The sequence below is a fragment of the Coloeus monedula genome (assembly GCF_965178545.1).
Source record: "Coloeus monedula genome assembly, chromosome: 16".
NCBI lineage: Eukaryota > Metazoa > Chordata > Aves > Passeriformes > Corvidae > Coloeus > Coloeus monedula.
In genome coordinates this window covers 16297329-16437887 of record NC_138796.1, presented here as the reverse complement: position 1 = coordinate 16437887, position 140559 = coordinate 16297329, and the positions used below count along the sequence as shown (strand labels likewise).

At 50.6% G+C, this 140559-nt stretch overlaps 4 protein-coding genes across 10 annotated transcripts; all 4 read right to left on the bottom strand.

Annotated features, from left to right (window-relative positions):
• Positions 1–7804: 7804 nt before the first annotated feature.
• LOC309578927 (UPF0488 protein C8orf33 homolog) lies at positions 7805–15356 on the bottom strand. Of its 2 annotated transcripts, none has more exons than XM_082291882.1 (7): positions 15093–15356; positions 14291–14378; positions 11661–11989; positions 10788–11470; positions 9236–9323; positions 8984–9130; positions 7805–8859 (listed from the first exon to the last, which is right to left on the bottom strand). In XM_082291882.1, exons 3-7 carry the CDS (start codon positions 11689–11691, stop codon positions 8663–8665), a joined length of 1146 nt encoding a protein of 381 aa, XP_082148008.1. In that variant the 5' UTR covers positions 11692–11989; positions 14291–14378; positions 15093–15356; the 3' UTR covers positions 7805–8662. The 2 variants fall into 2 exon arrangements, with proteins under 2 accessions (XP_082148008.1, XP_082148007.1); XM_082291881.1 differs by having other exon boundaries at positions 11661–11795.
• Positions 15357–15693: 337 nt separating this feature from the next.
• Positions 15694–24598, bottom strand: AMDHD2 (amidohydrolase domain containing 2). 2 transcript variants are annotated; one of them, XM_082291829.1, is made up of 11 exons: positions 24238–24598; positions 23511–23647; positions 22695–22834; positions 22294–22348; positions 21667–21879; positions 20515–20603; positions 19392–19536; positions 19056–19163; positions 18288–18356; positions 17744–17845; positions 15694–17363 (listed from the first exon to the last, which is right to left on the bottom strand). In XM_082291829.1, exons 1-11 carry the CDS (start codon positions 24318–24320, stop codon positions 17275–17277), a joined length of 1230 nt encoding a protein of 409 aa, XP_082147955.1. In that variant the 5' UTR covers positions 24321–24598; the 3' UTR covers positions 15694–17274. The 2 variants fall into 2 exon arrangements, with proteins under 2 accessions (XP_082147955.1, XP_082147956.1); XM_082291830.1 differs by lacking the exons at positions 23511–23647; positions 24238–24598 and adding an exon at positions 23395–23477.
• A 5559-nt stretch (positions 24599–30157) lies between these two features.
• ATP6V0C (ATPase H+ transporting V0 subunit c) lies at positions 30158–41441 on the bottom strand. The gene is made up of 3 exons (XM_082292004.1): positions 41150–41441; positions 32104–32287; positions 30158–30988 (listed from the first exon to the last, which is right to left on the bottom strand). Exons 1-3 carry the CDS (start codon positions 41223–41225, stop codon positions 30784–30786), a joined length of 465 nt encoding a protein of 154 aa, XP_082148130.1. The 5' UTR covers positions 41226–41441; the 3' UTR covers positions 30158–30783.
• Positions 41442–44442: 3001 nt separating this feature from the next.
• Positions 44443–90529, bottom strand: TBC1D24 (TBC1 domain family member 24). 5 transcript variants are annotated; one of them, XR_014226849.1, is made up of 11 exons: positions 90482–90528; positions 82202–82271; positions 78615–78848; positions 75701–76735; positions 73481–73498; positions 68937–69095; positions 67921–67984; positions 65872–65967; positions 63325–63559; positions 61513–61717; positions 44443–44557 (listed from the first exon to the last, which is right to left on the bottom strand). XR_014226849.1 is itself a non-coding variant. In XM_082291842.1 (10 exons), the coding sequence occupies exons 4-10, from the start codon at positions 76657–76659 to the stop codon at positions 61563–61565; spliced, it is 1686 nt and encodes a 561-aa protein (XP_082147968.1). In that variant the 5' UTR covers positions 76660–76735; positions 78615–78848; positions 82202–82271; positions 90482–90528; the 3' UTR covers positions 57708–61562. The 5 variants fall into 5 exon arrangements, 3 of the variants coding, with proteins under 3 accessions (XP_082147968.1, XP_082147969.1, XP_082147970.1); XR_014226850.1 differs by lacking the exon at positions 44443–44557 and adding an exon at positions 57708–60467; XM_082291842.1 differs by lacking the exon at positions 44443–44557 and having other exon boundaries at positions 57708–61717.
• Between the last annotated feature and the right edge of the window lie 50030 nt (positions 90530–140559).

The window sequence follows — 140559 nt, the reverse complement described above, 5'->3', positions numbered from 1 at the left end:
ACCCTGAAACACTGATGTGGCAGAGACATGATCTTTCCTGAGAGCAAATGATACCTTTCAGGCAGAGAAGCTGCACAGGTGTAATGACAGATATCCTCTCTCTACAAACCTCTCTGCTTGCAACACAACAGCTGCAACACAAACCTCCCAGAGCAGCGCGATGGCAGGGCCTGAGAGGATTCCAGGAATATCCCAACAGTGCTACCTCGGGTAATGTCATTTCAGGTGTCTACCACTGCAGCATGAGATCCAGAGATTTAATCCTATCACCGTCTTAGTCATCCAGGTAGTTTTCAGGGGCCGTGATGAAGCAGCAGACTGAATCAGGTGATGGACTGAAGGTGTAGAGGCTCTTGCAGGATAAAGAAAACCACACAAAATCCACCAGGAATGCACTGCGGAAAGTTTGCTACTCTTGTCAGGCCTGGAGAAGTGAGAAGGCCCAGTACTACACAACAGAAGTCAACCTCGTGCAGGTGAATAATCCTTTTTTTCCTCACAACTCTGTCCATTCTGCTGTGCTCACATGAAACAGTACTGACACTGACACATCACCATGAGGATTTCTTTTCAAAGAAGCTGTGGCTGCCCCATCCCTAGAAGTGTTCAAGGCCAAGTTGGATGGGGCTGAGAGCAACCTGGTTTAGTGGAAGGTGTCCCTGCCCTGAGTTTGAAACAAGATGGGCTTTAAGGTCCCCTTCAACCCAAACTGTTCTGTGGTTCTGTGATTCTATATTTGGGTTAAGAACAGCACTGGAGACTGCTGACTATGAAACAATCTTACTCTGCTTCCAGCAGAGGCTGACCTCAAAGTCTGCATACACAATTACAGGCCCATCAGAGTTGGGCAAGCCACCACTGATTTACCCAGTGGGTATCTCACAGCCCCTGATGACAGACACCCCAGGCTCCTTCTGAACTCCAATCCTTGCTGTGACAGGACACAGACCTTTTGGAAAAGACTCCTGACTCCCCTCAGCTGGGGCATTGCACAGACCTCCCTCTCCTGTGGGGCTCAAAGCTGACACTGTGGGGTTTCTAAATCCATGGCTCCATTAAGGACCTTTTGCCTTGTCCCAATGGGCACATGTGCTCTGCCACCCATAGCACGACCTGCAGACTGGCTGGAAATCTATTTTTCCAGCATGTGGGAGGCCCACGCCTCTCTGCCATCTGCCACCATTCATTTCTTGTTTCTGAAGCAACCTGAAAAATAACTCTGATTAAATTTAATGAAGCAGAAAACCCTCTGAGTACATTTATTTCCCAAATAATCAGCTTACTGCTCTATCACACCTGCTGCGTGTGACAGACACCCATCTTATCCCTCCTGCACTTCTGAATCCATTCATTTGCTCCTGTTTTGGCTCTAATGAGTGGACTGCCCAGTTTCCACAAGAACAGGGAGTAAGTGGGAAATGGGGAGAAGTCTAGAAAGGATTTTTAGATCATAATGTATAGCAACAAGTAGGAATTCTTAGGAAAATATGGATTCTACCCTACTAGAGGAAGGCAAAGGTTTAGATGAGTGCAATGAATGACAAACAGAACAGCTCCTTCCAGTGGAAAATGGGATAATTGAAGGAGTCTAAATTGATCAACTGTAGCCAAAGTCCACTGAGTAATTCCAATGTTCTCTGAGAAATCTGTAACTAGTACTGCCTCTTGCCAATGCTAGTTCCAGTAGTCTGCATTTCCACAGACATCGCTCCTGAATGTCCTTGCTCCAGCATGGTGGTGTTTTCTTCATCCATCACTGGTTTTGCATTGCTCCTTCCTGCACAGCAGAGCCAGCAGAGCTGCAGGCTGCTGCAGAACTGGGCAGGAACAGGAAGAAGAGATCCTGGTGTGGCTGGATGAGAAGACTGGCTTTTGCTGAAAGCCTCTGCCAGACAATGATTTCACCTTCCACAGTTCCTAACTTGGCCCGTCCCAACAACTTACATCACTCTCAAAGAGAAATCAAATTCTCAGAAGGAAGAGAATGTTCTCCCTTCCCTGAACAAAAGCATCAATGTCCTTGACCTGGGAGAGATCCGAAAGCCTTTGGACATTCTGACTTGGCTGTATCTCCCTCATACCTTTCACCCAAGTAACAACACTCAAACACAGCTCCCAAAACTACCTGAACTCTTGGCCTTTGCCTGAGCAGTCAACACCTACCTTCCCAACGGTTTTGGCACCAACACTATTCCAAGCAAAGCTGAAGTTCCCCATTTCACCTCTTGGAGCTCCTGGAGCAGGTCCACCGGAGGCTGCGGAGAGGAGGAAGGGACTGGAACATCTCCCTGCCAAGGAAAGGCTGAGGGAGCTGGGGCTGTTCAGCCTGGAGAAGAGACACAGCTGAGAGGGGCCCTCATCCCTGGGTGTCCCTGTGTGCAGGGAGGGCTCCAAGCAGGGCCCAGGCTCTGCTCCGGGGCCCAGCAATGGCACCGGAGGCAAAGGCAGAAACTGATGCCCAGGACGTTGCACCTGAACATGAGGAAGAGCTTTCCTGTGCACTGGAACAGGTTATCCAGAGAGGAGGTGGAGTCTCCCTCACTGGAGATATTCCAGAACCGTCTGGACACAGCCCTGTGCCCTGTGCTCTGGGATGACCCTGCTGGAGCAGGGAGGTGGCACCAGATGAGCCACTGTGGGCCCTTCCAGCCTGAACTGTACCATGATTGTGTGTGTGAAAACAGTGTACTTCCTTTTTCTAAGCAAGTGAATGTTCCCTGAAGCTAGCTAGCATTAAACTGTGTGAAAATAGTGATCACAGCACCTTTTCTCCCCAACCTGTATTCTAGCAACATCTTTAGCCATAGCAGAAAAATAACTAACACTGTTATTTTGCAACATGATCCATTTCCATAATGAAAAATCATTGCTACTTTTTGATCTGTAGCAGATCTAATACAACAGCACCTTCTTCAGTAAATTAAATTGGCTGCTAAATAAATTTGACTTACTAAGTAAACTTGAATTACTCTTCCTGCCCATGTGCTCTTAACAACAGCCACACATTTTGTGTATCTGTCCCTCTGCCTTCAACTGACTGCACTAATTCCCTCAGATAGCTCAGGCAGCTCTGGAAGACTTAAGAAGTTACAGTGTCCTGGCTCACTGCAAAGGCTGTTCACATCTGTCTTTTGATTCTTGGGCAGGGCACCATTACTGACAGCAAGGTCTCCTCTATGCTGAAGGCTTCATGCTGGAATTCCCACCTGGACCCAGGATGTGCTTCGTGACACAGTGAGGCACTGGCACTAAGGGATCCATGTCTCAGGAATGAAGATAGAAACAGCTGCTGTATGGGGGGGAAAGTGGGAGAAACAGCTGCTGGCCTAAAGTGACACAGCCTCATGCAGCTGCCATGAAAACTGTCATCTCAAGGGCAAAACCTGATGTATTGCAATGAGGCTAATGATAAAAAGATAAAGACCTGCATTGTTTCAGACCTTAAAAAAGGGCCTTGGCCAAGGCAAAGAGAATTTTGCAGGTTGCCAATAGTGCCTTTCACGTTTACAGAGTACACTGTGCATGATTATTGTGCACAGAAGAAAAAATTCCAGAAGTATTCCGTGGCTTAATACCATGCAGTGGCCTCTAGATAAATGTCTGCAGAGCTCCTGTACCCTACTGGGCCAGACCCTTAGCTGGGAAAATGGGCAAAACACTGCTGTATGAGGGGAAAGTGGGAGATTTTTAACAGCTGAAGAGCTGCACAATAATTTCTTGAAGTAAGAGGTGATGCCTATTTCTAAGGGAAGGAGTAATTTACATAATAGATAAACACACATGCATAGATGCTAATGCCAACATTTGCATCTTTCACGTGTAACACACACCACGCGAGCCGCAGAGCTCCCTCTGAAGACTGCGTAATGTTGAAATAAGCAGTGCAAAAATAGGAATGCATTCCCTTCAAAAGAGCAAGACTTCCTCCCACTTCTTCTGCCTCCAAGTTCATGGACTATGCAATTCATCAGGATTCACTGCATCAGCCAGGATTCACCACCTCAGCCAGGAGCTCTACCTCAGGTTGAGTCTGACAGTCTTTCTAAGTCTCCTACCTGTACTTTTGTGTAGCCTAACAGATGCTGAGTGTTCCTTAGTTTCTGACACAACATCAGCACTTCTGTGATGTGGTGACTTCTGATCATTGTGGCCATCTCTTTTTCTGGCTTCTGTGTCAAAGAAGACATGGTTTAGCTTCTCCAGACACTTCTCCAGCTCTTCCTGGGTACGCTCCAGTTGTTTGCTGACATTACTGGGGGAAAAAGAAGAGGACGGCGGGGACAGCTTGCTTTCTCTCTCCTTCCTGGCCTCTTCCACATGTGGGTTTTGTTTCATTAGAACAAGCACGATGATAATCAAGATCAGGCAAAGATACACAACCCAGACTTCTTCCTTTTTGGAGGTATCAGGAGCTGGTCATGCCTATTGATGTACTCACAAGGAAGAAGCCAAATGGACCAAACACCACCAGTGGTGAGAACTCCCCAGCTGCCACCATGCACAGGAGGACTGGTGCCAGGAACCAAACCACTGGGGATGTCACGGCTGGATTTTCTAAAGCAGTTCTAAAGACGAAAGCAGCAAAAACAGTGAGCAGAAAAATTTTAGGCACTAGAAAGACACCAGATCATCTGTCACAGCTCTGTACGATCTTAAAATAGCAGCATGTCTCCTCTTTTTTTTTGTTATGGAGCTGCAGGTTAAATGATCCTTACTCTTTAACCTTCTTTCTGTTAGAATGGTCCAGTTGATGTCTTTCCTGAAGTGGTAAGTTCTTCCTCTAATTCAAAGAAATGATAAGTTAGGATTTCCCTCCCCAAATTAAGATAATGTGTTATCCTTTAGGAGTGATTAGATGCTAAGTCTACAGTCCCAGCATCTAAAAAAATCCAAGTGAGACAAGGCAATATGAGTCACCTGAAACACAGGATCAGTAGGACCAATTTGTTGGCTTCTTTCTGTCTTTGCTGGTCTTGGGAGTCCCCCTAGAAGTGGCTGCTAGGACTCCAGAAGTAATTCCAGCTGAACTCTGTAGGAATCCCTTGGAGATTCTTTATGGGCTGTTCCTCAGTCACTCTGTCCCCTGATTACTCAGAGATGGGCAGCTCAAGGACCAATAAATGCATTTCTACTGATCAAGCTCAGGAGAAGGGGTTGGAAAAACGTCTGCTTAGTGCCCAGCGCCCAGGGTAACAGCCAAAATGCCAGCAGGGACAAGCAGCCACCAGGACAGGGGCAGCCTGTGAGGGGGCAGGTGGGCCATCCCCTGAAGGCCTGAAGGGTCTGTCTGGAATGGGACTGCATTTCCTAACCTTTGCTCGGGGGATCTGTTTACAGAGGAGGGTGCCAAACCTAAAAGGAGCAGAGATCACACCCAGATTTCTGCTGCCTCTGTGTGCAAACATTCTTGGCCTCACCCTGCCACAGAAATAACCCTAAAATTCTTCACTTTGTTCCCAAAAGTGAGACATTGCCCCTGCTTTGCTACAGTGAATGGTCTGAGACAAGTTACAGTGTTCCTGTATGATGAGGCTGACAGCTGCTCTGAAAGCCTCACAGAGTCAGACCTAAAGACAGCCAGAATTTACCCGTGAGATTTTGCAGCCACAGTGAAACTTACAGTGAGAGCCAGGAAGATCAATCAATGAAAGAAGATGTTCTGGACACAAGGAGAAGATGTTCCTGTTATGGAACATTAAGTGTGTACAAGGATGGACGTTATGTCTGTCTCAACAAAGCAACACCTGTATCCCCTTATTCTCTTTGGAAGCTGATCCTCAGCTTTCAGTTTTCCAAGACTGATGCTATGAAGCAAATTTTGCTCTAGAAGCACTGTGGTATTTCCCATTCCCTTTTGCCTTGTCTTTAGTTCATTCCTGAGATCACAGTTGTGCTGGATATTCCTGTAAGCAGTTTGCTGCCTACAAACCTGGGCCTGGCACTGCTGCCCTACATTTAGGTGGGCAGTCAGCAAAGAGATACAGTACCCCCAATCCAGTCACCCTAGTGGCACTCAACTCAAATGCCAGGCACAAAGCTCAGGAGAGGATGCAGAAACAGGCAGGTCAGAATTAAGCTCAATTTTGTATCAAAACTGAGATGCATCTCCTTAAAGCAAGAACACTGGAACAGAGATGTCCAGGCAGATCAGAATACCTCCCTTCTCCCTCACTGCTGTATATCATTAATGCCTTGGGGCATAGACCAAACCTTCAGGCACAGGTATTAGAGTCACTAGCAGAGCAAAGCCCTGATCCAAACCTGACACTGCTGTAGTAAGAGACATCACTGAAACCCTGAACAGCACTGAAACCCTAAAGAAAGAAATGCTAAAAGGGGAAAACACACAGCTTTAAAAAACACATCATTAAGACTGCACTGTGGCCCCTCTGAAGGGGAAAGGATGGATGGAGTAGCCATGGCATTTGCAACTTCTAATACCATTGCTTGTTTCCTTTGAAACAAATGTAATACAGCAAAGCTGAAAAGTGAAGTACAGACTGCTGTAGTTTCAGACACCTCTTCTATCATTAGTGATACCTCTATTTCATTAGTGATACAATCACTAATGAAATTACTTGGGCACATCTGTCAAAAACTCAGGAGGCATCATCTTGGCTATAAAAACAGGGAGTAGACAGAAAAAGGCAAAATGCTTTGTCCATGGTTGCTCATGGAACCGACCTCCTGTGATACTCAGGGACACAAGGTATCACACTGGTAACATCTGCCTCTCCACACACACATATGTGAGCCCTCCAATACTGAAGGACAGAAAAAGGAACTGGCTTTGCAGGTCAGCATTATTCAGACCTCTGAAAAACAACAGGAGTTGTTCTCATAGTAGAATGGATTTTTCTCTGACCCCTTTGAAGATAACTGCTGGATGGGGTTACACCAAGCGCCCACCTCACTGGTATCTTTATTCTAATTGTGAATGCCTAATGAACAGCATAAACATGAGGCAATTATGTAAGAATGCTTTCCAGAATACTTCTGCAGCCCTCCACAGCAAGGATTTTATAACATTTTAGCAGCTCTAGCTTTACCTGAGACATGACAAGGAAAGAAAACCTATTTACGAGAAATCTCCTGCATAATCAGCCAGGGAAGCAAACAGCTGTGGCTCCAAGGTCACGTAGAAGATGCTCTTGAATCTCAGTAAATGGCATGAAAACACGAAAAGTGTGACAAGGACACAGCTTTTGTATGTTTAATGCAAAATCCTGGAAATCAAAAAAAATACTGTTTAAGGTTGTTCTATACAGTCAAAGTAACAGCTGTGCTCTGTGGCAAATAAAATTAAAATGTGTTGACCTTGATTTCCAGTTTTCACCTACTGACTTCCAGAAGACAAAGTCATTTCTCCATGTTTCTCCTCATCATGTATGTTACCCAGATTCAGTTTCTCCTTATGCCCAGACAGGAATTCTTTAAAATATTATTAAAAAAAAAGAAAAAGAAAAAAAGGTCTCACAGATGCAACTGCCTGCATCAGAGCTTAGTAATAAAATTAATTTTTTAGAGCCAAGATCAGGTTTTTAGTCTTTCACAGCCAACGTTTTTTCACCATCTCTCAGCTGCTCTCAGCACTCCCTGGAATCTGCCTGCACTCCCATTCTCACTTTTCACAAAGGCTGACTGGGCTATAAAAAGGAGGAATGCACTGCTCCCTAGGAACACCTGATAACATGCGGCCTTTCGCAGCACTTCTCTTCCTTCAGCGTTTTTTAGGCTTGGTGGGGAAGATTTTCTGCATCAACTTAAGAGATGGGTTCAGTGACTCAAGCAGTATTGACTGGAGACACACTTTCAAAAAGCCAAAATTTAATACAAATCAAATGGAAGAGCTGTGACAGTTCATTTTACTACCACCCAAGGCTGGCATGCAGCTAATTTCCCCTCTGAGGCACTGGTGGTTGTAACTGGGCTACTTATAAAGTAAACTTTATTTAAGAGCTGATTGTACATCCTTCCTAGCTGTCCACAACCTGGCTTCAGCAACAAAAATTTTCCCTGTTTTCCTGGAAATAACTGTCCTTACATCCCTAGGCTGGATTAAATCATGATGTGCAGTTTTATTCTAGGGCTGTTCTTGTCAGTGAAAGAGATGAATGAGCAAAAACGGTTCTCACTCACTTTCCCCCAAAGACCCCGAGCTCGTGCTCCTCCATGTCAGGGATGGCAAACACTGCTGGTGTTTGCTGGATGCCAGCAGCTGCATTCACACAGACTCATGGAGTGGAAGCATCCAACTATCCACTGCTGGATCTTGATTCCAAACCATTCCCTGCTGGATGCATTGCCACCTCAGCTGCTAGAAAAGCTCTGCTCTATTTAAAAGCAACAGGAGAATGGGATGATCTCATGGTATAAAAGACAGAGTCTACAGTTAATGTCAATTCTACAGGAAGAAAAGCAGATCCTTCTACACTGGCGACCCTTTCAAAGGTGCCTCTCTCCAGTGTGAGCACAGAGGAGCACCATGTAGGCTGAGTTTTGGGGTCACATGCATAGCAGGCAGATCTGGTTTAAACTTCTACATAAGGCACCCTGGAAGAGGATCCAGAGATTCATGCATGGCATTTCCTACTGCACAGCATCTTTCTACCATTCTTCAGTTTACAGGAGATCTGGCACGGTTTCAGTCTAAGTGACTTTTCTAGAAGAAATTAAAGCGAAATTCTTCTTGGGGAGTTGTGAAATTGAATAAGCCTGTGTTAAGTGTCCTGTGGGACTCTGAAGGGGATTCTGCTGAACCTTGGCTTTTCCTGCAAGCTCCCGAGCACTTCCGGATAAACTGGCCATTCTTCTTGCGGATGCTTCCCTTCAACTCCACGATCCTGGCAGATTTTGCAGCTTAAAGAGGGGAGAAAAAAGCTGTAAGAGACGTTCAGTCATCTCATATAGTGAGGCCCCAGTCTGCAAAGCACAGGGCAGGACTGAATCCCTTTCTTCTCCTCACCATGCAAAGTTCTCCTACCTGTTTCCATAAGCTTCAGCTCCCTGCACAGCTCCTCCTGCATCTTCTTTCTGTAGTCTCCAAACATGGCTCTCATGAGCTGACGCTTCTTCACCAGTGGAGCCTTGTCACTGCGCAGTGTCCTGATTGCCCTGAGAGCCTCCTCAGCTGTAGCAAAGGAGAAACAACACACAGGTTAAGGCTCCCTGCTGGCTCTGCCCCTGCATTCCTGCCAATGCTTTCCCCAGGAGAGAGCTCTTCTTCAATGCTTACCTTGCTTTGGAGTGGGTTTCTGTGTCTTCAAGCCAAGTTCCAGCTGGTTCACACACCAGTCCACCTCTTTCTGCAGCTGCTCATCTGACTGCAATCAACATGAGGCACAGTGAGCAAGAGGAAATAAGTCACCCAAAAATTACAGCAGCAGCTGCTACACAGGATGAAAGGGAACTCCATAAAGTCAGCACTATTTCAAATATCATGTTCTGGTGATCATTTTATAGACTTCATGATGTTTTCTCTCTGGTGTTTTTCATCAGAAACTAAGAGCACTGTGCAAACGTTTAGTTGCAACTCACTGTTTCTATTAGATGGATTTAATATGGGGCTGCCATTCAGAGGGTGCTGTTTTCTGGAAAGCTCTTCAGCTTTCAAATAAACTTACAGATGGGAGAAATAAACATTAGCAATAAAAAACCCCTATCCCCAAACCTGCACAAAATCAAAAAAAGCAAACAATGGACAAAATCAGAAGCTGAGTCTTTTTTCTCAGCTCCTCTGTGCTTGCTCAACCAGAAATGTATGAGGAAAAGGGAGATGAAGCCCACTGAGATGGAGGAAGCCAAGTCCCATTGTGCAAAGCCAGCTGGCTAACTCAGCAGTGGGAGAGGGAAACAGGGCTGCACCCTGGGACTGAAGCAATTCTTAACTGCTATGTACATGTAAATACAGACACCCTCATGCTGTCTCCTTTCACCTACAACAGTGTCCTTCCAAAGGACTGCAAGGGCTTTACCTGACCTTCAACTCTTCCCATGTCTCTGGTGCTCAGCAGCATTTATTGGTAGGACTGGAGGTGAAGGAGACCTTTGGATGGAATGTTCCAGAGGCAGGGGAACATTCAGTGCAATTTCCTTGTAGAATATTAAGGAAAAGAAGGTTTTGTGCCATCTTGTATTACAGCATTGATCAGCTGGCACTGTTTGTTAATAGTACCTACATCAGCGCTGGAAAGTAAAATAAAATGAAGACCTGGACCTTAGCAGAACAGAAAACCTCAGGGTGTGCCTTAATGTTGTGTTTACACATAACTTGCAACTTCAGTTGATTTCTGGGCCATGCCCTACAGAGGAACCTTCTCAGAAGCACCCTTGAGCCTTACCACAGGCCCTTGGCTACACCAGGTGGCAGCTCTGTGCCTTGGCTTTGCTCCTTGCACTACAAAAGCAATTCATCCTGCAGCAAGCACATCAGAGCTACAAGGCCTGGCTCAGCACCCACAGGCACCAGCTTGGCACCTCCTACCTCCATTTCCTATTTTTATTTTCTTAAGAAAACATGGCATCCAGCTCCCCAGGATTAGCTGTCACAAGCCTAAACATGAAATATTTCTGCACAAATCTGAAGGACCATTAACTTCCTTTGCACTGGTCAGGTTCCTCAGCTGTGTAGCAGAGAAAGCAAACAGCTGCTGGAACATGTAAGCAGCAACCGTGGTCTTTCAGCTTCCATCTCAGGACAGTTTGCTAATTGTTCATCTGTGCAAAGAGATAAAGTGTCTCTAGCTCAAGGGTTTATAAACTATGAGATCCCATCAGTATTTAACTACCTGAGAGGTCTTCTCATCCTGATGGGAAGTATCCATACTTTGACAGCTGTTAGCTTCTGCCTTTGCCTTCCTGCTGGTCTCAGTTTCTTCTGTTTTCTTTTTACTGACAGGTGGTTTTTGTTTCTTCTTTTTCTTCTTCTGGGCAGCTCCACCTCCTGTTGATTTCTCTGTCACTGCCTCATCTGGAGGGGCTGTCTCTGTTTGGGGGATCTTTGATGCGGCATGGCTTCTATCCTCTTTGGGTACATTCCCTGACACTTGAGTCACCTCAGGCTTCTTCAAGGCTGCAGCCTGTGGCAGAGCTGCTGATTCAGCAGGCAGTGGAGGATCTGCTGTGTGCTCTGTATGTTGGCTTGCTGGAAGTAACTGAAGCTGAGGACAGTCTTCATCTGGGATGGCAAAGTTGAAAGCAAACTTGGGTTCTTGTCCAGAAGCAGCAAACCTCAAGGCTGCACTGCAGTTCTCCTGCTTGGTGGCTCTGACATTGTTCTGTACCTGTTCAGCACCACTGTCACCAGGGTCAGCTTCTGGGTTGGTCTCAGAAAGTGTGAAATCAAATCGGAAGCTGCTGCCAGATGATGTGAACAACTCTGGCCTTGCCTCAGGGGTTGGGTCAAACTGTTTCACACCATCTGCAGCCTGCCCCTTGCTTGGCTGTACTTCCACAACATCAGGTTTCATGCCTAGAAAAGAGAAAGAATATTGCTTCAATGCTGGTGTTCTCAATACACCAGTTTCCTATTGTGGGGGTGCCACTTCAGCTTCCACTGTAAGGCACTGCCCAGAGAGGTGACTCAATCTAATGCTGCAACCTAAGAAATCGACAGAAAAGAACTAAATCTCACCATCCCCCGAGGGACAGCTCAAGCTCACCTTTCTTCATGCTCCTCTGACCCTCATCCATCTTGAGATGACAATCCCCAAACACATTGCTTAGCACTTGTCGCTTCTCTGCAAGAGGAGTCTCAGGGCAGCGCAGGACCTTGAGAATGTGTTGGGTCTCTTCTGCTGCTCTCAGAAAACACCAAGAGAGACAAGAAATAGTTTATGGTGGGCCTTAAAATCCACACTGTGGGATGCTGCTGACTGAGTCTTCTCTGAATGTTCTCTGTGTTCATACCACCTCTGACTAATCCATAACTAGCATTCAACTGAAAGGGAACTCCAAGTGCTTCTAGAAGCTCAAATATTGTGAGATGTTCCTAGAGAGGGGAAAAAAAATCTTAACTGCTTATTACATACAGTCAGACTCTTACACTGCAGTACGTGCACTGCTAATGGCACAGAAGCTACAGAGTGCTTAGCAACTCTTCCCTCAAGGCAAAGAAATCCCAGAACCTAGCTCAGTGTCTCTTCTCTGGAAAACTGGAAAAAACTCTGAGTAGAGAGCATACCCTGAAAAGCAGGACTCTTGCTTGACTCTTACAAACCAGCCTCACCACAACAGAAATCCAAAGTTTTTGTGCTAGAGCAAATCCTCTAAAAAACAGAGTTGTTCTGTGACAAGTGATCCCCAAGACCTCCATTTGGAAATCCTAGATATAGTCTTGTAGCATTTGTCTCACATATTTTAAGCCACAGAACAACTGGAGAGTAGTACTGTGGAATGGGCACATCCCACCTCCCCTGGCTGCAGCGCCTGACCACCCTCTGGGGAAAGAACCTTTCCCTAACATCCATCTAGTAGTCCCCTAACACAGCTCCAGCCATTCAGGTCCTGTCCCTGGTCACAGAGAGCTGAGATCAGAGCTGCCCCCCCACTGGCCCTCGGGAGGAGCTGCAGCCCCGGTGAGCTCTGTGCTCCATCTCCTCCAGCTGAAAAACCAAGTGCCCTCAGCTGTTCCTCCTATGGCTTCCACTCCAAACCCTTCCCCATCCTTGTGTCCCTCCCCTTGGACACTCTCTAACAGTTTTAGATCCTTCTGATATTGTGGTGCCCCAAAGTGCCCCCAGCACTCGAGGTGAGGCTGCCCCAGGGCAGAGCAGATCGGGACAATTCCCTCCCTCCCATGCTGGACCCAATGCACCTCAGACCACGGTGGGACAGAAGTGGGAAGTATCTTACACAGCATCTGGGTGTCAGGGTCCTGAGCACATGTACCCTTATTTCAAAGGGTTTGGCTGGCTGCAATCCAGGCCTGCTACATAGCAAGAGCTAAAGAAAGCTCCTGGGAGCTGCTCTCCTCCCTCCCCTGGGAGTTACTCTGAGCCAAGGATCTCATGCATACAGTGCTACAGCCAAGTAACTCATTGATCCAGACCCTGAATTCCTGGCTAGAGCTTGGATCTGCCTCCTTACCAGACTTCTCCAGCGACTGGGACTCCAGGCAGAGCCTGGGTACCATCAACAGCACTGCTCAGCTCTCCTGGCTCACATACTGTGCAAAGGGGCCCTTTTCTGGCCAGGCCACTGCTTCTGCTGCCTCATTCCTGTGCTCAGCTCCTGCCTCCCCTCCAGGAGCTGCTTTCCCTGCTGCTGGGCATGGGACTGGCACAGGACACAGCTGTAACAAAATGCTCATCACAGAATAGTTTCGGTAGAAACTTCAAAGCTCATCCACCCCTGCCATGGGCAGGGACACCTTCCACTGTCCCAGGCTGCTCCAAGCCCCATCCAGCCTGACCTTGGGCACTGCCAGGGATCCAGGGGCAGCCACAGCTGCTCTGGGCACCCTGTGCCAGGGCCTCCCCACCCTCACAGTCAGGAATTCCTTCCTAATATCAGATCTAAGCATAATCTCTGGCAGGGGGAAGCCATTCCCCCTCGTCCTGTCCCTCCATCCCTTGTCCCCAGTCCCTCTCCAGCTCTCCTGGAGCCCCTTTAGGCCCTGGAAGGGGCCCTAAGGTCTCCCCAGAGCCTTCTGCTCTCCAGGCTGAATAATCCCAACCCTCTCAGCCTTAATTCTTCTTGGAGCCTGATGCTCAAGCACAGGGTGTGGGCACCTATCAGTCACTGCTCCATGCTCAGGTGCACCAGCAAACACTCACCTGAGCATCTGACACAGGGTTCACAGCCCTCTCCAGAGGTTAAGTACTGACCTGGAGCAGGACATTGGTCTGCAGCTCTACAAATTGGACTGATGAGATCAAACTATGACCTTATAGAACTTTATCTTCCATGTAATTTTTCCCTGGAACAAGCTTGACAAAAATAAACCTACCGGTGTTTAAGGGCCAGACACCCTGGCACAGTATTTCCCTAAGAAGGAAACAAAGGCAGAGCTGTAGCAGAACCAAACAAGCCACTATATGGGAAAATAAGAACACAACAAAGAATACAGAAAACAGGGAGAACAAACACTAAATGAATGAAAGATGAAACTGCTTCCAGAAACACAGTCCTTAAAGCCCAATGCTTTATATTGTTTTGTGTTTAGAACAAATCCCAAATAACACAAGAACAAGGAACATAAAGGAGAGAAGAAACAGGAAAACACCCAGATCTGCTAAATCACACCCAAGGCCAGAATATGGGGGGTGTGGGCTGGGAAAGAGAAACATACCTCGTTCAGGGTGTGGAGTGAGATGGAGATCTGCCTCCAGCTGCGAAATGCACCACTCCAGCTGCTCCTGGAACACACCTTGGGGAGCCTTGGACATCGTGTGGGGAAGACAGAATGTTTAGAAGCACAAATCTCTCACCTCCAAAACTGATTCCAAAACTGAATTTTCTGAGGCTTTCTCCCCTCTCCCAGGAGATCAAACCTGGCTTTACACTGGATGTCTGCTGTGTAACAGCTCATTTATACCATAAATCAGCACAGCACAGGGACATATGTCCTGCGTGGAGAGCACCAAATGAGCCCTCTGCATTACAAAAACTACAGCTCTTACTAGCAGGAAACCCCACCACTCCCAGCAAGCCAGGACTTCCCGCAGATATTTTTTTCATCTGTTTCTCCACCTGCCCCTTTATAAGGCCCCAAATGAAAAGATTTCTCATTTTTTTCCTGAAGCTTAGGCAATGGCATAGTGTGTCCATAGCAGGACACTTCCCTTTAACACAGCTCTGGCAACACACAGAATTTATCTTTAGGCTAAACACAAGCCCTTGAGACCCCACGTGCTGTACTTCTACGCTGGCTGCCTCCTACTAAGCAGGTGGAAGTTAAGGTTTGCGGCCCGCCTGGGGACAAGGCACACTAAAACACTGGGAACGAAAAGAATATTCAGGATAAGAAGATAAGGAGGGATTGGGAACGGCACCGGCGCTGGGAAGGCCTCTAAGGACAACCTGCGGGAGCTGGGCCCGGTGCGGTACGAGGGCTCGGCGCGGGCCGAGCAGCAGAGCCAGCAGAGCCTTACCCGCTCCATGCCGGGCTCCCCGTGCCGCCGCCGGAGGAAGCGGCCCCGCCGCCCCGCCCACCTCCGCTCACGGGCCGCTCCCGTGTGGGCTCCGGGAGCAGTTCCGCCCGGCCCGGGCCGGCACCGCCAACTGGAGCTCGGGGTCCGCTCGGGGCCTCTCCGGAGCCCGCTCGGGGCCTCTCCGGAGCCCGCTCGGACCGCTCAGGCCCCCAGACCCTTCGCGGAGCCTCCGCGGGCCCTGGCCCCGCCGCCGGCCGGGGCTAAGGGTGGGGCCGGCTCGGTGTGCACCGCCCTCCGCGCTCCGGCCGCGGCCGCGCCCCGCGCTCCCGTTCCGCCCGCGGGGGCCCGGGCCCCCAGCGCCTTCCTTGGCAGCGCATCCGTGACCGCCGAGGCTCCCCCCTGCTCCCCACAGGGAGCTGTCGGACACACGCGTGTCCCTGACCGGGCCGGGCCGCGGGTGTCCGGCGGTGCCGCCTCCCCTGGGCGCGGCAGGAGCAGCGCTGGCCCCTCACGGGCCAGCCTGAGGCGGGCCATGCCAGCACACAGCACCGCGGGCAGGCGAGAAAGGTTAATACACACCTACAGGTACTGGCTAAGCCCATTTCTGTATTAGATTTCCTTTTGATTATTTAATTTTGTAAGTAAAAAGTTAGACACCTTGTTTCACAGGCATTTTTCCCCCTTGGATTTTTTCCAACAGCAGCCAGAAGATCCCCATGAGGTCAGTCCTGCAGCAGCACAGCGCGTCACAGCACGGGGTTTGTGTCTCTCAAACGCTTCAAACCGTGGAGGTTATAATTTCTCTTGACATTGGCAGCTGATGTTAGAAATTCTCCAAGGCTGACAGTGATTCCAGAAGGGCTCTAAAGTGCTGGGAAAGCACTTCCAAATGTTGCTGCTAAAGATTATAAAATGGTACTGGAAAAATCGGCACACTTCTGCCAATCCTAGCCAGACTTCTGTCTGCCTTACAATCTCCACCCTTGCTGAGACTTCGCCATTGTCTAAGCCCTCCCCTCATTACAAAAACCACCTCAGTGGTTTGAGCCTTATCCAAGGTTGTCTTGAGATTTATTTCGAGGTTTATTTGGAGTGGTCGAGTAGGGTCAAAATTGGCATCAGTCCTTGCATTCAATAGTCCAAGTGTCAGGAAAAAAGCTGACAGTCAAGTATTGGAGAAGATAATGAGCACAAAATAATGAGCCATCGTATCTGTCTTGACAGGCCAGAATCCCACTGCAATTTTCCTCTCCCTCAGTGCCCAAGCTGGACTGAGGGCTCGTGAGCCTGTCACCACCAGTCTGGATGCATCCCCTAAAGCAAAAGCTCCCCATCCGTGGCCTGAGGAATGCACAAACCCATCAGGTGATGCAAAGGCTCTTCTTGGTATGGCTGGCACAGAGCCTGCAGAACCCATCCAGACAGAGCAAGGAGTGAAAGGAACATTGTTTTCAGTGGCAGGATGCTGTCCATGTCTCCAGCTCTGTGGACTCAGTGGCCATGCAGGGAAAAGGCACAAAGGACCAGCAATGCCTTGGTATTCCTGGGTTTGATCTCTGCCCTGAGGATTCAGCCCCACAGCGGCACCGAGTCAGCGAGCTGTGGCAGCCCTGCGCTGAGGACACACGACAGAAGGGCTGTCAGGAGATCCAGACGTGATCCTCAGCTTCTGCTGACACAACAGAAACCTTGTCACGGGAAGAGCTGTGAGCTGAGCTGGTGGAAGCTGATGTCTAACAAGTCATGGCTGCCCAGGAGCGAAGCAAAGAGCAGGCAGAGGAATGGGAATGGCTTGAGCCTGCCTTGGGCGCAGAGCAGGTTAGTGTGTGCTGTATAAACCGTGCAAAGGCTGGGACAGTTCCACACTGCTGTCAGATGGCAACAGGAGCACCTGTCTGGGGGCAGGACAGCTGTGCAGTCCCATAGGTCACTCCAGGACTGGCATTCCTTGCCAGCGAGAGCTGCCTTCTCTCCCCATGCCACCAACTGAGCACCAACAAATTCGTGGCAGGCATGGCTGTAACTGGAAGCTGGAAAATGCAGCTCTTTGGTATGAGGCTCCTTTGAGGGAGCTGCAGGAAGGAATTGGGAAAAAATAAATCAAAAGAGAGAAGGGGGGTGGTTGCCAGAGCTGCCAACCACAGTGCCAGGGAGCCTTGGAGGGCACTGGGACAGCCCAGCGTCACATGCCTGACGCATCCTGTCGCCAGACTTCCTCGCCAGCGATGTACGTGGCTTGCACATACAGGTTGTCATTCAGCATTAGGAAATCTGTGTTGGACAAGAGAGAAAGAAAGCAGCTGTCAGGAGGGAACTGCTGGGGCTGGCTGGGGAGGGCTGAGCTCAGTGGGGAAGGGCTTCTCCCCATCCCAGGATGGCACTGCAGTGCAATCCTGGCAATGACAGCTCTGCTTTCTGCTCAGCTGAGATGTGGGGGGCACTCCAAAGGGTTTCCCAAACACTCCAGCATCCGAGGGAAAAACCACTGGAGCAAAAGACCAGAGCAAATCCCAGGTGTAGCATGTCTCCCTGCAACTCCCACTGAAAGAGCGGATGAGCATGTGCTTACAGCAGCCCCTGCTTTGCTCCACAACTCGTGAGCCCTGACACCATTGTCTCCATACCAGTACGTGCTGTGCCCATACCAGTACCTGCATCGGAGTCATAATTCAGTGTCCCCTTTTTCTGTTCAATCCCCAGGAGCTGAGCGGGATGCAGAGACGCCGCCTCCAACGCGGTCTCTACCGAGCACCCTTGGACAGAGAATTGGGGAGACGTTAGGGCAGCCCCAGCCCCCTTGCCAGAGCAGCCCAAATCCCCCTGGATAAGGCAACTGTCAACCAGGCAGTTGACAGACCCAAGCTGGAACACCCTCAGCACAGCCAGCTGGAGCTGGGAAGGGAAATATCCCTGCAGGAGAGAGCAGGCATAGGAAAACTGAACACTTACAGTATGGAGAGGGGCAAATCATTCACTTTTGTGAGGAAGAAGCAGGAGAGTTGACCTCTCATTAGTTCTATGGGTTAAAATGAAACTTCCCCTCAAAAAGGGGCTCATCTGAGGGCACTGATCCCAGCCCTTGTCATGTCTCAGGTGAGTGGGAACGTTCCTGGTGGAATGGACACAGCTGGCAAAAGCAAGACTTCCTCCCATGTCAACAGAGGGAGCAGCAGCTTGTGGACAAGGCTCTCTTACCTGTGGCTTCTTGGAAGTGTCGCACACACGTGTCCATGGTTGCCACGCTGCCACTGAGGGTCTTTGTGCCTGGGAGAGAAACAGGATGGCACTGAGCAGCACCCACAGCTCACAGCAAGAAGCAGGGCACTAGGGAAGCATAATGGGACCAGAAGTGCAGAAATCCTGGGTGGCAGGAGGAGCAAGCTGAAGGGCCTGCAGCCACTTCCTGCTGGGGCACAGGAACCTGGGTGTTACCTCCAGCTCCACCCTCAGACCAGCTGGACTGGGTGAAACCAGCTCACAATGCAGGCATCTGCTGCCAGAGGAAGGGAATGGAGAAAGGAACGATCCTTCTCTGAAATACCTTCCCAGTCTTCACCTACTCGGGAATTTGAAACTTAGGGAGTTTCAAGCAAGGGAGCTAGCAAGAAGTGGTAGTGTTATAATAAAGACAAGGGACAATAAATATCTCTTAAGATTTCTCTGTCCTTACTGATCCCCTGAACCTCTGGCACCCTTGACACTGGGTAATGAGGCTTTCAAAGGTGTTGCAGACAGCTACAACTGGACAGATTCCTCCATAAGGGTGGTACACTTCTCCTCTTTACCAGGAGCTTCATTCTCCCCAAGGCCAAGTCACTGCAGATCCTTCAGGCATCAAAACCCAAGAGGGTGGTACAAATGATGCCACACACTCCCAGGGACAGCAGGGTGTGCTCAGCTCCTCAGGAATGGTGCCAGTGGCAGCAGTGTCCCCAGCTCTTCACCAAGAGGGACAGCACTTACCTGCAATGTAGGTGTTCAGCCCATCGATCTCCACCACCTGCTGACCCAGCGTGTGCCGACCCGGTGCCAGCCCCATGCCAGCAATTGCATCTGTCACCAGCACCAGGCCTGTGGAACACAAGGAAAGGGGCCCTGTCAACTTTGCAGCTGATTTTGCTGCAGCTCCAAGCACTGTGCCCTCTTGACCCCCCTGGAGAGGGACCATGTGTCTCCAAAGCAGGACTGAGGGATCAGCACACGTGGCTGTGACCTTCCAGGCAGCAACGGCAGCACGAATGTCTTGTGGGAGATGGTGCAGTGCTCAGAGTGGCTGGTGACACTGTGGGGACTGCTCACCTTTGGGGTGGGCTCGGTGGGCGATGCGCAGGGCAGCGGGGTTGGTGTGGATGCCATCAGAAATCATGCCATAGAAGACCCTCCGCCCAGCAGGAATCTTGTCACTTGTCAGCAGCCCCACAATGCCAGGGTCACGATGGTGGAACTGCTCGAGGGGAGAGAGGGGACAAGCTGTGGAGGATCACCAGGACGAACTGGCTGAGACTCTTCCCCTCAGGGGATGCAGCTGTCATCTCTATCACACAGTGCCTGGCAGCTTTACCAGGCAAACCTGGGCATTGCCTTGAATCACAGAATCACAGGATGGTGTGAGTTGGAAGGGACCATAAAGCTTATCTTGTTCCAACCCCTGCCATGGGCAGGGACACCTTCCACTATCACAGGTTGCTCCAAGCCCCATCCAACCTGACCTCGAATGCTTCCAGGGATAGGGCAGCCACAGCTTCTCTGGGCAACCTGTGCCAGGGCCTCCCCACCCTCCCAGCCAAGAATTCCTTCCCAATATCCCATCCATCCCTGCCCTCTAGCAGTGGGAAGACAAGGAAGAATGTCCTGCCACTTCAGGCCCTTGTCTCCAGTCCCTCTGCAGCTCTCCTGGAGCCCCTTTAGGCCCTGCAAGGGGCTCTGAGCTCTCCCTGGAGCCTTCTCCTCTCCAGGTGAGCACCCCCAGCTCTCCCAGCCTGGCTCCAGAGCAGAGGGGCTCCAGCCCTTGGGGCATCTCCGTGGCCTCCTCTGGACTCTCTCCAGCAGCTCCACGTCCCTCTGCTGTTGGATCCCAGGGCTGGAGGCAGCTCTGCAGGTGGGGTCTCACCTGAGGGGGCAGAATCCCCCCCTCCCCTGCTGCCCCCACACAGGAGGAAGTCTGGGTGCATACAGCCAGGGCATGTCCAGCTCTCATCCCCAACACTTCCTAGTCCTTCTCAGGGATGAATTTCAAGAGTCTGCTACAGCCTTGACTCTCTTTCAGATCCAGCAAGTAGGAATGTGAAGCCAGAGGTTCAGTGCCAAAACCTCATTGCAAAGCATAGTGTGAAACCAGCTGGGGAGGACACAGACCCATGGGGAGAGGGACAGAAAGCCCAAAAGCAGCCCTGGAGCAGGGCAGGTGCCTCTGGGGACTCACCGGCAGCATGGCATTGAAGAGGTGAGTGATGAAGGTTGCTCCGTGCTGCACAGCCTCCTCAGCCTGGGACAGATTGGCCACTGAGTGACCTGGGAACAGAGAGCAACTCCTGATTCCTCTGCCCATCTCTCCACTGATTTCCTTGCAGGAGTAAAGACACTCCATCACTGGATTATGCTCTAAGGCCCACCCTGGCCTGAGGTCTGAGGGGCAACCTCAATACAGATGTGTCTGGCCATGACCTGGGGGGACTCTGGCGGTGGGTGTTTCACCTGAACTCCTTCAGTGTTCACATCACAGCTGTCACAAATGCTGCCTTGCTCACAGCACATTGCCTTCAGGCTGGGTTTGAGGTCCAGGGACACACCTTTCTGCTGGCCTCGGATACTTAAAAGTTTTTTAGAGAGATATCAGGGGATACCCTCACAACAGTGGGGATTTTGCCAGGAAAGAATATGGGAATTAAACTATCCAGAAAGAAAATTCTGTTTCCCCAACAGGACAGCAGCTCTGTGGGCTAACCTTGCCTTTCTGGAGTTCTTTGTGTGGCTGTGGGATAAGAGATAGTCTGCTGTATGAATGCCCTTCTCACCTGAGGTTTAATTTCACCCTGAATAACTTCCCCACCCCCCTTAAAAAAAACCCCCGACTTCTTCAATGATCTGAGACAAAGAAGAGTTTGTGAAGCAAAGGAAAAGAAAAACACAGCCAGTTTTAAGTCAGAGGCCAGCCAGATGTTGGAGTGAGAGGCTCCTACAGCACTTGTGGTTGAAAAACAGAGTTATCAAACCAACAGTAACCTTTGGAAAATGGTTTCACCTGTCGCATAAGACCTAAAGCAGTGGAACTTCAGAGTTTGAACCCTTCCACATCATCAAACCTCCAAGTAAGACAGCTACTCTTCCCTGTGTTAGAACAGCACCTTGTGTTTACTGCAGAGGCTCCTCAGTCAATACAAACTTCGGCCCTTGCCATGACAGATTGATGGCATCAAGTGAGGTCCCCCTTTGTGACAGGTCTGTCATCTCCACACCGGCCAGGCTGAAGAGAATCCCACCCCGTCCAGTTGCACCGAGAGACTGTTAGAGATGCCACAGCCCCAAGGGAGGGGCTGCTGGAGCCCCCCTAAGCCCAGGGTGCCCCTGCCCTTACCCAGGGAGACGCAGATGCCCCGCTTGGTGAGCTCCTGGATCACCTCACTGCTCCTCCTCATCTCAGGGGCCAGGGTGACTATCTGGACACAGTCCAGGGAGCCATAGGTGGCAAGCAGGTCCTGGAAGGCACCTGCCTCAAAGGTGCGGAGGCAGTGCTCCGGGTGAGCACCCTTCTTCTCCTTGCTGATGAACGGCCCTTCCAGGTGGGCTCCTGTCCAAACAGGAACAAAGAACCATGACCCTTCCTCCTCCTACCAAGGACCAAGAAACCTGCTCTGTCTACTCTGCTCCAGTTGCACTCTTGCCATTTTTCTGCAGCAAAACACATGGCTCAGGTAACTGTGGGCTCAGCACAAGCAGAGATGCAGTGCTGGCCACTGGCCAAGCCAAGCCACCCCACTGCCATTGCTCCAGGGGGCCCAAAGGGGCTGAAGAGGTGTGTGTATGATGACAGAGAACACAACAAAGGCCAGGCCTGAGGGACAAGGTGGGTCTGTGCCCACCTGTGCATCCCTCCCACCGGGAGCTCCAGCCCCTATTTGTGCTCTGTAACTTCTTTCACCTCAACTGTGAACAAGATAATTGCCCACCTAGAGTAGCACCACAGAGGGACGAATCCACTTACCCAGGATTCCTGCTCCATGGGCTCCACCGTTTCTTACACTGATCTGAGGGAGAACCTAGAGAAAGGGGTTTGTCAGACATGGCACTCCAGACACAGCCCCCAGCCTGCCAAATCAGACCCAAAGGTCAGGTCTGCAGGGAGATTTGTAGCCGGACCACTTGGGACCATCGCAGCCCGCAAAGGAAAAGCTGTCTCCAAGCCTTGGTGTGCAGAGCTCGCCTGGGAGACATGGCTGTCTCAGCATTCTAAAGGCTGAGGGCGAGAAACCCAGGGTAGAGTCCAGCTCCTCATGCCCACAGCTTTTCTGCCCTGGCAGTTATGCCAGTCTTGGCCCATCCACCTCCTGATACCAATCTCAGTCCCTGATCACCCTGCAGATGGGAAGGGAGAAGGCCCCTTACCTGGTGGTACACGGATGGAGGAGAGGTCACCAGGGTGGGACAGAAAGAGGTCACTCCATGGGAGAGAATTTTCTGACTGACCAGGTCAATACCTGATTTGAAGTCATCCGTAGCCAGAGAGAAGTCCACCCCGAAGCCTCCTGCACCACAAACAAAACAGAGGTGAAACTACAGCCTGCCCAGTGGATGTGTCCCACCCAGAAACACTGAAGAGAGATTTTGTGTGACTGGAGGGAGATGTTCCATTTGTAGGGCTCTGACACAGAGGGCTCCACCACCACTTCTGTCCTACATTCCAAGGTTCCATAAGTACAAATCTCACCATCGCTGCCCCCCTGAAATGCACTTCCCCACGGCATCCCAGCGTTTTGCAAGCACAACCTTTTTATTTTGATGCAGGGTAAAATGTGAGGATTCCCAGCTGAAAAGGGATCAGACTTCCAACTTTAACTACCATAGAACAAGCCCTTTCCTTCTGAAGAGAGCTTTTGCAGTTAATGTTTGTTCCTTTGGGAGGTCTTGCCCTCTCCTCCCATGTCCTGGAAAGGGTAGGGCAAGCATCCTGCTAGTGCAGGCGCAGGACAAAATAGAGATAAAAATGAGTTCAGAGGAAACCCTCACCTGGCCAAAGGGGATCACTTACACAACAGCAGCAACCACAGGCAAAAGTGCTCTCTGCCATTAGTTGGGTGACTCATACCTCCCTTGAGCAGCTGAAATGTGGCCATGGGCAGGACGCCCGGCGTGGGGCTGGGGGTCAGGGATGGACAAACCCGGGACGCCCCCAGTCCATGAGTGCGTGTAGCTTCACTGTACCATTGATCTGGACATCAATGAAGCCCGGGGCGATGATGCTGTCTTTGCAGTCCAGCTGGACATCAGCAGAGCCCTTCTCGTCAAAGAAGAGTTTCTCTGGGTTGAGGATCTTCCCCTCTCGCACCCACAGGTCCTCCCTGGAGGGACAATCACACACACCAAGCTCTGGTGCCATCTGCAGCACATGGAGCAGGTGGCTGTGCCCCAGTGACAGTGATCTGGGTAGAGTGGATCCCACCGGCACCTCCTGCCACGGGCTCTGCGATATCTGCCAGAGCACAGCTGCTCTTGCAGCTGGGACACAGCGAGCAGCCCTCTCTGCCTGGCTCTGGCTCTACAAAACTCACGGGAATGGGATTTTCACGCGCTGCCCCTCAAAGGTGGCCAAAAGGACAGGGGGCTGGCAGAAGAGGCAAAACAAGAGGGACGGTACACCACACCCGCCCCATCTCCCTCCGAAAGCTGTCAGAGGGGACACGGGACATGGGAGCGCGGCGGGGCGAGGGCCAGCAGCCGATGCACAGGGGCAACTGGCGACCGTCCCTAGGGCGCTGCAGGTGCCAGCTCAGGTAGGCAGCCCGTCCGGGAGCCCCCACACCCCTGGCACCTCTGCAGCCTCGGTACCCACGGACACCACGATACCCCTGGACAGCCCTGGTACCCCTGGAGATCACGGTACCGCCAGCAGCCCTGGTACCCGCAGCCGCTCCGGTCCCCGCCGCCTCACCTCTGGAGCTGGTGGTCCCTCAGGATGCGGCAGTTGGTGAACTGGACGATGGGCGCGTCCGACACGGATTTGTTGGACGGCATCGCGGGGCAGCGGGAGCCGGCGGGAAGCGCGAACCCCCCCGGTGTCGGCGCACGGGGCGGGGACCGGGCGTGCCGGAGCAGGGCCAGGCCGCGGCTCTGGTGCGAACGGCTGCCGTGGGACTGGGCAGCCGGTGAGGGGCGGAGGCACCGGAGCACCGCCCCGGGGGCAGGCGGAGGGTGAGCTCCCTCCCCTGCCCGGCTCTCCGGGCCGACGCTGTGAGGAACCAGCCCCGCGGTGCCCGAAGAGCGCCGGGCCCGGGGCGGTGTCCCCACTCCGGGGCACCGGGGCCGGGGGCGGGGCCGCGGCGGGGGGCGCGGCCTGGGCGGGGCCTGCTCCCGGTCACGTGAGCGCGCTCAGCACGTGCCGGAATTCCCCGCCCGCCCTGCGTCACGTGACCGGCTCCGAGGAGCCGCCATCACGAGAAGGGCGCCGCCATCTTGAGAAGGTCGGCGCGGAAGCTCTCCCTGTGAGACCGCACCGTGAACCGGCATCGTGAGACCCCGCTGTGGGACCCCCTCAAGAAACCCCATCCTGAGATCCCCATCCCGACACCTCCATCCCAAGACCCTCACTGTGGCACCCTGGGCCCACTGCCCCCCGTGTACCCGAGGGCAGCTGACGAGACGCGGTTCCACCCCGGTGATGTGTGCTCCGGCACTGCTGATGAATCTCTCCCAGGAAAGATAAATGACGGGGACTGTAATTGTGCATGAATGTAACACCCCTGTCTGGCCTGGAATTGGATTTTAATTAGGTTTTGTGCCATGCTTATCATTCCGTGATGTCAGTGCTTGTCCACACTACAAGCTGCTCCTGTTGTCAGCAGGATGCTGGGAAAGGGGCCTGAAAGGGAGAGATAGGAATGATGCCGGTTGAGGCTGGGAAAACTAAGGGCAGCACTGTTTTGGGAATTTGAGGCTAAGAATGGTTTCAGGCCACGGAGATGCCCCAAGGGCTGGAGCCCCTCTGCTCTGGAGCCAGGCTGGGAGAGCTGAGGGTGTTCACCTGGAGAACAGAAGGCTCCAGGGACACCTCAGAGCCCCTTGCAGGGCCTAAAGGGGCTCCAGGAGAGCTGCAGAGGGACTGGGGACAGGGATGGAGGGACAGGACACAGGGAATGGCTTCCCACTGCCAGAGGGCAGGGCTGGATGGGATACTGGGAAGGAATTGTTCCCTGGGAGGGTGGGGAGGCCCTGGCACAGGGTGCCCAGAGCAGCTGTGGCTGCCCCTGGATCCCTGGCAGTGCCCAAGGTCAGGCTGGACATTGGGGCTTGGAGCAGCCTGGGACAGTGGAAGGTGTCCCTGCTCATGGCAGGGGTGGGACTGGGTGAGCTGTAAGGTTTTCCTCATGAAATTATGCACATCTTGGACACTCAGCACTGTATTGCTGGGAATGATTTTTAGCTTCATAGAAGTGGAGCTGAGGAGACCTCAAAATTAATTGAGAAAATGAATTCCAAAAACAGCTCTCAGCCCTGCTTATTTGTCTGTGAAGAAGAAAGGACCCATCTGAGCTGCTAAATCGAATTTGGATGTCAGAAGGCATGTATGGCACCCAAACTGCCTGGGGCAAAAACAGGTCCCTTCCCCAGGAACACACAAGCTGACAGGGCTGTGACAGTAACTTTAGCTGGCAGTGGAAGAGATGCCGAGGTAAAGGCAAATACTGACTGCACACATAGGAACACCCAGCATAAATACCCCACCTCGGGCCCACCCAGAGCAGTGACAGAGCTTCACCTGAGAACCCTCCAGCCACACAGGTCCAAGGCTTCCTCAGGCTGCCAGTCCCAAGCCTAGATCAGAGCGCTGAGACCTCCCATCTGCACTGCTGGGAGAACGGAACAGCCTGTGCCAAGCGATGGGAATCTGCTCCTGGAGGCTGTAGGTATGTCATCCAGCCCCACCTATGGCATGTACTGCTAAAGCCTTACCCCTTTGGATGTTCTCCTTTTATTTCTCAGCATTAAATTAACCCTGGCTTGCATCACCCATCCTGCATGTTCCTCTAATGATAATTCCATACTCTTTCTCTCCACTGCCCTAGTAACAGGTGGAAGGAATCACAAGCTGTAGTTTCACTTGCACTTTCTTTAGCAAAGGTGGTTTTTTTTTCTTCAGGTTGAGTTATTTTTAACCTGGCTCAATTCCCAAATTAGGTCCACTGCCTGGCAGCAAGAGCAGCTGTACCTGCGCACTTGGGAGGAGCTGGGGAGCACATGGAGCAGCTGTGGGAGCAGGGCTGGCACTGCTGCTGCATGAAGAAGGGCTGTTGAAATATAGCCTTGTCTTCTGGTTTTCACCAGCATTCACAAAGATGTCTAAGAAATTGTCCCAAGGCACATGTGGAGGCTGCTTAGAACACGCTGCCAGTCTTGGGAATAGACATGATTTCCCAAGATTGGTCCTCAGCCTACCTCATGCAGACAGCCATTAGGAGAGGGTGGCTGAATTCACTCTCTGCCACTCAAGTCATGCTCTCCCCCTCTGCCAAAGGCAAAGGAGGAAAGCACAGGTGTAACAGCATGGACAGGGCAGTTCAAAGTGCCAGAACAGGGTCTGGAATTTACACGGTCCCTGGTATCCCCTTGATGAATCCCAAAGAGCCAGACCTGATCCTCGGAGGGCAGCTTGTCCCATCAGCAAAAGGAAAATAGCAAAGACAAGCCACCAGTTCTCCAGCTTGTGCTCTGTCAGGTCAGAGAGAGCTGTCAGGGGTCTGTGGGTACCTTGTGGGTACAATGTGGGCCCCAAAAGCCTCGGCCCTTAAACACTGTAAGGTCAGGACAGGATTCTTCCCTGTGTGCTTTTGTGTCATGACACAAGAACCAGCTTGGCAGAAACCCAGTGATATGAGTCACAAAGCTGTGGCTCTCAGGAGCTCACTGAAGTGTGTCTTGCAGAAAAAATAACAGCATTTATTAGCTTTAACAGGAACAAAAATGGAGAAGCATTTTGGGACACAATCCTTTGACCCTGAAACAGAAAATTCCCACTCCAGGGCAAGTGGCATTGGGAATACTTGCTCTGGGTTTGATTTAATTACATCAAGAGACAAAGATGGTTAACAGCTGTAAAACTAAGGCCAGAGGCGGTAAATCCAGTGTGTCAGAGACCACTAACTCTCACCTGAGCACAGTGATGGTTTGGACAGTACAGCTGGCTGGAAACAGCAGTATTCCTGTGGCCAGCCTAGGAAGGAAACAAGGTTTACTGAGAGCTGTAGTCATTAGTTCTGCTGTTACTCTGTAATTGAAAACAGCAACTTGGTTTCTGGGATCAGTGTCTCATAACAAGGTTTTTGTTTCCCCAAAGCTTATTTACTTTTCCAGGTTACTATGCTTCTGTGTAAGCCCTATCTCCCTAGGAAAGCCAATCCCTGAGCAATCACAGATAAAATCCTGGTACTTAAAAATGCTTCTCCAACAGCAGTGAAAAAACAAAAATTGCAGCCTTTGGAAAAAAACAAACAAAAACCAGTGTGAAAGGGTTAACAAAGAACAAGGTCAGCAGGCTCTGTGGAGGCATTGTCTGTGCTGGCAGCTCTGGCATCAGGTCCTGAACCTCCCCAGCCTGCACTGACTGCTGATGGCCCTGTCCCTGTGCTGCTGCTGCTGCTGCAGAGGCCCCGCTCCTCTCCTCTCCGCAGGGCTGACTCACTGCAGCGCTCCCAGCCACGCATGGAGCACCAGAGCACCATGGCTGTGCTGGCACACCCACCCCCTTCCCCTCTTCCACACCGACCACCCCAGCTGAGACTGCCCTCTGAGCTGCCGTGCTCCTGGCAGTAAGGGAATTTCAAAAACCCCAAAGGTCCCTCATTTTCTTAATGCCCCGAATCACTTGAGAAATGTGCTGATGCAATAGCACCAGTGATGGACCTGAAATGCGAGTTTTCACCCGGGAGACATCACAGAGGATTCAGAGCATCACTGTCATGGCTGAGGCAGCATGTGCAGACTCTTAATTTGACTCTGCATGTATTTGCAGGCACTTGGCACAAAGTGATCCTCCCCCAATCCATGCTCACCCCAGCTCTGTTCTTCTTGCATGGGTTTATATATTAATAACAGAGGCTTCATGTTCCAAGGCATGAAGCAAAATGCCATTGAAGGGATTTTCCCTACACTGGTTCTGCAAGTACCTATTAATTGCCTCTGCATGATGTCACCAACCTACAAGGGACCTTAGCAGGGATTGGAATATGGGACCTTTCAAGCGCTTACTGCCCTTGGAGATGGGAGCATTTAGTTGCTCTCTTAAATGCAGTTTTGCTTCCATTCTTGTCAACTGGCAAAAAGACTGGCAGCAGGGTCCCCTTACAGAAGGTAGAACCGGATGTTAAGCATATTTGCAGCCCCAGGCAGGACCCTCTCCTATCCTGCCACACAACTTGAATTGCCAAATGCAATTCCTCTCCCCAGAACTGCAAGCTGGATGTAACATCCTCTCCAGAGCCTGGGTTCAGGATTCACCCCCCAGCTGCAAGCTGTCACGCTGCACCCTCTGCAGTCAGTCACAAGGCCCCCTCTGCAGTCAGTGAGACACAATGAACCGACCGATTCTGTAAACCTTTATGACCCCCGGGGAAAGCCTAATTCAGAGGTTTAGTCTGCTACTTTTGCTGATAAAAAGAATGACCAACACCATTCCGATCAGGAATTTCCCCTTCCCCCGGGCACTGCTTCAGCACAAACCCAGGATTTTCCTTCAGTCAGCTGACTTACACCTCTGTACAGCCCTACCACCATCTCTGCTCGCACTGCCACGAGGCAAAGCCCTTCCCAATCAAAACCAGCCCAGCCCAGCGCCAGCCCGCTGAGAAGTGAGTGCAGAGACATCAGTGTTTTAGCAAACAGCAAAAAATAAGCCAATTAACTTGTTAATGATTATTGTTAAAACTGGCTCATAGCTACAGTCTCCTGATAGCCCAGAAGGTGTACAGTGGCACCAGGCCTGGGCAACACCCTTGCCAGGTCAGAAGCTCCAAACAGCTTCAGTGAATTCCTTATGTTCTGGCCACAGCTCTTCATGGTACTTGCACCACTCACTGGACAGGCACCTCGGTGAAACATACATACATCTTTTCATTCCCAACCAGGTGACACATCCTTCCACATGCATCAGTTTAGTTTGATGCCAAAGGCACTGCTAGCACCAGGTGTCTGTGTAGTAACATTTTGGCTTGAACAAGGCAAAGCTTGACCTGTTCTCTAAGCTACTTTCCAGTGCTAATGGGGACCAAGCTTTACCACTGAAAGGTAACCCACACATTTCCCATATAAGCTTGGCTTAAATCCTCAGGACAGAGGAGGCTGCTCCCACACTCAGTAAGCTGCAGCATCAGAATCTCCCAGCTCAAATGGCCCTGATTTAAAAGATAAAAATACAAGTTCTTGACTGAAGCCATTTTGTTGATGAGACTATTGTTGAGGTACTTCAGAGGCAATTACTGCTCACAGTACAGCTTCCAAGCAGCTCATCTTCTGCAGGGCCAGCATGAGGACAAGCTGCTTGTTTCCTGACAAGGCACCTCCTCCCAGTCACACTGCAGCTGCACCCTCACTCCCTGACCTTTAGTTACAGAGCATCACACTGAGCCAGATGTGCTGATCAGGGTGAGCACAGCCCTGCATCCCTGCTCACCATGAATGCAGCCCATGGCAGCAGCTGGGAACCACACTGCCAGGAGAAAGGGTAAGTTGTGGCAGAGCTGGCAGCATCACCCCTGCTTGCTGCCCAGTCACTCCAGGAACCTGCCTCCCCTGAGGGACCTCACCCTCTTCCCAGTGAGCAGCAATAGCTGGAAATCAGAGCCAGGGACTCATTACAGCAATGTAGTGAGGAAGTTTTATTTGGAAACATGGTAGAAGTTTGTAACCCAACACTGGGTGCACGACTGATGCCGGAGCATACGCGGTTACTACTGAAACACGGGAGTGTTTCGGACAATTGCTGTAATAAAACACAAAATTCTCATACTCCAATACCAGGACACTACAGCAATCTTTAGAATCAAAATTACATCCAAGGAATTCTCTGCACTTACAATTGACCCCACAGTGTAATCTACCTATATATAAGATTAATATATATAGCATGGGAAATTGAAAATCCTTGCTCCATAGATGTATGAACATGTCAAGTCTTTTATAAATAAACATCCAGTGAAGAGAAAAAATTACATTTCTAGTTCATATTTATACATAAAATACTAACAGCAATGGGTGGAAAATTGCACACAGGCCACCCCAAGCCATGCAGCAGGCTTGGAGCAGCCCATCCAAGTTAATATTGAAGTACACACAGGACAGACGAGTCACTAACATATATTGCGCATTTACAAGAGATCAACTACCAAATTGGGACAACTGTACACATTGGAGAAACCATTTTCATTCTGGAGCTTTTTTTTTTGTTAAACGTAGATTTGTTACATCTCTTTACATCATACTGCAACATTTACTTCGTGGAGAGGATAAGGGCAACAATGAGGCCATAGAGACCCAAGACTTCAGCGAAGATCAAAATGAGGATCATCCCCACAAATAACCTGGGCTGCTGTGCTGTGCCCCGGACACCTGCATCGCCCACGATGCCGATGGCAAAGCCAGCAGCCAGACCGCTGAGACCCACGCTCAAGCCAGCACCCAGCTGAAGGAAGCTCCTGTGGGACAGAGATGGAAGAGTTTCAGTGGCAAGAACAGCATACCCAGCCTTAAGCCCCTAACTCTTTCAACAGGCCCAGTGTGTCTCAAAGCAGATGCTTACTGGCACTCCCAACTCTGATACTTAAAGAAACAGGCAGCAGTGGAGGATCTTCAGCTGATGTCCATGTGTGGCTCACACACCCAACTGAGTTACAGGGCCTGCAGTTCATACGGCCGCCAGCTTGTCTGTGGCCACTTGAGCCAGCTGCAGGCTCAGTGTGCTGTCAGAGCAGCACTTACTAGCACTTGCAGCAATGTGCCACAGTGCTGCAAGTGTAGCTGTTAGTAGCTGCTCATCTCCAACCTTTAGCAACCTGTTATACAGCCACAGCACAGCCAGGTGTCTTGCACTGCAGGAGCTGGGCAGGAATGGTCTGCTTTTTCCAAGCAGGAGAGCAGCCCTGAGGTCCCTATCAGTGTCTGCCCACCTGGAAATTGCAAAGGACCATTTGTATCTGCTGTTTCAGACCGTGTCTTGTTAGGCCAAGCACACTGCTCATAGGTAGAGCTTGTACAGCAACACAGATACCTGTCACACTTCAGCAGCACTGTTTTATTCCAAGAGGGCTCAATCACACCAGATCCAGCTGTTCTCAGGAGCCAAAAGCCGATTAAGTTTCAGACTGTAGCTGCTATAGAGGCCCAATGTATAGCTCAAGGATTGATTTACCAGCACATAAAGCAAAAGCAATATTAATTATTCACTTGCATCTCCCAGGCAACAGCAGAACTATTTAGACAGTATTGGAAACACCTGTGCATACAGGTCTAGAGTCTGGCACCGTGACACAGGCTTTGCCTCCTATCCCAGTGCTGTCTGTACACAGCTTCTTTTAAGCACAGTCCCACCACATGAGCACTGGGATGCCCAATTGATCTGTGACAGCCAGTACAGCCAACTGAGCAGGCAGCTCCACCGGGCAGCTGGAATCCAGCCCATGCTCCTAAGCCTAGCCCAGGAGCATTTACCATTGCCAGCCCTTCCAGGGGCCTTGAGCCAAAACCACGCACACACAGTGCATCAAACAGTGACAGGACAGTCTGAAACAGAAGCACAGATGCAGCAACTTACTTGAATAGCGTGATCTCAGGTGAGAGGGCATTGGCAATGAGCACTGCCACTACGAGGCCATAGATTGCTATAATACCCGCCATGACCACAGGGATGATGGACTTCATGATCAGCTCAGGCCTCATGACAGACATGGCTGCAATACCTGTGCCACTCTTTGCTGTTCCATATGCAGCTCCCAAGGCTGGAAGAGAAAAAAAACCGCATTAGGCACATCCCCAAATACCATTTCCCTCACTAGGCTGCAGTTAGAACAGCTGAGTCAGCACAAGGAAGGATTGTGCAAAACTAACAGGGTCACAAGACAGCCAGGAATACTTCCCTAAGGGATGAGGAAGTGACCTACCCAGAGTCCTATTCCAAAGAGGCGCTGTTCAAACACTACTGATAAAAGAACATCTTCCCTGACCAACTTCACAGCAAGGCACACCCCCAGCAGCCACCCATGCCCCTGCTTATGGGCCAAAACCCAAGGTCCCAAGTGGAACTCTAGCATTTGTGCCCTCCCAGAGCCCACACTGCAAGGCTCAACAAAGCACATCTGTCTACCTACCCCAGCAGAACACAGCTGAGAGCTGGCCTTCAGAGTCACTGAACTTTGAGCCACCTGAACTGAGTTCAGACAGACAGATCTCCTTCAGGGGGCCTCTTCTCCCACAAAACCCATTTCCTATGCTTTGGCCCTGGACTTAAATGTGCCATTGCAGCTTCATCAGACACACTGAGATAGAAACAAACTCAAATATTAACGCTCCATGTCATTCCTTGGAGAAAGGTCACCCTCTCCATGTGCCAAAACCTCACCTGTGAAGGATTCGGGTCCAAACACTTGTCAATCCAACCACTGGAACCATGAAGAAGAGTTCGGCTTGCAGGTTATAGAGGACCATTAACCACTTTACACCTACTCAGCATCTCTGTCAACACTTGAGTATGCAGAGACCTGCACAGGATGATGGGCTTATCACCTGCACCCAAGACCTGTTGGAAGAGTCCAAAGCACTACCCCAAAGTAACTTCTGCCTTGAAAACTTTGTATTAGTTTCACAGAAGCTTCCTCAAACACCTCATTCTTTGATTCTGCAAAGAATTCTTGAAAAGACACCTTTCCTTCCAGTTTTACTGGGGGGTATTCTGGGAACTCCACAGCTTCCTACTGCACTCACCATCACCCAGAGATGACATGCAGGCCAAATGCCAGCCAGGAGTAAGTCCCTGAAGCAGCAGTGATAGGCATATGGAAGGGTAGGCAGTCTCCTTTCCTGACATCAAGATTATATTCAGAGGTCAGTCATATTTGGCAAGAAAAATGTTCTTGCATCTGTTCTAAAAGGCTGCTGGAATGTATTTAAACTGTGGGCATTTAAAGTCTTTGTACTGTTCTGAGACTTAATAGTTGAGTTTGCTTCACCCACAGAAAACTAAAGCTTCTCCAAGGGAGACCAGCTTGTTCCACAAAGATGTGGAACTGCCTTACACCAGTATCCAGGTGTGAAATTGTACACCTTGTCCCAAAGAGTTGCTGGGAGGTATCTGGATGAGTTTGGATACATGTTTTCCTGCTTCTCACTCAGCACTTCTGTAAAGCCCATCTTTGAGCAGTCATCCTCCTGGCTTGGCACTAAAACTCCAGACCATTCATGCAAGCAGCACTGCTGCACTAACACAAGGTTCATTCTCAGAAGGAAGTTCAGTTTTAGTTACAAAAACCTGAAGGGAAAGTCTCATAGCTACCAATTTGTTCTGTGCTAGCAAAGTTCTTGAACCCTGACTGGCACCAAGAGATGTAAAGGGCCATTTTGGGCAATTCAGAACTAGAACCCAACTTAGGAAGCTTGAGCCAGGAGCAGGTTCTACCTGCAAATGTAAGATGAGCCTGGAAACTAGCACATGGACTTCATCAGCCATTTCAGTGACAGCTATGTTTAGGGTCTAGCCCTTTAAAGTCTAGAAAGAAATCACTGACTTGAACTAGGAACCATTTTTCTTGGATGAAGCATCTTCTAAGGGCTGGAACTAAGCCTGAATCCTGGTTCCACTATCTACCCTGGGTATAGAATTTAGCAGAAATCACTTCTCCTGTTTGCAATCTTTTACAAACCTCTCCAAAAATGCAGAGGCTTATGAGGGAAGTTCACTGTTTAAAGTTAGATCAGTCATTACTTCCTCCAAGCATGAAGCTACTTGAGGGTGTTGCAATTAATGCAGTGATGGATTAGAGAAGGTGATTTTGTAACCCCACTTACAGAAAGTCAGCTTGCTCAAGCTTTTGTGGAAGGGTAGAGCAGCACAAGTTTGTCAGTTCCCAGTTAAAACCCCAGAAAAGGCCAGATCTTATGCCTTGAACTTGTTTTAGACACAGTTCAAAAGGAAGCCTATGTTTACCAGTCTTCACATGACAGTCTTAGATGTCACTGAAGCTCTACTGAACTCCCACTGGTGGACAGTCCCATGGGCCACACAGAACTTCAGAGCTTGGCACATCTGCTCCCAAGGAAGCCTTTATCAGCACCCCAACAAAGAGACATCTCCAGCACCTCACAAGGCTGCTTTACTGCCATTCACTAGCCTGGATGCAAGTCCTTGCATCTTTGACATTACCCCAGTATTACAGGCAAGGTGGCAAAGACAATACCTGCTTCCCACCATGACCCAGCCTCTAGTGGCACAGCCACTCAGTTTTGAGCCATGGACACCCTGGACAATGTTCCTGCACACGTTCACCTCTACCCCATGGCAGTTCTGAACAACTGAAGCATTTATGCTTTATTTAAATATCCCTGGTTCACTGGAAGGACATGTTTTTCAAAATCTCGGTGAGTAGGGCTTGAGGAGATCTCTGCAGCACACACTGGAAACAGAGCAAGAGCTGTACCTCTGCTACACACCAAGCCTCTGGGTTTTTGTGTCAGCTCATCCGGCTCCCTCATCTCTAATGTACAGACCAAGCAGGCTCCAGTACTACCTTTGAAGAGGTAGAGCTGTCATAGAACTGTCAAAACATTTACCTGGCAGGTGGAGAAGCACTCTGCCTATCTAGTTCACCAGAGAAGGAATCCATGCTGGTCTCTAACCAGGAACTGTGCCATTTGAAAGTTCAATGGTGTTACAATACAGAGAAGTTGCAATGCACATCATTCAAAACCACCTACTCCCAGTAAGCCTGTTTCAAAGGTTAACTCCCTTGTGAAATACTTGAGTTACTTCTTGAACTCACAACCCAGAGCTGATTTATGTACTGCTCCTGGGGGAAAAAAGCTCTCCCTCAGGACTGAGGATATGCTGCCTGGCACCTCACCATATCTGTCTCTTTAAAAGTGATAGCTTTTAAAGCTAGGGAGTGAGGCTGTGCAGCTCCAGGATCAAGTATAACCTAGAAAGTCACTTGCCTGATAGGCTGTAGTGTCAAAGACTGAAGACTAGTCATAGTCTCACCACTGCCACAGCTTTCCATAGGGCTCTGCCAGCAGCCTGCTCTTCAGATCAATGGCAGTCCCAGCATCAGAACCAACCTTTTCCAGCTCCAGCAGGTGACTGTGCTCAGTCAGGTCACACACAGTAACCCTGCAGTTAAGTCAGATGTAAGTCACCCCCTTGATACAGAAAGAGGCTGTGAGGAGCCTTCCAGTCAGGAGATCCAGTAGCACAGATCCAGTTTCACCTGCTGATACATTCAGACAGGCTCAGCCCAGGAACAGAGGCTCAGAACCAGCCACACACACTCCAGCAGCATTTGGTCCATTCAGAGCCAGGGATTCTTCTCATGTCCCACCATGGTGAAGCAGGTTTCCACACTGCATGTGAGAGATTTCCAGAGCACTAACATGCAGAATCCCCTGCATTAGAAGTGAGCTAGTAACAGAAGTCAGATTTCCAATTAGGATACCACTGGTTACCATCACAGCAAGCGTGAAAGACCATTTGGGATGAGGACTTCCATCTGGAGACTTTTGAAACTAATCACTATCAAATGGGCTGCCCTCTGCAGTAGGCAGGCTTCCCTGGGAGCAGACAGACACCAATTCACATACATCTATTGATCCCTGAGCAGGTTGTTCTTAAAAGGCTGGAGAAATGTTAGAGGTGACATCCAGGTCAGGTACAGTCCTTGCTTTGCCATGCCAGAAACCTGGACACTGCCAAACAAACAGGCTGCTTCCCACCTGCTGGCCCTGCCCCCTCCCACCCCACCACATTTAACAGCTCCACCTCAGGTTACAGTAATGGATACTCTTGGAAAAACCCTGCTGCTCTGCCTCAGATGCTCAGGTGCATCAGAACAGGTGCCACAGAACAGAGAAGCCACATTAGGGGAACTGTACTGGAGCCTATGCAAATTCCCACTGCACTGGCTGAAGCCTGGCTGCAGCCTGTTCCCCAATGAAAACCCGAGAGGTAACCAGTGAAGCTGCCCAACAGGAAGCTGTAGACTCTGAAGACCTTCAGTGAATCACCTGTTTCAGAATTAGGAACAGCTTTTTGTTCTTCCCTAATGTAATGAAAAGGGGTGGGGATTTCTACCAAGCCTGCATTGTCAGCCTACAGCATTATCAAAAATTCTGCCAGACTGGCAAGCCTTTTACTCTTGGGTCAGTACATCCGAGCAGTTAAAAAACCACCACTCCTTGAGTTGTTGCTGTAATAGCAGCAGTCCAAGGAAAATAAAAGATCTGCCAGTCAACTGTCCAAGAGCTGCTTCAATTGGCAGTCTGGATTGTCTAACACAGCACAGAGAGCTCTTTGATTTTGAAAGTATGGTAAAGCACTTATACCATGGAGCACAGGCTTGTCCTTCTGCAAGCAGCAAAGTCCATCCAGCCACTTGTTACCCATCTTGATCATCATACAGGCTCCCTCCTGACACCTTAAAGATGACCTGTTTCACAAACCAGATTCCAGGTACTGACTGGCAGAGTAGTGTGTTACACCACTTAGCAAGACCCCTTTCCAACCAGCAGGTCTCAGGGGAGCTCAAAGCACTCAGCAGCCCTCACAGCTCTGCTGCCCCATTGCTGTGGCATGAGACAGCCCTGGTCCCCTGCCTGCATCCAGCAGACAATCCTGTGGCCAGAGCAGCCTGACCCAAAGCCTCATGCTCACAGGATTCAGAGTCTGAAGGAAGCGAGTGCGGCCAGTTATGCCTCACTGGTGAAGCACATGCTGCTGTAAACCATTGCTTCAAGGAGTACCCAACAGTCTGGTCAGGCTGGGAGGGTGTTCACCTTGCAACCCCTGTGTGCAAGCAGTCAGGCTCTGGAGATGGAAGAGGCCAGTTCTAGGAATGAAAAAAGGAAGCTGACCAAGAGGTCCTGAGGCAGCTGTCATCCATGTCCACTGCTGCTCCCAGTGTTCCCACCAAATGGGAAGTGCCTGCAGGCTGTGTAGTGACTCCAGGGTATGACACGGATCCATCAGAAAGCCACAGTACAAACTGCAGCATAACTGCTTAAGCCATGCTCTGCAGAGCCAATGGTTTATACTGATGATCCATCTCATTTTCAGATGTTCCCAAGACTGGCATTTACTGAGAGGAAATGATGCCCTTGCTGAGATGCCTTCCCTCATTCTCAAGCTGTAGAAATATCGCCTACCTCACTTCTGTTACAGCACTTAGGTCTTAGCCATCCACTGCTTTACCTGCTGTTAAGGATGAAGGCTTAAGCTAATCTCTACTGCAGACAGTCTGGTAGCTCATACACCTGCCCACATCACAAGCACCCTCATTTGGAGCAGAAAATCACCTTGAGCTGCACTCTGCCATTTAATTTTTACCTGCAAGCTCCTCAGTGCAAAGCAAGCAGCTTTCCTGTTCCACCTCCCCACCTCTCAGTATTTCGGGAAGCACAGGTGCTATTTGCATTTGAGGATGCAAGTTGTTTACAGTCATGAAGCCTTCAGAATCAGACTGCACAGGGCTGTCAGCTGCATCATGCTGTATGTTCTGAGCCAGCTATTTCACCATGGAGGTCCCTTAAAAGCCAACCAACTGCTGTAATATCTAAAGCCCTAGTTTAAAAGAGAAGTACCACTTCATTGGCTCTGCAGCAATGAGAAGATACAAGACTAATTTAACACTGCTGGCTAAAGTTCCTTTCATGAGGAATCTTCCAGCTGCTTGGCAGTGCAGCAGGTATTGAAGGCACCAAATGCCCAGCTGGAGTTCAGGCCTAAGGACAACTGCTCACACCACGGAGGGCACAGTGGGCACACTTGGGACAGGCTTTGCACAGAGCACCAGCACACACAGAACCAGACAGCTCTGCCCAACACACTTGTCCATTCCGGTGTGCTCAAATCACATGAAAAAGCTACAATAATTTAATCACCCAACAGCACCTGACCCTGAGCCACCCCATTTCACACATGGGAAATAAGGAACTGCAGCAATGAGAACAAGCTGTAATCTGCAAATAACCAGACAGGCTCAAAGATGGCCAAGGTCACAGCAGCCTGCTCTTGTCTCTCACTGACCAGAACGAGTTCTGCTATCTATTTACCATCAGCAAGTAATGCTCACACGTCACACAGGACTGCACGAAGTCACTTGTTTTCACATCAAACTAGCCTGGACAGTACAGAACCTGAACATGTTTACTACAAAACAGGTCTTGGAACTACAAGCTCCCCAAGAATGTGATCTTTAGATACATCATGAGTCGGACATGATCACTGCAGTAATTAACACTGATGCAGGACAATTTTAGAGTTTTACACTGCTTGTCCAGATTCAGCTCCTTACTTTTAAATCATGGTGGTTGTTTTAACAACTAACACACAATTAACATCAGAATATGCTGTGGTGCCACACACCCATTACAAAAGCTACACAACACTGCAAGTTTTTGTTTATCCTATGTTGACGCCTCTGCCATATTGCCTTAAAAATCCAAACTGCTCCACTGAACAGTCACATCTAAGAAACAATTTCCCATGAGCAGCATCTATAACGTGTTCTCCAGTGCTCTGGCAAGAGATGTGCATGGCTCAGACCAGCTGGTATTACAACATCACTGAGGTCGGGAAAGACCTCTAAGCTCATTGAATCCAGGACTACCTGACACAGATTCTGCATCAAGGACCTCTCACAAACCGCCTGCAACGTGACAGATACCAAACCTTCATCAATACAGCTTATGCACTGACTTTGCATTCCCCTCCTCAAACCTTCCCCTTGCAATCCCACAGCACCATGCTGTCAACCCTGCAGCTTTTAGGAAAGGCTTCTCTGCTGGTTCAGACACGCCAGCACCACTCCGAAATCCTGTTAAAGCGCTGACTCAAGTCTGCATCCCTCACTGATGTTTCAGCTGAAGCACTCACGTCACAAACCTGGTGTCTAAAGCCATACAGCCATGTTCTTTTGCTTCCAAATCTGATTCTTCAAGAGGAATCCAGCAACTCGTTCCTTGGAAGGAAAGCTCAGTATTTAAGACCATTTTGCAAAATGCAGTGAACTGCTGACTATTTTTTCCCAACAAGTAACTAGGTCTTAGTTTCTTCCTCCATTATCTTCACTAGCCAAGACGCAGGTAGGTCAGCAGTCCCAACCCTGGCTCCTACGGCATTTCAGCCATTGAGCTTTCAGGAGAATCCTTACCTGTCAATCATGAATACAATGTCTGAAATCTGAGGTGGCAGGCCACTGACTGCACTCAGCATGGACATCTGCATCCCACCACCAGGTACAAACTGAGCAAGACTAAACACAGCCAACCAAGCTTTTGTTTTACTAAAAATTAAAGCCACAAACATGGCTGGTGTGGAACCAGTTCATGGTGCTGCTAGACAGCTTCCTCTCAAACACTGGTTTTAACCCACTGTTCACTTGGCTCTTTGCATAATTTCATCACCCACACTCATCAATCAAGAGCAGCTTCCTCAAATCCATCTGCAGACCCAGCCACCATCCCAGAGGCCATATTAACACAATGAGACCCCAAGCACCTCAACAGCACTACACACTTAAGCTACAACCAATTCAATACTAGAAGGTTTTGATTCTCCAACTGGGAGCCAGATGAGGTGAGAAATGAAAACCAGTCAGTATGTTCATGTCTGTGGAGACACGGGCTAAGCCTTCAGAAGGGAAGGCCAGATTGATTCCTAGTTGTTTTAGTCCCAATTACTGTAACACCTGCATTTGGGAAAAAAACAGCTGAAGCCTTCCCCGTGTTGCATCCCAAAGGGAACAGCAGGTCTGCACCCATCAGGGACCAGCAAACGCTGTGCAGGAACAGCAGTCACCTTCTGCAGGAAGCTTAACCAGGCTCTGAGAGACAAGGCATTAAAGGATGGCTTTTCTGGTGTAAACCAGCATTTATGGTCCCTACATCTGCGCTCCTTCAGTGGGGAGAGCGGTGCCGCAGGATGACCCAGTTTACACCGCACCGAGCTCGCTGCCTGGAGACGCAGAGGGACGGCCATGGAGCAGGGCTTCCCCCCTGCTCCGGCATCCCCGTTGCACGGGGCAGCTCAGGAGCCCGTCCACTCCCTGCAGCGGCATTAACGTCTCCAAGGCGGACCTGCCTACCAAACGATCGCACAGTTACGTTTAATCTCGTTAAAAACTGCTCTGGCATTATCCGGGGAATGGTTTAAACACCAACCACGTCCGATTCACAGTGGCAGAAGCGCCGCCGCCGCGGAGGCCAGGGCAGGCAGAGCCCCGGGGACCCCGCGGGCAGCCGGCGCCAGGGGCACGGCACGCCCCGGCCACCGCGTCCGCGGGGCCACCGGGGGGACCCCGGCCCGCGGCCACCCGGAGGGGGGGAGGGGGGCGGTCCGGGCGGCGCCGCCGCAGTCACGTGCCCCCGGGGGCTCCGCCGGTGGTGACGTCACCGGCGCGGACCCTCCGCTGCCCCCGGGAGCCCGGATGGAGCGGGGGGGAAGGGGGGGCGGCCCCCGCCCCCGCAGAATTCCAGCCCCCGCCGCCGATCGCTCCCCGCCGGGGCAGGGGAATGATAGGGAAAGAGGAACCGCTTCCCCCACACCGTGCTCCCCCTCCTCCCCCTCTCCCCGGCCCTCTCTGCTGCCGGTCGGTGCTCACCGCTGAAGACCATGGCGGCCGAAGCGCCCATCACGGCGAAGAAGGAGGCGTACTCGGGGCTGGCGCTGGAGGACATGGCTGCGCGGGCCGGGCCGAGGCGCCGCTAGAGTGGGAGCGCGAGAGGGCGGGGGGAAGGCGGAAAGCTCCGCCGCGGCGCCGGTCCTCGGCGGGCAGTGCTCGGCCACAAAATGGCGGAGGCGAGGCGGGAGCGGGCGGGGCGCGGGGCCGGGGCGGGGGCGCGGGCGGGCGGCGGCGGGGCCGGGGCGCGGCAGCTCCGTCCCGGCGGGAGTGGCGGCGGCGCGCGCGCTGCGCCCTAAATACGGCCTCCGCAGGACAAAATGGCGGCGGCCCGCCCGTCACGTGATCGCACCCACCGCCCCCGCCCGCCCCGCCCTCGGCGCGCACCACGCGCGCGGCGGGGGAGGAACTCCCGCCCCCCCTCCACCGGCTGCCCCCCGTTCCCCGCTCCCGCTACCGCAGCGGGGCCGCCAGCGAGGCCCAGCGGCATTCGGGATCCCCCGAGCGCCCCGGGTCGCGGCGGCAGCGCTCGGCGGCACCGGCAGCCCGGCCCTGCTCCCCTGCCCGCGCTCCCCCCTTCGCGCTGCCCGGGTGGACCCGTCCTGCTCGGCGGCCGCGGCCCGCTGAGCGTGATTCAGCGCTCATTAGCATAAGGGGCGTGTCCCATCGCGGCTCCGCCCACGCGGCGTCGGCTCTGTCCTGGGCCGGGAGTGCCGGTGGCGTGTCCGTGTGTCCTATCCCCATGTCGTGTCCGTGTGTCGTGTCCGTGTGTCCTATCCCCGTGTCGTGTCCGTGTGTCCAATACCCGTGTCATGTCCGTGTGTCCTATCCCCGTCTCGTGTCTGTGTGTCGTGTGCCCCTGTCCTGTCTGTGTGTCCTATCCCCGTGTCCTATCCCCGTGTCCTATCCCCGTGTCGTGTCCGTGTGTCGTGTCCCGGCAGGACACCCGGGCCGTGTCCCCGTTCCCCATCCCAGGACGTGGCTTGTGCCGCGTATCCCCGTGTCCCTCTGCCGCGTTCCGGTGCTGCGTCCCCCGCGATGCGCCCCGTGTGCCGTGTCCCGTGTGCCCCACAGCCCATCCTGTGCCCTGCCTGCATCCTGTGCCCCGTTCCCTGTCAGGGCCCTGTCTCCTGAGCTGTGGGGACCTGTCGTGGGCTTCCCATGAGGGATCAGCTGCGCTCACGGGGCCTCGCTGGCTTGGGGTCCCTTCTAGGGGATTCCAGCCCCTGCACTCCACATCCTCCTGCGGTCCAGTACCAATAGCATCTGTTGGAGTTCTGCTCCCATCCCATCCATCGAACCTTCTCTCTTGGATGTGACAACCAGCCTCTGGCCCATCCTTTCCCGTGGGCCGGAGGAGAGCGGCTGGGCTGGGTCTGAACCACGGTGTCATCCCTGCCTAGGCTCTGCCACCCGCTCTCTCCTGCAGGCACTCCCCTGAGCCAGCCCCATCCTGAAACATGCCAGAGGGATGCTCCTGCAGCCCGTCCTGGAAGGGTGACTGATACCATTCCGTTACCTAGGATTTGGGGGTTCATTGACAGTTCCTGCTGCCACAAATCTGGCTGAGCTTTCCATGTCCCACAGCACCAGATCTCTTAATTACTCAAGGGCCACCTGCCTTTTCCCCCCTCTTGCCACTTTTCTGGACACCTCAGCCTTAGAGCCCACAGGGAAGCTGAGGACAGGATTTACTTTGGCAAATTCCTTGCTGCTGCTTGAGCACAAAGGGCCCTGGCACTGCAGCGGGCAGAGGCGGCTGGCATGTGCTGGGGACTGGCATCAGGGCACTCTGGCTCTGAGAGGGAGATGTTCTGGTGGCAGACTGTCACCAGGTCTTCCTGGGGACATCCAGCACATGGACCATGGCAGGGGCTGGCTGGAGGCACAGAGAGGAGGAGTGGGCTGGGGGCACTGCTGGGGTCAGAGCCACAGAGGAGGACCCTGTCCTGAGCCCTGGCAGAGGCGGGTGCAGGGGCTGTGCATCCCATGTGTGGAGCCACTGCCACCACCACCACCACCACTGCCACTGTCACTGCCACCACCATCACTGTCACCAGCACTGTCACCACCACTGCCACCACTGCCATGACCAGCATCAATGCCACCCTTGCCACCAGCATCCCCACTGCCACCATCGTGACTGCCACCAGCACCACGATCGTCAGCGCTGCCACCACCATCACCACTCCCTCCACCGCTGCTTTTCCACCCTGGGACCTGTTCTTTGTCAGCGTGGCCATCGTTGTTGTCGCGCTGTGGTGGTGGCTGTCACTGCTGGCAGTGTTTCCAGCAGCCTGAATTAACCTTTCACTGCTGTGGGGACCATCCCTCCCTCTAGGACCGGAGCAATTGGTCACTGGGTGAGTTTCTCACCCCTCAGGCATTGGCAGCATTGGCAACTTGCTCACCAGATTTGGGCTGGGGAGGGGAGGTGGGGCCCTGGTGCCTCATCCCAGCCTCGTGCCCGGGGCTGTGCCCTCCTGGTGCTCCCCTGGGCTGGGTCTGGCCAGGCTGCCACCAGCCCTCACCTGCAGTGGGCATCTCTGCCAGCACTGTGCCCGGCCTGGCTGCAGTGGGGGGACCCTGCAGGGTGCAGAGCCCAGACAGAGAATGGCACGAGCATCCTGGCTGGCAGGGATGAGCCCAGACATTTGCCCCATGGAATTCATCCACGGGTGATGGGTGCTGTCGTGTTGTTGGCTGACAGCTTCAAAGCCCCAAGGACACCAGCAGACTGGGGCATCACCAGCATCAGTATTTGGAGCAGGGACCCAGGGCCCAGGGTGGATTTTAGGAGCACTTAGGGGATGCTCTTCCCCCTGTGCCTGCACCCGCTGCCTCTCCGTGCCTCTCCCGGGTCCCGGTGGGTGCCGCTGGAGCAGCTCCACAGCCCCACACACCATAATGCTGCCGTCTCCTCCTGCTGTGCCAGCTCCGTGCCAGCCGGAGCCCCGGCCCCGCTGCCCCTCGCTGGCGGGCGGCTTCCCACAGATCGTCTGGCCCCATCCCCGCCCGGCGAGCGGCCATCCCGGCGAACAAAGAGCCTCCTTGTAGCTGCGAGCTCACGAGTTGTGGCGGTGGTGACGCTTTGGGGACGCCGTGCTTCCAGAGGGGCTGAGCGCTGGGACCCGGAGGGCCGAGCTTCCCTCCCTCCACCCTTGGAACTGCGGGATGCTGGGAGTCTCCTTGCCCCTGCCTTGTGGTCAAGCACCTTGAGCCAAGCCCTCTTGTCCTTTCTCCTCCTCCTCCTCCTCCTCTTCCTCCTCCTCCTTCTCCTTTTTCTCCTCTTTCTCCTCCTCCTCCCATGCTCTTCATTCGGGACTCACTCAATGTCCCCCGGTCTCAGTTCTCCAGCACTAAAGGTCGAATAAATTGTTTGTGTTTCACCTGAAATTGCCAGAGAAAGGATATTTTTTAAGCTTTTGGCAACAAAATTTCCTTTTAAAATATTGCATTTCATGTTTTCCCTGTGGCATGTATTTATTCAGCCCCCTCCTACGCAAGTGGAGCCACGGAGGTCATGGTGGAGATAGCGTGGTTCCCACTCCACATCCTAGTGCCAACACTCTTAAGGGTGACAGAGGGAAGGTCTAGGTGCTGGAAACGAGAGTATCCACCTCCTTTCATCCCCCTGGGACTGCCCAGTCCTCCTCACTCTCTCCATGCCACCCCGGACTGACCAGGCCAATGGAGGGACCGCGTGCCAAGCATCCCCCGGAGATGCCCATGGCCCCACACCGGTGGCCGGCTGTGGCTGTGACGGGTGGAGTGCGTGGACACAGGGATGCACAAAGCCCATGTGGGCCAGAGGAGGGCAAGGACAAATTGGATGCTAGTGACAGCACGTGTGACCTCGCCTGGCTCCCTGTCATGCCTGCTGAGTTGCAGCAGGTACCCGAGAGCAATTAAAGTCCTTCCCACAAGCTGCTGTTTAGAGCACCATGGAGCTCCCAGCACCAGCAGCTGCTGCTGCGTCCCCTGGCCCCTGCAGCCCTGGGAGTGATGGCACCTTTGGCTGGGGGTTCTCAGTCAAACCTGGATCCGTTCTGGCCCCACGGTTGCTGCACATACACAGCCCTCCCCAGGATGTCACTGTCCCCCTGCCACCCCTCAGCGGGGACATCAAGGCTCTCATGCCAGCTCTGCTTCTGCCTTGTGGAGGTGCAGGGGTATTTCTTCCTCAGGGAAAGGGCAACGGAAGGAGGGAACAAAATTCAGTGCAAACTGGGAGGGGAACACAACATCAAAGGCAAAGAGCCAGAGCCTGGATGCAGAACAAGCCGAATTCCTGTTCCCACAGCAACCGGCGCTCACCCCCTCGCCCGGCGCCAGGCTGGCACCAGCGCGCCCACGTTCGCCGGGGGACGTGAGGGTGGCACCTCCAGTTCTGCCTTTTCCTTTTGAGCTGGATTAACCGCACGGCATGGCGTGGCACCACACCAAACCCAGCCTAAGAGAGGTTTTGGGTTGTCTGTTCCCATCCCAAGGCAGGAGCAGAGGGATGAGGTGGGCTTTCCAGCAGGTGCAGGCTATAGGTGCCACCACTTTTGGGGGGTATTTTCTGAGTGGCCTCGTGGCAGATGACTCTCCCACCACCCTGGGCCTTGTCTGTGCATGGACCAAACATCCTGGAGAGCAATTTCAGAGGGCTCCAGCTTCTGCTGGCTGCTTCCCGTGAGCAGGAGCCAGACACTGGCTGCTCCATGCTGCTGTGTGGGACTCCAGGGCTGCTGACCCAGCTGGTTTTTGGCAAGTTGGAGCAGCTGTTTGCCAGGGAATCTGTTTCTAAAAGCCACAGCAATGCTGGTGGTTTTGCCCATGTCACAAAGCAGGGTGGAAGGGGTCTGGAAAGCCAGCTGGGAGCACCCTGCCCCTGCAGGACAGGTCTGGGCACAGAGGTGCCAGCATGGAGCTGTTACAGGACAGAGGTGCTTTGGCAGGGAATGCTCTGGTACCCTGGGTGCCATGAGAGGATTTGGAGTTAAGGTGTTAAAAATGCAGCTCATCTCAGGACAAGCCCAGGTGGGCTTTTGGTCAGGAGGTCTGATGGACTCAGTGGAGCTAAGATGGTGCTGGGATTGGGAATGGGAAAGGTGGGTCTGGCAGTGGATGCATTGCCCTTGGCCTCGGCAGCAAGCACCGGCCAGCCATGGAGCAAACCCTGTGGAACACTTCCTCATTCAGTGTCTGCTGTGGTGTCTCACCGAAATCACAGGGCAGGAGTCACGGGGCTTGGGGGCCCAGCTCCTCCTCCCTCCCTCAGTCAGGACTTTGGGCTGTTTGCAAGTGGGGTTTCTCTTGCTCTGTTTGGGAAGAGCTTAATTGATGCCCTCCCCTGAGCTGTTAACTCTTACCTGGGATATTCCTGGTGCTGGACTTCCTGATAAGGCAATCAGGGGCCTCTGATCCTATCCTATCCTATCCTATCCTATCCTATCCTATCCTATCCTATCCTATCCTATCCTATCCCCAACTACCCTGATCCAATCCCTTTCCCTTGTCATCTCTCTGTCCAGGACTTTCCTATCCTATATAAACCCTCTGATCCTCCCCTTTTCTGTGCTGTGCTTGTGTGTGAATGCAGCCAGGGAAATATCCATGTTCCTACAGTTTCTTCAGCTCCTGGGAATGGTGTGGAGAAAAGCTGGGTTTTTTCTGCCATCCTTTTCCTGAAATGCCCTCTCAGGGGTCTCTCCAGGACCACACACTGGGGTGTGTGTGGGGCTGGTCTTCATCCTTCCTTCCACAGGGCATCCATGCTGGCTCCCAGCACTCAGCTGGCAGTGGGGATCAGCCAGGGCTTCCCATGAGGAGGTTCTGCCCATGGTTTGAAAATAGCATTTATTTGCTCTGGGTTGCTATAGTTACTGGTGAAAGTCGTGTGGCTCCTGCTGCTTGGTTGGGAGATTCTCTCCATTGTGGCATCACCGGCTGGTTTCACCTTTACCCATGGAAAATGCAGGAATTTCTTGGCCTCAGGTGGGCTCTGCATGGGATGCCCCTTTCCCCCCTGGCACTCTTCAGCAACCCGCAGGCTGCACCTGCAGTGCTGTCACAGATTTTCAGTCCCCAGTCACAGGGTTTGCATTTCTAGGAGGAGCCACTGTGGTTTCCCAGCACAGAGCCTGTCCCTACGCTGCATCCAGGAGCTCTTGGAAGCAGACACTGCGAGCCAGCACACCAACCTCCCACCATACCCCACACCTGGTTTTTGGGAAGCTGAGCTGCAAACGGGGGCCTGAAACAGCTGACATATCCTGGAGAGGCAGTTTTGGAGACGTGATGCTTGGTGAGACGGGGATGCAGCGTGGGAAGGATGCTTGGTGGCTGGGAGCCATGTGTGGGCTGTGCAGAGACACCCAGAGAAGCACAAACCCAGTGCTCGGGCTCGTCCGGCACTGGAGTCTCCCAGCCATGGGGTTTTCCTGCCGGAGGCTTGTGGGAGCAGACAGTATTTGTTATCTTCCATGGCAGACACCACCCCACAGACAGAGCCTGGAGCCAGCCTGGGGGCCACTGGCACTCTCCTGCCTGTGGCTGTTCTCCTGCTGCCCTGGGAGCTGCCCTGGGGACACAGGGAGAGGAGCATGTTGGGGACAGGATGTGGCAGGACAAATCCAGGCCCAAGGTGCCACAACCTTTTTGAGGATGGAGCTACTGCCAGATGCTGAGAATAGGTAGCCACAGGGCACCAAGGAGGAAGAGAAGGACGATTTTGAGTCATTACACTCAGTTTTGGGGAGAAACCCCAGGTTGGTGAGGGCTTCTGCTGCCTGGGTGGGAGCTGCTTCAGAACCATGTGCTGGGCTGCTCCCAATCTGACCTTCGTCACTGAGCTGGGACAGTGCCATGGCTCTGCCCACACAACCTGCTTCTTCTCTGTGCTGCCAGCTCTCCCTTGGCCCGTGGAGCTGGCAGGTGGGGAGGGAGATAAACTCTTGGCTGGCTGGCAGAACAGCACCTTCCTGCAGAGCTGCTGAGCACGAGGTGCTGAAGAATTGCTGCCCCGAGATGCACCGGGGCAGGAGTCTCCCCTCCCCTCCCTGCCTCACTCAGCTTGTATCAGAGTCCTCACTACCAATTAGCAAATTAAATCCAATCCCTCTGGCACTTCTCAGGTATTCCTACACAGCTGCTGTGCTTGTGGCTCCTCCAGCCTTGGCTCCTGCAGCCTGACGGAGCATCACCTCTGGCATGCTGCCATGCCGTGCCTGCCGGCCTCTCCTCCAGGGTTCCCATGCCTATGGACCCCTCAAGAACTGGAGATGAGACTGAGAAGGTGCTGGTGCCAGTGGCAGCTCAGTGGCAGCTGTCTGGGAGCCCCTGAAGCTCCTGTCCTCTGCAGCTCACGGATGCAGTGTTATCCCCACCTCCCACCCCGCTCCTGCACGCATTCTCTGGTAGGCTTGACTAATACACTTAGAGAAGGATATTTTTGACTGGGTGAAGAAATTCGCCAAAACAGGGTCAGATTGTCCCCAGCAATTGTTCTCTGCATGGGTTGGGGCAAGCAGTTTTTCTGCAGATGTACTTCTGGGTGTGGGTGCTGGCAGCGCCCCAATCTCACCCTGCCTGGCCACGGAGACCACGGGCGCTGTGCCCTGGCCCCTGGCAGCCCCCGTTAGTCCATAATGGGGCAGGACATCCCACGGCCTCGCCTCCCTGCCCCACGGCCGGGCCGAGCATGTGGCAGCCGGTGCCTTTCCTGGCCATGTCCGCGCTGCCCAGGATCACCCAGCCTGAAATGCTGCGGGTGAGTCAACTTAACCAGCACTCGGTTATCGCTTTGTTTGAGGAAAGACAAACTGAATGGCAGAAGGAATGTGTTTCCTTTGTTACGGTTATGTCCCTCTCGGGCTGTTGTTTCCTTGCTCGGTTTGCTGGGGAAAGCGAAGCCCTGGCTGCCCCCGGAGCTGCTGCCGAGCAAAAAGGCACGAGACCTTTTTATTTTAAGCGTAATTTTTGTGTTTCCAGGGTTTGGCATCTCCCTTGCAGGCAGTTCCTCTCCTCCAACCCCCTCTGTGAAGCGTCCCGCCAGTGGCGAGAGGACAGTTGGCTCATCATGGGGATGAGGTGACATCTGCTTATCCGAGCCCCGCCCGGGCCGGGCAGCCCGCGGCACCCGCTGGCGGCTGCGGGGACCAGCGCCCGTTCTCCAAGAGCGCGGGCACCTCCTCTGGAACGGGCACCTCGTTGGGAAGGAGCGAGACAGCGAGAATGCAGGAAAGGCTGCGGCAGTGGGAGGGAGTTTCTGTTCCTCTTGGGCTACAAGAAATGCTCACCCAACCCCAAAATTCATATCCTGAGATCGGCTATGCTGGTCTGAGCTCTCAGGGTCTGTCCTATCTCCGGCTTCACGTGCCGCCTTCTCCTCTAAGCCTCTTGTTATAAATGAAGTCTGTAATTCGCGCTGTTATGTATAAAAATGAACTGTAATGAAACTATACAGAGCCAGAGTTTCAAAACCCCCCATCAGCCTGGCTGAGAGAAAAATTTTACATCACTGGAGGAGTCGAAAAGGAAAGTTCTTTCAACACAAAAGTAATCAATAGGTGAGGATTCCACCTCAGGTGGGATTGGATCTTATCACCTTATGACTTGATCACTATCTTCTGATATCTACATCTCAGCCGAGAAGGAATTAGACATTCCGGGAACTTCATTGAGGGTTCCAGGAATCGGAGACAGACAAATTCATCACCAAAGATGGACAGTTCATCAGACCTGGGAAATGCTTTGTGCAGCCCAACTTCGGGACAAGAAAACATCATGAATATGCTAAATTGTGAGAAGAACAGAATTAATTCGGACTCTGCCCAAGAACTGTATAAGAAGGGACCAGCCGAAGCAGCACCCGTGTACTTGGGAGCTCTGGTGCGATAGAGATCAGATCTGTGCGTGTTCACCCAGCTCTGACCCCGGGCTCCGAGCTGCTTTTCTTGATCGTGGCTTTCTGTGTGACCGATCTTTTGGCCGCGGAATAAAATCTAATTCTTTATTAAATTTAATTTGGCTGAATTTCTTTACTTCACTCTGGAGACCAAAGTGCTGGTGCCTGCAGCCAGGGACATACCCAGCCCCAGGAGATGGCATTTTAGAGCTGCCCTGGCAGGACAGAGAAGAAAAAAATGCAGATTTCCCCACCAGCCCAGCCCTAAGGCTGGGATTTGTCCGCCGAGGTGGCTGGGGCAGCCCTGCACACACTGCAGAGGGGACAGAGCACTGAGTGTCTCCAGCTGCTGCAGCCAGAAGTGGAGGCAGACCCAGGCGGGACCCCCAGGGCTGTCGCTCCCCTCTGCTCTGTGCCAGAGGCTGACTGGGATTTCCTCTGCCCAGCTCATCATGGACCGCGGGTGTGGCATCCAACACCTCCGGCATGCCCAGTCAAAGATGGCCTTATTCAGACCTATCCTAGCAAAGAGAACAGGCCACAGGGAAATTCAGAGACCACCAGAGACTCCAGTTCAAGTTTTCAGTAGAGTGGGGGCAGCTGGTCACCTGCAGATTCCTGCTGGCCATTTACATTTGTGTTACAGGTACATCCCAGGCCTCAGCCCATGCCCACCACTGCTGGCAGGGGATGTGCTGCCCTTGGGGCTGAAACACCCAAGAAAGATGATATTTGATAGGAGAAGTTAGTGTGGCATGGACCTGCTCACCTCAATGCCACCAAAGCAGCAGATCTGCATCATGGCCCCAGGGTTTCCAAAGCCCAGTCCTCTGCTTTCCAGTGCTTTTTAGGCTGCCCATCCATCATGGAATTGCTTAGGTTGGAAAAGACAGCTGAGATCATTGAGTTCAAGCATTACCCTAGCTCCGCCAAGGCCACCACTAAACCATGATCCCAAATTCCCTAAGCATACTTGCTTCTTGAACACTTTCAGGAACAGTGATTCCATCACTACCTGGGCAGCTGTGCCAGTGCCTGACCACCCTTCCCATGAAGGAATTTCCCCAGTATCCAATCTGAACCTCCCCTGGCCCAGCCTGAGGCCGTTCCCTCTCCTCCTGTCCCTGTTCCCTGGCAGCAGAGCCCGACCCCCCCGGCTGCCCCCTCCTGTCAGGGACTTGTGCAGAGCCACAAGGTCCCCCCTGAGCCTCCTTTGCTCCAGGCTCAGCCCCTTTCCCAGCTCCCTCAGCCGCTCCTGGGGCTCCAGCCCCTTCCCCAGCTCTGTTCCCTTCTCTGGTCATGCCTCAGCCCCTCCATGTCTTTTGTGTCATGAGGGGCCCAGAAATGACCCCAGGACATGTGGCCACACCATGGCTGGTACAGGCCAGGTGTCACTGGCCACTGCTGACCACAGGCAGCTGTCACAGGCTCTGCAGGCATTGTCTACTGCAGAGACAGCTTCAGTTTGGGCTCCTTGCTGGGGTGGAGCCATGGCTGCATCAACCACTGAGTTTTGGAGGAGACACAGCCAAGATGGCAAAGTTCAGTGGCTGCAGATGAAAAGGGCAAGAGCGTTTGCAGATGACAAAAGATCATACAGGGATGTTGGCTCAGGAAAGGGGAAGAGGGAGAGGAGACTCAGTGGAAAGATGTGGGGGACATATGAAAACAATCAGTTCCTCTTTCAACTATACCCCCTAAGTACAGCACAGAAATAAAGGGCAGCATATGTTGAACAGATTAAAAGAAGCTGACTTTATATATTTTATTTATTACTTCAGAAAGCTTAGGCATTGTTCAGAAAGCCAAAGGTAAGGACAGACATGGCACAAAGCCCAGGGGACACTAAAGGTGACAATCAAGCACCGTGTTTTCCAGCACTGCTTTGAGGGATTAAAAAACCAAGAGGTTTTACTGCAGGCATAAAACCAGCTTTGTGATTCCTTTTGGGAGAGGGGGAAACACCATCACCTTTAGTCCCTGATGGAAACCAGAGACAGCCGGGATGAGTGCAGCCACATGATGTCCTCGCAGCCTGGTCCTGCACTGGACTCCCCTCTCCCAAACACTCTCCTCTCCCTGGAGCGAGAAAGTGGCTGGACACTCTTGGCTTGTGCTGGGAAAGGGAGGACGCCTCCCTTCAGCACAGGGGACTGTGATCAGATTGCAGCCCCGTATCTAAGATCAGGACAGGGAGCCTCCACCCAGCCAAACACCTCAACCAAATCTCAGTTTGGTCCCTCCTCCATCTTCCCAAGGCCCTGTCCTCACCCGTCCCTCACACACAGCTGGCTCCAGGCTGGCTGAGCCCAGAGGCGAGGGATGGCCTGTGCAGCCCCAGGCCTTTCCAAGGAACAGCCGTTTCTTCCGTCCAGAGATTTTTTCCCATCAGCTGACACAGGATCACACGGGGAAGCTGAGCTCAGGAATAGCTCGTTATTTCAGAATGCCTGTGCATGTGTATTAGTAATATCTGCTGAGGCACTGGCTCACCCCAGCTACTGCTTGTTCCCTGGGCACTTCTCATCCTCGTGGTCCAGCTCTCCCTCCCCATTTCCATGCTTGCAGGAAAGCTCCCGAGTGCTGGAGCAGCCTTTGGATGGAGATCTCTGCATCTCACTGGGAGCTGCGGGCACGGAGCTCCCGGCTGGGGCCGCTGGGGGGGAGGCGGCAGCTTGATGCACTGGATCTCACCAGGGAGCCCTGGGCGTGCACAGCCCGCAGGAAGGGCAGCAAGGAACATTTGGGATTGGGATATAGGGATTTCTGGCCCCCAGGATGGGGGATGGACAGATCCATCCGTGGTTGTTTGGTGATGGTGAGGGACCAGCAGCAGGGAGGATGGGCTCAGGATAAGGTCCTTTGGAGAACACCAGGGTTGTTTGGGGCCAGGGCTCCTCAGGGGACAGCTCCAGACATCAAGTGGGACCTGTTGGATAATCCCCATTTCTGCAGCCTTGGGAGAAGGGAGATCCTTATCCCATGCATAAGGAAGAGCAGAGCTGGTCCCACAGCCTTGGTGTGACCAGGGGGACGGGCATTGCTGTGGCAGTGCCTGGGGCCACAAGGGCTCGCTGTTGGACACGGCTGCTCCTGCGTGACCCAGAGCAGTGTTTCTGCAGAAAACTGCCCAGAAATTCAAACCTTCCCGGTTTTCCCTCTTCCCCGTGCTTGCAGTGCAGCTCTCCTGCCTGGAGGGGGATGTTCATCATGCCTTTCATCATCCCTGGCAAGTGGCTTTTCACATGGATTCACATCCCTGGATTTCACATCACCGCCCTTCTGAAAACCTCCCAGGCTGGAGGCACACAGAGCTTGGGAAGGATGAGGACCTTGAGCAGCCATCTCCCAGGCTCTTGTAACCTCTACAAGTTCTCCTCTTCAGTAGGGTGCAGATTAAATATTAAACCCTTAAAAACATTCCCTGCCTCAGAACACCAGCGTAAAGGCAGGGCAGGAGCTGACTGGGGTGTACCCTTGTTGTGTGTACAAGGAAACACGGATCCAGCCCCAGCAAGCGGGCTCCAGCCGCATGAGGGACGGACCTCGGCAGAGGTCATGAGACCATTCAGGCCAAAAGCTTCTGCCTGGAGCGTGTTTGTGCTGGTTTGTGGGACAAGAGCCTGCCCTTCCACTTCCTTTGGGCAGCCCTGGACCCTCTTCTTTGCAAACAGCTCTCAGGACAGCACAGGAGCTGGAACCGGTTCTGATCCAGAGAATAGGCCGGAGCAAACATCTGCTCCTACCAGCCAAAGGAGTAGCACATTTCCCTCCTAAATATGGGCTAGAAATGCTCCCCAAGAGGCCAGCCTGAGCTGGAGGCATCTCCAACACTGTCAGAGGGCAGAGCACAAGGCAGGCAGCTGGTCTGGAGAGGTGCTCCCACACTTCCTTGGAAAGCCCTAACTTGCCCCTGCCTCCACCCCAAGGCTCTGTCAAAGACATTAATAAGATTTCCTCAGTGAGTCAGTTATTCCTCCTGTGGTTTCCACTTCTGCAATTTCAAAAATCTGTTCGTGAGTCTGTTATTGCTCATGAGGGAAGAAAGCCATCCTGAGGAGACCCGCACAGGATGGGTCTCAGGAGTTCTGGGAGCTGTGGCCCTGCAGTTCTTAAGTTGAACTCAGCTGAACTGCTGAGTTCAGTTTCCAAGCTGGAGTCAACCCTGGGGCACAACACATGGTGGGCTGCAAGGAAAGCCATGACTCTGGGAAATGCTTTGCCCCACAAGAGCACAGTACCCTGCAGGAGCTGTGGCTGGTGTTCTGGAGTACAAGAAAAGTCCAATTAACCTGAGAGAGGGGTTATGACTGGTGGTTAGGCAGATCCTTACAGGAGCATCCACAAGTATTTCTGTGAGCTGTTGAACTGCTGAAATCCATTTTCCTCTGGCTTTGGCTCAAAGGTGGGTAACTGGGCGGGATTCTGCTCCCCAGCAGGGTTCCAGCCCTGCCCCAGCCCTTCCCTGTGGGACGCAGTGCTGGAGTTTGCTGCCCGGTTCTGTGAAACAGGCAGCCAAACCTGGGGAAATTCAGATCTCTGAGACACTGCTGCTCCTTTCCCCAATAACTTGGTTTGAGTGTGGCCATGGGGAAGTCCTGCAGCATTTTGGCTGTGGAGGCAGAGAGGAAGCCTAGTTCCACTGTTCCAGCGTGCCCAAGGGTTACCCTGTGGTCCAGCTGAGGGGAGCAGGTGGCTGTGGAGTGCTGTGCCACAGACACACAGCTGATCATGGCAAAGCTCCGGGGTGCCAAGGACTGATGCAGATGTGCCCCTCCTGCCAGCTGGCTGCCAGAACCTGGGCTGCAGGGCACCACAGCTCAGCAGGAACCTCACGGCCACTGGCCTTGTGCTGCTGGAGCTGGCAGAGCTATCCTCAGGCAGGTGTGATTTGCTGTGCAAGAAGCCCATGGATGTACACCTCGACCCAGCTCAGCAGTGACAGCTGGTGGAGTTTCAGCCCTAAACCTCCCTTGAACAAAACTGGACAAGCTGCTGCTCTGCAGGATTCACAGTGAGCCGCCAACCTCGTTTGAATTGTGGTCTTTCTTGGGCTTGAATTCAGAGCCTCATCAAGCTGAGTGTGCCAAGCACAGTGTACTCAGACCCCTGCAGCAGGTAAGGATGCAAAAGGGAAAAAAAAATGTTCTGGGAGGGGGATTGGTTCCCTGCAGCACAGCCAAGAGCTTCAGAGAGTGAGGGGGCAAGAGTGGGTCTTCACATAAACCTGGAGAAGTTTAAGGAGGAGAATTTCCCAGCACAAGGAGGACGCTTAAGGAAGAGGAATAGGCTGTGCCCCAGCAGGAGAGTTCTAGCTGCAGCCAGCTGGGCTGCTGAGCTGGTGCAGCCAATGCCAGAATGCTCATGGATTGAAAACGTGTACTTCCAGTCATTTACGGGACAGAGCATCACGCAGACTGGGAGGATGAGGTACTGATCACTGGCTTGCTGGGCTTGCACTTTTCCCCATGGGTTTCCAGAGCTGCCTCCTTCATCTCACGGCTGAGGGATCAGGAGGATGAGCCCAGTCAGAAACCCCTCAGTCAATGGCACATAGAGGGCACAGCCATAACTCTGGAGGACATTTAACCATGGAAAGGGAGGTGACTCAACATGCAGGCCACGGACTGAAGCTGTGTCAGCAATGGGAGGGTTCAGGGCAGGGCTGACAGTCCTGGTGCCTTATCTGCCCTTGCCCAGTAGCAGCCAGCAGCAGGTTTGCAAGGCAGGAACAAACACACTCCGCTTTTCCCCAGCTGAAGTCCGGACCCAGCTCCACCCAAGAGCTGTTTGTGTGGTCTGAAATCAGTCAGCAGCAGCCTTTGGCACCAGAGCATAGCCAAGGAGCAGAGCCACAACCCACCCAGCGGCTCAGGCACGGGCTCTGCACCCACAGCAGTGCCTGGGAAGGGTGATAGCAGTGCAGGGCTGGAAACACCCAGTGAGGAGCTTGAAAAAGCAGGAAACCCTTGAAATTTGCTGCCAGAGGCAATGTTGTGTCACAGCTGGTTATAAAACATCTCTCAAGGAAGCAGGTGTCTGAGACATTTACAAAAAAGCCTGTACAAATCCAGGAAGAAAAGCACAACTGGCAAACATCAGGCCCTTCTCACACTGCAGCAGCACAGCCCTCCTTCTCCAGTTCAGGCTCCTGCAGCTGCTACCAGCCCTGAGACATCATCCAGGACCTTCCCACCACCATGCTTTCCAGGCAAGACACCAAACTTCTGCTGCCTGATGCAATCAAGCACATTCCCCTCTCAGGTCTCAGCCACTGGGTTTAACAGCAGCTGTGAGGTCCCAAAACAGCTGCCAGCACTGCTCAGCTCCTCACGGTCCCTCACTTACACCTTCCTGCTACTAAGCACTTCGTGATTAAGTTTACAGCCTTTAAGGGAGCTGTAAAATTGTGATTTATGGTATTTAGGGCTCAGGTCACCTCTGGAAACCGTGTGAAGAAAGCCCTTTTGGATTGCAAGGAGGGATTTACTGGTGAGGGAGGCACAAGACCAGGCTGAGAGGAACCTCTAGTGGCCATGGGCTTCCTGTGCAGCAAACCTCCTGGCAGTGCAGAGCTGGCTGGAGAATCATCTGGGAATTGTTTCTGCCAGCTCAGCAATGCCTTTTCCACACTGCATTGCCTTAAACCACAGCTCTGCTCTTGGAAATGTACAGCAGCACGGGAAGGCCAGATTTGTGTATGAGGTGGATAGAGTGGGGTGGGAGGTTTTTGGGGGAAAAACCCAAATCCCTTCAGCCTGACAGCAGTTTAAATTCCCAAATTTAGTGGAATTCCACATTTTTCATTCACATCCTTGGTCACTGCATGGTCTGATTGTGACTTACAGATGTTGGTGGCCAGAGGACACCCCTAAGCTCCATTTTAAACCTAGGCTGGGGCTGATGCCTTTTCTTGGTCTTAAAATCAGGAGTCATACACGGTTAGAAGGGGAAAAGGGATTTTACCTTGGTATTTATTTTTAAGGATCCTTAGGTGCACACGTCCAGGTCATATGCATCGAGATGCACCCCGTCGAGTCTATCCCTGTGTCTCTGTGTCTCTCTCCTCCCGTGTGTTCCCCCAACATTGGGTATAACATTATAGGCTTTACTAATTAGCAGATCTATCAAAGATTCCCCAGTGAGAGGCTCAAGTGAGTCCCCCTCCCCAAGGAACCTTCCCCTGGATGGTTCTATCTTGGTTTACAGAATGTGTTCTGGAGAGGACCTTGGGGTCTGGGGCACACTGATCCCTGGCTACGAAGCTTCTAAAATGTTGAGTCCCAGAATGTAGGCAAAAAGCACTGGGAGTACAGAAGCTGTAAAAAGGTATAACAGGGGTATAAAAGAAAGGGCAAAAATCTTCATGGCATCAGGGCAAACCATGCTCCCTGGCCCTGCAAAGGGAAGAAAGCTCATGTCAGAATTTGCCAATCTAGAGACTTCACAGTCAGTTTGACACCTGATCTCGGGGAAGTGTTGTGAGATCCAAAATGATCAGGAACCGTGTAACCACCTCATCGCAGCGAGAGTTCTGTCAGAGAACACATGCTCCAAGGTTTCTCTCAGTTTCAGGGTGCCTTTTGCTATGAGCTCTACAGGAAGGAAAAGATCAGAACAAAGGACAAAGCTAGCAGCCTCCACAGTCAAATACCTTTAATATAATCCAAGATTCTGCACAGTGACAAAAATACCATTGACGTAGGGCAGTGATTCCAAGATAGGGTAGAAAACCAACTCAGCAGCACATCACCACTCATCTGAAAAAAACATCACCCCAAATAGTACACACACACTCAACCTGACTATGAATAGTCTGAAATTCATGACAGAGAGCTGCAGAAGAGCCAGGTGCCCACGCCTCGGCTGTACCCAACAGCCTGACTCAGTGTCACTCGCAGGAGCTGAGCTCTCGCAGCGCCACGGTCGTGGGTCAGCTCCTGGCTGTGGCATCAGTGTCCCTATGGGCAGAGGAGATCACGCCCCACCAAAAATGAAGATGGATTTCCAAGGACAAAGTACACAATTTCAATACACACACGAAGAGCAGTTGGTGGATCTGCACGTGTCACCCCTCTGTGGGTCACCACAGATCTCTATTGGCATGGTTTAACTCTTCAAAGAACAGTACTGGCTCCCACTCCATTTTGACTTCAGATATGTCACCAGAGAGAAAAGGAGAGTTTTTCCCTTCCCTTTGCTAGTTTACCTCTATTAACAGGAGACTGATTAATGTGCTTCATCAGAAGAAGGAGCGTGCCAAAGTGCAGGAGCTGCACGAAAGACAGCTCAGGTGCAGTGAAGTCTGTCCAGCCTGGCTGCAGCTGGATACAGTTCCTGTGGCCTGCAAACAGCTTGGCTGCTATTTACAGTGAAGTCAGGTTTCTGATGTCAGGAGTTTCTAATCTGTTCTGCCTTCAAGGAATATGACAAAGCAAAAAGCAGCTTCTCAGGACAACACAGACGCTCTCACAGAACTGTGGCGGCCAATGCCCAGCCCACAGCTCCCAGCCCAAGGCCCAGCCTGTGACTCTGGCACTCACTGCTGCCAGCAGGACCACAAACAGGGACTACAGCCTCCTTCAACAGCTGTTCAGAGCTGCAAGTAACAACTGACTAAAGCACTTCATGGCTGGAGTACTTGAGAAAACCACTTTCTGATAAGATGCCCCTTGTAGTCATTGTCTTCAAAACCAGCCTGTGGCCTCCACCTCAAGAGCTTTGCATGAAACAAAGGGTTCAGACTTTGATATACAGTTGGTCAGCAATAACCATTAACTACACAGACAGGAAAAATGCCTCTTTGCTACTGGAAAGACGACCAAGTCAAAACGCTGTTCTTCTAAGGGGTCTCACAACCACAATGGGGATGATGGCTGAGGATTTGCACATGACAAGGAATATCCATTTTTACTGAGCACAAGGACTGTGTGAAGTTGCTGCAGAACTGCTCTCCCTGGATTACTGCAGCTTCCTGCTCATCCAGGCTACTCCACTTCAAACCACACAGAGCAGCCCCACAGGGTGGCTGTGGCAGGGCAGTGCTTTATCAAGCCAAACCAATCCCGTGCCTGGTGTCCAGTACTGCTCCTTGGCTTCTCACACTGATTTCCTATGATGAGTTTCTGAGCAACCAGGAGTTATTTTGGATTCCAAACACCCAAATCACTGTGCACCAAGAACAGAGCAGGGAAAGGAACATGTTTCTGAGGAATGTTTCTTAGACACGGCTTAAGACAAGGTATTGACATAGTGGCATCTGGCAGGGATGGGAGCGAGGCAATCCCATCACACTGCCAGGTGCAGCCAAGTTTTTGCAGATAAAATTTATTCATTTGGAGTAGAACATTACACTCCCCCAAATCCTACCAACACACAGCTCCAGGGAATTTCTGACAACAATCTGGAAATTAATACTATTGTGTTTCTGACTTGTTATTTGTTCCCAAGGGCACCTCCTCAGACTAGCTCAAAAGAGGAGATGCAAAAAAACCTGAAATCCTACCTACACTAAGGAGAACCTACACTTTTGGAATTATTTCTTCTGTCAGAGGAAGCTTGTGGGATACCTGCAAGGGCAAAGTGACATGGGTGGCTTGGAAAAATAGAAGGCAGCATCAGGCAGAGTTTGCAAAAAGCCAGATAAGGCTGAGTTCTTCCACATCAAAATACATCAGTATAACTGAATTACCTCTCGCAGTTCAATCAAGCTTCTGGAAAACCTGAGAAAACACAACTGGGCAGAACTCCCAGCGTGGGAGGGAGGAAAACTTGGGAGGCCCAGTGCTGACTCTCAGACAGGGTGAGAGAATCCACTGCAAATCAAACGGTGCAAAAGACATCTTTAAATTTTTCTGCACATAGGATAATTTTTCAAAGAGTTATTTTGACAAAAATTCAAAATGGCACCTTAAGCAGCAAATCTTATTTTTGCTGAGTTTGTTCACATACTTTGCAAGAGACAACTCTTTACCAAGCCATGAGGTACTGTCAAGGCTGGCAAGCTGGACAAGCCAACATGACCAAAACATCACCTCTGACCTCTGAATATGAATGTGACCCTGTCCAGCCTAGCTTTTAACATTATTAGTTTTTATTTTTTCCTTTTAGTGAACTTTAAGCTTAAGTAGCAATAACATTAAGTAGCAATCCCACTCTACAGCAATTTTTTAGATTGAACTGTTTAGAAAATCAGCAATTTCTCTTTCCCTTCATTTTCCCTGTTGTGATAAATCTTACTAGTGAGTTACTCACTGAAGCTTTGGGCATCCTGTTGTATGCTCTGGACTATTCATTGATGTTTATGTATTTGTGCTTCATGTGGAAGAAGTTCCACAACAGCTAGTGCAATTTTTGGATAAAGACACTGGGGAATTGCCTCCAGACATCACATGCCACAGGGCAGGCCTGCAGAGAACATAGGAATGCTCAGGAATGAGCAAAGCCTCTTTGCATCACCCAAACCCTGCCACAACATACAGGACTGAAACTGTTAACTTCTCCTCAAGGATCTCATCACTGGGAAGACATCTGGAGAAACAGTGTTGCCTCCAGTTCTCCCGGGACACTCCTTCACTCCCAGATTTCCCTCCAGCCTTCCTTTCTTCACTTGTGGGGAGAGAATTAAGTTCCGGTTATCACCATGTCTAATTCCCCGAACACACAGAGATATCAGCACAGCTATTTTCAGATTTAAAGCTTCATTTCAGCTCCCAGGAAAGATGAGGAAAGGAATATTTCTGAGCACTGCAGACACTCTCTGGCTCTCAGCTGCCTGACACAGGGAGTCACTCTGAAGTCATCATTCTGATACGGAATAGGAATGTAAACAAAATCAAGACTTGGGAGATAACACTGTCCAGCTTGGATGCCTTTCTCACAGGCAGACTGCTCAAACAAATGCAACTGGAACATGTCAAAGGTTTTGTATAAGAAGATCAACAATCATGGTTTTGGTGTGAATGGAGAGCTTCCTAACTTAATGATACTGATTTGTCTGCACAAAGTCTGCTCATAGGAGAGCAGTGATTTTATGAACTACTTGTTCTATGTCAAATCTGAGGTCACTAGTGCTCCCTGTGAGCAGACATTTGATGTTCCTGGCTCAGGCCAGGTACTGGTAGAATTGGCTCAGAGCTCTGCAGCACAGCTCAGCCAGGGCTGTGCCTCTGAGGGGCTGTGGACTCAAACCTATCCCATGACTGGGATCTGTATCCATCCAGCATGGGTCTGAACCCATCACATTTTCATTTTTACCAACAGTCCCTGAATACAGATCTCTAGAGGTAAAGGGACAAGGAGTTAACCAGATACATTTCTTCAACTTGACCTGCCTTAAATAAAATAAGAGTAAACAACTAGGCCTGCATCCGAGTGCACCACTTAGGAATGACTTGCAGCACTGAGCCCAGCAGAAAGGATGTTCTAACTTAGCTCCTGCATTTGAATTTACCTTGGGAATCCTTGGACAACTGAAAAACTAGTTGATTAATGATAGTCACATCAACCATTCATGGTGTCCCTGAAGCCCCACACCTCCAGGATGGAGATCTGGAAGCTTTCAGAGCACAGTGGCTGGTTATTGAAAGTGTTGCAGTGGCTGGTTCTCCCATGGTTCAGATCTGCATCGAGGTACAGAGCCTGGCCATCACCACCTCCTGGGAAGAGACAAAGACAGGGTGATGATGTCTCTGCATTTCTTGGCATGGGAAACAGCTATACCAAGACTTTAGTGCCTGCTGTCTTCAGGTGTAACAGTATGGGATCAAATGTATAGGTTTTGAATGATAATATCAGGACTGGATGATTTCTTTTAATAATAATAAAGAAAAGTAATGCAACTCAGTAAGAACAAAAACTACCTGCATTTAAGATTTGTATTTCAGTGCTGGGGGATATTGGAAGCTACAACTGCAAATTTTCCCTCCAGTAAAGGAAAACCAAATAATTCTGTTAGCAGTCAAAAATCAAAGCTGGGAGAAGAACAAGATCAGTAAGTAACAGCACTGGCTTGGTCTTCTAATTCCCTATAAAACACGTAAGAGTTAAAAGCATTTCTGTTATGTGTGGGTCTATGTCAAGGTTCACAAAGATCTCAGTCAGAAAATGCAGAGAAGCAAAAATAAAATAAGACAGAAATGTGTTAGGAGAACAAAAAGGAAGATTCCCAATTGCTTACTGGGCAGCTGTCAAAGAACAGTTACTAAAGCCATGTGAAGAATCAAAAGGGTGAGCATTCTGGTCCACAGCTGGAGCTGTGTACAACATTCACTTCCATGTCTCCGCTACCCAAGCCTGTATCTCTCCTATTACCACCCACAGTGCAGTAAATATAGGCAACTCCCTTACCTAAGGCTGAGAGGAGGACCTGGTGGGACACATGACACTCTACACCTCCCTGAGAGGAGGGTGGAACCTGGTGGGGGTTGGGCTCTGTTCCCAGGGAACAAACGACAGGACAAGAGGAAAATGCCTCAACCACCAGGAAAGATTTAGGTTGTGTATTGGGAAAATTTCTGCACTGAAAGGGCAGCCAGGCATTGGAACAGGCTGCCCAGGGCAGTGGTGGAGTCACCACCCCCAGAAGTGTTCAAAACCCATGCAGATGTGGCACCTGGGGACGTGGTTTAGTGGTGGCCTTGGCAGTGCTGGGGTAATGATTTGACTTGATGGTCTTAGAGGGCTTTTCCAACCTAAACAATTCCATGAATTTATGGAATTAGAGCACATGCTGCTAAGTGGGAGATTAGCCAACACTTGACATTACAGAGGAAATTACAGGCTGGTTGCTCTCCTAACAAATGTCAAGTAAAGATTTTTGAGAAAATCTCAACTATGATTTTAGATCTGTTCCTTGTAAATCCCATTTAGGTGACAACTTTACTAAGCAGACTTTTGCCAAAGTCAGCAGCACCACAGATCCAATAAAGTTCCTGGAGAATTAACATGTTTTATAGTTTACTCTGTGTTTCAAAACTTTTGATGCAAAGTAAGCTCCTTTTTGAGAACTACTTCTCATCGTGAATTAGGCAGTATGAAGGAATGGCTGTGCATAAAGCCATGAGTTACTCTCTTCTCAAACACTTGTACGCAAGTTCTCCCACAGAAAATTTTGGTTGGGAAATGACGTCAGGTTTTGGGCAATTCTATCTCTACCTGTAGTGATACTGAAATAGATAAAGGGGTCAGGTGCATTTACCATGTATCTAAGGTGGACAGGAAGAGCTGGGGTAGGATCTGTGCTCGAATTCTCACACTGACTCACCTACAATGATGCACTCGCTGCTGCCAGCCATGAACATGGAGGCTGTTTTGGAAGGCAAGTTGAAGTGCCGAGCTGCTAAGAAGGGAGAAAGGCGATCTGAGGGGTCTGAGGGGATGCTGCTGGAAGAAAGGGTGCTGGAAGCTGGTTGGGTGTGGTTTTCTGTCTCTGATCCAGTCGAGGCCAGCTCTGGGTGCTTTATGATCACCCACTCGTAGCGTTCCACTTCTGGTTGCAGCTGCAGAGAGGCAGAGAAGGGCAGAGCTGACGTTAGTGTACACACACTACACAGAGCTCTGCTCAGAAAAGAACATTCCAGCCCCTCAGTCTCCACCTGCACAGTCAGCAGTAAAGATTGGATCAACCTGTCTTTTAGGCCCAATGTTATATCCTTTATTCCTTTGCTTTTTAGGTAGTTGAAGAAATGAAGCAATAATTTCTGAGTTAACTTATGATATCTCTCATCTCCACATCATCTCTCTCTACAACTGCTTAAAAGGAGGGTGGAGCCGGTTGGGGTCAGGCTCTGCTCCCAGTCAACAAGAGCTAGACAAGAGGAGATGGCTTAAAGTTGTGCCTGGAAAGGTTTAGATTGGATATCCTGAAAATTTCTGCACTGAAATGGTTGTCAGGTACTGGCAGAGGCTGCCCAGGGAAGGGGTAGACTGACCATCTGCATTGGTTTTGCACGGCTGGTTTTGGGTAGCAGGGGGGCCACAGAGGTGGCTTCTGTGAGAAGCTGCTGGAAGCTTCCACCATGTCCAGCAGTCAGTCCCTGATGGCTCTGAAGATGGACATGCTGCTGGCCAAGGCTGGGCCAGGTAGAGATGATGGTAACACCTCTGTGCTAACGAAGGAGGGGGAGGAGGTGCTCCAGGTGCCGGAGCTGAGATTCCTCTGCAGGCTGTGGTGAAGAACATGGGGAAGCAGCTGTGCCCCTGCAGCCCCTGGGGATCCCCGGGGGATGCAGAGATCCCCCCACAGCCCCTGGGGATCCCCGGGGGATGCAGAGATCCACCCGCAGCCCCTGGGGAGCCACGGGGGATGCAGAGATCCACCCGCAGCCCTGGGGATCCATGGGGGATGCAGAGATCCACCCGCAGCCCTGGGGATCCCCGGGGGATGCAGAGATCCACCCGCAGCCCTGGGGATCCATGGGGGATGCAGAGATCCACCTGCAGCCCCTGGGGATCCCCGGGGGATGCAGAGATCCACCCACAGTCCCTGGGGATCCACAGGGGATGCAGAGATCCACCCGCAGCCCTGGGGATCCATGGGGGATGCAGAGATCCACCTGCAGCCCCTGGGGATCCCCGGGGGATGCAGAGATCCACCCACAGTCCCTGGGGATCCACAGGGGATGCAGAGATCCACCCGCAGCCCTGGGGATCCCCAGGGGATGCAGAGATCCACCCGCAGCCCTGGGGATCCATGGGGGATGCAGAGATCCACCTGCAGCCCCTGGGGATCCCCGGGGGATGCAGAGATCCACCCACAGTCCCTGGGGATCCACAGGGGATGCAGAGATCCACCCGCAGCCCTGGGGATCCATGGGGGATGCAGAGATCCACCTGCAGCCCCTGGGGGAGGTGCCCACGCCGGAGCGGGCGGATGCCTGCAGGAGGCTGGGATCCAGGGGCAGAGCCGGTGCAGAGAGAGGGCCCTGCTCCCAGGCTGGAGCAGCCTGGCCTCGGAGGACTGCACCCCGTGGAAGAGTGACCCACCCATGGTGCAGCACTTTTGGAGGACTGTTTGCCCGTGGGAGGGACTCACGGTGCAGGTCGCAGGGAGCTGCTGCTCGTGAGATGGCAACTCTCACGTTGGAGTTCACGGAGAACTGTCTCCCGTGGGAAGGGACCCCACGGTGCAGCAGGGGAAGGACTCCTCTCCCTGAGCAGCGGAACAAACCCTCGGGTGACGAACTGACCAAACCCCCCACCCGCTGTCAGTGGGAAGGAGGGAGGGGTTGGAGGGGGAAAAGGTGTTTTAAGGGCTTATTTCACTTCTCATTATCTTCCTCTGATTTTGTTAGTAATAAATTTACGTTGTACCTCTAAGTTGAGCCTGCTTTGCTTTTGGAGTGTTCTTTCCCAGTCCTTATCTCAACTCATGAAGCCTTCCTTAAATTTTCTCTCCCCTGCTCAGCTGTAGCAGGGAAGGGTGAGTGAGTGGCCTTCATGGCGTTTGGCCAGTGTCAAACCATGACACCATCCTTAGAAGTGTTCAAAAAATGTGTGGATGTGGCACTTGGGGACACAGTTTACTAGTGAACATGACTGTAGTGCTGCGTTGGTGATTGGACTTCATGATCTTAAAGGTCTTTTTCAACCTTGATGATTCTACGATTTTTTAAGAAAATATTCTGTGCAAGGGGAGAAAGAGTCACCAGAAAACCTACAAGCAAAACTTTTCCTCCATATTAAGAGTTCAAGAAGCTTTATAAACTAGGAAGGCATGTAATCCATCCTCTTTAAGTGGAAGGGAGGTGACAGTTAACCAGTACAGTGTTTCTGTCTTGGTACTGGGCAGCAACAATACATTTTTACTCACCCTAAACACAAAGCACTCCCCAGTTCCAAAGAAACTCAGCTTGTTCCCTCCTCGCCGGCGCTCGCTCCAGTCAGTGGACAGGTAAGCCCCACAGACCTGGCACAGAAAGCACAGTCAGGCTTCCCATTGAAGGAGAAAGTGTTAAACCCACTGACACTGACATTTCAGAGGCCAACACTGCAGGCTAAAGTTTAGTTGGAGTTTCAGAGTCTCTGTATCAGTAGATTAAAGCAGCACAAGTACTTATATCTAAAGACAGATTTAAACTGCTTTAATCTACCAGTGGTTACCTCTAAATCCTAAGAGTGTCATAAATTATTTCATACCTCTGATGCCTTAAGGGAGAAATTTTCTAACACGACCCCAGGTACCAAACCATAGATCACTCCAGGCCTGTACAGCCTGACTCCCACTCCCTCACTTTGGCATCCAAAGCAGCAGTGTTGTCCCAAGTTACAGTATGAGCACCTCTGCCTGAACACTTTTTGGTCAAACAGTGCCCTTGGTGGCTTTCTTACACTTCAAAGTGTAGGTTAAAGCCAGCTTAGCTAAGCTAGTGCTGAACTAGCTCAGATATTTAGAGCAGCCACCCAAACCACATAGGGGCCACTAGTTCCCAATAAGGAGAAGCACCCTCCGAGGGCTGAGATGGTCTCTGGAGCCTTCTGTTTGCACAGAACTTTTTGCTACCAGCAATGCACATCCCTGCCAAGTGCACACAGAGGAAACAATGAAGCTCCAAGAGCGGGATGAAAGCATCTGTGCTTTTTTCCCCACAGAAACGAGAAAAACAATTAGGATTATACAGATTTGTTCTAAGGTACATTCACTTATTAGCATCCATGAGCATTACAAGCAGAGCTCCTAGGACAAAATTACTGAAGATCAGATTTGTTTTGTATAGATAAATCTGTATTTAGATTTAAATCTAAATTTAGATTTAGAATTAAATCTAAATGACCCAGAAGTCCATTTGATGTGATGTGCCTGATGGGTATGAGAGGCAGAAAATCAGAAGGCACATTTTCTTCATTCTAAAAGTTAACTATAGATATATGAATAAAGGATGAACAACCCTTTGCAAAAACCCTCCAAATCCATAAGCACGAAACAAAACTCCCCATATTTTTCTCCTTTTTTTTTTTTTTTTTTTTGGCTAATACATGTTTTTTGAGGGGTAAGAAACAAACCATCTTATAAAAACCAGAATCCCTTATAAAGCCAGGCTTTTGACAGGCTCCAAGACAAGAAGCAAAATAATTGTTCCCCCTCTACCCTGTAGACACCAGGGGCATTCTATAAGCCACTGGCATCTCAACACAGGCCTGATAGGCCAGAAACCACAGAACTATGAAATGGCCCGGAGGGTGAGCATTAGGTAGATGTAAATAAGAGTAGAAATGGGCTTATCCATGGACAGTCATCCTGCAGAGATACAGGCAGGAATAAAGCCCACAGGCTGCAATAACAGCTTAATGTTATATACAGAATATTTGGAAGTCATGTACAGTGGCACAGACAACACCACCATTACAGGAGCAGAAATAAGGCACCTGTGTGCACTCCTCCTCAGGTTCTCAGAGCTTCCTTGGCTTATTTTTTTCCCAATCAAGAATGAGATGAAGCTAAGGCTTTTGTTTTCACATCATGTAGTTCAACATTACTCATACCATTTAAATTCTGCTACATTCTCTCCTCATATCCTTGAGAAAATGAAAATATCTTTTATGAATCATAACTTTAGCACAATTCCCACTCTGTCCCTCTGATTCTGCATTTCAGTCTGTCCAAGAGCAAAATGAGCTACTCTAGTCCATCACTCCACACTACTTGCAAGAGAAAAAGCAGTTAACCAAGACCTGATTTGCAAGGTCTACCCAAGAAGGCATTGTCCTATAACCAACAAATAGAGTAATTTAAAGCATGGGTTCTTAAAAAACCAAAGGCAAACCTTGCTTATTCATTTTATTGTAAACAGCTGTGTGTTGCAATACAGCATTACACAGTGCCCAAACCCCAACTTCATCACTTGTCTTTTGCCTCACTCACCTCTTTTGCTGTTGTCTTGATGAGGAGCAGAGTTGGTTCGTGTCCCTCACTGTGGGAATAGAACCTGAAGTGCAGAGCACAAACAAGTGAGCACTTGACTGCCACCAGCTGCAGCCCCTTTCCTCATCATGTCAGGCACCACCTCCTCCTCCAACTGATGCCATGGCAAAAAACATCTGAAGACTAAGAATATTCCTGCAAATACTTTATACAGTCCATGTAAATAATACAGCTGAGTGTAAATGAATACTATCAAGCAGTTGTTCTCTACCCAGTCCCCTGTACAGTTTATGTCTGAAGAATAACTAGAAGCTTACCTAGATCGACTGCAGCATTTTACAGCATTTTGAATTAAAACAACCTAAAGGATTGTGAAACAACCTAGAGGACTAATGCCTGTGTCTGAAGGGCTTTAGGTGTTCATGGAAATTAACTGGGATGCATTCTCTTTGCTTGCTTTTGCTCTTCCTCATAGGCATATGAGGCTGGGAGAGCAGGTCACTCCCAGCCTCAGCACCTCAGCTGCTGATGGCACATGTCATTATTAGGAATTACAGGGTTATAGTCTTCTGTACCAAGTGCCAGGACAACTCATATCTAGTTTATCTCACTTAAAAAATCAAACCAATCAGATACATAGGTAATTTCCAGTTTCCAGCTCTCTTCCTCCTTGCACCAATTTGAATGTGTTTATCTATCAAAAGCGCCTGCAGAGCAGCCACTGAGTTAAACCATTCAAACCCTTAAAGAACCAGACTCAGACCAGCAGAATCTGTGAACTGATCCAAGTTTGACTTTTCCAACTGATCTTGAACAGTTTAAAATATTCTGGCATATGAAATATCCCAGTCAAATACTGTAAGCAACAGGAATTTGTCACATTTATATTCCAGCGTTAATCATATTCTTCAGATCAAGTTCTGACTAAGCATGTCCTTTTTGTCAATCCAGCAAACACTTCACCAGTTGCTCCTTTCTGCCCTACAGCAGAGAAGAGAGAGGAAGGTTTTCCTTACCTGCTCAGACTACAGCCATGTTCCAAGGTGGTGAAAAGCAGGAGGGGCTGGCACAGTGCAAATCGCTCTGGGATCCATGACCAGATATCCCGCATCTCCTTCACACTGACAATTTCTGACTTGAAGTTCTCAGCATGAACTGCCAAGTGCACATTCTGCCTGAGAAATACAATACAAAACATTGAGAAGCAGTAATTTAACAAGTTTTGGATTACAGAACTGAAACATGAGAAGGCAGCTGAACACTAACAGGCTCCAGTAGATAAATTATTGGTCAAAGCTCCAGCCCACGGGATTAGACGGCCATGACCTAGTGAAGGTAATAAACTACTGCAATTTAACATCATACTCAGGGGCAGAGATCTGGCTTGACTGAAATACCTGTTCCTCTGTATGGCAGCTATGGCCTGCACCTTTACACACAGAGGACACAACACTGAGCCACTAAAAATGACCATGGCCTTGTATTTGCTGTTTGTTACAGTCTCGCTGGCACTTGTATTTAAGGACAGAGAACACCTAAACAAACAGCCAGGACCTGAGAAGAAGGGGTAGCATTTTTTCTACCTCTGAAGTCCTGCCCGTATCATGGGATTAGAGAATTCCTAAACCCCTCAGAAACTTTAGAGGGATCAGTATCACCAGGGTAAGAAATTTTAATCCAAGGCAAATATTTGAAGCTTTTGAGAAGTTCCACCTCTTAGAAACATGTCATTACCAATGACTTCCACTTCATTAAGAACCAAAAATGTTCTTGGGATCATGGTTACAGATAGCCTGAAAACAGTAAGGAATGCTAGACACTGATACTGGGAAGGAAATCCCTGTATCCCCCAGAAGGGTCTGATACAGTTATAAGGATTGATTCACGGCTTTTAAACACTTGAAGGTAACAATTACCACCATCTTAACCAGCCTTCATTTCTCAGATCAAACAAGCACACAAATCCAGAGCCTGGGGATTAAATGTTAATTAAATGTTCCACAGTCTATGTTAAATGCTTAAAATGCAATGGTGACAGCCAAGGACACAGAATTTACACAAGCCACTGAATTACTGGGCAGCCAGGTGTTAAATAAAGCTTTATCACTTTGCTCTGCATGCAAGGGTTTGAGTGCAATTTGCCTATTTCTGATGGTTTTTTTTTTGACAATTACACATTTCTTTTCTCTCAGTTTCATGATCATGAAGAGGCCCTCAATACTGGATCTGGATAGCTTAGCTCACTCCTTAAAACACACAAAATATATAACTTTTTAATTTTTCATGCTCCTAGTACCAAAAAATCAGCAGCATTTGCACCGTGCTGCAGAGCAGTGCTTGCTTGGAGACACTGGGAACTGCTTTCTGGAGTTCACTGTGGGTGCCTCAGTGTCAGCATTTCGAATGAAGTGACTCCTTAGGTCATTTCAAAAAACTACTAAAATTACTGCTTCTTTTAGCCAAATGAATGAAATCAGTCTTTGCATTGCTACCCTGCATTATTTAATGCAAGGAACTTCTGTGGGAACTTCTATTTAAGCAAGCTGTAACAATTTATGGGTTTTAAAACTTACAGTATCACTGACTAGGGAAATTATTTGTACTTTTAAACACATCAATCTGAGGCAAAGGAGAGATCCACTGAAACAAAGCATGAGCCAAGCCTTGAACCCCCACGTCCAGAATCTTACTTTAAGTCTCACCCTCTGTGTTCTGTCAGGTCTGCAGCTAAAACTGGTGTCACTAAAGAACAGAGCTGAGAGAGACAAAGCCTTGGTTTCAGTCCAGCAGAAATTAAGAATTTTTTCCCCCCACCCCACACTTAAGGAATTAAAAAATATTCAGGGCAGTCAACTGTTTATTAGAATGAATTTCCAGTGGAAAAGCAATGATGATACATAGGCTAAGAGTTAATAATGACTATCAAAACAGATTTAAATTTACACTTCAAGCAAGCCTCAGAATTATTTGCATACCTGGTCTGTACATTTTTCACACTTCTGTGAGCTGTTTGGGCAACTAAACTTCAGTTCTTCTTTCTAAAAGGCTCTCACACTCAGGGTGTCTTTGCTTTTGCCTTTGTTCCTTCTCCTGGCTACTCTGAACTGCTGATTTACAGCCTCTCCTACCCAAACCCCACTCAAAGCCTGTGTTCAGCAGCATTCTGAACACATCCCTTTCAGTACTCTGTGACTTTCCACAACTCTTCCGTGCAGATAGAATATTACCTTTTCAAACAGATCTTTCTGATTTACTAGAAAGCATTTACCACTGTATTGGCCATTTAAAACTGAACCAGGCATACAGGTCCTGCCCTTTGAATATCATGGTAAATCATTTTATATTTAATGGCACCCTCTAGTTAAACCAAAGAACGTGGCCAAAGAATGTGAAACAGAATGACCTGCTATTTCCCAGTAACAAATCACAGTTGCACATGGTTGAGACCGAAACCTGACCCTGTGTTGAGAAGTGTCCACACACAGCCTGCACCTATTAAACCAAACTCCACACTGCTGAGCAAAAATATAACTTTTTGGGGGGGATTCCAGAAAATTGCAACTAGTTACAAATATCTAACCTGTATTAATTCTCTTATTTTTGACAGTATTTCTCTGATGACACTGAAAATCATCTCCTTCAGTTTGGCAGTTGCTTTTCAAAGTAGTAAATTAGTGAAAATGAACAGAACCCGAGTGGGCTAAGAAAAAATCCAAATGTTTTGGTTTATATTCATTGAGAAAAATTAAGTTTAGCCTTCACACTCCACTCCTTTCAGGGTCATCCGTGAAAACACTGTAGCTTGAGAGAACAGTAAATTTGGACAGCATTAAAGTGTACCACTAGAACTGAACAAATTCAGAAGATTTTACCCTGCATTAGTGTTTTCCTCAGTTACCAGGATCAGCATGACAACTTTCTCGTGATTGCTGATGTTGGAAAGACTTGTTCAACTGCTATTATTCCAAGAAATTAGATTTGAAAACCAGCACAATTAATGTTTAACAAAGCAGCATTTGCTAATTTCACAGGAACGTTGTTTTTCCAGCTATATCATTAATACAATGTGCTTCAGAGACCTCAAAGTTCCCAAAGGTAAAGCCAAGGCCAGGGACATGCAGCAGCAGCTGCCACAGTGAATGTGCCCTGTATTATTCAAAAAACAACAAATACCCAACTCCAAAGATTACTCATTGAATTACACCTTCCTGCTCTTCTCTGGCTTGGGTCAAATCTTAGAAGAGATGCATCACCTTTAAAATCCATCATAATTTCAGTGAGGGCATAACTGTGTGGTAAAAGGAGATTTCCTTTTCAGTCATAAATAGCAATATAAGTAATTTATGGTATATAAGCCTGAAACCTAATCCTGTGTCCAGATCAGTGTCAACAGACACCCCGCATCTCCCTAAGTCCCCTCAAACCCAAACTGCTTCCTAGCATAAATCAAGGCTTTCTGCTGCTTTCAGAACAACCTAACTGCAGTAAAATAATACACAGATGCTGAAGATTTGCTTGACTGGGATTAAGAGCCTGCTGATTTATTAGAGGTAAAATACTCAACACAGAAGTTATGGTATGAAACATGCTTTGCCAAGTCTCTTAAGATGTTCTTTCAAAGATGAAAACATGAGGAAGTTAATTCCAACTTTGATTTTATAAATTAGTACAAATATTAGTGTGCATCACTCACTAAAGTTAACTCAGGGCACCTGCAGCAAGGCCAGAGGATTCTCAAAAGCATGAATTCAAACCCAAACATCTGTGGTATTTAATACTCACAGGGCAGCCTTTCCCTTTCCAAGTTGTCTGCTTATCAGGTATCACAATCCACTCACTGGGTTTTGTTCTTCAAGATTTACTTTTCAGGCCAAGACTTGATAAACGACTTCATTAACCATTAATGCTCTATGGCTGAGTAACTCTGACCTCCTTGACACAGAAAAAGAGTCTTGTCTTCTCGACTCTAAAAAAATCCTACCTACTTAAAAATAAATATAATCTACTATGAATAGAGACAGGTCACTTTTAGGAGTGTGCCAAGTTGGGATCAGTCCAAAATCTTTCCAATTAACGGCAGAAAGCTGCCAAAGAAGATAAAAGGTTGACTGTTTCACATCTAATGCAACAGCATATACCAGGTTTGGATGTGGGATGATACCTAACAGCTCTTCTGAGCTGCTATTTCAGATGTTTTAAAAAAATTACACTTTTTCTTCCAGAGTAGAAAGGACCCTTATTGTAATGGCCCTTTATAGCCATAACCATAATCCCACCGTGTACAGTACTCTTTCCCACTCTGGAAAACACAGGTGTATTGCTGTCTGAAGTGCTGTGCTGACTCCTTGGGCCCACTATCCCTTCTCTTACAGCTTTGCAGGTGCTGTGAACTAACTTTGCAGGAGGGTATTCAGGAGATGTGGCACAGCAACTGGGTGCTCTGACTGCTGCTCTGCTTCTCCTGCCCCAATGTTAGGAATATGTGACGGCCTTGGACAAAATAACAAGCCAAAGACAGCAGAAATAAGCAAAGTGCAAAGACTCAAGTGTTTTAACCTACCTTTTGGGAGGTGCAAGACTGCAAACAGGAGGGGTGCGGTGGAGATGGAATGGACAGAAGGAGAACGTACAAGGAGAAAGACAAAAAAGATAGAAAAGATCAGTGACTTCTTACATCCATGACAAAGTGAGTGAAAGAAGCCTGGAGAGAAACAAAGCAAGGTTTGATTTGAGTCACCAAGGACTAAAAAACAATCAGACAGGTTAAAACATTTCTATTTCTATTTTCCCCCTTTTTTGTTACGTGATGGGAAAATAAATTATCTTCTTCTTGCACAGGCCAAACACAGCTGGAGAAGAGAACTCACTGGCACCCCATGGAGCCCTGGAGAACTGCTCACTTCTCCTGCCCTTCCATCTGCCCAAACTGGAACCCAAACAGAGCCAGGCTCCCAGCAGCACCATGCCTGGGGACACTGAGAAATTTCAGTGGGTTTACAAAGGTAGCCAAGAGAGGATGAAATGTTTTCAGTAGCAGCTCTGCCTGGCATAGAAGTAACTACTGGCTTTATTTGGGTATATTACTGTATTTTGCCTTGGAAGTATCACTGTTGTGAGTGAGAATTTCTCTGCAACATTTAACACAGCAAGAGCTTGTGGAGTGTCTGTGGTTGGTTGATCTATATTTTCTTTTTTTTTGGTAGATTTAAATTATTTTTTAAATTTTATTTTTATTTAAAGCTCTCATTCTGTTTTAAAGAATATACTCAGGATATTACAACTCTCCTGAACTTCTGAAAAGGAAGAAAAGACACAATGGGGGAGTCAATATTTTGTTACAAGTCTCAAATACAATGATATGAACTGTCCCCAGTGTGGAAATCCAGTGGCTAAAGGCTTTGAAATATTTGAGACTGACAAGAAAATGCTGAAACTGATTGTAAACCAAGCTGTGAGTCTAAAAAATTAACCCTTGGAAGAGACCAGGGGGATCTTTACATGTACGTAGACACGTCAGGGAGGTTCAGCTAACATTTATGTTATCTTTTAGGCTGAAATGTACTGAGTATGTATTGCCATGCCATGCAAAGGTACCTGTTTGCAACTACTCTAACTAACTCTGCAGTTGGCTGGAAGATCCTACTACATCAGTGGAGATTTAGAGAAAATGAGATTGTGCCTCTAGAATATCAGGTTCTAGATATCACACTCCCTGACCCAGGGGACTTTTAGAAGTCACCTCTCTTCAGAGGGCAGGGCAGTTCATGAAACTGTCCAACACTTAAACTTAGGAGTTCAAAAATAGTTGGGAGAAGTTTTCTGCTGTCGAGGCCTCTGGAAAAACAGAACATGCACCACTTACCTGCACATACATTTGCACTTGCCAAGATGCTAATTTTGTTCAGATTAATACACTGCTGCCTTTTCTATATCCATCAAGAGGCTTTTCAGCTAAGTTTTTTATTAGTATGACTTTTACTGTCACATCAGAGCAGGATTTCATTCACTGGTTTCAGAGCTGGTTCTTCCTCCCCTTACTTCTGAGAAGAGCTTGTGATTCCAGAACAGTTTCTTGGATCCATATAGTCACTCTTCTCTTCCACGGTTCTTCCAAAATTATTTTTTTCTAATAGCACATGAACCTGTCCCAAAACAGGTTAACTCCTACCTGTGAGTACTATACACTTGACTTCCAGGAGGCTTGCAGTCTAATTTAAAAAGTAACCTGTAAATAAGACTTATTTCTTCCTTGCTTGGTTAAAACAGCTCCTCAGTCAGCCAAAATGTTTCCAGTTGTGAGAGTGCCTTACACTAAAGAAACTGCTGAATTCACAGTACTGGGCAGCATCAAATTGACATTTTATACAAATACTATCATATTTACGAATCAATTTTCACATTTATTTGGGTGTGTTTCTTCCAAGTAATTTATCAGTGTTTTTTCCAACTTTGCTAAAACGCCTTTTAGTTTAAAACCTGCTTATGAAACACACTTTTGAGATTTAACACTTGTAATTAATATATACTTGCATAAATTCATTACTGAACATGCTGCAAGAAACTTCTGTTCCTCTTGTATCACACACTTCAGTTACACTTCCCATTACAATCCCAGCAATGCTTGAGTTTGGAGCTGCTGAGTTTTCCTGCAGAGAAAATGCATCAGCAGACACCAGCACGCACCAGTGGAGCTTCCCCACCAGCCACCCAGGGCTGCCTGACTGCTCCACACACTGGGAAAACTTGGGAGATTGATCAGGTTACCTGTGCTGAGTCCTACCTTTTCTGTTTGACCGTGATGCCCTTCTGCTGCAAAGCCTTCTCGTTGGCCATCTGCAGGAGTTGGATCTCCTTCCGAGAGAAAAGGCGGATAGCAAAGGCCTTTTCCAGGAGCCTCTCTGGGGACACCGACTTGGCGATGTCCCTCACGAAGGCTCGAATGTCCTGCTGGATGCTGTCAGACTCCATGGGCTGCCCAGCTCTGACTTTATGAAAGAATTTCAGAAGAGCCAGTGCGACACGATAGAGAACTTTGTACCCTTCCACCAGGAAGACGTCGAAGACCCGCGCGATGTATGCCATGGGCAGCTCTCCGAAGAGCCACCGCTGCCAGTCCGAATACACCTCCAGCACGTCTTCGGACACCGCCACCATCAGCTTGTGGGCTGCCTGGCAGTACTTGTTCACCAGGTCCCCAAAGGTCATGCAGGAGGACTCGAAGGCCAGGAAGGTCTGGTCGATGAGCCGCTTGGATGGGTCGTTGCAAGCCAGGATGCGGCAGACCTGTTCGAAGCACTCGGCCTCGTCCTTGCTGTAGTGCAGGAGCAGCGCGATCACCGAGGGCAGCGCGGGGCAGAACGAGATGTCCGGGAACTGATTGGAGATGCACAGAATGATTTTCCTGACGGCCCCGATGCCCTCGGCGTTCAGGCAGTACGTGGGGATCAGGCTGTTGTCCACGAACTCCGGCAGTGGAAGGGAGCTGCTGCTGCGTTTTCCTATGATCTTCACCACGATGTCCCGGTACACGTTTGCATCCGGGGTCACTGTGCGGCATGGGATATTGCTGATGAGTTTGTGGTACACTTTGGCTCTCAGAGAGTGGTTTTTGGCCCAATAGCCCTGCCGGGCCAGCTGCTTGAGCTCGTGGAAGTCCGTGCAGGTGAGCTCTTTTGTATCCTGGCTCTGGGCACTTACATCCATTTTGTCCCAGTCCACAAAGCGGCTGTATTCATCCATGGCTCCAGGAGAAGCAAATCACATAAATCATGAGAACAGAGACCTTAGTTAGTCATTGACGGACTCTTGGAATTTTCTGCAAAAGGAAATTTGAAAACCAGAGGTTTGAGTAACAGATAATCTCTTATTTTCTTTATGAACACACATATGTACATACTTGTTCCTGCAATGGCAAAACTGTTTTCTAAAGCAAAGTAAGTTAAAGATGCCTTTTTATTTTTCAGCCAAACTTTTCTTCCATTCTGTCAGTAACTCCTACTGCAGTAATTGATCAAAGGCCAGCCCAGAGGCTGATCCTGAGGACATCTCCCCAGAAAATTAATTTCCCTAACTGAAAGCCCAAGCTGAGGCATGGACCTTTACGTTAACATCTCACTTAAGAGAACAGAAGACTCCCACTGCAAAAATATATATTGCAAAGTATGTTCAATTTGCAATCTCTCTTTCCAATTCTCTGGGGAAGTATAAGTGAAACTTGTACTAGAGACGCAGTCTCACAAGTAGTGTATGCTGCTCTGAGACTGTGCAGCCAGTGAGAAGAGATACTGTGCTCCTACTAACCACAGCCATGTCCTCTCAGTAATTTCTTTGTGCTGGTACTAGCACTTGTGTGACCACACAGTCACTGAGATTAGCTTGTTAATCTGGTACAATTTTTCTTTTTCATTGGATAAGTAAGACTTCCTCATGGAAAGGGTGGTCAGACATTGGAATAGGCTGCCCAGGGAGGTGGTGGAGTCACTGTCCCTGAACAGCATACAAGAAATATCCCTGGAAGTGTTCAAGAAATGACTGGATGTAACATTAGTGCTCTGGTCTAGTTGACAAGGTGGTGATTGGTCAAAGGTGGACTCAATCTTGGAGGTCTTTTCCAACCTCAGTGACTCTGTGTGCAGCTGTACAGTCAGCCAGATCATTGCTAGTACCAGAAGAGACACTTGTGCAGGACAAAACTCTGCTTCCTGACTGCAGTACAGGGTCAAGTCAGCTTCAAACACCTTCATTAAAGCACTTACATTTTCTAAGTGCTGCTCTGGATGCTGGCCATGCCCTGTCACACAGGCACACAACAGCTCTCCCATTGGAGATGCCACAGACATCTTTGCGACAGCACTAGGAGCTGAATCATCAGGTTCTGGCCTCTAGTGCCTCATACCATGTTTACCTGATCTACCAGCTGGCTCCAGGTTCACAGCACTCCTGTGTCACAGCAGAGTGTTGCTGTGACCACTAAAGGCCATATCCAAACTGGCTTTAATCAGTCACTGCAAAGCCAGATGGGGACACACAATAAACTCCACTATTGCAGGAGGTCTGCCCAGTGCTGGAACCTCTGCCCATGTGCCCACAGTGTTGAACTGAAGCTGGGAACACGGCTGTGAATGCTGCACACTCTGCAAAGCCAGACAGTCCCTATAAAATGCAACAGGCCTATAAAACTGTTTTGTCCAATTAAGACATTATATAGCAAGGTTAAGTCAATGAAAATATTTACTGAAAGGCTTCCAAAGAACCCTTAGTCATTCCTGTATTGATGGACTGAAAAATGCATGGAACTTGACTTTTATCAGCATGGTCTTCCATAAATCAGGTGCTTTAAAATGATTTGAAACTCCTAAGGTAGATATACCATCAAGACAGGATCTCATCCTCATAGCTTCACCATAAGAAAGTAAATAAAACATTTTGCCTGAAGCAGCTGTATATTTAATCCAGACAGTTTTAGATTCTGAGTAAATGCTAACCTGGGTATTTCAGAATCACATGCTGAAAGTCCCAAATTTAACTCCTCTTTTAAAAGTTTGGCAGCAACATACAGAAGCCTTTCAGAGAAGACTTTTGGATGGCTTTTCTCTACCATATTTAATTCAGGATTTTTTTATAAAAAGAAGACTGGTTTTGGATCATCTTTCTTGATGTGATGGTAAGTGTAAGAATGATACAGAAATGCTCACCATTTCTTTTTGTTGCATTCTTCCACATCTGAAACTAATTCTCAGACTCTAATTAAGGGAGGCAACACATTGTCCTGGCTCCAGTTCTGAAAGTGAGATATCTTATGTTCAGCTGTGGGGTCTCAGTGTGAGCTCAGCGTGTGTTTCCTGGAGATCCAGTAACAGCAGGACACCAGTCCATCGCAGAGCCAACGTCAGCTCCAGGGAAGTTAACATTTTTCTGTAATTCTCCACCTGGGAATCACAGAAACACTCATTATTTTTAATTCAAATCCTAGAATAAGGTCTTTTTGTAGGAGAGAAATTTAATCCTACTTTGCAGTAGCAAAAGCACGGGGAGATGAACCATTCTGCTCCTGGAGACTTCAGCATGGAAACTATCACTAGAAACTATCACTAGTGCTTGCTGGAGTCTCCAGCACACTTCCACCTTCTGCCATCATCCCTTAGGAGCTGCTTAGGTTTATATTAAGGAGGGTTAGGCAAAACATTCATCATACAAGACAACTTCTAAGATGCCCAGATTCATCTTGGCTGTCTTTTTTTTTCTTCCTGTAAACTTTCTTCTCTTAGAAAATAAGATACACAGGCATATTTACAGGCTGCATCAAACACATTTTTCACTCTAGCAATTACTGCCCATTCCAGAAACTAATGAATTTGATGAATATGTGCTCCTGAAGCTCACTGAAATCCGTGGCTAGAGGATGGTAGTCAGACTGCCAGAAGTTTTCATCTGAGCTCACAGTTTTATATGCATTTTGGCTGGGATAAATCTGTGGGGTCTGCAAGTAGGTCTGGCTGCTTATGCTTTTCACAGCTCTAGATGCTGCAATAAAAAGTGACAGCAAAGCAATTGGGCATCGTCAGGGCTGCCAGAGCATGACCAGCTCTTAACTGTGCCTGCAAAGCCAACAGAACTTGTGTGCTTCAGTGCAATGGTGCATAGCTCCTGATACCGTGCCAGCAGCTACTGTAAGCCAGCAGGCCTCCAACAGGGAGGATTTACTTGCCAAAGGAGAAGAGCCCAAGAAATCTCAGGAAAATTCCAGCCAGCCTTCATCTCCTCCTCAACTCTTTCTGAATCTTCCTGCCTCCCTCCTATGGGGCAAGTTCTCTCTCTTCTGGCAACTGTGTAAAGAGCAATGTTTAACTTTGGGCTGCTGGGAAGAGGAGACAGATGTCTCACCCTCAGCAGTCAAGAGCCAGGGGGTCAGGGCTGTCTCCTGCCCATCCCTCCCAGCACAAGGAAGCAAGCAGGCAGGCAGTACAGACTTGTGTTTGGAGGGAGGCTGGAGTTTCAGTTCGGGAGTAAACCTAGAAGATGGCTGTGTGAGAGTGCAGTTGTGTCATGAAGTCCCATACTCACCTAAACTACCTTGCTTACCCCTCCATAGAAAAGCGAGGTAAGGCAGGTAGAAGAGAGAAAACATTTCAGGATGAATGTTTGTATAAAGATATAGGCTATAGGCAGGCAGAGAGACTCATTTCCAAACCCTTACTGCAGCAAACCTCTTTCCTTCCTGCTTTAGAGAAGACAGCATCATGTTATGATAAACATCTTCTAACTGGAGATGGGGACAACAGGACGGAAGAGCAACTGAACTGCACAGAACTGAAATGAGGTCTAGTACGTGTCAGCACAGGATCATAAGGGCATTGTGATAACTAGCAAAAAAACCCCCAAAAACAAACAAACCAAAAAAACCCCACCAAAACATTATTCATAACAACCATGGAATCACAGAACGTTTTGGGTTGGAAGGGACTTTAAAGTCCCTCTCATTCCACCCCCTGCCTTCCACTAGCCCAGGTTGCTCCAAGTCCCATGCAACCTGGCCCTGGACACTTCCAGGGATCCAGGGGCAGCCACAGCTTCTCTGAGCAGCCACAAAGCTTTAAAGTTCTGTACTAAGGGTAAGCAGTCATTATCCTTTCTGATCAGAATGACTTCTTAAAAAAGCAGGAATTAACACAAAAGAACAGAACCAGGAGAAAGAGCTTTTTTCTTAGTACCTGCCCCAAAACTGTAGATTGTTAGATTTATTAGCTTATAATGGAGCTCTTTGAGTAAGTGTAATATTAAAAAAAAAAAAAAAAAAAAGCAAGTACACGAGTGAGAAGTAGAACTAGAAAAATGCATACTGAGGATCTGCCAACAATGGCTGCAGCACAGGCAAAAGCTTTTTCAAGGTTAAATTTAAACTCTGAAGCAGGCAAGCAATCATTACAATTCAAACCCAAGCAAGGGCCATAGTAACCAGCAGGATTTCAAGTCAGTGACTGAATTTTCAGGAAATACTTAGCTTGCTAGTCTAGCCACATTTTCCATTTCATTCCCTTAGCTCTTCCCATTGTCTTTTGGACTGCTTTTAGAAGACTGCTGAAAGCTGTCTGAATCTGTATAAAATACACAGCAGTGAAGCCAAGCGTGACAGGCAAATTCCCATACTGCCTGTGAAAAAAAATTCTTTGAAAGTGTCTAAAAACACATCAGCAGAAAAACAGATTTGAATTATTACTTACTTTCTGTATGGGGAATACAAGGTTACAATTTTTCTAAAGATAACAAGGCTGAGGGCATCTTCAATAATTTTATAATTTAGAATAATTATTTTATTATTAAAGGGGTTTGTTTGTTTTTCTTTCCAAAATGCAGGAGCTAACAAACTGAAATATCTGAACTACAACTAACGCAGAGGGCAATTATTTCTTTCAAATTGAGAATACATGGAATAGTCCACAATAGTGAAATATTTACAGTCTAAACTTCTTTAAAATAAATTTCAACTTTGGTTAAAGCCTGAGATTACATTATTTGATACTGCTTTTAATAAACAAAAGAGAGTGTCCTAAAAAACCCAAGCTCTAATTAATCAGATCCTTGTTCCCTATTCCATTTAGGTATTCTTGCAACTTTGTGTTCTGAAAGTCTGGCTACATTTTAAAAGCTTATTAAGACACTTCATTTAATCTACTGCAGCTGCTCTATAACAGGAACTACCAAACTTTGAAAATGATGTTTTTCATCTTGTGCATGGGCAATCACACCACCTTGGATTCAGCTCTTTACTATTTACAGATACAGTTAGATACTGACAACCAACATTTTGGCAGGCATTTTTATAAGGTGCTAACAGAAAGCAAATATTCCCTTATGCTGCCCTGCAAATCAAGACCAATGTAATCCTCCAGACCTGCACCACACCATTTGGTGTTTATATTTCTGAGCAGTGTTGTAGGCATGGAAAAGACTCCAATTTACTCTTTTTCATAACCTTGTTAAACTAATCCATGCAGAAAGCACATGAAGAGATAATGAGAACTGCTTCCTCAAGACTGCTGGCTAGTAGTCCTTTTCCCAGTAAGAGGAAATTAACCCCAAAAATATGAGCAGATGAATTCCATCCTTGAGGAATACTCAATCACCTCTGAGATGTTTGCCTCCTAAAGGGAAGTCTGAAAGAAGCACAAAGCAACACAGCAAGGTAGCAGCGACTGCAGAACAAAAGACAACTGTCAGGAAGCTCCCCTCTCCTCCCCCAGTACTTCAGTGCATCCCGCAGCTTTCCCAAGCCCGGACTCACAGCAGCACACCTTCACATCTCTGCTGCATGGATCTGGAAACAAGACTGGACATCACTGTTCCCCCTGCACCTGCTGATCAGAAGCACAGTTTGTCACTTGTACAGTTTGCCACCCCTCCCTGGGGCAGATGTGTTTCAGAGCTTGAATTAAACACTCCATTTAGCATTAGAAAGCAACCAGCTCATCTCATGCACAGAGCCTTTGGGAGCACTGCATTGTGGCTGCATTGTGGAGCAATGATCCCTTCCAGCAGAGTACACAGAGCTCGATGGATTGCTTCAACGGGCTTAAATGCAGTTCGATCTCTGTGATGTGCCCTGGGCACTCTGTACACCACAGGCTGGGCACCACGATAAAATTCCTGACAGTGTTCTATTACAAGTTTAGCTGTAGTGTGACAGCAGATTTATTAGATGTTTCCTGCTGGGTTTTGATATGCTTTTAGGACAAAGTCTAGAAACCTCTCAATTTCCCAAGTAACTGATAGAGACCTGACATCAGAGCTCTCTGCAGGGCAAATACTTTTAGGCATTTAGATGATTTCTCTTGGGATATCACCACTACATATGAAGCACCATAACAGAGGGCTTGTCCTAGAATCCCACATTTTCTTTCTTAGGAATGTACTATCACCTTCTTAAACAGTCTTTATCTGTAATTAATTTTTTGTGCACTTTATTACAGTCTAAAGTTCAGACACACATTTAGACATGCAGCAGTTCCTCACTGTAGCTTATATTTAGGAGAATGCATATGCCATAGAATAATGGAACAGTTTGGGTTAGAAGAGATCTTAGAGATCATCTCATGCCAGCACCCCTGCCACGGGCAGGGACACTTTCCACTAGACCAGGCTGCTCCAAGCCTCATCCAACCTGGCCTTGAACACTTCCAGGGATGGGGCAGCCAGTGCTTCTCTGGGCAGCCTGTGCCAGGCCCTCACCATCATCTGAGAAAATAACTTCTTCCTAATATCTAATTTAAATATATCTCATAGCTGCAAGCACTTCAATATAAAGCATCCCCTCCTTCCCACCTGTGGGTTGGGATGACACAAGCACTTCTGGTGTCCAGTCCCTGTGGACACTGTGAGCAGTAAGATACCAAAAAGGCACAAGGTAAACACACAGAACCAAACAAGAGAAAGGTCTGGGGAAAAACACAACACATTTTTGTTGAAAAAAATGTAAGAGGAAAGAAATGGTTAATGGCTCCACAAAGGTTCAAAAACGCTAAAGAACAGAGCATTGTAAGAGGATACTGGAGGTAAATGGTATCAAAGCCATAAGTCAGTAACTTTCCCTCCTGCCTACATCATAAAAACACACAACAAACAAACATTAAAATTAAACAGAGGGTAATTCCTACCATTTTTCCCTCCAGACCAAAGAAAAACTGCACGTAACTTGCAAAACTATTTTACATGATACATTAAAAAATGATCCATTAAAAAAACATATCTGTCAAAGTAGTGCAAAAAATCAACACAATTTGTATTGATTGTATCTGTATGTCTGAGTTTTCCTTCTGGTCCTTCCAAACCATAAGACCGAAAAAATCTTTCATGTTGTACTAGTTCTTCTTCTTCTCTTTGTTGCAAAATTGGAAATAACTACAAACATGTCTCCCTTCAACAGCAAACTCTGACTCTGAACATACAAGCTTCAGTCTTACTATTTTATCTTCCCCATAACACCTCAGTTTATAACTTTGTCTGGGAGTACAGTCAACTATGTAGAATCAAAGACAGTGTTGACTCCCAGTGAAAAACGTGACATGGTATCAAAGCCATACATCAAATCCCTTTTTCCTCTCTGTTGCACTCACTGGATGCTGTCAGTTTGACATCTATCACCTTGAGATTCTTTTCCACTACATTTACTGGCAGAAAAACTTATTTAAATACCTGTTGCTGATATGTTCTCCTCTTAGACACAGTGTCTGCATTGGTTTATGTCAAACACTGATTTATTCATTTTCTTCTTATCTAAGCCAGAAGGTGCAGGAACATGTACTTTACAGGTACATGCAGCTATGTTTTACTTCTTACACATTTAGAGTTTCTTCAGGACCAGAACAGCAGCTTACAGCACGAATGGAAACACAGGTAGATTTTTACAAGCAGAAGACCCAATCTGAGATACCAGGAAAAGGCATCCCTAGGAGAGATGTTTGCCAAGAAGCCTTTCCCAGTCCACGGCAATGTTCCATGGATTTATTAGCATGACAAAGCCAGTCAGTGACTGAAGAGCTTCACATCCTTCACCTGCTCCTCCCACTGCCTGAGCAGTTCCCACAGTACATGATTATTCCTTATCCAGTTTTTGTGACTAAGTGTCACACCCGCGTGCCTGGGAGTTTTCTCTACGGATTTTCTACCCTGGGCCAAGCTGCTTCAACACATCACTTCCAAGTGCAGCAAGTGCAGGTCCCAAAGCCCTCACAGCCTGACCAGAACTTACCAAGCTAAGAGGCACCCCCGGCTCAGACCGCTGTGCGCTGGGAAGGAGGGTGGGAGCTGTTGCTCTGTGGAGAGGGACACGCCTTGTTACAAAGCCCCACACACTCTCCAGTGGACAGCCTCAGCACTGTCCATGCCATGACCTATATCATACTGCAACTGTGGGGCTTTGTATCGATCTGTTCCACAAAATAGTAGCCTTTTTCCATGCAGGAGTTAACAATGCATCTGCTGTGCCGGGCCAGGTAGAACCAGAAGCCTCATCTGCAGGCTCCAGGGAAGCCTTTGATGCTCAAGGGATGTGCAAGCAGAATTAGTTCATCAGTCTCAGCAGTAACTTGCCAATACAAATATATTTTCCACTCAGATATATATACACATCCACAAAATAAACATTGCACTGTATGTGTTGTATATATACAATATAACAAATATATATCCCATTTTTAAAAACTAATGCTCAAATTAATTTTCCTCACAATATCAATATTTATCAAAAATACACCCACACAGATGACTGCTGGACATTCTCTCTTGTAAAAGGTTCAAAATATGAACAGTGCCATTTAAAGTCTCTTAAGGAACCCAGTCAATGTCCCAATTCCCCATGTCATCTTTAAAACAAAACAAAAAGACCATTTAGTCAAAACAGTTCAAGTATCAGTGTGGATACTTATGTCAGTTTAACTCTTCTGTAAAATTAACTGATACGACATGTTTATAGTGATTTAAGACCTACTCAGTGCAATGCATGAACACACAAAGCCTTAATGGGCAGTGCTGGAGAGCTTAAGGGGTACCTAAACTGGGAAATGGATGGATGAAGCAGTAACCCTGGTGTAATGGAGCACACAAATCCTTAATCTTTGCTGAGCCTGTGGAAATCACTGCACACACTCCTTGTCCCTGCAGTAAGTAAATGGAGATGTACACTTTATTCATGCCAGCAGTTATCCCTACAACTTGTTTATTCCAGGGGAGATCTGTGCTCCCATAATTTCAGCCAGCAGCTAAAAACAGGGTAGGAAAATCTTATGACCTCAGACTATTTCATTATTGTCTACACTAAGTAGTAGACAGTTTTCTCTTGGAAAGCAAAACTCAATTTACAGTAAGATGAGCATATAAAAATTAAAGCTGACATTTTACTCAGAATTCTATTTTCTTCCAGCTCTGCAAAACCCTACAGATTTTGCTCCTTTCTTCTGACATTGCTCAGGAGAAAAACTTCAGTAATCTGGTATGCCCTGTCATGGATTACCCTTTCCTGAAATGAAGTGTAGATTACCCTACACAGGGGAGATACTCAGACACCAACTACACTTTACAAGTAAAGGAGAACCTAAGCTCAGCCAACAGCTCCAGTTCAGGGAACTGGAACAACACATTGCTTTATTTTGGTACTTATTTCTGTCATCTTTCTAAACTTACGCTCTATTAAAAGCAGAAGAGTAGCAACAAACACTCCTGTGCAGCAGCAAAGGTACAGAAACAGCACCTCATAGTGAAAAGCTGATGAGTGTGGAATCCCAAACTAGACCTGCATTATTTTGACAGTGATTTCAAAATCAAAGGGCATTTATAATAACATATCAGCTGCCAACTTTATAATCTTACTATTAGCATATATTGCTAATTTTCAAGTCTTATTGGGAGAGAACTTTGGGAGACTGGACCTGCTATAGAGTTCAGGGCCCAGGGCACAGGATTTACAGGAAGCTTTGCTCTTCAGGGTGCTCTGTACCCATGTGCTTGTTCTGAGCAAACTTGAAGGGATTTAACACACCTGACACACCTCCTCCTCTCTCCAGTGGCACTGCACTGGCCAACGCATTCCAAGTCTCTCACCTGGAGGGTACAGGCATATTGAAATGTAAAGTAGGAGCAGGAATCCTGTCTCCACATGGGCCCAGATTAGAAAAGAAACATTTTCTGTATAGAATGAAGATATTACAAAACGAAAATATTCAGCAAAAAGAGCCCCAAAACTCCTCCACCAACCAGACTGAAGTGCTTTTATTAATCCTCATCTTAGAACTTGTCATTGTACAGATCTTCTTATGACTTACTCCCTTCTGCTAGGCCTGTTTGTGAGGGGAAAAACAATCTGTAAAAATTAGACTGTTTTTTAAACAATGCACTGGGCAACACTGATATGCATCAGGTGCACCACTGACCTCCATACCTTCAAAAAAAAGAGGTCTCTGCATGCACAGCTTCCAACCTTCATACCTGAAATTGTGCTATAGAAAACAAGGGGACAAATATCCTCACCAAAGAGAAGAACAGCTAATTAACCACAGTACTAAAGTGCTTGCAGCATAAACAACTCATTTCAGTCTCTAAAATCACAAGCAGGATTACTACTTGTGGCAGCTGTGTCACAAATACTTTTAGCTCCCCCTATTCTACACAGGATGTACAAAGTCTGCATTAAATAGGCAATCTCTGGAAAGTGTCTCTCTTCCTGGGACTAATGGGTATTTGCTGCACAGGTAAGTGCTTTTAGAATTGCAGCTCTGCAGTGCTGAGATCCCCAGTTCTGAAACAAACCCAACTATACTCTGAAGATATGCAGTGGACTATGGGCTTAGAACAGCTGATTTGCTGAGAGTTGGCATCTGGCCTTTGTCCTACTAGGTAGAAAAATTCAAACTAATCTGAACATTATTTTTCTTTTCCAAAGGTTGATAGTCACCCTAGCAGATTTGGCAGTAACACAGCACAAGTTTCCTGAAACACAGTCACTACAACAACTTTGTGTACAAATTATTTCTCCTTTAAGTTGTTTTCCCCATAAAAACATAACAAACTAATTAAGTGTTGGATCTTGGCAGCTACACCAAAGTTACACTTATTTGACAACATAATCAGAAGAGGGAGAAAGGGTTTTAAACGGACAGAGAATAAGTTTAGATTAGATATTGGGACAAAATTCTTTCCTCTGAGGGTGGGGAGGGCCTGGCACAGGTTGTCCAGAGGAGCTGTGGCTGTTCCATCCCTGGAAGTGTCCAAGGCCAGGTTGGAGGGGGCTTGGAGCACCCTGGGATAGTGGAAAGTGTCCCTGCCCATGGCAGGGGGTGGGATGAGATGAGCCTTAAGGGCCCTTCCAACCCAAACCACTCTGTGGTTCTGTGCTGATGTAGCTGCCTACACCCCAGGCACCATTCAGCACACTCCTTAACACAGACACTCGCAGTCTCCTAGATTTCTCCTGAGTCTCCTTCCCAAGACAGTGGGAATCAACAGCTCGTGGTCTTTTGCAACAAGTCTGAAAGCGCAGGCACTTGTTCTCTAACTGCAGAAGTTAAAGCAGGAGGAGAACAAATGAGTTATGTTAAAGCCTAAGAGTGTGAATACCACAGATACACATATATTAACATCAGAGATTTTAAATCATTTGAGTCCAGAACTGGACCTCACCAGCACATATTCCCACCAACACGTGTGGACTCCAAGCCAGTCAATCATTGATTATAGTGCAAAGAGATCTATTTTTGTATCAGGTGACTGTCTGGTCAAATACCAAAGCAGGAAATAGCTCAAGAATACCACTTCTGTGACAAAACTCACTGCACCTGCCAACACACCCCATGTGATTGTGTCAGACTATTGCAAATAAACCTGAAAATAAAGGCATCCCCAAATGAATTTGAGAGAAATTGTAGTTCTTTGGTTCTAGTCCCAATTCCAGGCTGTACAGACAGAATATAAGGAACTGTTTTTCTTTCAGACCATTAACACAGTTTATCTATTTTGAGTGGTAACTTATCTGTGAGCACACAGCCACACAGCCCAACAGCAGCAGTTCCAGCTGCCTCTCCAACCTAACAGAGAGGGCAGGGGGGAGTCCACAGAGCCAGAAGAACAGCAAGGACTTAACTTATGGTCTGTTATCAATAATGCGCTTGTCACTGACTGGATATGGCTTCAGCACTACAGCAAAGCCACTTACGACCTAAATAAATGCCAGGGCAGCATTATCAGATTGCAATAACCTTGGTGCTGGAGATGGTGAGACACACGTGCAGCGTGGACTGGTTTCCTTTGCTTGCCTTAAATATACAAACAGTTATTTAGTACAGGGATAGCTTTATTCCCCCATTTTTCTTTACAGTTCAAATAACAGGGGGATCAGAGGATGGAGGCCCTTAAAGATTTCAGGTTCACAGAACAAACAAGCAAATACAACCAAGGGGAGAAAACAAAGGTCACAATAAAAGGAATGAGCCGGGAAGAGCAGAGGTACTTAAATATGTGACAGATCCACAAACAGCCGGCTAGTAACATTTACTTGGTGGCACTTAATCATTAACAGCAAAAAATCCAAAAAACCTCAAACAAACAAACCCCATCCACCTCCCCCCCCCCCAAAAAAAAAAAAAACAAAAAAAACCACCAAACCCAAACCAAACCCAGGGAGAAAGCTGTTTTCCTTTGAGTTAAAATTTCTGGCTACAGGAACACCTGCAAACTTTCAAATATTAATGACAGAAAAGACATTCAGTACAAGGATTCGCAACAGCTAATTATTGTGCAGTACTATCCACAGCTGTCTTGAAAGTTACAAAGGATATAAATATCACGTATTGCTTGGAAGGAGCAAAGAGTTACCATAAAATGTTGCTGGAGTCCTTGGATTCGAGTTATCATTGCTGTTCCTGAGTAACTATCTTGGAGAAGTCTTTTGCAACAGTTTAACAGCTAGTGATTACAGAAAGAAGGACATTCCAACAGCAGGGACTTCCCAGTTCTGGTAATACTGTGCCCCAGATATGATCCATGTTATTTCTGTGCTCTGGGTACTCCTGGATGCTCTGAAAATCCTACTGGGATTTCCTGTAAGCCAGAAAAGCTTTTAGATACTCCAGCTTCTTGTAGGACTTGGACACAAAAATACAAGGATTGAGATAGTACAGCTCAAAGGAGAAGGTCCCGCTTTTCTCTCATCACAAGTACACAGCACCTGTGAGGTGCCATCCCTCCTGCTGCCCCGGGACCGGAATGAGCTGAGCATGCTGCATCCACCCGGCTATTGCTCGCTTGTTCACAGGCCCAGAGAGGCCGAGGAACATTTTGGCAGGTTCTAGCCAGCACTCTAAATTAGGTGTTTGGTGGCTAATGCTTCGCCAGCCCCAATATTCCAGCAATTTTCACTGAAGGATGGGCTGGAAAGACTAACGTGAAAACAAACTCACAACAAAATTCTACTTTCATTATAGAAATTTCAAAACCATTGAAGGTAGAGGCTGCAGAACACCAGTGCTGGCTTTAGAGAGCTGTGACGATCACTGCCCCTTTGCGGGGTGGGCTGGCAGAATGGGTGTAAACTGTGCCTGTCGGGGCGAGCGTCGCCAGCGCTCAGAGAATCCTCTTCGGCGCTGACCTGCACCCGAGGCACGCACAAGCCATTTAAACAAACACCGTCCAGCCTCTCCACACCCGAACCGGCCCCAGCCGCAGCCCAGAGCCCCCACGGCCGGCCCGCCGCAGGGACCAGGGGACAGCGCCCGCTCTCCGGTCACCGACACCCCCGGAGGTTCCGCCCTGCGTTCTGGAGCCCACGGACAGACACGGACGCCGGGGCCGCGCCCGAGCCTCCCCCGCAGCTGCTGCCCGGTCTCACACGAGCCCGCCAGCGACCCGCGGCCCAGCCACGGCGGCCCGACGAAGGCCGGTCTCGGGGCCAGCCCCTCCGGGTCCCTCCCGGCCGCTCCCCGGGGAGATGCCGCCGAGGTGTCACCGCCCGACACCGAATCCCACCCGCCCCGGTCGGCTCCCGGAGCCGCGCTCATCCCCACCCTCCCCCCCGCCTCACCGCTCTCCGCCGCTCCGGGCCGCGTCCGGCGGGACCGGGGGCGCGAGCGGCCCCGCGCCTGCGCACAGGGCGCGGCAGCGCTGGGACGGGCGCGCGCACGCGGTCCCGCCGGGCCGGGCGGGCACGCGCGGAGCGTCCCCGGCCCCGGGACCGCGCGGGGCTGTGAGGGGTGACGGGCTGCGAGGGGTGACGCGGAGCGGGAGAGGCTGTAAGGCGCCACGGAGGGGTTGTGAGGGGCTGTGAGAGCTGATGGAGGGGTGGTGAGGGCGGCTGTGAGGGCCGATGGGAGCTTTGAAGGATCGGGGGGCGGTGGGGGGTGACAGTGAGGGACTGTGAGGGGGTGCAGGTCAAAGGTGAGGGAGTGTGAAGGGTGATGAAGGCTGAGAAGGGTGATAGGAGCTGTGAGGGGTGGTGGGTGACAGTGAGGGGCAGTGTGGGCAGACGGGGTGGTTGGGGTAGTGTGATAAGAGTATAGAAATTCGGTGGAAAAGAAAACCCCTTGTGATCCGGCTGGTCATTAGAGATCAAAGAGGGGGAGGGTAGCTGAGCTTAGTCTCTGATTTTAACCAGTTTGACACTGTAAGTGGTTGTATTAAATAGGAACTTCCATGAGCACAGGTTCTCAAACAGAGCATGTTCAATGCTGTGAGTCTGGTAATGTTCAATAAGAACTTTCACCGTCACAGATTCATGAATAGTGTGGTTTATTGAACAGCAGAAATACGAGGGAGAGTGGAAAGGGGAGATAACTGAAAGAGTATGTTTTGTTTAGATTTTCAGAAAAAATTCTATACTCAGAGGATGATGAGGGCCTGGCACCTGTACCCCAGAGAAGTTCTGGCTGCCCCGTCCCTGGAAGTGTTCAAGGCCAGGTTGGGTAGGGTTTGGAGTAACCTGCTCAAGTGGAAGGTGTCCCTGCCCGTGGCAGGAGGTGGAGCTGGATGTGCTCTAAAGTCCCTTCCACCCAAACCATTCTCAGATTCTATGAAATGCAGATTTGGAATTGCCCTAGATGGATGCACTAGCTGTGATAGAATAATAACAATAGTATAGTGTTAGCCCAGGTAATCATCATCATCATCATCATAATCATCATCATCTTATGTAGAAGCTTACAATGAATGCTTGGGAGGAGGGAGAGGAAAGTAGCCCATCAACTGTCTCTGAGGTCCTTTTGGGTCTTCCTCCTAACTGGGTGAAATTTTTATCCTCATATAAAGTCAAATCTTATCCCCCTGATCTTTCTTCACATATAGCATGATCTAAGCAGATTAATACACTCATATATGTTGGACTACGTACTTAATTAAGTCTATTAGCATATGTAGGGTTGTGCGTTTTAATATCTAAATGACTCCTAATCAGGGAAAAGGTGGTGGGTTTTTTTTTTTTTTGTTTTTTTGGGGTTTTTTTTATGGTGTCCTTCAAAGTTCTGGTCATACAACTTTGTTCTCTTTTGTTCCATTCTTCAGAGCCAGAGCAGGGTCATCCCATCTCCACAGGACCTACTCCTTCAGGGCCTTTGCTGACATCAGCTCTCCATCCACAGGGATACCACAGAGGATACGCAGCATAGGCTCTAGATATTGCTTGGCTCCTTGGTCATCATCCCAGAGACAGTAGTGCAGGGTGAGGAGAACTTGGGCTGTGCTTCTGCCCTGGGGGCTGGGAAAAGCTCAGCGCAAATACTAGAAACAATTGTTGCTTCAGGAAAGCTTTAAAATATGACTACTTTTGTGCTCAGTAACAATATGATTGGGTTTTTTTTTGCAAAGCCTGTGATGTCCAGGACAGAAATCGGCTCATTTTAAAGATGAAGGATTTCTATAGTGTTTGTTTAACTTGGCTTGGCAGCAGTGTTCTGTTTACGACTGGATAAATAACTGCCACATTAAAGATTATTAACTAGCAATGCTTCAGTGGCCAATAAAGCATAATCTTTTATATGGTGTTGTACATGTACACAGCTTGGTACGGCAGGATCTTGCCAAAGAGATAACACATCCCTTACCCGGAAGGTTTACAATCTAAAGGAAACCACAAAGGACCACAAGGAAAGTATGAAACATGATAATGAAACATTAAACACACAGAGGACTTGGAGCCATTTGCAGCTGCATTTTAAACGGGGTCTTAAGAGGGTTTTTTGTATTTACGTTAAAGCTACTGGGCAGTGATTAGAGGCAAAAAAAATCCTAGAGTGGTTTGGGTTGGAAGGGACCTTAAAGCCCATCCAGTCCCACCCTCTGCCATGGGCAGGGACACCTTCCATTAGACTGGGTTGCTCCAAGCCCTGTCCAGCCTGATCTTGAACACTGCTTCTCTGGGCAACCTGTGCCAGGGCCTCAGCACCTCATTGTATAAATCTTTTCCTAATACCTAGTCTAATCTCCCTTCTTTCAGTTTAAAACCATACCCCCTTGTCCTGTCACTACAGGCCCTGCTGAAAAGCTTGTCCTCACCTTCCTTACAGACCCCTGTTGAGTCCTGCAGACAGACACAGCAGCCACTGTGCTGTCACAAATGGTCAGTGGGGTCTTGGGCAGTGCTGGGCCCTATCCTCTGCTGGTGGTCAGGCAGGGCAGTCCCACTGCTCCAGAGGAGCCCTAAGCTCCAAACTGGGGGGGGAAGCAATAAGCAGTCCTGGTAATGTGCTTCCTTTAAGGCTTCCTTGTGACTGGCTAATGCTACTGTGGACACCAATGAACTCGTGTTGTGGAGCATGAGAGCCATTTCCAAAAGCTGTGCTGAGAAATCATTTGTTTATCCAAATATAAATTGGAAATATAATACATTATTTTATATTCACTGGTGTTTGATTCTGCAGGGTCCTAAAGGGCACTTCCACACATGTAAAGCATTATGTTCCTTGTGCTAAATGAAACTGAGCTAGCAAGGAAAGCAGGTTTAAAAGAGGATGAAAGCAGAGGGAGAGGTGTGAGGACAGAGATAAGTGTGGGCAGCATTTGCTAAGATTTTGTAGGAGGATGAAAAACTTTCATCTGCCTTCAACATTTATAGATCCTTTCACTGTAATATGTGGGACGTATGTATTTTGTGTACTTGGGCTCATGGTGCCCCTCTGAGGTAAAGCAGTGCTGGTATTCTCATGTCCCTCCCAGGAAACTGCGGCAGAGAGAACGTGTTCATGTGGGGAAAAAAAAGCTGGGGATTGACATGCTTTGGAAAAGCAAGAGCAGGCACAGGGAGAGGGAACAGACTCCCAGAGTTTCTCTGCTGGTGTGAACCATGATTGGAGCTGAACATACTCTTTAGCCAGACAGTTGTTCTCAGTGTTCTGAAAGTTGGAATAATTGAAGGCTTTCCCCAAACTTCTGTCCTGACGCTCAGTGGTGCACTATCAAGAGGTATTTTAGGAGTATAATGGTGACTAAAGCCTCTGCATTGCCTGATGGTTTTACCTAATTGCAGTATTCTGGGTGCTGTAGGGGGATAGAGTTCAAGGAGGCAGAGATAAGATAAAGGGCACAGAGGTAAGATCAGTGTGGGGAAATCCTTCAGGAGAGGGGCCTGTGTGAATGCAGGATAAAAGGAGACAGCAGTGGGCAGTGAAAATGGCAGATGATATGGGCAGAGTGGATGCTGTGTGCTGTAAAACTTTGGAGCCTGCATGGCTGTATGAGTAATCTCCAGCAGCCTGTGTTCAGGCTGTTGGACTGTTTGTGACTGTGAGAGAGGGTGAAGACCTTGCTTGAGTAGCTGTCTGATGGCTGGTGGAAAACACGTTTGAATGCATCTACTCCTCTTCCTGGAGGAAGATGTTCATTGCTGACAGCTTTACAGAAGCCAAGGAATGCCAAGGCTCTCTAAGTCCTAAACCCTGCAGTGGTTCAAATAAAGAGCAAGACCCGGGGAGCCCCTGGGCATGGAGGGCAGTGGGTCTACAAAGGCTTTCTAGGGATGAAAGAAGGATCTTTGTTTATACCAAACTAGTTCCCAGAGTTTTGGAACACTTTCACGTAGCATGAAATAAAGTAGTTCCGCAAGTGCAGTGTTGGGTGAAGCCTGTGACCTTTGGGTTTGTGTCTTGATGGTGGCTTCTCTCTCTGTTCTCTGAAGAACAAGAGCAAGTGAGCTCGTACTGAGCCATTCCTTTGTGTGGGAATGCTATTCCCCCTGAACATACGTTTTCCAGAACCTACAGGAACAGAAATTTCTCTGTGTGTACTGTTATATATCTCACATTTCCTTATGAAACCAGGCTGGTGTTATGGACTAGGCACTGGACGTAATGGAGGCTTTTTGGCAGGGGCAGTGGAGGGACTGGAAGGCTGGATTGGGAAACCACATGAAAGCAAGAAAAGAAAAGCAAGTGAGGAATGGCTAAGTGGATGGAATGATCCATCACAAGGAAACTGTCCTCGTGGGTGTCCAAAAGCCTTGGAGAAGTGGTTTGCACTGGTAAGGTGTGCAGAGGAGCATCTGGAGGATCATCAGAGAACGCCAGGAAGCACAGAAGGGTCTTAGGCCAAAACCTAAGCTGGGCTAGTAGAACAGTGGCTTTGTTGGTCCCACAGCAATGGGGTTTGCCCTGGGCTGCTTGCATGGAAAGCTGATAAGCCTCGGCAAAGTCTGACCTCCTGTGGGTAAAACTGGGAATTACCAGGGGATAATTAAGCAAATCTTTTTCCTATCACGTGCCAGCGTCTTAATGAGAGGTTTGCTCAATGGTGTGGATCACTTCTCTTCCACTTGCAGCAGCCAGACGTGGTTCTGCCCCTCTAGATGAGCTGCTGATGTTACTCCTGGCAATGAGGTGGGCTGATGGTCTCAAAACTGGGAGAGTGCTGGTGGATGTTTTACTGACACGGAATGTGGTCATGAAGGCAGCCAAGCGTTTCTCTGTGACTGGAAGAAGAGCTCTGTGGACGCTGTGTTTTCCATTTGGTTGGATGGGTTGCAGCTACCTTTTCTTGTTTCTTTGTCCCTTCCCTTGCCCCAGCTATGGCAGCTCCTGCCTTTTAGGGCTGAGCAGTCGCATTGTACCATGAATGTGAAAGGTTGGCTTCTGGTACTGAGTGATCCTCTTGGTGTGGAGAGAGGATTTGTTAGAAGGGAATTAGCGGCTTCCTTTTAGGATGACTTTAATCCCCCTCCTCCACGAGGCTGTGGTGGTGTGTGGTACACTCTCAGCATATCACACCGGGTATTCTGGAGTGTGATGTTGCTTGTTAGGATCCAGCTTCGGCTGCAAGTCCTGCTGTGGTGTTCCATACCTGGTAGGGTCCAGCCCACAGAGATTCCTCTTGCTGTTGGGCATCTTTGGGGCACTCTTACCAACTTCTGACTCTGGAGGAGGACAGTTCATTGCAGAAGGATCTTGCACATGACAGTTTGCCTTCCCGCTGTGGGGTACCTGCCTGAAGACCTGGGATCTTAGGGAATGACTCATAATCCAAGGGCTTTTCCTGGGAAGGTGATTCTGAAGGAGTTTGGTTTATTCCAAGTGCAGGTGTATCCTATAAGCTCCAGGGACTGTTAGTCAGTCACATGCTACATGGATGAATAACTAAATGTTGCTTTATTTATGCCCTGCACTGCCTTTGATGTTGGCTTGGTCCCTTTCTTCTCCCTGCACTCCTCTGCACCAGTTCAAACACAGCACTGCCTTTTCTCAGGGGGCTCACTGGCTTTCATCAGGCAAAGCAGGACCTTTTTTTGGGGCATTGGGGTCCCTCATACCATTATGTCTCTATCTGGGCTGCTGGCTCTGGGTCTTCATTTGCCTCATACTGTGATTGAGCTGGAGCAGTGAGGGACCTGCAGAGCTCACAGCAGAGGTGGCTGGACAAATAAGTTCAAAACCAGGCTGCAATCCCATGGATCTTCTTTTTAGAGACCTGAGAATAGGCTGAACCTGCCTGGGTGTAGGATAAAAGGGTATGGTGCCCAGAGGGCCTCTGCCTGAAGAGGGTTCCTGTCTGTCCCAGGCAAACAGCCTGGGCAGGCTTAGCTCTCAAGAGGGCTTTACACCAAAATCCATGGCACTGGGTGCTCTCAGGCCTGCCTGTGTTCTCCTCTAAGGCAAAGCAGAACCTGCAATTAGTGTTTCCAGAAGGTGTGAAATGGAGCTGGAGCAAAAGCAGGCTCGGTGGTGCTCTGGCCCAGGCCTGGTCCTTGCAGCCTTCACACCTGTGCCAGAGCATGAATTGCTACTCTGTGCTGGTGCCCCTCACCCCTCTGCACACTCTGTTTTCATTAGTGTGTGCTCTTTGGTTAAGGACCCTTCTCACTTCCAGCTGAACAAACACTTTCCATCGCGTGTAAAATCCAGCTTGGTGCTAATAGGCGTCTCCCCCCACCTTCCTCCCTCCCCTTTACCACCTTTTCTGCAGTTGGCAGGACAAAAAAGTGTCGCTATTACCTGACTTATTATCGGCACGGGACTGTAATTTATGACATATGCTTGGTAAAGTGCCATGCTGAAAACATTTATGGCCCTCTTCGAGGCCTGTGGGGTGGTGGGGAGAGCAATGGCTGTGAAGGGGAAGCCAGTTGCAAAATACTGCACAGTCCAAAGGCTTCCTCTACCTTCTGACAGCAGCACTGTGGGCAGTGGGCTCAGCACCCTGCTCTGCCGATGTCAGAGTGGGTTGAAACACCAGTGCCCAGAAAAGATGCCAGGTTTTTCTGTCCTTAGGAAACACACAGTGTCTCCCTTTGGGAATTTATTGAATTCCCCATTTTTATTGCTTTTAGTCCTGTACAATCTTACTCTTCATGCAGGATCTCAGATCCTACCTTCCTCATGTTCCTCATACAAGTGTCACCTCCTCTTTCCTCCCCTTGCTTCAAGTCCCTGTTCTCTCATGGGAGGGTCTGCAGAAGCTGCCCCATGTGCAGCAGGTCAAGCACAGGCGCTGTGAATAACTCCTCTGAAAGGCAGGCACTGCAGCAGGACAGCTGCTCTCCAGCAACCAGGTTCATGTCCTGTCTAAAAGAAACAACCTGATCGTTTGGTTCTCAGTGTCTGGATTTGACCTGAAAATGTGCTGTGGAGAGACGGGGGCAAATGAATTGTCATTGCTGTAGGTGGGCTAGATTTGAATAGCAATCTAAGGGGCAAGGGAAAGTCCTGGCAGCAGTGACTTTTTCAGTGACTGAAGAGAGATTTGTGAGAAATGGGACTTTATATCCCAGTCTTGAGATGAGTGGTATGGAAATCTAGCATGGGAAAGAGTTTTTTACACTGGGCTATTTGCTGGTTACTGAAAAGTTAATGTTGACTATTGAGCTCCTCTCAGGAAAACATCATCATTCATCTTTCAGAGGTATTTGGAGCTTGGCTGTCTGCCCTGTCCACTTGTCGTGATTCAAAGGATGGGAGCAGAGATCATCCAAAACATTTCCCAGCTTCAAAAGCACACTTTCCCTGAAGCTGCTAGTTAGAAGGAGCAGGCCTGCAGTGAGCCAGGCTCTCTGTACACTGGGGGGAAGGATCACGTGGCAGTTTGTCCTCTTTCTTTGGTTCAGGCTTTGCCAGCTGCTGGGTGAGAAGCAGGTCTCTGCAGCCTTCTGCTTCAACACTGCCATGTGTGCATCCATGTGCTGGAGCTAAAGGTGATGCTCTGGCTGGGGTTGAGTCCTGGATGCTCTCTGCTACTTGGTGTCTGAAGGTTTGCAAGATGAAGCCTTGGGAGCTGGATGACATACGGAGATATGCAAAGCCCACAGTGCCAAGCTAATGTTGCTTCCAGAGTCATCATCTATAGCTGCTGTTATTTCTGGATATCTTATCCAAAGGGTCCCAAGGCTGAGGGTTTGGTCTGGGAGAATGCTTTCAGCCAGAGTTGCTTCATTCCTGCTGTGGTTGGACAGAATGTGTGTTTTGGATGGCATTTATTTCCCCAAACAGTAGCTATGTAGAAGTTTGCCATCTGGTGTCATTTTGTCCTCTGAGCTCCATTTGTCCTGTGCAGTGGGGAGAGACTGAAGCCTCCTGTGAGTGAATCAGCTCATTTTGTCTTAAGCACTGTTGGGTGGACCAGGTTGCTCTGGAGCTGATTCTGTTTCTTCTCACTGGAGCTTAGACATTTAGGTGCCAAACTGGGTGCTAAAATCAGAAGTGAAACTCACCCCTCCCCTCCCTTCCCCCCCTTCACTTTGTGTGTGAGGGAGGGATGGTGGGAAACACTCATTATCTGTGGGGTCTGAGGCACCTTTTGGCCTTTTTCTGTTGACTGAGTTCCAGACACCCCATGCCCAGGTCAAATCTCTATCTGGATCCTAGAAAGGGTTCCCTTTTTCAGATGGTGAGAAGCAGATGGGTGGTGCTGGATCCTGCTGAAAACGGGGAAGAACCACAATCTTGAAAGGTTTCCCAGTGTCCTGCAGGGTGAAAGCATTTAGCTGACAATAAAACCTCTGCTGAGTGCAAGATTATTCAATGGGAAAAGGTGGGGGGAAATGGCAAAAAATGGCAACCTGTCTTAAGAGAGTTCACTGTATGTGCACCTGATAAAAATCATAACATGGGATCAGCTTTCTTCTCTGCTTTCTTGGCTTTTGGCATGTGTAACCAAGTTCTGGCAGGCAGGGCAAATTTCCTTCTCCCTGGGGTCGTTAAAAAAGACCATTTCCCCATTTAAAGAGTGGGAGGGAGGTGGGGATGGAAGGGGGAGCTGAGCCAGGCAGTGGGCAAGCCCTGCCCACACTGCTGCACGAGTTAGCAGAGCCATGGCTCTCCCACCCCCACCACTCTCCATGGCGTTAGGCACGTGGGATTGAGGGGGGCTGGATGGGTATGAAAGCAAACACACATCTGGAAGTTCCTCCAGTTAATTGGGCAATTATTCATACCACTCTTGCTGGAAGCAGCCTGCTACTGCTGAGCCAAAACCAACAACAACAGACTGTGGGCGTACTCCATCCCTGCTTGGAAAGGGGAGGCTTGTGTGGCAAGTTGGGGCTGCAGAGGGTGGGTTAAGCAGTGAGGGCACGGACCCACTACTCCTGGGCTGCTCTGCTTGCCTGTAGCTGTGGGTGAGTAAGCCCTGGAGACCCTGGATGTGGTGAGATGCTTGGGAAGCACTTGCTTCACAGTGCATGTGGGCCCCAGGTGGGAAGGGGGAAGTTGCTGCTCTGGAACAGCATGAGAACCCAAGTCAACCTGTGCTGGGTTTTACTAGGAGCTTGGCAGGCGGTGGTGTTGGTGAAGGTAGTCCAGGCCCAGCTGTGCTCTGTAGCACTTTACTCCTCGTAAATAGTGGGTTCACTGCCATTTCTGCCCAGCTCCCACGTGAGTGAGGCTCTGGCAGCCCATGTTCCCCTTTTCCATCCTTCCTCCTTCACCTTCCTCACATCCCTAGTTCCTTCTTAGTCTGACAGCAATGTCACCGCATGTCCCCATTCCCCGCCCATTTTCTGGTACAGGTGCTGTGCAGGTGAATTTCTGGGGGAATGCAGAGCTGGCTGGCCTTGTCTTTGGCAGTTCATTTCCCAGGATTTGCCTGTGAGATGGGAGCTGGGAGTGATCACCTCAGTCTGAGTGTCTTTCCCTACGACAGAGTTGACAGACCTCAGCAGATCCTCAGGGAGATGATGTTCAGGAGTACCCTGGACACCATCAGCCTTGAGGAGTTGTCTCTCCTCCTTCTCCTCTTTATATCTGGTGAGATATAGGGTTGCTCCTGAGGCTGAATTGTCTGGGATTGTGTATCAGTGTGACAGACCACATCTTGAAAGCGTTCCCCTGGAACCATGGCTGACTGCTCTTTGAGTGCTTCGCCATTCCCTCCTTGCTGCTGAAGCCCACAGGAAGCCTTCCCCTTCCAGCAGAATCTCTTGATTGATAAAAACAATCCCCTTCTCTCAAACCGTGCCTGCCGCACAAGCTGGGGGTGATGTGTTTGGCCCATCTGCTTCCCACTTTGCCTGAGAGCACATCTCTGGCACTGGGAGTCATTGTGGCAGCCTCAGAAGTGCACGCAGTGCTGGGCTCCACCAGCATAATTGGAGCCAGCTCCAGCCAAGCCCAGCTGGGATGTGAAAGGAGAAGAATTCCCGTGGTTCCCTCTTTCCTTTTCTTTTTCCCTCTGCCATGAGATGGGTCTTCTCTAGAGAAATTTATTGCCATTAACTCAAGATCTTCCTTAGGATAACATAAATCAGACAGACAGTTTGGCTCCAGGACGAACGTGCAAACGTAAGCAAGGCTGGAGTGGGTCACGCCATGGAGCTGTCGAGTACAGGATCCTCTCCACAGCATCACTGGAGTGAGTGCTGTAGGAAAGGGCTGGAAACAATGCGTGCATGGCATGTGTTGTCTTGCCTCTTCTCTGATGGTCCATGGATGTGGTGAAAGGTTTATCTAGTGGGTGATCAGGAAATATTTCGTATCTTTGTTTGTCCATTTTTGAAGTTCTTAGATGGTGCTAACTCAGAAAGGCTTAGGGATGTAAAGTTCTCTGCATGAGCTTTAGTAGTGGTCTCAAAAGTACTGTGAGGACATCTCACCATCAAAAAACACTGGAGAGAGGGGAGCATGATTCCCGGTTTTACAGGAGGGAGTGAAGAATTTAAATGACTTATCCGAAATTTCAGTGGGAATCCTTACCAGAGTGTGGTGTTGAAACCAGATTCTCAGACTCCTGTGACTGTTCAGCTTTCGTCTTTGATAATCACCCACACAGAGATCTAAGTTAGGATTGGAACTTACCCTCGAGCTAATGCAGAAATAAACCTTACTGAAGGGAAAGCCTTCCTTATTGTCCAGCTGCATGACTGTACTGTAGAAGGAGAACATCGCCAGGTGGAGAAGCCAATCAACAAGACCTGCTTTGTCAAGGATTAGGAAATGGAAACATTGCTGAGGGTCCAGCTGAGGAAATACGATCCTGAAGGTGCTCAAAAAATCAAGATTTGTGGTGGAAAACAGTTTCAGGAACAGGAGAGAGTTTGGGACTGTTCAGCCAGAAGGGAGAGGGTAGAGCAGCCAGCCATGTGGAAGGGATGGGAAAGGTAGGAGGGTGTGTGGAGCTGGGCACAGAAATGGAACAGCCGAGATACAAGCACCAAGGGACAGCTCTCGCTCTCACTGAAGGGAATGGACCGACTCCCATTGACGTCAATGAGGGCTGAACTGGGACCCTTGCGAGAAATATATTGAACACAGACAAATCCAGCAAAGTCAAAACAGATGATGCGGGCCGCTTAATATGGTCACAGGGAGCTGATTGCGAAACCTCCTAACGAGGCAGTTCTGTCAAGCAGCCATCCAAGCCCAGTAGGCTCCTGCCTAGGAGAGGAACATGGGAGGCTGTGGTCCTGGAGAAGGCATGCCCAAGATGGAAGGCTGAAATGGCATGGGATAGGTCCTCACTGTGCTTCAGCACAACCCCACCCACCACCTTGTTTGTGTGACCTTCTTAGCTATCTTACCATATTCCGGGTACTTCTTGAGCTTCCCCTGTCTCACCGATGGAGCTGTTCTGAAGCTGAGGTGTGGACAGACTGGACAAGTTGTCACAGAGGAATACGCTGCTGTACCTCAGCTGGCAGCTGTGTGTGCACATGCCTAATCCATGGCACATGCAAGTCAGTTCAAGTTAGCCAACGCGACAGAACCGCACTAAGCTGGCTGAGGTGACCTTATTTGCAAGGACTAAGCAAATGCACATGGACTGTAAGGCTGACACACAGTAACCAGTTACCGCGTGATAGCCGGTTCCTGTGTTTGCGCTCAGCCTCTGACTCATCACCCCAAACTCTTCCCTTGCTGTGCTTCTCAGTCCCTTGTTCCAGGTTCCCAGCGCCTGGTTTCCTCTGCGTCAGGGAAGTCTGTGATCCTACCACAGCCCCTTGTCTGTCCAGAGAGTAGTTTTGGCACCTCTCCTGCTCTGCTCCATGGAGTCTCAATGATCTGCTCCAGGTTCAGGCTCTCCTAGTCCTCTTCTGATGGTACTCAGCCAGCCAGCTCACTGTGGAAGGCCAGGTCATGGCTCAGAGGGTATCCCCTCACTCCACAAACCCTTTCCAGCCCAGCAGGCCTCCTTGGGCACCAGGACCTCCCTTTCCACCATCTTTACTTGTGTTCCCCGCCTGGAGAAAGCAGTAAGTCCGGATATGGCTCTACCCTTAGAGAGCAAGAAGATGTAGAGCACTCCAGTGAGGTCGGTGGAGAGTATCTTCTCTCTGGCACAGTGGAATTTTGGAAAAGGTGATGGAGTTGAAAGGACAGGGCAGGACAAAGTTACTAGTGTGTAATATGAAGCTGAAAATAGAAGGAGCTGAGTTTCTGGGTGCTCCTGAGGATGTCTCATCCTTGACCAAGCACTGGTTCAGGCTGAAGAGCAGAGACTTCGGTGAAGCCACACTTACTCTACACCATGTTGAAACAGAATTCAGTCCAGGAAGATCCATTTTCCCTAAACCTGGAGTTGTACTATCTTAGCTGTGTTATGACAGAAGGGACAGATCTAAATCAACTGATTTGTAGGTGGAAAATTCAAAGGAACGGGAAGAGAGCACAGGAATGGAGACAGGCAGGGGGCATTGTTGCTCTTAAAATGGTCCTATATTGTATGCGCAGCTTCGATGTTTTAGGAAGAGTGGAATTTCACTTTTGATTCCCCATGGATAGACTGGACTGAAACTTTACCTTTCTTTTCATCCTGGATCCACTGAAATAGCAGCATCTTGTACAAGGACCAGCTTCCTTGATGTAAGAGCAATGTTTGGTGGGGAATCCAAGAGTGTACACAAGACAGGTGGCAGACACAGGGACAGGTTGCCAGCAGTGGGCATTGAGGCATTGTATGAACTTTCAGGAATGGAATGAGCAAAGCCAAAGTGCTGGGCCAGCAGATATGAAAGACACCCAGAGGAGCCTCTTTCAACTGTGCCAGATGCAAAATGAAGGCTATGGAAAAGCGTGGGCTTGCCGTATACTGGTGCAGAGGACCTAGAAACAAAGGGCATGAAAAAGGCAGATATTCAATACTTTTTTGATAGTGGGAGCAATAATGTTTAATGCCTTTTTTAATGGCTTAGAGTGCACTCTCAGCGAGATTAGGGACAACCAGTTGATACCCCTGAGGGCACAGCTGCTAGTCAAAGGGCACTTAACAAGCTGTTGTCTGTGCTGTGCTGTGATGTGCATTTCAGGGCTGATGGCCTGGCTTTCTCTGCTGCCTGCATTGCTTGTTTGCTTCTTGCTTCCATTTCAGGCAGCCCTCTTTCTTTGAAGATGGTGGAAACAAGCATTCCTTCTCCAAGTAAGCAGCTGAAGGGACTGTGTTAGACTAGTCACACCCCGGTGAGTGAGATTTGCGCCGTGAGCCATAGTTCTATGCTTGTGTGTTTCCCACAGTATCACCAGGATGTATTCACAGCATTGTCACATGTAAGCTACTGCATCAGCCCAATGCACTTTTGCCAAGGACTTGCCTCTGGGCAGTCAGGTGGGAAAGAGCCTGGGTATGAGAGGAGGTATGGGCTTGAAGGAACCCTGCTCCAGGTTAGCTCTCCAGCCACAGCCTGGCACAGAGCTGCTTCCCTCTCCATGCAAACTGGCACATGGGGACTGTGTTCTTGGAGAGGAGTTACCTGAGTGGTTCACTCTGTGTGGTGAGGTAAAGGTGTTTCTGGAAGCACACAGGAAAGCAGCAGCATCACCACCTCCCTAGCTGCTTGCAGCTGTACAGCAGTATAGGCAATACTGTGTCTTCCGAACTGTTTCTGGGACAGCCTCCCCCAGCAGTGTTCCTACTTTTCCTTAATCATGGGCATATCATAAAGGGAGGTGTTATTATTAATAAGATTGATTTTTCTCTCTGCCTTGTCTTTTTATAGCAAACACTGCTCCTCTCCACGTTCCAGGACTCTCCACCTCCCCTGGATATCTGTATGGGTATGTTTATTGACATGACAGCATGCAGCAGTCAGCGCTGCCAAAGTCAATGTGTCCCGTGTCTGTTGAGGGTAGGCTGGAGCTGTCAGCTTTGTGTCTCCTGAGAGATACCAAGACTGTTTGTTGACTTTGCCTTTAGCTGGTGTTAGATAAACAGTGAAATTGTATTATTTTTGTGCTTCTTCCTATGACCAGCTTAAGCACTGTAGTGGGCACATCAGTCACTGACATCAATTGTTTCCCCTGGATTTTGTTCTGAGTGTTTGGTGAAGCCTGGAGAAAAAACACCATTATCTTTGAAACTATCTGAAAGGGTGAGAAAATCATGACCCTTATGCTGTTCTGGGGCCTGGCTGTGACTGATGCTGCCTGGCATTTTTGGGTGCTGGTCTCACAAGGTGGGGGGCTGCTTCTGCCCATCAGGTACAGGTGTTCTTGGTCATTCTGTTTATCAATGTTAAATTTGCTGTTTTATGGTGGTGACATCCTCAGTGCAAAACCAGAGGCAGCAAGCCTGGGCAGCCTGTTCAAGGAAACCTCACCTCCCAGGGCTCTCTTTTCTCTGGTGGATCCTCTGGTGTCCTGGAAAATGTGAGTCCCACCTAAGGTTTCTGCATGAGGAGGTGTTTGGGGAAGCTCTGTGTACTCTTTTCTGGTGTCTGGTAGAAGTTGAGCTCTTACAGCAGCTTTCTGTATGGGCTCCTCCTATGCAACTGGTAAAGAGAGGAATCCCATGTCACAGGTCGAGTCAGACCATTGGCTTCTTGATGCCTCAGTCTCATCTGGGTAAAATTTGCTGGTGGGTCCCGAGCTGTTGGGGATGGATGAACAAACAGCATGATTGCTTAAGTTTTATTTCCATTGGAAACCAGGCTGAAGGAGCCAGCTCCACTATTCCCTATGGGATTGCTTTTGACCAAAAACATTGCAGACATCATGCTTCCTGGTACCTGCATGGGATCTTTCGTTGGTGTAAACTCATTCTATGCCTTTGGAACCAGCTGGCAGATGCTGATGTGCAACAGCTGGCCTGACATGGCAGATCCTGTTGCACTGGGGTTTCAAAGAACAGGCAACCAGAGGAGAAAACTGGGTGAGGAAATACTTGCTCTTGGGCTTCTGCCAACTGAGGGCAAGACCTGCTGACACAATGGTGACACAGAAGTAAGACCAGTCATATTCTCAGGTGCTGGGGCCTTTCAAAGTGAGTATGCTGGCCCTGGTGGGGGGGGCTTGCTCCAGACAGGTCCTTCCCACTGGACTTCAACAAGCAGGAGGATGAAGATGCTGGGAGAGGTGACTCAAGTAGTTTTTGGTCTTATTTTACTCACAGCTTGGGACTTTTGTTTGTGGCACAAACATAAAAGTTGGGGGGCAGTCTCCCTCTGCAGCACAGCAGAATCATAGAATCTTAGAAACTCCCGAGCTGGAAGGGACCTACAAGGATCAATCATTGAGTCAAACTCCTGGCCCTGCACAGGATAATCTCAAGAATCCCGCCATGTGCCTGAGAGCCTTGTCCAAACATTTCTTGAACTCTGAGAAGCCTGGGGATGTGACCACTGCCTGGGGAGCCTGTTCCAGTGCCTGACCACCCTGTGGGTGAAGAACCTTTTCCTAATATTTGATCTAAACCTCCCCTGACACAGCTTCATGCTTTGGGTCTTCACCATGGGTCAGTAAATTATGCCTAATCAGCAGGATTAGAGCATGTCACAGTTTCCTTCCAGGTTCTGTGTCCAGCTTTCCGTCCCACAAAACTCAGCAAGGGAGAGGGCAGGTGAAAGATTCTGCAGCTGGTGTGAGCGACGGTTTAGCACAGACAACATATCTGAACCACAAAAATGGTGAGTGGAGTTGTTGCTCTGGTGTGATTCAAGGCTCTTTAAGAACAGGAGAGATAAGGAGAACCAAGCAAACTATCCTTGGAAAGATAAACAGAACAATACAAAATGACTTACTGTTGAGTTAGGAAGAACAACTGCTGAGAACAGCAAATGTGTTTCTAGACAAAGAACTGCAAACATTTTAAAAGGGAGCCAGAATAAAGAGACCATGAACAACTGGGCAGGCTGTGACCTCCTCTGAACCTGAAGGAGGAGCCTGGCAGAGTTCCCCAGCACATCATCTCCACATTCCTCATGCTCTGCAAACATCTGCCCAGCACCTTGAGGTCTTGCTAAAGGCAGTGCGTAGCACTGCTTAGGGCTGTCTGTAAGTCCAGGACAGTGCCTGACAGCTCAGCTCCTGCTGCCTGGACTGACTGACTTTGGCATCGAGTGGGAGGGATGACTGTTATCCTCCTGCTGTGGAGCTGTGATGTAATTTGATTCCCACAAAATACTGGTGCTGAAATGTGTTTTTGGGTCCTGCAGTTTGGGTACAGTTGCTGTTTCTTTGGACTGTCTCCTACTTCTCAATCCTCATCACAGAAGCCCTCAGAGGTAGCAAAGATAAGTAACTGAATGACCTTGTTTTTACATTACAAAAAATACTATTTCTAGCTTCTTGTTTTCTGTCATGGCCAATCGTACTGCCAGTCTCCCTTTCCCATGGTACGTAATGGGTTTCTTGAGGTTGTCCTGTGCAGGGCCAAGAGCTGGACTTGATGACCCTTGTGGGTCCCTTGCCTGCTCATGATATTCTATGGTTCTGATTTTTCCACCCCTCTGTACTCATCCATTGCCCTTCTGCCCCGTCCTTCACGTCCCTCCTGCAGCCTCCCTGGTGCTGTGATGCCATGAGAGCAGATATGCTGCCAGGGGTAGATGGAGACAGTTCCTGCCGTGCCAACGCTGTCTGTGAGCTGTCTGCCTCCTTTGGCAGTTCCTGGCATGAGTCTCTGCACGTCAGCTCCGTGCATTGCGGTCAGGCAGCTGTTTGTGGAGCCAACTCATGACTGCAGTATTCCATGCATTTCCCACTGATTGCAGCACCCGTGCAGTCGTGGATGGCAGCTGGCAGCAATGTGCCAAGCAGCAATAACACAGGAGCATGTCAGCATTGTCTGTGGTAGTTGCCCCTGGACACTTCAGAACAGCCTGGCCCTGGAGCCATGTGTTTTCCACATGGGTCTCCCTCCTCCCTGAGTGTGTGACCTCTGGAGGTCCCTTCCACCCTCAGGCATTCTATGCAGTAAGAATTCCCTCTGTGCAGGGGAGGATGCTCTGGTACGGAGGTGGCATGGCACCTAGGGTCTGTAAGTGTGGGGTGGTGCTCCCCTGCTGGGGCAGGTAGTCTTGTACTCAGACTCAAAGAGGAGAAGTGCAGCAAGCCTTTTACCAGGAAATGAGCTCAGAGAGCTGGGTACTCAAGTGATAAATTGCTGGAGTGTGTAGATGTGCATCCTGTAGCCCTGTGTGGGACCCTGCCCGGAAATCAGGAGCACTTTAGAAACAAGACAACAAAGATGTGCCTAGGGTCCATGGAGCACAGTCTCAAGCAACCAAATGTTTGCTTTCCTAATGCTGCTCCTGGGAGCCTCAGCTGCCCGAGATAATAGTGTGTCTGTTATTTCAGTCAAGCAGGCTGAAACACCCAGACACTATAAGGTTTTTCTGCAGAACCAACCTGAAAATCTTTCTTGGAGGCTGTGTGTACACCAGTCGGCCATGGCAAAAACTATCCATATATGAAGCTGTTTTGCAGTTGGAAACAGAGATGCTGAGGTAAGTTGCAGGTTCCCCTCTGATAGCACTGCCCTGGCTGTGGATTCCATGCTTTGCTGGACCACAAAGGTTCATGGTATTCAGCAGGATCCTTGCACACCTTGCCTCCACCCAAGGCCACTGTTGTAACTTGACCTCAGCTTCAGCATGCCTTCTGCTTCCCTTCCCTGAGGACATGCATGAGCTTCCTCCTGCAACATCCCCTGCAGCTGCTCTGAAATAGGGAGGGGAAGACTGTAACTAGTGGCATAGAAGTTCATCAGGCTGCTCCTTCCCACCCTCCAGATCATGCCACTGAGACTGGCTGGGATGTTTTGGTGCATGGACAAACTTCTGCAGCAAGTGGCAGTGAGGTGAGTGATGCTGGAGGCCTCCTTTGTGATTCCAGGGCAGAGCAGGGTGTGCCTGTTCAACAGAGGCACCCTTGTGGCTGAGCCTGCAACAGGCCAGCTCTCTGAGTATGCACACCTGCAGGTGCATCCTAGCGAGGGGAAGGACAGGATCTTTATGCTTTGCAGACTCTTTCTGCTTGTGGCTGAGGACACCCAGGATTGAAATAGAAGGACAGCACAGTTGTGCCATGTGGCACCCCAAGATTCATGCTACGTCAGGACCTGACCCTGCCTGGGGCCTCTACCTGCAGGCAGAGGTTTCCCTTGGTTGGAGCAGCTCTGCTCTGTCTCAGATGCAGCTGCCTGGGAGCAGACCCCACCCAGGCCCGTGGCTCCATCAATGCCACCTGCACTGGGGGTGTGTCTGCCTGGGGCTGGGCCTGCCCAGGGGAGCTGGTGTGGGACAAGCACACACAGCCAGGGGTTGTCTGCAGCCCCTGTTCACTGTCGATCCTGACACGGTGCCCTCACTTTTCTTCCCCCTTCTTTCCTTCTTCCCTGCATTGTGATACACTGACTGCCTTACACCAATGAGACAGCCAGTGTACAGTGGCTGTCCCAGTGTTCAGGGTACAGTGTCAAAAGACAAAGATCTAGGGGTGGGGCAAGTACTAGGAAGAAATGGCATGGTCCCAAAGCAGAGAGAAACAAAAAAAGTTGCAGAGAAGACAGTGAGGAGCTGCTTCAGAGGAGCCTTCTGCTGAGCTCTGAAGCCTGGTGCTCCATAGGCCAAGTCCTCAGCCAGTGCAAAGATGTGGGCACTGAACTGCACAGGGACATAGTGAGGTGGCTGTCACAGACCTGCACCCACAGCTGGGGACCTGCACCTCCTGAAAAATGCTCCTGCTGAGCTCCCTGAGACCCTCACAGCACACCTGGCCAGAGCTGGTCGGGGCAGCCACAGAGATCCACCCTGGCATAGGAGCAGGGCCTCAGGAGGGAGCAGCATCCCAGCCACAGTGCTGCTGGCAGTGGAGCCTGCCAGGGAATTACAGATTAATGTGGAACTGATCTGAGATGAAACACTTTGGATCAGGACCACAACCAAAAATATTTCGAGTCGCATCAAACTGATCCAAACAAATCTGTTTGTTTCCTGCTTTCCCAGCAGACAGTCAGTCTTAAAGGTCACAGAGCTGAGAAGTGTGGCTGGGCACAAGTGGATTTTCGTTTAGGAAAATTACAGTGACAGAAAATTCCTGACCAGCTTTGCCCTAAGGGCGATGAAGGGGGTGATTCACCTCTCCCAATTTTAGGCCTCTTTGTGAGGAGCTGAGACTGGGAGCACTGGAATGCAGAGAGTTTGGCATCTCTAGTCGGCACAGAGGTCCCCACTCCCCAGGGGACAAGGCCAGCAGGAGTGATGGCTGTTCTCCTGCATATTCCTGTATGCTGAATGGAGGCTGGGACTCCTGAAAGCAGCCCTCCAAACAGCTGACTTTTGGGCAGTGGGAGCCTTTCCAAGCCTTGGGGACTGTGTTGGCATGGCGTGAAGGTATGCAGACAGGTTTAGGCAGACAGTGACAAGAACAATCAGACTTACCCCTTTCAACAACTGCTTTTTTGATAACTGCCTGTATTGTTAGCCAGCATCAGCCAGTGACTCAGAGATGGAAATGTGCAGGGACAGGCTTTGTAACTGTCCCAGCTGCTGGGTCCTCATTCTCTCCCAAAAGCAGGGCCCTGATACTCTCATCCACACCCCTGTGGGCCAGGGTCTGGAGCAGTTGGTGATGGCAGAAGCAGCTTGAGGGCTGCTCTCCCCTTTGCTGGTGTCTCGCTGTGGGCAGCAATGTTGGAGGAGACGCTCAGAGCTGGAGAGCTGCTGGCTCCCACCTGAGTGCAGGTCCCTCTGAACCCGAGGGCTCCCATCTCTGAGCTGTGAACTCACCTCAGCGGCTGGCTGATCCCCGAGGTGATCTCACCCACCAGGTTTTTCTGCAGGTGGGATCACCCCGGGAGGCTGTGCAGCCGTGGGAGCGTGCAGTGAGGCGCTGGCTGCTGGCAAGGCACTGCTCCCTGCATGGCTCCCTGCAGCCTGCTGTGCTGCCCTCCCTGCATGGCTCTCTGCAGCCTGTGGTGCTGCTGCCCTCCCTGCATGGCTCTCTGCAGCCTGAGGTGCTGCTGCCCTCCCTGCAGCCTGCCCCAGGTTCCTGTGGGAGCCCAGCTCTCCCAGGCAGGTGTGCTTAGAGAACAGGCCCAGGACATCCGCTCGGCAGCCAGGGGTGCTGCTGCTGGAGAAGCAGTGCAGAGGCCAGACATGTGCAAGCAGCTGTGTGCACGCAGAGCCGTGTGCAGGAGCACGCTGGGGTACTTGGCCTGTGTCCCCCATCTCTGCTGCTATCCTGTGTCTAACTGATGAAGGCTAGCTTCTAAACTAAGAACTTGCCCTTCGAATTTGGCAATGTCACTTTAATTCACAGAGCACTTTTAAGATGCTCAGATGTATTTGGCAACTGTGGTCTTTTTTTATTAGTAAAATGATAGCATATGATATCAAAAAGTCTATTTTCATTGGCCCTGTTGAGAGAGATACCAAATGCAAATCCATTTAGATAAGTGAACTGGATTTATAAACTTCCTTTTGCTGTGCCTATTAAACAGGTGACAAGCCAGGGCCTTGGGTTTTCTCTCCTTTTCTGGTTTGAGAGCTGGGTGCTGGGTCAGGAGCAGCAACAGAGAGTGCTCTGGTCCTGCCCACTGCCCACCCAGGCAGGCAGGCAGAGCTGCCTGCCCATGCACTCTCAACCCCACCTTGCCTGGAGCCAGCTGGGAATGGAAGGGAACAGACTGTTCAGTTCAGGAGTGGATCGGCTGGAGGTGGCTTCTGTGGAGCCCCAGGAGGAGCCCCTGTGCCTTCACTGGGCTCTGCTGTGACACGGCTGCACCAGGAGCTGCCTGCAGACTCCCTGGCAGAGAGCTTGGCTGCCACGGTCTGCAGAATGTCTTCACTGGCACTGTGGCTGATATGTCCAGGGCAGCAGAGTCTGGGGCAGAGGAGAGCTGATCCCAAACCTCTGCAGCCCTGGGGACAGAGCTGGACAGAGCTGAGAGCACTGAGTCTTACCTTTGGCAGGTCCCTCCCCATCCTGTTTCCCCCCTGGGACCCCAGTAGTGCATTATCTGTGGAAGATACCTGTGTTCTGGTGCATGTATTTTTCCTCTCTCTGTTTCTGTGGCTGTTCATTGTGTGCTGTGGAGGGTCTGGCACCTGGCTGTGCACCTGAGGCACCTCTGTGGCCTGCAGAGGGGAACAGTGCCCTCATGGGCAGGTTGTACATGGTGGAGGTGCTGGCCAGGGTGCTCCAAGCTTGCTCTGCATGTTCACACTCTTGCTGATCTCCACACCTGACTTCCCTCTTCCTGTCACAATTTTCTCTTCAGGAAAATGCACAATTTGTGTTCATGGACTGACCCTTGTTCTCAAAGCAACCGCAATACTGCCCACTGCACCTCCCAACCAGCCCTGGCCTGGGACACCTGTCCACATTTCTGACCAGTTCCTGCATTTCTTACCTTCACTTCATCCCCTCATCCCAGAGGCCACTCTTCTGGAAGTTCTTCCAGAAACCTGGTGATCCCTACCACAAACCCCTGATGGATGCAGTTGCCCAGCCGAGTGCTGTGGGAACAATATACCCTGCAGGTCTGTAGGGGCAGCTCCTCGGTGTTACAGTGGGGATACTGCAACACGTATATCAAACAAGGAGGCCCATGGAAAAGAAATATATATGGACTGATTCCTGATAGATGTTTCAGAGATGTTTATTTCTCCAGCCGCATGGCTGGGATCTGCTGAGGGACTGTGACAGTCACGGGACCCGAGGGTCCCTGCGCGTGCAGGGAACACAAACCAACCAAAGGGGAACGAGGCAGACCAGGGGCAGGGGAACCCCATCTCTGTCCCCTTAGGGCCCCTCTCCCAGGGCTACATGGCAGGGGAAGGGACCCCGACACCTCGGGTGCTGTGCATCTGTGCTAGTGCAAGCCCACAAGATGCAGAGCTTGTGCAGCATTAGCAGTATTGAGTCATCATGATCGTCCAGAACATTTATAGTTTTATTTCTAGCATCAAGACTCTTTTTTTCTCAAAGGATCTGAAATCCTGGGGATACTGCTGCTGTGTGTGCTGGGTATTTTCAATTGGCACTAGGAAGGAGGGTGAAGGAACTCCATCTGATCTGGCCTGATGGAGTGTGAGGTTGTCCAAGGCCAAGATGGGCTCCAAGGATGTAGGGATGGCAGAAGGGGACACAAGGGAGAGAGGAAGTAAACCGCTTTGGTGGCACGTGCTGTCTGTTCTGTGCCTGCAGTGGCAGGCTGGGTACTGCTGGGGGGCAGGCTGCTTTACCTTGGGCCTCTAGCAGGGGTGTCCTGGTCCTCAGGGTCCTGAGGGAGCTGAGAGCTGCCCCTTTCCAACATGCTGTGCCCTTGCTGCCTGTCCTGCAGCCAGCCAGGTACATCCACCCGCTGCCAGGGGAGCAGCAGCTGCCCTGCCTGACACTTCCCACAAGGAAGTACAGGCAGAGGGAAGTGATTCAAAGCCACCCAGTGAGTCAGTGGCTGAGCTGGGAATAAAGCACAAGTCTTCTGCTCAAACCACTCACTCAGCCAGCTTCTCCGGGGAGGTTGGGTGCATTCAAGGGGACTTTGCTTGCTTCAGCAGTTTCCAAAGAATCAGGGCTGCAGACATAACCCAGCAGATGCTCTGCTCCAAGCTGCACTTGCAAGACTGGTTGATTAGAAAATGCTAATGAGCTGAAGGGGTGAGGCAGCTGCTCCCTGGGGCAGAGCACAAGGATCTGTGAAGGGCAGAGGATGGTGAGGCTGAGACCGACTCCAGCCCTCATGCAGTCACAGGCAGGGTGAGGTGCTCAGACGTTCCAGTGTAGGGTCTAAGTGAGGGTCAGAGCAGCTTGGTGATTTACTGCCCCTTGTATGCTGCCATCACTGTGTGTGCCTGGCCACGTGGCCACTGGCAGGGCTGGCTGTGACACAAGGGGATGGCACAGCGCTCTCCAGCCCAGCAGACCTTCCTGCCTCCTGTGGCCGGGGTTGGACACTTCCGCTCCCATCTCAGGGTGCTTCCCCTCCCCAGCACCCAGAGGTGGGATCAGGCATCTGCCAAGGCTCTCTCCTCCCCACCAACGCATGGCAGCTCCGCTGTCCTCTTCCTCCTGCTCCACTGCCTCACTGGGATTCAGCTTTTGGAGCAGCTTATCTCTGTTTCCAATGTGCAGGCCAAGCCAAGCTGTGCATGTTCCTTGTTTGTGAGTTGTTTCAGCACTGCTCTGTGCCAGCTGTGGTGGGAGACAGTGCTGGCAGCTGAGCCCTCAGCCACCACAGGGCTGGACCTTGCTGAAGCTCTGAGCCGTGCGGTGGCACAGCCAGCCCAGCTGAAGGTGGCTGTGCTGGCTGGGGGCATCAGCCCTGGAGGAAGGGCTGTTTGTTTACCCTGGGCTCTGGGCATGCTTGCCTGAGTCTGTGGGGTGTGGGCCAAGCCGCAGTGTCTGGTGAGCGACCGAGAGAGGACGGAGTGTGCGAGGCGTGGGAGCTGTGGTGTCTGCAGGCAGAGGAGCTGCTCCACAGCTTTGGCAGTGTCTTGCAGAAGAAATGGCTCCTGGGTTTGGAAAGGAGGGATGGGGAGAGTCCCAGCTCTCTGTGGTGCAGCAGGATGGCTTGTTTGGGTTTCCAGTGGCTGCTCTGAAGGTTGATCTCATGTTTGCTCTCCGTCCTGCTTCAAACTGGTGGAGCAGTAGTGGGAGCCCAGTGGCCCCTGTTGCTCTGAAGCTAGGATATTCCCCACAGCTGCCACTCTTCTGGCTTGTCCCCAGCCCAGTAAGCCCAGCAGCTGTGGCTGTGTGGATGTCCTGCCTGCTCTACTATTCCAGAGCCCACACAGGATAGAGAGGCTGGCTGATGATGCCATTCTCACTCTAACCCTACCCCATCACCTCTCTGTGGCTGTCTGAAATAAGCTGGCACATGCTCATTTGTCCTTTTCCCCAGAAAAAGCAAAGCACAGCCCATTGCCTGAGGCTGCAGGGGTTGCTGGGGTGGAGACTCCAGGGAGATTCTGACACTGAGCTGTTAGTCTCCCAGCTGACCGGTCTGTACCTCCTCCTGGCCCGGTCGGGTTGTTACCTGGACCGTGCTGAGGAGGGTGGATGGAGGAGATGCTGCAGTGTGAGGAGCTGTGGAGCTCTTCCGAGGGAACAGAGATCTGTCCTGATGCTGTCACTGTGCTGTAGGGACAGGGATGGACTCCTTTACCCTGCAGTAACCAGACCATGGTGCTAGCAGGGTCTGCCTGTTGCCTCTGGCTGAGCACCCCAACTGGCCCGCTGGCTCCCTCCAGCAGACATGGATGTGCTCGGTGCTTAGCTGGGGAGATGTGATGGAGCACAAGGACCAGCCTGCTGCTGCTCCTGTGCCTAGGGAGCTGCTGGGATGGCTGCGGAGCCAGCACGCTTGGGGAGGTGAGGGGATGGATGTCTGTGTCCTCTATTGCACCTCTTTAACAAGGCAATCCCCGTGTGGGATCCTGTTTTCTCTGGGCTGCACCGCTTCATTCTTTCCTGGCTGTTGGAAGCACAGGGGGTTGCTTACAGCCTTGCCAGGCTGGCAGTGAGCTGGGAGGGCTCCAGCTGGCATGCCATGGCTATCCCCAGGCTTGGCTGCCCTCTGACACAAGAACCCCAGTGGGAAAATTATTCCCACCCAGGCAAGCAGTCAGAAACCAGGGCCAGGCTCAGTTCCCTCGCCCTGTGTGCCCAGTGTTGGGATATTGTTGCTGTCACTGCTTGAATTCTACCTTCTTTGAGAGCCAGGGCAGGGAAAGTGGGAGGCTAGAGACATCCCTGTCCTTTGGTGCGTGGTCCACGGTGAGGGAAGGTGTCCCCAGCCTGGCAGTGCAGCCCCCAGCCCCACAACCAAGTCCTGTCCATGCTCAAGAGCTGCAGTGAAGAACAGGAGAAGAGCAACCATGGAACCCCAGCTGGGTTGGGACATGCCCGCACACCTCTTGGTGTTGGGTCTGGCACCTCCTGCCAGAGGTGCTGCTGTGGTGGGATGGGATACAGCAGCCTCCCGGGATGAATTATCACCCTGCAGCTGCTGATGACAGCAAGACAGGCACGGTTATGCTTCCCTGACAATCTCTTTATACCAATTTCATGCCTCAGATCTACCCAAGATCTGCCCTTTTTCTATGGGGAGAATAGCACGCGAGGGGCTCCTCCTCCACCCGCAGACCCTGGCCCACAGCCACGGCCTTCGGAGGCTGTGGTAAAGTCACGCCACACTTTAATTACATCAATTAATTCCTGAATACCAGCCTTACTATGGCATGGGGCAGGGCAGGGGGCCCGGGAGCGAGGAGCACAAATGGGCCGTTGTATTGTCCTCCCGTCTCATCGCCTGCCAGGTCCTGCTGGCCTGCCCCCATGCTCTGAAATGCTTCAGCATCCTCGTGGCCTGCCCCAGGCACTTGGCTCTAGCTCCCCTCCAAACTGGATGCCCAGGATCCTTTCTGAAGACTCCTTGTGCCAGAAGAGAGAGAGCTGGGAGCTGTGGAAGTCAGGGAGGGTCAGAGGCCCAGGGGAACAGACAGTGTTGTGCCCATCCCTGAGGTCACACCAGGAGTGCCATGGTCCATGGACTGGGGACATTTCCCAGGGTGTGAGGTTGTCTCTTGGCTGTGTCCCCATGATGATGCTCAGGACAGCCAGAGGTTACTTTTACCCCATGGCTCCATGAGGTGTTCCTTCACCCCAGTTGATATCAGCTGCAATGCCAGTGGCTGGAGAGCTGTCAGCTCCCATAGGGCCACCTCGCTGCAGTGTGGCTCAAGTGCCTGGGAAGTTCACATGTGAGCTGGCTCCCATGGCTGTGCTCCCTGCTCCCAGTCCTGTCCCATGCTGACTCTTGATTTTCCCAGGGGAGCAAAGCCCCTTTGATGCCCCCAGGCTGTGCAACGCCTCCAGGGGCATGGAGGATGGCCAAGAAATCCATGCTCATGCCTGGGAGGTATAGTCCTCAGCCTGCTGTGAGCAGCCTGGGGAACTCAGGGCATTTTGTCTCTCTGGGTTTCTTGCTGTTGGAATGGTGGCATCATGCCAGCCCAGGGGCCCCTGAGCAGGAGGGGTGTGCTAATGGGTGCTGGGCAAGGACCAGGGGCTTGATGAAGATGGGGGGAAAGGTACCTGAATGGTTGAGCTCCTGGGTGCAAACCCTGCAGCCACTGGAGCTGCTTTGCCATGGGGCTTGGGATGTGCCCTGCACAGCCACCTGGGTGCCATCTGCCCTCTCCACCAGGAACCCCAGAGCCTGTATGCAGAAACACTCTGGAAAATACTGGTTGGCCATTGCTACGTTCCTTTCTTGTTCAACATTTGCTGTCAGAAGCATTCCTCTGATGGCTGTCCATCCCTGGGGCCTCCTGCCTGCTCTAGGATAAGCTGGGCAGGGAGAACCCTCAGCCTTCTGTCACTTGGCACCCAGGAGCTCAATTTACTCTCACCGCTTTTCCTTCTCCCTGGAGCCGAGGCCACACTCTGCCCAGGTGCCTCTTTCTCTCTGATATTTTATCCCCAGGGGTTGGATGGTTTTCAGCAGCAAGCTGGGGCTGTGCTGGGGCAAGATGGGCAGAGCTGCCCACTGGATGCTGGTCCCTGGCCCCAAGCAGGGCAGGGTGGGCAGAGCTGCCCACTGGGTGCTGGTCCCTGGCCCCAAGCAGGGCAGGGTGGGCAGAGCTGCCCACTGGATACTGGTTCCTGACCCCAAGCAGGGCAGGGTGGGCAGAGCTGCCCACTGGGTGCTGTTTTGGCTGCTCTGCCAAGGCAACAGCTGCTGGTGGCCCCACTCCCAGCAGGAATATTTGGAGGAGGCAGTTCCATTCAGCCCATTGTCATACAATCTGCAGGAGCATTTTTGGGAGGGTTTTTACTCATCTGCCAGCATTTCCCAGCCGTGGGTCCTCCCACCCCACCGGGGGCTCAGCCTGTGTTACCCCCCTCCCCCCCCCCCCCGGCAGCCCTGTGGTGCTGCTGTGCTCATGTGCCGGCCCTGCTCAAAGAGCAAGATGGCAAATGATTAACGGGTGTGGGAAAGTCAAATGGCCTTTGCATGGATTGCCTGCAGCTGGAACAGAGAAGAGGGAGAGAAAGAAAGGAAAAGGGGGAGGAAAAAGAAAAGGAAAAAGGGGAAATGGGAAGGGGGAAAGAAAAGAAGGAAAAGAAAAAGGTAAGAAAAGGAAAAATAAAACATAATAATAATTAAAATAAGAAGAGGAGAAAAAAGGAAAAGAGAAAGAAAAAACAGAAGGGAAAGAAAAGAAGAACATAAAAAAAAGGAAAATGCAACAGTGATCAGAGTACCAAAGGAAACAGTCCTGGCCTGTATGGTGCTTCTGGCTGGGAGCACTTCCCAATGGGAAGGTGTGCCTGTAGGGCTGTCTGGAGGAGAAAGCCAGGCTACACTCCTGCCTTTACATCCAGGCTTCTGCATGGATGAAGACTTTGGGATCAGAAACGGTCAGAGGGTGGAACATCTCTCCTGTGGGGAAAAGCTGACAGGTTTGGTGTTGTTCAGCCTGGAGAACAGAAGGCTCTGGAGAGACCTTAGGGTCCCTTCCAGTGCGTAAAGGAGACTTGCAGGAAAGATGGGACAAACCTTTCAGCAGGGTCTGTGGTGATGGCACAAGACGGGATGGCTTTAAATGAAAACTGGTGAGATTTAGATTAGATGTTAGGAAGAATTTTTTACAATGACAGTGGTGAGGCCCTGGCACAGGTTTCCTAGAGAAGCTGTGGGAGCCCCATCCCTGGAAGTGCCCAAGGCCAGGTTGGACAGGGCTTGGAGCAATCTGGGATAGTGGAAGGTGTCCCAGCTCATTGAAGAATTTTGGACTGGTTGACCTTTCAAGGTCCCTTCCCACCCAAACCAGTCTGTGATTCTATGATTATATTTGCAGGGAGGTGGTGGGGTACTGCTGTTTGGGGGAGGGCAGTGGTGCCATCTCTGTGCCTGGGGTACAGAGCAGCTTCAGCCTCTCCCATGGATTCCCAGCCCAACTTCCCACAGAGCACTGCCTGCGACCACAGCGATGCTGGGCACCACATGGCCCGGAAAGGCACTGCAGAGCCAGCCCTGCTGGCACCGCACCGGCCCACCCGGGTGGCTGAGCATGGGACCTGCTCCCCTCCAGCTACCTGGGCTCCCCCAGACACCAAGGTGGTGCTCTGGAGATGAATAGAACGGTCCCTGAGCTGCCATCCTGGGGCAATGGAAGCTGCCTGCAGAGGGACTGTGTGTGTGAGCTCACACGGGTGTGCAGAGGGGCAGTGTGTGTGAGCTCACACGGGTGTGCAGAGGGGCAGTGTGTGTGAGCTCACAGAGGGTGTGCAGAGGGACTGTGTGTGAGCTCACACGGGGTGTGCAGAGGGACAGTGTGTGTGAGCTCACACGGGTGTGCAGAGGGACAGTGTGTGTGAGCTCACACAGGGTGTGCAGAGGGACAGTGTGTGTGAGCTCACACGGGTGTGCAGAGGGACTGTGTGAGCTCACACGGGGTGTGCAGAGGGACTGTGTGAGCTCACACGGGTGTGCAGAGGGACTGTGTGTGAGCTCACACGGGTGTGCAGAGGGGCAGTGTGTGTGAGCTCACACGGGTGTGCAGAGGGACTGTGTGTGAGCTCACACGGGGTGTGCAGAGGGACAGTGTGTGTGAGCTCACACGGGTGTGCAGAGGGACTGTGTGTGAGCTCACACGGGTGTGCAGAGGGGCAGTGTGTGTGAGCTCACACGGGTGTGCAGAGGGGCAGTGTGTGTGAGCTCACACAGGGTGTGCAGAGGGGCAGTGTGTGTGAGCTCACACGGGGTGTGCACAGGGACAGTGTGTGAGCTCACACGGGGTGTGCAGAGGGGCAGTGTGTGTGAGCTCACACAGGGTGTGCACAGGGACAGTGTGTGAGCTCACACGGGGTGTGCAGAGGGACAGTGTGTGTGAGCTCACACGGGTGTGCAGAGGGGCAGTGTGTGTGAGCTCACAGAGGGTGTGCAGAGGGACTGTGTGAGCTCACACGGGGTGTGCAGAGGGGCAGTGTGTGTGAGCTCACACGGGTGTGCAGAGGGGCAGTGTGTGTGAGCTCACACGGGGTGTGCACAGGGACTGTGTGTGAGCTCACACGGGGTGTGCAGAGGGACAGTGTGTGTGAGCTCACACGGGTGTGCAGAGGGACAGTGTGTGTGAGCTCACACGGGGTGTGCAGAGGGACTGTGTGAGCTCACACGGGGTGTGCAGAGGGGCAGTGTGTGTGAGCTCACACGGGTGTGCAGAGGGGCAGTGTGTGTGAGCTCACAGAGGGTGTGCAGAGGGACTGTGTGAGCTCACACGGGGTGTGCAGAGGGGCAGTGTGTGTGAGCTCACACGGGTGTGCAGAGGGGCAGTGTGTGTGAGCTCACACAGGGTGTGCAGAGGGACAGTGTGTGAGCTCACACGGGTGTGCAGAGGGGCAGTGTGTGTGAGCTCACAGAGGGTGTGCAGAGGGACTGTGTGTGAGCTCACACGGGTGTGCAGAGGGGCAGTGTGTGTGAGCTCACACAGGGTGTGCACAGGGACAGTGTGTGAGCTCACACGGGTGTGCAGAGGGGCAGTGTGTGTGAGCTCACACGGGGTGTGCAGAGGGGCAGTGTGTGTGAGCTCACACAGGGTGTGCACAGGGACAGTGTGTGAGCTCACACGGGTGTGCAGAGGGGCAGTGTGTGTGAGCTCACACGGGGTGTGCAGAGGGGCAGTGTGTGTGAGCTCACACGGGTGTGCAGAGGGGCAGTGTGTGAGCCTGCATGCTGTGTGTGTGGGAGGCAGTGCGTGCACCTCCACAAATGTGTCTGGGTATGCAGCATGTGGGCTGGTGTGCAAATGGGGCATGTGGGATCCTACTCACAGATGACAGGAACGGCTGGGTGTGAGCTTGCACATGTGTGTGTGTGCAGGTTTGCTACTCCTGGAGAGACTGGACCAAATGGAGCCCCAGGGCCTGAAATGAGAAGAGAGGATAATTTTTGCAGTGAAAGCATTCCCTTCACAGCAGAGGGTTGGAAAACAAATGGCTCTTCCAAAACAAATGGGGTTCGTCGGCCCCAGCACCGGAGAGAGCTGCCAAGAGGCTGCTGGGTGGGAAAGGCCATGTAAACATTGGTTTAATCCCTCTGTCCTCCTGCTGCCTGCAGGGATGCTCTAGCAACATCCCTGCCTCTTGCACCCCAAGATGCTGCAAGGCCCCTGGGAGCAGTCTGGGGACTGCTCCTCTCTCAGGTTGTCCCTGGCTCCCCCAGGCCTGCCTGCCCAGTGGCTGAGGTTCCTGGGAGGTTTTCATCCTCTGTCAGGGCTCACATTCCCTTTGCTGTAGGCACGGGGCGTTTGTGCATCCGAGAGCAAACAGGAGGCTACACCCGGGGCTTCTCAAAGATGTACAGACAGACAGTGAGAGGCAGCAGCAGGAGCAGCAGTAAGGGAAATTCCCCATAAACACATGGACAAATCATGAGGCCACTGTGAGTGTTCTCAAATACTGCAGGAGGGGTCTGGAGAGGACTGTCCTTGGAGATACTCAGATGGAGCAGGGTGGCAATCTATCCTTGGAGATACTTGATGGGAGCAGCCTGCTTGGAGCTGGCCCAAGTGGGAGCAGACTGTTTCATGAAGCTCCACCATCCACACTTGTACTTGTTTGAAAACAAACTAGTGGGAGGCACCAAGTCAGAATAACAATTTAATGGGGAAATAGAAGAAAAAAAAAACCCAAACAAATGAAGGCAGAAAACACTGGTTCAAAGTGACAGAGTCAGGATACATCCTGACACCCTGTTAGTCAGCGTGGCGGTAGCAGTCCGATAAGATGGGGGCTGCAGTCCTCCTGAAGTGGTGGATGTGGTTCTGTCGAAGCAGTGATCCTGTAGAAGGGGCTGCTCTTCCTCGGAAGGTCCAGTGATGGCTATGTAGCTCCTGTCCTCTGAGAATCCAGTGGAAAGGGTGTCTGTGGTGTTGGGAATCTCAGATTATATCCAGGATGGAATGTTTGGTTCCTCCCTCTGGGTGGAGCACCTCGCAATGGGATGATAAATCATGAGGCCAAGTGTTGATTAGGCTCATTAACAGAAGATAGTCCGGAGGGAGTTATCTCTGAGTCAGGCGGCAGGACAATGATGGGCCATTAACAGAAAGATAGTCTGGGGGGAGGAGGCAAGGAAACACTGCCCCACATGGTTTCAACAGCTCATGAGGACGGTAATAGGATACACTGCAACCCAGGACTACACTGTTCTGGGGAGAGGGTTTCTCCTGGAGTGGGGGCTTGAAAGTGAGAGCCCCATGCTCATAACCCAAGCAGAGTAGCATGGGGACTCTTGCCACCCCTTCTGTCCCCTGCAAAAGCCGTGAGTCCAGGTGCTGCATCCTCATGTCCCAGTGCTGCGAGTGAGTCTGCATGATAGCCTGGATCTGTACTTGGCTCCCATGACCTAGAGACCACTCTGCCTCATCCTCTTCATCTTTATCCTTGTCCTCCTCCAGCATGTTGCTCCATGAAGGTCCTTTGGCATAGCTGCCTGCTATGCACTGTGATGTCTGATTCAACCTGAACCAGTGTCTTGCTCACCAGAACCGCTGAAAAGACCTGGGACAAGGTTCAACAGCATCTGGCAAATGTAGAATCTGCTCAAAAAATGTTTATGGAAGAGGAAAAAAAATAGCAAAACTTTGAGGAAAGAGAGAAGACAGGCAGCAACCCTGTGAGACCCTTGCCTCAGGAGCGGGAAGCAGGAAACATAAGGAGCCATTTATTTTAAGTAAACTATAAATATCAGACTACAACAAATTCATGTAAGAAAAGAAAAGTTGGTCTGAATCCAAAGATTTACAAAAGGTCTTGAGCAAACATGTGTGATTGAGTCTGGCAATGTGGTGTGTGCGTGTGTGTGCCGGTGCGTGTGCTAATCAAGGGCTGCAGCACTAGATATGGCATCATCCCCCAAATTAAAAACAGAGCAAATTCAAAATTGAGACAAAAGTGTGTTGGAGTCTCATGGCTGATGATAAGATCGGTGGGTGGGAAGTGAGAGTGGAGCACGTCCCTCTGAAAATGCCTGCTCCAGTTGGGAGCAGCTCTGTGCTGCCGTGCCATGCTGCTGCCAGTGGAGAGCGTCCTGAATATGCGGGGATGTGAAACTGGGGGACCTGTAGCTGCTCCAGACAGGCTGTGGGGGATGCAGGTGCCACTGGTGCCTGTTCTTCACTGGTGCTTCCTGCTGGGACTGTGGTGTGGGCTGTCAGGTTGGCTCTGGGTTTGTACCACCACTGCCAACCTCCTTTCCAAGTCCCTGTGAACTCTTACAAGCTGGGATGCAGCCACATCCTCATGGGAACACTGGGGTATCCCCAGCTCCATCAGCTGCCTCCCTGGAATGTCTTGGAGAAGCAAGTGTCACGAACAATGTCTGGTGGATGCAGCTGCACCGTGGTCTGCTGCAGCATGGGCAGGGCAGCCCTGCTTGGGAGGGATTTGGGCAGAGCTTGTTCATCACCATAGAATCACAGGATAGTTTGTGTTGGAAAGGACCTTAAATCCCATCCCATCCCAGCCCTTGCCATGGCAGGGACACCTTCCACTGTCCCAGGCTGCTCCAAGCCCCAATGTCCAGCCTGGCCTTGGACACTTCCAGGGATCCAGGGGCAGCCACAGCTGCTCTGGGCACCCTGTGCCAGGGCCTGCCCACCCTCCCAGGGAACAATTCCTTCCCAATATCCCATCTAACCCTGCCCTCTGGCATTGGGAAGCCGTTCCCTTTTGTCCTATCACTGCATGCCCTTGCTAGAAGTCCCTCTCCAGCTCTCTTGTAGGCCTTTAGGTACTGATAGTCCCCGTTTAGGTACAGGAGGGCCTCACTTAGGACTGATGTTTACAGGGTCACAAGATGATTGGCTTCAGTCACCAGTAAGTTTCCATCCTGGCCAGTACCCGAGTTGGAAGCTACAGGACGTTTTTTCCAGTAACAATGGTACTGTTCCAGTTGGGCTGCGACTCATTTTTTCCAAAGATCTTGTAACAATGGTACCAATTCACTTGGGCTGTGATTCAGGTAAATGATTTACCAAGGCTAACAACAATTACTGCTTATCCTTTGTTCCCCATCTTGGTTGGGCAGCTGATGTTCGTGTTACAGGCAGGATCATTCCCTCCTGTACCATGCAAGAGCTCCTGTACAGTCGGGGGACGCTTCACTGCCCAGCTGCAGTCAGGGTTTATCAGGAACTTCTGACACTGTAGAGCTGGCCTGAGGAGGGGTGGGGGCAGGATGCACCACCACAAGACCCATCCCAGGGAAATGTCACAAACCCAGCCTTTCTAGCCCCAAACTAGCAGGCTTGGTGAGCAGCTCTTGTGTTGCAGATCTTCAGCTTTTTGCAGCAGTCTTGGAGCTTGCTTGCACTCAATGAGCACTAGTAACTCTTTGCTCATACTTGGGCAGCTTTTGGTTGATCTGCCCCAGCTTTGCTTGGACGTGAGCCCTGCTTTAACCTCAGGCAGAAAATAAATCTGATGGGCATGAGGTGCTGGCCCCTGCTGTGCTGCCAGGCTGATGACAGTGAACATACTGCTCTGCAAATGGCATCTGCTTTGTGTGACTGCTCTTATCACAGCCAGCTGACATGTTCTGCCCTTTTCTTTCTGCCTGTGTGAAGTATCACCCCGGTCCCCACGGACCAGCCTGGCTTTCACCCGTGAGCCACCGCGCCGCGGTGCTGCTGCCCGGGGCACCTCTGTCCCCTCTGCCTGCTGCAGCTGATGCTTCAGGCACTGGGGGATGCCATCAGCGTGCCCAGGCCCAGGCTGGGCTGCAAGCGGCCACGCAGCACCCAGCGCACCCACACCCCGCAGGACAGCCGTGCTGGCACCCTGGCTGCACCCACTCACTGCTCCTGGCTGCCGCCCTGGCCAGGGCTTGTGAGGCCGTGTGCTGCTGCCGTGGGGCTGCTGCTGCCGTGGGGCTGCTCCCGCTGCACGGGACTGGCTGTGCAGGGGCTGTGCCAGGGTGGGTGCCCCATGGTGGGCAGCTGGTTGCTGGATCTCAGTGGGACCTTGGGGTCCTTGTCCCACTGTGCTGGGGGTCCCCCTGTACCACCGTGCTGGCTCTGCCCTCTTCTTGCTGGTCTAAGAGTACAGGTAGAGCTGGGCTTGAGTGGACCAAGGTGTCAGCTGGTGTGCCACACCACACCATGCCACCACTTCTCACCCCGCACTGCCCACAGGAGGCTGCAGAGAGAGGTTTGACTTCCCGTGCTGCCTGTTCGATCCTTCAGGAACCTTGCAGGACTGTGGCATGCTCAGAGCCAGATGTGTCTGCAGGATTACAAATGACCCAAGTAACAGATTACTGTGTCACCACTCGTTTGCTCTGTCTGCCACCAGCATTGTCTGACATCTCTGTGGTTACTGTGGCATCCTTCAGCTGCCATCACTTGTCACCATCAGTCACACACACTACCCTCAGACTTGGCCATTAGGCATATTAGCCATAATTAGTACTGCCCGTCATCACTAATCACTATCTTCATTGTCAGTGTCAGCACCACCCAACGCCTACTATTCCCATTTATTAGGAGTGTGGTGGATTCTCCGGCGCGTGGCGTCTCTGATCCAAGATGAGATATCTTCTTTGAAGGGCACGGCTTGGCTTCAACGCGTGCTGGAGACCCGTGTCCTGGAGACCCTCACCCCTGAGCAGGTTTGTCTCTTCTTGGCTTTGGAAGCACCTGCTACCAGTCCCTTCTGTGGGTGGTGGGATGCTGCTGCCTCTGCGGTGAAATGAGTCCCAGGTTGTGCTGAGTGCTGGGGTGCCTGGGTGAGCTGAGGGGATGCTCAGCCAGCCAGGCTGCTCTGGTGCATCTCAGGTGGGGATCTCAAGGACTGAAGGGAGGAGGACATGGTTGCAGACCAGTCCCTCTCTGTAGTCCCATCCCTCTCTACTCCCACAGGACTTTTGGGGCAGGAGCAGACACCTGGCAGGGTGGAGGCTGTGAGCAGGCTCTTGGGCAGAGCAGACACCCAGGGTTGGTGTCCTGCTCTGAAGTGTGCTGAGTGGGAGCGCAAAACAGGGTGGATGCAGTGCAGAAGGATGTTCTTCCCTCTGGGCTGGCGGCTCTAGTCCGTGCTGTGTCCTGCCCCACCGTGTTCCTCTGTGCTGTGCCCTGCCCCACATCCCCTGATGCCGTGTCCCTCACATCCACCACAGCTGCTGTGCCAACAGGGATGCCTGCAGCACTTGTCTGGCACATGGCTGGTCCCAGCAGGGAGAGACCAGCTGCTGCGTGTTTAGGAGAGACCCAGAAAATATTGGGGCGGGCTACAGGGAAGGTCAAACAAACCATTTATTTTCAGGCAGAACAGTCAGATGTGAACGTCTCTGTTTAGGAATCACATCCAGATGCTGAAATTAAACATCTGGGCTTCACCTCTGTGTTTTGTCTGCAGCCCCCAAGCGTGGTGCAGCCTTTGGAACCATCTGCTGAGGAGTTATCACCTCGTTCATCAGCCGCCCCTCACCCTCTAATGTGCTGGGAAGGGCTGGGAAGAGTCATGATTGCAGAGCCCCGCTGCTGGTCACGCTCTGCCTGCCCCCTGCTCCACCCCACAGGCTGCTCTGCAGCTGCCACTGGTGCGATGTTTCTGAGGACCTCAGCTCCACAGGCCTTTGGCCCTTTCCCTGGGCAGCAATGTGGGAGCGTGTTCAGTAAAACTTGGAAGAAGTCCTTTCATGTCCTGGATGAGATGAGGACTTTTCCCTCTCCAGGAAGGGCTGAGGGGCAGACAGAGGGTTTGCACAGCCCCTGGGAGTCAGACAGGCAGCGCTGAGCTGCCAGCCCCGTGCCCTCGGGGCATCAGTCCTTTGGCAGAGGTTTGTGTGCTGGGCATCTGCAATCCAGGCAGCTCGTATCCTGCTGCACAACTCGGCTGGCACAAACAAATCCCTCAGTAGGAGGAGGTCCTGAAACCCTGCATGCAGCCTATGCTGGAACAAAGCTGGCAGCGGGGCCAGAGTGCAGGGTGGCATGGGGAACGTGGCCAGGATAAACCTCCCCCAACTCAGCTCCAGCTGTTTCCTCTGTGCCGGAGGGTGTGACACTGGTGGGTACAGCCCATTGCCAGTGAGGCAGGTCTCAGCAGGGCTGTGTCATGAGCAGAAGAAGCCAGAGACTGAGGATGGCTCCAGAGAGCTGTTTGCCCTGGTGCTGTAGCTGCTGAGTCCTCTCCATTTGGCAGGATCCCGGTGAAGGTGGTTTCAAGAGAGGGTCCAGGGCTTGCAGCCCCCATGATATTTGATCTGGCAAGGTTCAGGCTTGTTTCCTGCATGAAGAGCTGCTGGCTTGCTCAACCAGGGCCTTTGCTGGCCTTGGGTGATCTAACCCATGCAGTGGCGCTAGCGATGGACGGGATCTGCACGGTGGTATTTGAATAGTCCTTATCATAGAATCATGGAATCATGGAACAGGCTGAATTGGAAGGGACCCATCAGGATCACTGAGTCCAACTCCAGGCCCTATGCAGGACACCCCAACAATCCCACCCCGTGCCTGAGAGCATTGTCCAAACACTCCTTGAACTCAGACCGGTTTGGAGCTGTGACCACTTCCCTGGGAGTCTATTCCAGTGCCTGACCACCCTCTGGGTGAAAAACCTTTTCCAGATATCCAGCCTAAACCTCCCCTCAGATCCAGACATTTCCTTGAGTCCTGTCACTGGTCACCAGAGGGAAGGGATTGGAGCTGCCCCTGCGCTGCCTCTCGGGAGGATGTTGAAGAACTCAAGGAGGTCTCCCCTCAGTCTCCTCCAGGCTGAACACACCAAGTGCCCTCAGCTGCTCCTCATACGGCCCCTCCAGAGCCTTCCCCATCCCTGTGACCTCCTCTGGATGCTCTCCAATGGTTTAATGTCTTTTTTATACTGCACACAGGACTGGAGGTGAGGCCACCCCAGTGCAGAGCAGAGTGGGGCAATCCCCTCCCTGGCCTGCCCAGCGATGCTGCGCCTGGTGCCCCCAGGACAGGGATGTCCCTCCTGGCTCCAGGGCACTGCTGACTCAGATCCAGCTGGCCATCAACCAGGACCCCCAGGTCCCTTCCTGCAGCTTCTCTCCAGCCTCTCCTTCCTGATCCATATACACAGCCAGGACTGCTCTGTCTCAGGTGCAGAATCTGGCACTTGCCTTTGTTAAATTCCACACAGTTGGTGATTGCCCGTCTCTCACTTGTCAAGGGCCTCTCTGCCCTTGAGGGAGTCAACAGCTCCTCTCAATTTAGTGTTGTTGGCAGACTTCCTTAATATTCCTTTAAGTCCTGCATCCAAGCCATTAATGAAGATGTGGACGAGAACTGGGTTGAGGATGGAGCCCTGCAGAGCCCCATTGGTGACTGAACACCAGTCTGATGTCACCCCACTCCCTGTCCCTCTTTGTGCCTGACCCGTGAGGCAGCTGTGGGCTGGACAGTTTGTCGAGAAGGATCCTGGCAGAGACTGTATCAAAAGCTCTGCTGAAGTCCAAAAAGATCACATCTAGTGGCTTTCCTGGATCAAGCAGTTGGGTTACCCTGCTTTAGAAGGAAATCAGGTTCGACAAGCAGGACTTTCTTCTCATGAAGCTGTGCTGGCTGTGATTGATGCCAGCACTGTCCTCCAGGTGGTTTTCAATACTCCCCAGAAGAACATTTTCCAGGATTTTCCAGGGCACTGAAGCAAGGCTGACAGGCATGTACTTTCCAGGGTCCTCCCTCAGCGGCACGAGGGAAATACTCCTTTCATTATGTAACCTCTGGGAGCTCAATAAGAAGGTATATTTTGCTCAGGGGACAGCAACCCCATGGCTTCACTCCTGGGGTGGGATGGGAATCATCACTGTCCCCACGAAACCAAGACCTGGCTCTTGTGACTCGGCCAGCCCAACCAGCTCATTCCTGCCTGTGTTGCTGTGGATGTCACCGTGGCTCTGGCTTGCTCTTCCAGGAAGACCCCCCAAATCTCCAGCAGGCCTGGAGGCAGGGGATGCTGGAAGTCTCACTCAAGTCTATTTACCACCCAATTTCCAGGCTAGCACTGCAGGCTTGAGCTGCAACAGGGAGTCTGAGAGCCTAAAGAAGGACAACAATCCTGCCATGGGGACAGTCCTGCCTCCCCACAGTTCTTTCACTTGCAGAAACCCAAGGCACGTTACATCTTATAGCCTTGTACCAAGGACTCACCATCTCTGGGACTGGCCATCAGCTTGGGAATTTCAACCTTTCTGGCGGTTAACCACAACTGCTTGTTGGGGTAGATGGGGTTTGGAAGGAGAGCTGGAAAAACACAGCACAAAATCCTCCTTGGTTCTATAAAATCTTCAAAATACAGATTATGGTTTGAATTTCCCAAGTGACCTTTCTGCTTCAGAAGGGACTAAATATCAAAAAGGTTGTTTGGTTGGCATCTCTCACTGCAGAGCTTTATGGTCCCCAGCACTCCTCTGTGATCTGCCCTGCTGCAGCAGAGAAGAGGCTCGGTGCCACCACCTGAGGCCATGGGGAATGACCACAAACCTGGATGGGAAGGGCAATTTCATGCTTGCTGCCCCCTCAGAGTGTCAGGTGCATAAAGATCAAAGAGCTTCCCCTCATTTTGCTTCATTGTTCTGCTGTGAAACTCTGTAAATGTCCTGGCACAGGCAGCCTTGGAGCACCTTCACTGTGCAAATCTGATCCAAGATAACAAAAGAAAAGCTTTGGTTCCTTCCAGCTGTTCCAAGAGGAAGGGAGTCTGACCATGAGCTGAAGCAGCAGAGCCCAGGGTGTTGGAGTGGTCTCTGGTCCCAGGTCCTCTGCTCAGGACTGGGATGGCCACTGGCTCTGGCATGCTGGACATGAGTCCCTGTTCTTGTTTCCCCATGGCTGGCTCCCTGGGCAGGCAGCTCTGCTCAGGGTGTGTCAGCCATGGGTAATAAGCCAAGCTAACCTTGCTGGGCCTGCTCTGCAGAGTTCTTCATCCACCCTTTGCTTTTCTTTTGTCTCCTGAACATGTTTTTACCCCTGAGACTTCAGCCCCAGCTCTGCATGGAGAGGAGCTGCTGTTGCGTGTGAAAACGGGGCCAACTCTTGCTTCCCTCTGTGGGGTGTTGGGGGTCAGGAGTCAGCACCACAGGCTGATCCTCATCAATCTGCTCCATCCACTGTCACTGCCAAGAGCTGCCTGTGCCCCACAGCAGGGCAGGGTCTGGCTGTGTGCAGCAGCATGGTGGCCACAGGGGTGGCCACAAAGGGTCATCCCAGCTCTGCCACTGGCACTCCTGGCCTCTCACATGCAGCACGACTGGGTCTCGAAGAGTGTGCCCTGACATCGTATTTCTGGCCACATGTTCAGGCAGAGACACATTTGGAGATGATTAATTAGTAGAAAGGAAACAGGTCTAGAAATGAGGACCAGCTGCCAGCTGAAACAGGGAGCAATGGTAAGTTTATTGCAAAGGCCAAAGGCTGTGAGCAGCAGCTTTGGAGGGTTTTGGGGATTCCTTGCAGCTAATTGCCATGTGACAAACCCTTCTTGTCTCTGCAAGCAGCCCCTGCGGGACAGAGACCAGCTTGTGGTGGTCTGTGGTGCCTCAGCTACAGCTTTGATTCAGAGTTAACCAACAGACAGGCTTGTTTTACACCGGCAGTTGACCCTGTTTGATTCAAACAAGGCATGAGAGAAATGTTGGTGTGTTGGTGGCTGTTGAAGGCAGTGATTTGGATGTCCCTAAGTAGCTGACTGCTCCTGGGAAGGTCTCACGTGAATTCTTCTGTGATCTGGCAGGGCTGGACACACAGCTCCAGTCCTTTTGGTGCAACCTTGTGGGGTGTCTCTAAGTGCACCCCTGGGAGCTGCCAGCAAAATTATTCTTTTCTTGCCTTTTCCTAGCATTCTTTCTGAATGTAAGACCCAACAAACTAGGAGATGGGGCACAGGGAGGGATATGGGGCGAGGCAGACCCTGAATGAGAGCACCCTTGCTGAAGACTCCTGCCTTGTGCTGTCTATTGGGGCTCAAGATCAGGCTTGACTTCCAGGCAGGTATTTTGGGGGCTCTTCTCTGTAAAAAATTATCCTTCCCTTAAGTATCTTCATTAATTACAGCCCTGTTGCCTCCATTTTTTTTTTTCTGAGGTCACAATCCTCAGGATGTCCCAAATGTGCATGATTGTCCTTCGTTCCCTACCTTGTGCACCCCATGATTCCCACATCTCCACCTCCTTGGTGGCTCAGCAAGGGCTGGTGGGGATGGCACCAGTGTTCAGCGCCAGTGCTGGGGCCAGGCTGGGAGAGGGGACCGTGCTGTGGGCTTGTGCCTCATGGAACTCCCAGGAGCCCCTGGCTGCCACCCAGACATATCCATATACATACGTGAGGCATCTTCTGCATGGGTGGCTTGGACCTCCTGGAGAAGCCCTGGGAGAAAAGTGGCTGAAAATCAGGAGTTTCACCCTTGTGGAAATGGTAGTATTTCAGAATTTGCACCTGTCCTCAAGAGGGTGGAGAAACAAACTTTTCCAAATCTTCCCTGGCCTGGAAAAAAAAGGAAAAAAAAAAAAAAAAAGAAAAAACAGAAAGAGGGCAGCAATGCTCAGCTCTGTAAACTTCATTTACAGTTCCCACACACTGGCCTGTGCCCTCTGGAGCTGGTGGGGTATCACTCTTCTCCCCGGACCAGGCTTCACAGGAGGTTTCATGTCAAGCTGATGTCAAACTGCTCAGGTTTGGCTAAACAAGCCTGAGGCTTGGTCTTTGGTAGAAAACCAGAACTGTCCTGGAGGGAAGACATTCCTTTTGCAGAGGCCATGTGTTCCACCAGAAAACTGCTGATCACCAGTGCTGTAGGCAAGTGAGGCTTGGCTGAACAAGAAGAGCAGAATATCCCAAAAAGGATGGACAAAAGGAGGGACAAGCAACCCCGCACAGGGCTGGGCACCTCTGCTCAGCCAAGGGGTCCCTGCTCTGAGCTCCTGGGCAGAGCAGTGTGGAGTTCAGCCACCTGTGGCTGGGTGGGAAGGACCACCTGAAGGTTGCTGATGGAGGTAACCAGGGTCCATGGTGGACACATGGAGTATCTTTCTCCTGCCACATTCCCCAGAGCAAATGCTTAGAAGTAGGTGTCTGTGGGTAAGTCAGTATTTCACTGGCTGGAAGACAGGAGCTCCCAGTCCTTCACCTCATGTGTGGGGTCTCACCAGGAGCCACTGCTGAGGCTCCCCATCCCCACAGGGCAGTGGGATGCCAAGCTGGAAGGGCACGCAGAGGGACAGATGGGCAGGTGGGAGAGATCTGCACCCTGGCCAGGTCTGTCTTTTCTTTACTGAGAGGAACAAGAATAATGAAATGCCTCATTCCTTTATTTCCCTTGGGACTAGCTGTCCCCACAGGCTCCTGCCCTGGCTTGGGCTGTTGGTAGGGCCAATCTGTGCAGCAGATGATCTCCTCCTTGAGGCTGGAAAGAAGTAACCCTTGTATGTGAAAGAACATGAATTAATATCACAGGAGATGATGTTACCTGCGGCAAGGCCTGACAGCACCTAAGGTGAACCAGCAGCTCCCAGGCCCAGAGCTGCCCACAAACACTCCCAGCACCCTGCTTAGGGCTAATCATGACTCCTTTTTTGGAGATGTTTGGCCAGGGAAGTTGCTGATGGGGTAGGTGATGGTGCCTCACTTTGGGGGACGTGGATCCTGCGGTCTCAGGCACCCTTGAGGGTGAGCATGCCTGACCCAGGAGGTTTGGCTGCTGTTCTTGTGGGACACCTGCTCTGGTTGCAGTGGGGCATTGCAAGAGATGCCCACATGGGGCTGGGATGGTGGTGTAGGGTCTGGGTGAAGGGGGGACTCAGGTGCCCTGGGGTGGAGGGTGTTGTGCATGAGCCTGGGTGGGGAGGAGCAAGTGATCCTCAGGGACAGGAGAGCAGGTGGAGGCAGTCCCGTTGTGGAGACGGGGGTCCCTGGGGATGCCCTCCCTGGCCCACAGCATGGGCAGGTGGGGCATTGCTCCTCCAAGCTGCTCCCCTGGCTGCAAAGCCCTGCAGCCAGGAGGACTTGGAGGCACTTTGCCCTGCCAGAGTGAGCCAGACCCCCTGACTGGAATGGGAGCAGCAGGCAGAGCTCAGCTTAACTGGGCTAATTGGAGTGTAGGGCCCCCGAGAGCATTCCAAAGGGCAGCGTATCTGGGATGTCACATGTATCCCAGGTATTCTCCCTGCTTTATCCATTCCCTCTCCAGGGGAGCCCAGCAGAGAGCTGAAATTCAGGGCTGCAGGGGCCACCCCACCACCCACCCTCTCTCATTCCCATCGCCTCTTGCCCTGGCCTTGCCCTGGCTGATCCTCCGCAGAGTTCAGCACCGGGCTGGGACCTGGAGCTGCGGGAGCGAATGGGGCCCCTACAGTGCCACGGCCTCTCTGTGGCCAGACTGCCAGTCCCAGCCCTGCTGCAGTCCTGATGGGCTAGCCAGGGCTGCTGGCTGGGAGCCAGGCTTGGCCTCAGTGACCTGAGTGACCTTGACCACACAGGGACCTGCTCCCCTCAGCCCCAGGCTGACCTGTGGGCAGAGCTGCTCGATGGTGCTACTTCCAGCCATGGGGCCTGGATCCATCCTGGTGCTGCCAGCCGGTTCTGGCCCTGTTGCACCAGCTCTGGCTGGCTGTGCCTGTGTCCTCCTGGGCAGCAGAGGAGGATGGGCTGGCAGCTCTAAACTGACATTGGGCTGCTGTGTCCAGGTGGTCTCTGCTCCCGGGGTGAGGACCAGGCACCTCTTCATCTTCAGGTCAGTGCAGGGGAGAGGTGTGGCTGCATCCCAGCAGCAGTTGCTGAAGTTTCCAGGCACCACAGAAAACCCAAGCCCATGTGTTATAGGGGTGGGATAACAGCAGGTGAAGACACAGATGGGTGTTTGTGAAAAGTTTTTGCAATGTTTTTAAGTTTTTGCAGTTTTTAAGCCTGCAATGGTGTTTTGCTGGCTTTCTGATGGAGTTATGGTGGAAAGGTGTGGGCATGGCTTGTTTGGATGTGTGTCCATGGGAACATAATAATGGCTTCCCAGGTTTTAGATCAACTTTCAATCCTAGAGATAGGACAAGAAGCCACTGATACCACGATGATTTTTTGCCTTTGCTTTTATACCCCTTTTATGCCCTTTTACAACTTCTGTATTCTTAGTGTTTTCTGCCTACATTCTTAGACTCGTTTGTCAAGCTGAGAGACTCAACATTTTAGAAGCTTCATAGCCAGGGATCAGTGTTCCCCAGACCCCAAGGTCCTCTCCAGAACACATTCTGGAAACTAAGATAGAACCATCCAGGGGAAGGCTCCTTGGGGAGGGGGGCTCATTCAAGCCTCTCATTGGGGAATCTTTGATAGATCTGCTAATTAGTAACACCTATAATGATATACCAGATCTTTTGGAGGGTGCATTGCAGTTGGCATGGAGGTGCATTCCACCTGGACGTGTGCACCTAAGGATCCTTAAAATAAATACCAAGGTAAAATCCCTTTTTCCCTTCTAACCATGTTTGACTCTTGATTTTAAGAGCAGGAAAAGGTATCAACACCACCTGAGTGGCCCAGATTCTCAATCAAACCAGCTCCTCTTTGAGGGATGGTGGAAGGGAGCTCACTTCAGTCACTCTTTTTTCGGCAGCCATGAATACAGGCAGGAGGTCAGTTTCTGGAGAAGTGGCTGAGTGATCCTCGTGGAATGTGGCAGCACCTCACTGACCCCAGGGCCTTGCTCCCCTCCTGATGTGAGTTGCACATCTGGACACAGAGCCACGAATCAGATGGATATCCTGGTTCATGGAGACATTTCCCCATGCAAGGAAATGTAAGCACAGGGTGAAATGTCTCGTGGTGCTCTCAGACCCAGTGAGCTCTCACTTCTGTGGCTGCAGCGATCAATCGCCTGCTCTGGCAGCAGGGTTGGCCTCAAACCCACTGCCACGGTGGCAGAGGTGGTGATGAGGAGGGGGTCCTTTCTCTCAGCAGACTGCCACTTCTAAACCCATCTTCTAACACAGACTGGCTTTGAAGGAAAGCTCCTGAGTATGCATTTCATTAAGATTTAATAAAGCAGCTGCCTGCTCCTGAAGAACAAAATGATTATTAGACCCTTTATTGAGGATTAATAGCTATGTAATCAGCACGTATCTGGTTCCTACAGGCATCTATTACATAGCTTCCAAACCTCAGTGAATATGTTTCTAATTGGCTTTTAAGAACATGCTGTTGCTTTATTAAACCCTAATTAAATGCATATTGGGTGAAGTCCATTCAGAAGTGGTTATTGCGAACTACTTGTCATTACCTAATATGTGCAGCCTAATGGGCCTTCAGCTTATTTGCTCTGTTAATTATTAGATTTTATGGCCTTTGTTTGGGCTTTGTTTTTGTAAACTGGGTTGCATATGTTGTTTTCTTCCCTATTCAAAGCCTTCCCAAGAAATGGGTACTGCTGGACACCCAGGGACTTGTACTGGCTTTGATGAGCAGAGCAGACTGGGGGAGGCTCTTCCCATTCTACAGATTTTTTTAGGGGTGCTCATGTGTCTCCTGATTGCACTGGGCTCAACCCTGGTGGAAAGCAAGTCTTCAGGATGGGCTGAGGGTTTCAGGATGGGCTCCAGCCTGAACCATTGTGGGACCACCTTGGGGCTTGAGTGAAAGGCCTTTAACAGGCTCAGCTGCAGCTTCCACTCAGGACCTGACAAGCCCTCCAGCCTTGTCTATATCCATTTCCTGCCGGGTGGAAGCGGTAGGTGGGGCAGCCACACCAGCCAGCAGCAGCCTCCTCCTTGGCTTGTCTTGGTGCTTGCAAAATGAGGGTGCTGCTCCTGCCTTCACACAGGCTCTGAGCTCCATCAGGCATCTGTTACACGTCTGCAAGCCTCTTTCCCAAAACCCTGTGAGCATAAATTGTAAGACACCCAGGGCTGGGGGATGTGGAGGAGGTTGGAGTACAGACTGGCTGAACAGCAGAACAGGGGATGCTGATGGGATGTTTCAGCAGAACAGAAGTGCTGCATGAGTGTTCAGTCAGCAAAATGCTAACGGGAGGACGCTGTGTTGAGCACTATGGCATGGCTGAGCTCTGGGAAACTGCATGGATTTTGGTTTGAAACCTATTTTCCATATTTTTTTTTCTGGCAGTATCAGAACATGTATTTTCAGCAGATTCAGGACAGGCCATTTCCAGGGCAGGTTAGGGAAAAAGTGGCACTTTGTAATCTGCTGTTGTGTGGTGTTTTCTAAGGCAAAATGGAAAAGTCAAAATCAAGGGAAGTCACAATCAGAGCAAAAACGGTTCAGTTTGCCCAGATTGAGAGGTTTTTTTACTTGTTGTTTGTTTTTGGTTTTTTTGGTTTTTTTTTTTTTGGTCGTTTTTTTTTAAATTTTTTTTTTTTTTTCAGTGAGAGGAAGGAATTTCCCACTGTTGAAGAATTTCAGAAGCCCCCGGCATCTCTCAGAGGGGATGGTGCCAGCCCTGAGCACAGCATCCAGTCCCCATCCTTTGCCCCGCTCTGCTGCCCTGCTCTCCGGTGGGTCCGAGTCCCGTTCTGGGGGCCCGGTGCCTCCCCGGCAGCGCCGCGGCTGCCCCGGGGACATCGGCCGCATCTCGGGGGGTGTGCCGGGCCCCGCGCTGGGTGGAGGCAGCTTGTCGGAGGTTCGGAGGGAGAGCGGGTCGTCCTGGGCTCATCTCCAGCTGCTGAGCCACAGAGGCAGCACTGCCAGCGGGTGCCTGGCCCCCGTGCCCACAGCACACGTGCTGCTCGGGCTGTCACCCCTGTCCCCGCTCCGACGCCTCGCACGGGGCTCAGCTCAGCTCCCAGCCCCGCGCTGCCCTGGCCAGGCAGAGCACTCGGCCCCAGGGGTTGGCTCTGGTAAAAGTCTCTGCCCCTGACAGCCGCCTCTTGATCCTCAGCTTCCTGCCACTCCGGATGCTCTGACTCATGGAGAATGAGCACCTCGCCCGAACTTTCACCTCCAACTTGAACCACCCCCAAGTCAAACTTGCTAATGCTTGAAACCTTTGGTTAGTCCCCCTCCCCCTATTTTTTTTTTAGGTTTTCCAGCCTTTGTACTTTCTGCACCCCCGTTGGAAGCAAGGGTGCCAAAATACTTTGTAAAAGGCTGTTCTTGCAGTGCTTCCCAGACCTTCCCTCACTAGGAAATGCCGGAAACCGTGGGAGCAAGCCTGCTCGCTGGAGAGCCTCGGCGCAGGTTTTGCAGACCCTGGAGATCTGGAGAAGCTTGAACTTCCCCAGGCGTGGACCTCTCTCCAAAGCCAACAGGAACTCGGAAACTTTGGGGCCTCTTTGGTTTTTCTCCTCTCTAGACCTGGAATCTTTCAACTCAACCTTTGTGTTATATTTATATGTTGCGTGAATATGCCCTTATTTTTCTAATTAGGGTCGCAAATTCCTCATTAAAACTGCCTGGAGGCCAGTCTTGCTTGACTTAAGACCAAATCAGGGAGGCATCCAGGCTTGGAGCGGTATCTCCTCACCCTCCTTCAGAGCCAATGGATGAAGAAAATGATGCAGACCCTGGAGTCAGCTCTCCTGGGAAAAGGGTTCCCCTTCCCTGTGGCAAAAGGGGAGAGCACACAGCTGAATGAAACAGCACGAAAGGCGTTAAAAGGCATCATCAAGAGAAGCCAAAGAGAACCTCCTTCTTGTCTCCTGCCTGAGCTTCGGTGGGGATGGAGATCCATGTGCTCTGCAGAGCCAGTTTGGTCTGAAATTTAAGAGCAGCTAACCACTTGTTTGTTCATTTAATATTTTCCAATGACTTTGCTGCTGGCTATTTTATTTCAATGGGCTTCCCCTTCCTCTAGATTTATCAAGATTTTCTTCTCCTTCCTAGAAAATGCACAGGAGAGGGGAGAGGAGAATGTTTCCTTTCCAACGGAAATAGCATTTGGCTTCTTACCTGCCCTGTGTGGGGAAAGAGGGAAAAATTTCAGCAAAGATGGAAATGAGAAATTTTCACTTTGAAGTTTCCCTAAAAATAAAAGAAGCAACACTTTTGGCAAATCCTTTTGGTCACAATTTCCTTTTGTTCCATTTGCAGCCATGGAGACAAGTCTCGGGGGGGATTCCTGCTGACTGGAGCCCTGTTTTGGTTTGTTCCTGTTCCAGTGGCAGCAGCGGGGCTGGGGCATGGGCTGTAGAGCCCTGAGCACCCTGCTGCTGCCCCAGGACATTCACCTGGCCACCATGGAGCTTTAGTGAAGGACAGATGCAGACTGTGGCAGGTTTGGCTGCTGGGCCCTGGCTGTGAGGCAGGGTGGGCTCCTGGACACGTCCTCAGCTGCACCAGCCATGTCCACGTGAGCCATGTCCATGGCTGCGGGCAGAGGAGTGAGAGGAGAGAGGCACCGGCCCAGCTCTCCCCATCACCTCCCCTCCAGTGGCTGGATCCTGCCCAGCTCTTCCTGACCATGTCTGCACATCCATGCTGGCTGAGGGCTTGAGCAATGCTGTCCCTGCAGCTTCTTTGGAGCTCTTCTCCCAGTGCCGGGGTGCAGCTGGCTCTGTGTGCCGCCACGCCGGGCTGTGAGCAGTGCCAGCAGCGTGGCCGCGGGGCGTCACCGCAGGCGGGAGGCGAGGGCAGGTCGGGTCACTTGAGCAGAGTGATCCCCTGAGCAGAGGCCCGGGCTGGGAGCAGCAGCAGCAGATGTGTGGCCATGGGCACCTGGGGTGAGGGGAGAGAAGCCCTGAGCCTGGTGGTGCTGGGAGGAGCAGAGTGGGGGCACACTGGGGCATAGCTTCTGGCTCACCAGCTTTCCTTTTCTGCAGCCTCTCCTGACCTATGCATGTGGCCAGCGATGTCAGTGCTATGTGCCTCTGGTGCCCACATCCCTCTGCTGACCCTGCAGGTTGCCCAGCTGAGGGCGGGCATGGCTGTGGGGGTCCCACCATGGAGGGGATCTGGATCCCTTCGTTCTCCTTCCTCCCTCGACATTCCCCTTGGCCATGGATCAGCTGGCGGGACCCAGCAAGTCCTGCAGCAAAGATGAGCAAAAAAAAAAATCTCCTTATGCCTGTAAAAGGAAGAAGGAGAGCACGGCAGAGACAGGCCGTCTGATACAGCTCCACTTTCTGCTGTGGAGGCGGGAAGCCTTTTGGACAGGATTTATTTTGTATAGTCTTCCATGAAAACTGGATCCCCCTCCCCTCCTGGCCCTGCCCGGCCTTAAATCATATCCTTTGTAATGACATTTCGTGCTTGTGTGGCGCCTCGCTTCTGAGCATCCCCAAGTGCTCTGTAAACGGATGTCTCGCAGCCTGCCAGGAGGCCGCAGTACCACCCCTCCACCCCCCTGCACCAAGGGAAGGTGATAAACCCTTCCCACATCTCACCTGGATGCCTGACCATGCCTGCATTAGTGCTGCAGCCTCCCCTGCATCCCTCTTGACTGCCCTCCCACCCCAGCCACCTTCAAGGAGATCTCTGTCCCTGCTGAAGTGCCCGGAGTGAGGTACTCAGGGATGAGCAACTCCAGTCTAAGTTGGTGGGATGCTCCCCTGCAGCCTGGCCTGCAGCCTCACCTCCCACCTGGGAAGTCCCTGCCAGAGAATCACCATAGCTGCTCCCCATCATCAGAGCTGCAGGGTCGACAGAAAGCCACGGTCCATGACCCCAGAGCCCATTTTTGGTCAGGAATGGATTTCTCTGGTACACTGTGTCCTGGGGCAAGGCGGGCGTTAACTGCATGGAAGTCTTGCTTGCTGAATCCAAATAATACAGCATTTCAGATTCCCTCTTCCCTGTCCAAGCCCTTGGCTGTCATCAGGTCCTCCTCAGTCCTGCCCAGAGGTTTCTTCACAGCTGCAGGGTCCCAGGAGATGCAGTGGTTTTCGTCGGACACTGCTCCGGCTTGGCCCAGCAGCGGGAGCAGTCTGCCTCCCCGGATCTCCTCCAGTTCCTTCGGCTGCTTGGCTTCCCCCGCCGGATATCCTGGGCCGTGGGCAGGCTTGCTGATGTAGGGACAGCCAGACAGCTGCTGCATCCAAGCAGGATTTGGGGCTCTGACAGATGATCTTGGAGGTTATCTCAAGCTACCTACTGGATTTTGGTGAAAATTTTCCTCCTGGGAAGAGGCCTTTTAACTTCCCTCAGAGCTGGAAAGCCTCGGCCCAAGAGCTGACTGCTGACAGCGATGTCCTTTGGCAGGAGCCAGCGGTGATGCCAGCTGGGAAGGGAGAGGTTAACCCTGGGTGTAGGTGGGAGGAGAATCAATGAAAAAATGTCCATGGACACTTTGGCTGGCTCCAGGTGCTGCTGGTGCAGCCCCTTCCCAGGGCTCTGGAGGATGGACCTCAAGTCCGCTGGGCCGCTGCAGCTGCTTCTGTGCGGAGCAGAGCTGGTGACCTGCTCCAGCCCTCCAGGGGCTTGGCTGTGGGTCTCCAGTGAGCCCTGTGAGTACCAGGCTGCTCCGGGCTTCTTTTTCCTTTACAGAAAGTCATCTTTATTCTTCTAAGGCACCTTGAGGAAAAAAATTGGAATCTGAGGGAAGGTTTGGGGTGAAGTGGGGAAAAGCAAATGCTCTTGTCTGGTCTGATCTGGTCTGGTCTGGTCTTATCTCATCTCCATCTCATCTCGACCCATCTCATAACTTTATCCTCATCATACTCCATCCCAGCCATCCCATTTCACTTACCTCAGCCCACCCCATTTTCTGTTCTTCCTGTCCCATCCTAGCCTATTCCATCCCACTCTATCTCATCCCATCACACTCATCTTATTCCACTCGCCCCATCCCCCCACATACCTCTTCCATCCCATGGCATCCCACCCTGTTCCATCTCCTTCCACCTCCTCCCTGTCTCCTGTGGACATCCATGCCAGCCATCCCCAGACGGAGCTGCTCTTGCCAGGGGCATGGGCTCATTGGTGGTGGAGGCCACTTGGAGCAGTTCCTTATCCAGGATGTGTGTCAGTGAAAGCAGAAACCCAAGAAGCAAGATAAGGAGACGATTTATAATGGAGTTTGTGAACTTTAGGAAAGAGCTTTACAGCCAGATTTTACAGACCACACAGGGAGA

Excerpts from the sequence above, each read along its gene's own strand:
- LOC309578927 (XM_082291881.1), bottom strand. Across the intron at positions 11,471-11,660 it reads TCAGAGGAGCATGAAGAAAG|GCATGAAACCTGATGTTGTG; the intron begins GTGAGCTTGAGC and ends TCTCTTTTCTAG. Across the intron at positions 9,324-10,787 it reads AGGATGAGAAGACCTCTCAG|TCAGATGAGCAGCTGCAGAA; the intron begins GTAGTTAAATAC and ends TGTTGATTGCAG.
- AMDHD2 (XM_082291829.1), bottom strand. The coding sequence starts at position 24,320 with ATGCCGTCCAACAAATCCGTGTCGGACGCGCCCATCGTCCAGTTCACC. Across the intron at positions 20,604-21,666 it reads GGGCATCTGCGTCTCCCTGG|GTCACTCAGTGGCCAATCTG; the intron begins GTAAGGGCAGGG and ends CTCTGTTCCCAG. Across the intron at positions 19,164-19,391 it reads CCACCGAGCCCACCCCAAAG|GCCTGGTGCTGGTGACAGAT; the intron begins GTGAGCAGTCCC and ends TGTGTTCCACAG.
- ATP6V0C (XM_082292004.1), bottom strand. The coding sequence starts at position 41,225 with ATGTCCTCCAGCGCCAGCCCCGAGTACGCCTCCTTCTTCGCCGTGATG. Across the intron at positions 32,288-41,149 it reads GGCCGCCATGGTCTTCAGCG|CCTTGGGAGCTGCATATGGA; the intron begins GTGAGCACCGAC and ends TTTCTCTTCCAG. Across the intron at positions 30,989-32,103 it reads CCTGAGATCACGCTATTCAA|GAGCTTCCTTCAGCTGGGTG; the intron begins GTAAGTTGCTGC and ends TCTGTCCCACAG.
- TBC1D24 (XM_082291843.1), bottom strand. The coding sequence starts at position 76,659 with ATGGATGAATACAGCCGCTTTGTGGACTGGGACAAAATGGATGTAAGT. Across the intron at positions 67,985-68,936 it reads CATGGCTGTAGTCTGAGCAG|GTTCTATTCCCACAGTGAGG; the intron begins GTAAGGAAAACC and ends TCTGCACTTCAG. Across the intron at positions 63,560-65,871 it reads GGGAGTGCTTTGTGTTTAGG|CTGCAACCAGAAGTGGAACG; the intron begins GTGAGTAAAAAT and ends GCCTCTCTGCAG.